This window comes from Peromyscus maniculatus, chromosome 7 (genome assembly GCF_049852395.1).
Source record: "Peromyscus maniculatus bairdii isolate BWxNUB_F1_BW_parent chromosome 7, HU_Pman_BW_mat_3.1, whole genome shotgun sequence".
NCBI classification, from domain to species: Eukaryota; Metazoa; Chordata; class Mammalia; order Rodentia; family Cricetidae; genus Peromyscus; species Peromyscus maniculatus.
In genome coordinates, this window is record NC_134858.1 from 22,360,656 (window position 1) to 22,477,664 (window position 117,009).

The window sequence follows — 117,009 nt, forward strand, 5'->3', positions numbered from 1 at the left end:
TACCACAAAATGAGTAGGAATGTCTTTTTGAATGAATGGTTGGTGATAGACCAAGTTGAGAGAACCAGGAATCAAGCTTAGTCAATGATACTTCACATCCCTCACATTCTCTACCACAGTACATTGCCTCCCAGTGAGACCATGCAAAATGGTTTGAATGGCTAAAGATCACTGCCAATAAACCCAGCTAATACACCCAGCAACCTATGATTTCAGGGCTCTTTTAATTTCAAAATATGTGCTTTATAAAAGAAAACAGAGTCTTTGTGGACCTTTAAAATGATTTAATAAGCATTGTACAGGAAAATAACAAAATTCATAGGAAAATATTATGTGTATGGAACATTTTATTGGTTACATATCTTGTATCATTTTTGTTGAGTTCTGATAATTACTCTAAAATATCCCTCTGGTGACATTGTCCTGAACATGTCACTTTAATGAATGTTATATCTTTTCCTTTCTCTGATCCACACAACAAAAGGAATTATTTGAAAATGTTAAAATCTACACAATACAGCATTCTTATGTCCAGCATTAAAATATTTTCCAACTTTTATAGTAATTTTATATATAATTGCTTACCTTTTGCAAGTAAACTAATCTGTGAAATTGACTAATCTCTTATGGATGGCCAAAATATAAGGAAAATGTAAGTATAAAACCTCCAAGATGCTTAATTTGTAGCGGATACATATTCACTCTACTTTCAAGGTAATGGCCAATTTCCAAAGCATTTATGACAGATAGCTTTTATTGGGAGATAAAATTTATAAGACAATGCCATCTTCATCACAAACTAAAAATAAGTGATGACTTAAAATATGTATTACAAAAGATGTCGGCTTGAAACATGGACCATACTCAGCAAGCCAGGGGCCACTGAGATGAGAAGGCTATTGCTTTGTTCACAATCTAGCCCCTGAAAACCTCCCATGGTAAGCCCAGCTGGATTTTCTTTACTGATGATTACTCCCAAATTTGATTTGGTTCCATAGTAATTTTTATTTTACCTGCTATTAAAAGAAAATGACAGGATTCTACTGACAGACTAATAATTATTGGGTTTAGTCTGGAAATTAATCAGTGGCAAATATTTATCTGGTTGAGTTAATAACCTTCACAAGATTCAAACTATTACAAGCCCAAGTGTTAGAAACACATGGACTGGAAATGATTTTTAAAGGTTCTTAAAAGCTAGTAAAACTCTCTCTTTAGGGGTAGCTAGAACATACAAAGCACATGAGAGTTGAGGCCACCACCCCCACCATCAGGTCCCTTGAGTCTGTACTCATCTACATGGCTCAGAGGGTCTGGGCTGATCCACAGGTACTAGGGAAACCTGAAGCAACATGCCAAGCTGGGTTGAAAAGGAATTACTTATCCTTGGTTTCTTAAATTACATTGTTATTTTGCATACATGTTTCCTCAAAACTAAAATGAACATTTGTTGAAGATGTAGGAGATGACTTAATCATTTATGAGGTTAGCTTGACAGGCTGACAGTCGACGTAAACAATGAAGTCATTTATCGTTAGTAACCAGAAAACTTTAAATAACTGTATCTTCTTTTGAAGTGTCTCTTAGTAAAGCTTGTGATTTTCTATTGCTGTAAGGCTGGAAGTGTTCTTTCTTGACATACATCTTTGCAGAATGATGGATAGCTTTGTTCTCAGTTAATCTTCAGGACTCTATACATACTATTCTGAAATACTGTGGTGAAGTAAGGCCTGGAATTCTTGAGCAGGACACTACAGAGGGGAGGATTAGCTGCATTGGAAGGGTCTTCCACATCCCAGATTTCAAGCATACTGCAACCAGGTCTGAAAGACAAAGGGCATAGATGAATAGCCATATTAAATAAACTAGCATATTCAAATTAAGGAATAGCTTCTAAATTTCCAGAGGTTAATTGATTTAACTACTTAAAATCTTAAAACCATAACTGCAGAAACCACTAAGCTCAGTAAAATGAAGCATGCTACATTTCCAGCCCCAGTCAACATGTGCTGACAATAAACACAAAATGTGGAGTCAGAAATCTATATTTGAACTAGTTTACCTCCAATATGAAATATAATTATACTTGTGGACCACTATCCCTGTCCAGTCATAAGACTAGTTTGTATTTGGATGAGATAAATTAAAGGAGAACTGATTAAATTCCTGAGAAGATCCATATGTTTTTGACATAAAGTGCCCTGAATTAGTAGACAAACATATATCCAGGCAGAGGAAGGAGGTTCTTAGGCTAAGTTGCTTTCTTTAACCCTTCACTTTTGGGGAGCATGGTTATAAGAGTACACTAAGTGGTGTAATGTGTCTTGATAGAGAGTAACCCTACTATATAGGAATCATTAATTGGAAGAAGTCAGGCAAAACTGACATCAAATTTTTAATGTGTATTTTGAAATATAACATATAAAATCCTGATATTTCCCATGTAAAGTTTAACTGTATGCAGGGATTATCACAACCAATGCAGAGACATTCCTATCACCTAACATGTCCCCTATTCCTTTCCTGTAATCAGTCTTCTTCTCCAAACACAGCCTGGGCATGCATGGATCTCCTTTCTGCACTACAGCATTTAAAATTCCATGCAAATACATTGTGTAAGCTTTTCATTTCTGGCCTCCTTATCTTAGAAACTGTGCTGTTGGTACCTCAGATACTGATTGTCCTGGTGAGCTCACCTGTTAAGTTGCCACAACCTAAAAAGCACTTTGAAAGACAGCTCCAATTGTGGGATAGATCAGGTTGTGCTGTGGGCGTGTCTGTAGGGGATTGTCTTGATGGTTAATTGATGTAGGAGGGCACAGCCCACTGTGGGCGGCACCAATCCCATTGCAGGTGCTATTGAATTCTATAAGAAATCTAGTTGAGGGGCTGGAGAAGCAACTCAGTGGTTAAGAACACAAACTTCTCTTGCAGAGCCCATGTTCAGGTGGCTCACAACTGCCTGTAACTCCAGACAGGGAATCTAACGTCCCCTTCTGACCTCTGTAGACACCTGCAAACGTGGCATACACACATGCAGAAACACACACACAGTCACAAATCTTTTAAAATAGAAATACAAATTTAGATGAGCATAAGCCTGTGAGCTAGTCAGCAAGCAATATCCTCCATGGTTCCTGCCACATTTCTTTGGTATTGAAGTGAGTTCCTAGGTCTGAAACTCTAAGGTAATACTGTGCAATAATAAGGTAACAACAAGAAAGTCTGCCTTCAGGTTCATGAATGCCTGCCTTGACGTTCCTCATGACGAACTGTGACCTTGAATTGTAAACCAAATAAATACCCATAATTCTCTCCTGCCCCATACATTGCTTTCTGTTTGGGTATTTTGCTTCGAGATGAAATTAGAATATTATATTTGTTGTAAGTATTATTGCCCTTGTATTTCTAAATAGTATTTTATGACATGGAAGACCACAGTTTATTTGTTGATTCTCAAATTACTGAGCATTTGGGGTACTTGAAGCACATTAGAACTGATTTTAGGCAGACACCTAGCAATGGAACTGTAGGATGGAGTGCTAAGTGTGGTTTGTAACTTGATGACAAAGTGACTGTACTGTTTTCCATTTCTACAGTGTATGTGATTTCAAATTTGCATAAACATATGGTATCACCAGTCTTCACAATTTTAGTCTTTTTAGTGTTGTTATGGGTCATTCAAAATAACTTCTTTGGTACAATGTCTTAACCAAATTTGTCAAATTTTGTATTGTTTCTTATTGAAGTGTGAGAAATTTAAATATCCTATCAGATATTCTAGACTTAATAATATTAATTACTCAATATATGGCACATAGAGGCTGCAATCTGATTCTTTCTAATACACTTATGTACCCACAGAGCACCAGAGTAAACAAGGAACATAACTCTGTCTCCACAGCTCATCCATGCTCTTTGCATTTCACTCTTCTGTTCATCAATGCGTTTCAAAACATAACCATACATCTACTTCTTGTCACTGTAGATTTGTGTGTACTTTCTGGAATTGTTACATCCTTTCTATTTTTGTCTGGGTTATTTTTCTGAATACAATTATTATCCATATTGTATGTATTGATGAGTGGCATTATATTGTCTAAATATTCCAATAGTGTTTAGCAATTAATTCACCTGTTAATCCATATTTCAATTATTTCTAAGTTGTAGCTATGGAAAAAGCTGATGTGAATAATTGCATACAATTATAAGTATGGATGGCTGCTTTTTAAAAAAAAGTCTACTTTATGAGTGTGTGTGTGTGTGTGTATGTGTGTGTGCGCGCGCACGCGTGCGTGCGTGCGCACACATACATCCATGTGTGTTTCAGTGCCTGTGAAGGCCTGAGGAGCGCATTAGATCCTCTGCAGCTGGAGTTACAGGTGATTATAATCTGCCTGATGTGGGTGCTGGGAGCTAAACTCAGGTCTTCTGCAAGTGAAGAATATCCTTTTAACTGATGAGCCAGCTATTCAGCTCCAATAAATTCCTTCTTTAATCTTAAGCTAATACACAGAGCATGTGTTGGGTTTCTTATGAGACTGTAAAGTTCTGTCATGAAGTGGTTGTACCACATTCTATCATGCAACTGACATATGAGAGTAGTAGGTACGCCTCCATGTCAGCAGCACTTGAGAGAGTTTCTCTTTCAACTCTAAACATTTTACTAGGTGATTTAAAAATACCACGCTGTGGGCTTAATGTACACTTTGTAAGTGGATAGTAACATCAAACATCTTTCCATATGATTCTTTGCCATTCATGAATTTTCTTGTTGAAGTGTCCAAGCATTTGCCCATTTTAATTGAATTGTTTTCTTATTGAATTTTAGGAGTTCTTTCTATATCTAGATAAAGTTCTTTATTAGTCACAGGATTCAAAAATGTTTTCTTCTAGCTGTGACTTATTTTCCATTACTCTTACTTACTTCTATTCATTATCTTCTATTATTATTCTGCTTATGAAAGGTTTATATTTTTAAGGAGGTTCCATTTACTAATGCATTCTTGTGTCATGCTTATCATATTTGATTTAAGGAATCTATCATAAGGTCCCAATTATTTTCTTCCAAAACTTTCACATTTTGGATTTACAGTTAAGTTTATGATCCATTTGAATTGCAGGCACATATAACCACCACACTGCTTCCCAAGAGTTTTACTGTGAGTGGGTGCTGAATTTTACCAAATGCCTTTTCTGTGTTTATTGAAATGATCATAGAAATGTGCTTTTTATTTTACTTATATTACGAATTTAAGCCATTGCATTCATGAGATAAGCCCACTGTCCCTTGAAAATATAGTTGGGATCAATTTACTGTTACTACTTGAGATGACAGGCTCATGCACACAGTTAATGACTTCTATGCCTCTTTATATAAAGTCACACACTTCGTCCCGAATACTGCTGTGGTGTGACCACAGACTCTGACATGCTCTGTTAATTTTCATTTAGTCCAAATATTTTAGGATTTCCCTTGTGATTTTGTCTTTGATCTTTAATTGCATTGTCCAAATTACAATTATTTAGACCTTTTCCAGATATCTTTCTTGTTATTAATTTCTAATCTTATTCCATGTTGTCAAAGAATGCAATTCCAACTGTTTTGAATACATACATATTATATATATGTATATATATACATATAATATTCAGATTTGTATTTTATCCCAGTCTATGCTGCATTAGCTCTTGAATGGTGTGTGTGTGTGTATCTATTAGTTTTTATCAGAGTGTCAGAGTGCTATGTATACTTTAATTGGTTATGTTAATTTTTTGATGTTGTATATCCTTGAAGATTTCAACATAGCTTTTTTATCACTTGCTAAGTATTTTAATATCTAATTGTATTGCTGGTCTGTTTCTACCTCTGAGTTGTCAGCCTTTGTTTCACATCTACTCCTGTTCTGTTTCACACTCAAATATTCACAGTCCCAATCATTCTGTCACCCTGATATGTTGAACTGTTCAGCACTGTGCCATTTTCCTTTGGTGTTGTGGTTTAATAGCTATTTGATCTGATAAAAACTACTCGACTTCCTTGAAGTTAAGTGAAAAGTTTTAGTAATAGCACTCCATTATCTGCTGCCTCACTTTAATTTTATTTTTACATTTTGCTTTTTAGTGGTTGTTTATGGATTGCAAACAGAAATCTTCAAAATATCTTTTACTGGGCAGTAGAGCTAAATTTCTTTCAATAAATAAAGCTTTCCAATAAATATTTCCATTTATTCTTTTTTGTGCTGTTATTGTCATGTGTACTACTCACTCTATAAGCTGAAACATATGTTAATATTTTCTTTATTTTGCTAGATTTTAAAGTATTCTCATAGAAGAACAATGCAGTGATTAACATGTGCAAGTTCTCAGCATATTGCCTTGTTCCCTCCACTTGAGCCACCACCAGGAATCATTTCTCTACAATGTAGAGAAGTTTGCTTGCAAAATGCCACTGAGACGCCATTGACCTGAACCCCGTTAGCCGGCCCTCATGTACAGATGGAGTTTCACAGAACATAGAATTCCTGACTTCTTCATTCACTGCTTTGCTCACTCCAGCATCAGACAAGCAGGCTCTTCCTGATAAGTCAGGTGTCCATCAAGGTGTGCGCCTTCTTCTCTTCAAGACAATCCTCCAGCTGACCTTTCTGCTGGGCTGCAGTGTGCCCTGCTCTGACCTTTCTGCTGGGCTGCAGTGTGCCCTGCTCTGACCTTCTGTTGGGCTGCAGTGTGTCTTGCTCTGACCTTTCTGCTGGGCTGCAGTGTGTCTTGCTCTGGTCTTTCTGCTGGGCTGCAGTGTGCCCTGCTCTGACCTTTCTGTTGGGCTACAGTGTGCCTTCCTCTGACCTTTCTGTTGGGCTGCAGTGTGCCCTTCTCTGGTTTTCTCTAGGTTTGCCCTAAATGGATTTGTGGAACTTTTTAGTGGATCTCTCAGTCAATGGCTTTCTCAAACCTCAGAGACTAGACATTTCTTCAGCTGTTGTTTCCTATCACCCGTCTTCTCCTTCCCTCTGGTCCCAGCTGTCCCTGTCATGTTCAGTTACTTAGTTATGTTGTCCAGGTCTCTGCAATTTTTCCTTAAAAAACAATTTAGATAAGTCTTATTCTTATTAGTTGCTTTTTCTTGATCTAATTCAGATTCACTGCTTTTTTTTTTTTTTTTTTTTTTGGTTTTTCGAGACAGGGTTTCTCTGTGTAGCTTTGCGCCTTTCCTGGGACTCACTTGGTAGCCCAGGCTGGCCTCGAACTCACAGAGATCCGCCTGGCTCTGCCTCCCGAGTGCTGGGATTAAAGGCGTGCGCCACCACCGCCCGGCGCTTTTTTTTCTTGTATCAAATAAATGTTGCTGTTTAGCACTTTTAAGTTTGAACTATTTTATGTCTAGAGTTCCCAACAGAGGTGGTTTTAGTTCTGTTGCGATGCTGTATCTTTCACCAACTGATAGCATGTTCTACTTTAATTCATGCCTGCTGTGGGACGGTCTGTGTGTCAAATTGCTCTGATTGGTCAATAAATAAAACACTGGCCAGTGGCCAGGCAGGAAGTAGGTGGGACAAGGAGAGAGGAGAATTGTGGGAAGCAGAAGGCTGAGGCAGAGAGACACTGCAGCCGCCGCCATGACCAGCAGCATGTGAAGACACCCGTAAGCCACCAGCCACGTGGCAAAGTATAGATTTATGGGAATGGATTAATTTAAGCTATAAGAACAGTTAGCAAGAAGCCTGCCACGGCCATACAGTTTGTAAGCAATATAAGTCTCTGTGTTTACTTGGTTGGGCCTGAGCGGCTGTGGGACTGGCGGGTGACAAAGATTTGTCCTGACTGTGGGCAAGGCCGGAAAACTCTAGCAACACATGCCCCCCCTTTGTTTGTTTGTTTGTTTTTGGAGACAGGGTTTCTCTGTGTAGCCCTGGCTGGTCTGGAACTCACTCTGTAGCCCAGCCTGGCCTAGAACTCAGAGATCAGCCTGCCTCTGCCTCCTGAGTGCTGGGATTAAAGGCATGGCCCATTTTTGTTGTTCCTATAACAGAAGCCAGGGCCTTGCACATGCCAAGTGAGTGCTGAACTGTATCCCCAGGACTATTTTATTAATCATTTGAACAGTGAATATGGACTCTCTAGATGCTTAATCAAATACTTTGAACCAATTTCTGATAACTTCTTACTTTCAGAGTTTTGGTCCTATTTTCCCATCGTGTGTATGACTGAAAGTTTGGCTTGAAAAGTGGATACTATACATAATACATTCTAATGACACTGGAATCTATTTTGATCTTTTGACTGATGAATGAGATTGTGGTTATAGGCAATTTACTTGCCTGGATCTGTTGATATCTCAGCCTAGAAATCTAAATAATAAACTCAAGAAATCCACTGAACACATTGTTTTTTTCATTTTTGAAAATGCAAATCTTAAAGAATTTATAATGTACTTACTTATATCATCTATAGTTACAAGAAATATTTAAGCTCTATGCATCCAATATAATTGAATAACATTAAGAGATAAATGTACTTCACTTATAATTCAGACATCAAATACTATAAAAATTTGAAAAATTATGGAATATATATATATATTTACAATAGATATTTTAAGTTGACTAAAGAATTACATGAATACTTGTGCTAAAACATCACCTTACTTCCTTAATCTTTGTATAGTTTATCTTTCTATATATATCATTGAAAAGTAAATATAAAAGATCACATAAAAATTGAGTTATTAAAGTAAAATTTTAATAGCTATTAGGAGAAGATAATTTAATGTCTCTAGATGAACTTGTTTTACCTTATGCTATAATAATATTTTAATGGGATGTATCTAAAATATAAAGCCTTAAAGAATCAGGACTTCTACGTAGCAGCATCTTGCCATTATATAATAATAATATGGAGTGACTTTTGGCTTTACAACATACCATATTATACACAACATTAATACTCACTTTGTTCTCACAACACACCATGCTTCTTCTAGAACATAATAATTGACATGTAATTCCAACAATTTATCTCTCACTTCTACTGCAGATTTTCGACTATATGCAGAATAAACTATTTTTGTTCGAGCCCTTTAAATTTAAAAACAACAATTACAAACAAATTTTAAAATAAATGATAACAGATTAAAGAAATATTGCTAGAAAATTGATATTGTGACCCTCAGTGGATGGAAGACAGATATGTATGGTCATAAACTATGCAACTGCTTTGCGAGATTGGTTTTCACACAAATATTTATGTTTTGAACATGCTAAATCTTAGAGCAGTTTGAAACTTGTTATATCTAAGCTAATTTGAAATTGTACTGGGTGTCAGGCTGATAGTTCAGGTTGTAAACGTTTCTTCATATAATCCACAAAAGAGCTGAGGCTTGTAGCAATACGGATTTAGTAGATAATTTCCCCTCTAAGAAACAACTGCCAAGTGAGTTTTTAGCCGTGGGCATCCAGGATACTACCACAGATAGGAAAAGCACCATATAAAATTTGTGAAATGCTAGGATATTCATTCAAATACAGCACAATAGAAGTTCTGTCCCTGAGCAAATTAAATGTTGTTTGGGATGTTCAATCACCACAACTAGACAAAATTTTGAATGATTTCAAACTTTTATTCTAGTAGTATGCCAAAAATTAAGAGCAAAAGATTTCTTTAACAAATAATAGACTGATCAAAATAGCTTTTAAATCCATACCTGCTGCACTGTAAATAAAGACCTGGATTCAGGCCCCCTACACCCAAAGCCAGGGACTTCTGTTCATATCTGTGACCCAAGCACAGAGAGAACTGGAAACAGGAAGATCTTAGAACCTCACTGGCCAGCCTAGCTGAACTTTACCCTCAATAGACCTCGTCTCAAAGAATAAGGTGCAGAGCGATCAGGAAAGACATCTACCACTGATCTCTGGTCCCCAGACATGTCTCTCTGCGTGTGTGTGTCTTTCTCTCATGCACATAACCCCCATACATGAGAACCATTTGTTGTGTGTATGTGTGTCTGGCTCGTGTGTGTGTGTGTGTGTGTGTGTGTGTGTATGTGTGTGTATAGACCAGAGGTCAATGCTGGGTGTCTTTCTTTGATTTTGAGTGTATGGGACCTGACTTGGGGTCCTCATCTCAATGTGGAAGGCCCTTTACTGACTAAGACATCTCTCTAGTCCTGCAACATTATTTTGCTCAGGATTGATTCAGATTTGAGGCTCTATTCAACCTATGTCAGAAGAAACAGGTACCTTTAGAAATTGTTATAAATTTTGTTTCTTTGTTGAGACAAGGCTCCATTCTGTAGTTCAGGTTGGCCTTGGATTCACCAGGTCAGCCCTGAACTCAACGGTTCTCATGCTTCAGTTTCCCAAGTGCTGGGATTACAGGTGTGCCTTCTATACCCAGCGGCTTTGTACATCCTTTTAACTTCCAGAGATGAATAGAAAAATGCTTATGTGATTATGTATACATGAGTATATGTAGATGAACATATGTATGTGTGTGTGTGTGTAAACAAACGCATTTTCCTTTTTCCAAGGGCCAGTAGCAAGTAATTGTAATTCTACCCAATGGATGCAGGTGACCACTCACCTCAAGTCTGCGTCCTCATAGTGTGGGTGGTTCACAATTGGATGCAGTGTAGATAGCTTGATGCTTGCCATTGTAGGCATAGCACCTGCAAAAACAGCATCTGGGAAACAAGATAACGTTTCTTAGGAAAACAGTTTAAAGAAAATAAAAAGTTCAAGAAGGATCCTTACATAATGGCCACTGATGTAGATGTTTTAATTATTCAATATCTATTCCTTGTCTTCTGTAATATTTAACCTTTGCTTGACTGGTGGTGAAGAGCTATGCATAATACTTTTAAATTTTATTTTACATTTATTTATTTGGTGTGTGTGTGTGTGTGTGTGTGTGTGTGTGTGTGTGTGTATGCTTGTGTGTGTGCATGTGTGCATGGATACACATATGAGAGGACAGAAGACAATTGTTGGGAATGGGTTTTTCTCCCTCCAGATGAGGCCTGGGAATCTATATCAGCTCTTCAGAGATGGCAGCAAGTACCTTTACCCACTGAGCCTTCTCATTGACCCCACACATGATATTTTCATAAGGATCCTGTGACTTGGATTGTAGGACAACTCAATGAATTCTATTTTTCTTATTGTGTAGATAAATAGGCACAGACACAGCAAAGCTATGTGATCTGCCAAGACTCTACAGTTGAAACATTTCCAAACTCACCCATACCTACTTCACCAAAGCTTCCTGCTGTACTTTAAGGACTGGCACTACAGGCAGAAAACTAGACAGAAAGAAAACTGTCCTGTAGTACTATGAACTATGTAAAAGGCCAATGTCATAGCACTTTTTTTCAAATAATTTTGTTGTTGTTGTGAATTGTAGTTCTGTGGATTCATTAGAAGAAAATGCTGTACTTCAGTGTTTCAATATTCACAATATGGGGACTAGAGAGACAGCTCAGTGGTTAAGAACACTAACTTCTTGCAGATGATCCAAGGTTAGTTCTCAGCACCACATGGAGGCTCACAACACATAACTCTAGTTCCAGGAGATTGGATTCCTATTCTGACCACTACAGGATCTGCATGGATGTGGTGCACACACATACAGGTGCATATACATACACATGAAGTAAATAGGTGTTTTTGTAATATCAATGATAAAGTTTGTTAGTTGCCTTTTACATTTTATTGTTTCTCCGGCTCTTCAAATCCTTCATTACTTGTTGGCAAAATTTTTGGAAATATAAACTTGGATATAATAACTACATCAAAATCAGTTATTTAGGCTTCTGTTAAGTCAAAGACCAAAAACTTCATTCTTGACATTTTAGTACAGTAAATATTTATATAATTTTAAGATTATTTTTATTTATAAAAATTGGTCACAAGCATATGGCATTTTATTTAAGTCCACTGAAATAACATTTTTTTCCAAATATAACTAAGCACTTGAACTAAATACAACTTCCTGAACACATGTCAATAAACACCAAGAGCCTAGAACAGTGAGGAGTGTCAGTTTTATCCTTTAGTGATGGAGTGGCATGCTGGAGCTTACAGCATTGTAAGAGAGGATCATGGCTAGATCTGGGGAAAGATGACAATCAAAATTGAAGCGCAATTTCTGATGAACGTTTATTTCTTACAGACCATTGTAAAGAAAGACAATTGAACTACTGCAAGTCAGAATTGTGCACACGCACACACCCCCACACACAAATGTATACATATATATATATGATACACACATCTGGAATTCTTAGCTGTATTTGATAAACAAACACATGTGTGTGCTTTATATTATATATGTATAACATCTCACCTGGCCTGGTGTTGTGTTTGATCCAGTGTATGAGTTCTTCCTGAGGCAGGTTAGTAAACTCTCCCATGATGCTCCATTGGTTATGGAGGTTTGCACAACCTTGTATTGACATGATTGTCAGAATACCGAAGACAACATTCTCAAAATGAACTCTGCAAAAAAGCCAGCCAAAGAGCTGAAATAAAAAAAACACATTTATTTATATTTCTTATATGAAGAGTACTACTGGATCAAAAGTACATTCTCACCTTCCTACTGAATCCAAAGTGGATTACCCTTTATCTCAGTACACAGACACACCGAATGCTCATCTGCTGCTTGCAAAGAGCCAACATGCTAGAGTGACTGGACCTACTCATAAATAAATTTTCTGTGATTTTGAAAGAATTGAGCGTCTTTCCAATGATGACTTGTAGCCAGGCACTAGGATTAAGGAACTGCACCTTGAAATATGCTAGACTGAAATCTTTTAACATTTGGCTGATTTTTATGATGACTTGAATAAACAAAAGAAACTCCACAAGTGTGGGCGCCATAGGCCCTGGCCCCCAACTGGGAGTGGCTGCGGCCTTGCTTGCTGACCTTGATAAGATGTCCTCCCTATTCAGATTCCCTGCCGGTATCCACCCTTCTGAATGCTTAAGGGAAGTTCCTTGTTTGTGTATCCTGCATTTTGGGCGTTAACAACTTAGATGCAAGAATGTAGAACATTGGGTCGGGAATGTAGACCATTGGTAGCGAACTTCTGCCCTCCGGGGGTTCCTCCATTTGTGCTGTAAGCCTGTACGTATTTAAGGTTTCTTCCCTCTTTCAATAAACGGCATTCGACATCCAAACGTACGAATGACTCGCTGTCTCTTGTCTCTATTTTTTAATCCGCAGCCCTTCACTCGGACATGGTGAATGGTTATGGGTAACGCGGGCGTTACCGCAACACACAAGCACTGACATGCATGTTCCTTTCAGGAAAATGGCTGCTAGACTGTCAAAACTGAATGAGGTGCTTCTAGATGTACTGAACGTCTGTCTAATTCCTGTAGCTGTCTAGCTGGTTTATATGTCTATTAGCTATAGTAAGGAATAGCAGAATGGAGAGCATTTTGAGGAATTCTCTAATCCAAGCAGGGCCACTCTGGATCTCCTCAGCATTGAAAATGTGCTATTAAGGGGGTTTATGGGCCCAAACCCCCTTCACAAACTTACATGCTAAAAGACTATATTTGTAGACATGATGATAACAGAGGAATACCCAATTGCTTGTCACAGAAACATCACTCATAGTCTATAAATGCTTTCAAAGCCACTCTCTTGCTGACAATGAATCAACTGACATTTGCAGTCATTGAACATAGTTAACTCAAAGCACTCAATGCTTTCATATTTTGGATTACTCAGCAAAGCCATGGCAGCTCCACGTCAGTTGCTTTAGTTGTTAGAATAACAGGCATTCAAGAGTGGGTGGCTTACCTGTCGGGAGCAGATCAAGGACGCCATAATGCACATGTGGGGTGTCAAAAACAGCTTCAACCGCATGATTAAAATGGCGAGAGCTGTGAATGCCAGCAACTGCAAGGTGTGAAAAATCAACTGCAAAACACAAAGTAGTGACCTTTGCACTTTATACATTTTTAAATTAACAGATAAAAATAAAGTGTCTTACATTTTCTTATACAGAAGGGCAGAGATTTCCCAGCATGGCATTAAGCCTATTAATATATGCATTCATCCATTCAACTAAGATTTAATAATATAATAATCTCTGCCAGGAACTTTTCTGAGTGCTTCAAATAGAACACTAAGCAATTCTGCCTTTGTGAGGCTCACACCTTAGGGCATTTAGTTAGAAAGGGATACTGGTAACTCACTGTACATAAAGAAGCTGCAATCGGTTAGACAGTGACAAGAACAATGGGCAAGATGGAGGAGAGGAAAGAGCCAAGCAGCAAAGAATGTGTAAAAGGCCACAGTGAGGACACCATATCTTAAAGATTGTCAGCACAGTAGGCCTCACTGAAAAAGTGACAGCAGAAGAAGGATTTGAACAAGGAGGGGAAGAAGACAAGGGACAAATACAGAAAGCTTCATATATTCACGTGCATTTCAGTTGCGAGCAATCAGAGGAGCACATAGCCCAGACTACTCTGAAGGCAGAGTGGTCTAAGTGTCTGTGCTAGGCAGCATTCTATCCCACTTTAACAGAGCCCAAGGATCCACAGGGCAACAGTTTCAAATAAAATTTTCCTAATTGAGATGTTCATACAACATAACCTTTACTAGAAAAATGTGCAGTGATGTGGGAATAATCAAAGTAAATGGCAACTAAATATTTACATCCTAATTCACTGATGTTCAACTAAATTACAGATATGTGGTGTGTAATAAGTCTTTTTCTGTCCTACCAGCTAGCTCCCAAATAATGACACAGAGACTTCTTATTCATTATGAAAGCTTGGCCTTTAGCCTAGGTTGTCTCAACTAGCACTTATAACTTAAATTAACCCATTTGTATTAATCTACACGCTGCCATATGGTGCTCAAAGGTTTTTGCCTTTTACCCTCCTCCCCTTACTACACCATTAGATTGCATCCTAAAGCGAGCCAGCAAGGTCTGGTTCCTTATTTGGCTACTGACTCATTCCGAAGACAAAACACCAAGGTCCAACAATCAAAATTCATTACTTGGACACACTGGCTAACATATCCAATTAGGATTTACCCACTCACTCTAGCACAGACTTCCCCCTTTTCTCCTTAAAAACTTACTCCTGGAAAAACAAAAAAACAAAAACAAAAAAACAAAACACAAAACAAAACAAAAACAAACAAACATACAAACGAAACACCTGCTGCTGCCTGTTGTCTGCTTCTGCCGGATCCAGAGGCAGCTCCCATCCCTAATTGACCTCCCAGGGTAATAAATCTTTGTGGTGAGAATTTGGTGCCTGGATGTGTCCTGTACTGACTAAAGGGGGCCTGCCCACCCTTACAATACAAACTGTGTATGTACAGAATAAGACTCTGTAAAATAAATGAACAAATAAAATAAAAACACATGTATCTATACCATAGAGTATAAGGAGGATGATATAGAAACACACAAAACAAAACACAAACTTCTAGTAATTAGTCTGCATTTTCTGACTGTCTTTCAAATTTATATTACTATTCAATTGTGAGGTCAGATGAAAAAGGAAGCCCAGAAGAAATGATTACCACTGCCCCAAATCCAAGCAGCACTGATGTGCAGCAGCAGGAAGGCTACACCTCTGTGAGTTATCCTTCAAGTGGGATTTAATACACAAGTCTACCAAGAATGAGAGCTTTTACCTCACCATTTTCAAGGAGCTGTTTTCTGGAAGAAAAGAAAAATGATCTATTTACTGAATGTCCATGCAACATCATTACATAAGAATAAAATCATTCATTTTAATTTTAGATTTTAAATTCTTAATTCTTCCTAAACTGTGTAAAGTACAAAATTTAAAACACTATATATATGCTAATAATTACATATGGTATATGAAGAGGCTGATCTTTGATTAAGTTAGAATATGTTTTCCTAATCCCTAGAGACTGCCCCTCTGGAATGACATACTTCTTTTTAAATATTTAAGCAATGAATTATAAATACAGTGCTTTCAATGATTACTGTTGGACTTTTGACTTGTTTTAATTTTTCACAATTATAAACTACATGATATTTTATATATAACTTGGTAAATATCTCTAAGCCATATAAATATTTTATCTCTTGAAAATCAGTCCAAATGAATATCTACAGTAGCATATAATGTTCTAAATACTGCACAGTGAATATATACTATGGATAATATAGAAATCATTTTTATGTTCATAGAATTTATAGCAATCTAATACACAAATAAGAATGTCTAAACTAATCCTCTACAGAAAAGACTGTGCTTTACAAATGGCCTTACAGGAAGGGACATTCTAGGAGAAAGAAGTTAGATTGTGATGAGAGGAAATTCATAAGTGTAGAGTCTTAAAGGTGGTCACAGAAGGTCTGTTGGAAGGTAGAAGAGGAATCAAATTATTCAGATACCCTGTAGGTTTTTCCTAACCTACATAGCCAGGGAATGGAGGCATCCCAGTATCCTGAACTCTTCCACTCACAACAGAATCCTGCAGTGAGCAAAGGACCTGGCTACTATGTAATTATTATATTCACCAAGGACCACCCAACTGGTATGAATAAAACTAGTAGCCAACTTATTATATGAACAAACAAAATACAAGTAACATGAAAAAGAATTACAGAGATAAATAAGCAAAACAGGTGACCCCTCCGGAACACTAATGCAACACATATAAGACAGTGTTCAATGCAACTTTTAACGTTTTTCTTCGGAGATGTTTGGGGGGTGGATCACTTATTACATAATTAGATGAGCTGCCATGAAAAGGAGCTTTCCAAAACTCTGGGACAAATGTGCCAACTTAACTGAAAAACCATAAACTTAGGTTTGGAAAATAGAATTTACATGGCTGAAGTTTGGATGCTGGGAAACTCCTCTATGGAATTGTCCAAGAACAAAAGGGACAAAAACAAGAGACGGTGGGATTCAAGCAGAACTAGACCACCAACGAAGGCAAACTAGCACAAGTAGGAAGACAGCGTCAACCTCCTGAATGGAAGAAGGATGGGGCTCCTCATCTTAAAAGAGCCAATGTGTGAACAAAAATGTGTACACATACAAAGCTTCTACAGGACATTTCTAGAGAGAAAGGCTATATGGGTTTTTTTATCTGTAATTTTCAATACTGGAAACTAAGCAGAATGTATGAGATGCTAAATGAAACCTGGGAGTGGCGGCAAACGCCTTTGATTACAGCATCCCTGAGGCTGAAACAGGGGGATATCTGAGGTCCAGGCCAGCCAGGCCTATGTGGTGAGACCCTGTCTGAAAAACAAAAACTAAACAAAATGATGGATAAAACTCAGACATACCTACTAAACAATCCATCAATCATATGAAAGTACAAACTGTATTTTCACATAGGAAAGCACTCAGACTGGGCATGGTGGCACTCACCTTTAACCCCTGTACTTGGAAGGCAGAAGGAGGAAGATCTCTTTTGAGTTTGAGGCCAGCCTGGTCTACCTAGTGAGACCCTATCTCAAAAAACACAAACAAAAACAAAAAAGGGAAGAATTCAGAAATTATACTATCTCTAGATTCTTTTCAAAATATACTATGGAGGCATGTAATCTATGACTCTAAGAGGAAGAATTAAATACAATAAATAGTAAAGAACAAATAAACCAGAAAATTTGAAATATAACAATTTCTAATGTCTTAATTAAATTGTTCAGCGACTTTTTCAATCAGAGTAGATTCTGCACAATCAAAAAATAAGCTTTCAGATTGTCTTAGCATAACATGGGATGTGAGCTTGTGTAGGTAAGACATCCTTTAACTTGGGGTGTGAAACAAGCAGAATGAGTCAACCTCAGCCTATGGGATAAGCTGTGCATGCTATAAATGGCAGAGGTGTGGAAGTTGGAGCTACCCATGCTCTTTGAAACAGAGAAGACTATGAATCCCAACAGCAAGACCTGAACATCACAATGTAGAAGAAGCAGAAGAAAGTGACCTTAAGAATAGCATCATGAAGATGCTAGAGGCCTTTCAAGAAAAAAATAAAAAAATGAAATTGAGGAAAAGGCATTGGCACCATTCACGACCACACTGTACTCTCTCCGTGGCTGCCAGGTTTGGGTGGGGTGAGATTCTAGCCAACCTCACTGGATAATGGTGCTTTCTATGGGGTTGTGTTAGGCAAGTGCTATGGAATCTGTGGGAGGTGCAGCCCAGCGGCAGTGCTGGGGTTTGAATGGGAACTGTCGCCTATGGGCTCATGATGGAACTGTCAGGGGAGGATTTTTTTTGAAGGCTCTGGAATCTTTCGAAGGCATGGATTTACTGGAAGAAGTAGGAACAGGCATTGAGAGTTTCTAACCCAGCTCTGCTTCCCATCTGCCCTGTCCTTCTTGACTATAGATGCAGTATGACCATCCCTCTCCTGTGTCTGCTGCCTGAACTCAAATACAAGCTGAAATTAAAATGTATTTCCTTTGAGTTGATTTTTATCAGATCTTGTTTTGTCACAGCAATGAGAAAAGCAGTATGGAAAATTGTTCCTAAAGAAGGCACTCCTGCTGTGACAAACCCGACCATGTGGTTCTTAGGCCTTCGCAACTGGGTAGGAGGAATGAGGAAGAGATAGGAACATCACACTAGACAAGCCCTGGAATACTTCCACAGAGCTTGATCAGCTGTTGTGATGGGAATTTGAAAAAGAAAAAAAACTGAGAGAAATGTACAGGCCTGGCTCATTAAGTTTCAGGAGGAACAAGGGCTTTGTTGAGGACTGGAGTGGAGGCCATTCATGCATATTCTGGCATCGAATCTGATTACCTTTTGTCCACATTCTGAGACTTTGGGGCTAAATTCAATGGACTGATTTTTAATGGAGGGAATAAGGTAATTCAGTGGATAAATGTTCCTGCTGCCAACACTGATGACCTCAGTTTGATTTCCAGAACCTACATGGTAGAAGTAGAGAATCAATTCCCTCAAGTTGTCCTATGATCTCTGCAAGTATGTCATTGTACACACACACACACACACACACACACACACACACACACACCTATCTGCCTATGTAACACACATATACAACAAATAAATAGTAAATGTAATTTTAAAACATTTCATTTTGATAGGAGATTAAACTGAGAATGAAGGGGCCCTTACTGAGAATAACCACCTCAGGAAGTATTTCCTCAGGGAAAGCTCAGAGAACCCAATAAAGCTATTGTACAGAGGGTAGGTTAGACCTTGAGCTGCAGCAGGACTTGTTACATTCATCTACCTGGCATTGGTTTTACAGGCATGAAAAATGTAACAGTATGTAGAATATTATTTTAAGATGTGTTTTTCTTTAAGCAGTTGAACATTTGTTTAATGGTGCAAAGATGTTTGCATTCCTTTATGTTGCATTTGTTTAACTCTGTGAAGCTGTGTTACTGTGCCTGTCTAAAACATCCGATGGTCTAATAAAGAGCTGAACAGCCAATAGCAAGGCAGGAGAAAGGATAGGCGGGGCTAGCAGGCAGAGAATATATAGAAGGAGAAATCTGGGGAAAAGGAAGAAGTAGTCAGAGAAGGAGGGGGACATCAGGGGCCAGCCACCCAGCCACACATGGAGTAAGAGTGAAAGTAAGATATATGGAAGTAAAAAAGGGATAAAACCCAGAAGCAAAAGGTGGATGGGTTAAAGTTAAGAAAAGCTGGCAAGAAACATGCCATGCTAAGGCCAGGCATTTATAATTAAGACTAAGCCTCAGTGTGTGATTTATTTGGGAGCTGGGTGGTGTGCCCTCCAAAAGAGCAAAAGCAACCAACTGAACTATTCTCTATTTAATGAAAAATGGGTCAAGACAGAAATAAAGAAATTAAAGCCTTCCTAGAATGCAATGAAAATGGATACACAACATACCCAAACTTTTGAAACACAATAGAAGTGGTGCTAAGAGGAAAGCTCACAACACTAAGTGCCTACATTTAAAAAAAAAAATGGAGGCCCAGCTCTGTCCCAGTTGCCAGCCAGCAGGCAGGGCTCCTGCGGGAAGGTCCCCCTCCCACCAAGACCCCCACCGAACCCTGCAATCTACACGCCTGCCCCTGTACCCATCTGCCTGAGGCCCCAGCCACTTCCTGAGGCACAGAAACCAAACCATCAGCTCTTATTGGACCAAGAGAAGCTCTCATTGGAATAAGAGTAATCCCTGGAGACAGGGAATCCACCACCTCTCATTAGACCAAAGTGGCTCTCTAAGAAGAAGAATCTGCCACCTCTCATTAGACCAAGAGAGGCTTCCTGAAACACAGAATCTGTCAGCTCTGACTGGAGCAAGAGTCCTGATAAGACCGAGAGAGCCTCCATGAGTCAAAGAATCAGCTAGCTAGGATTAGGCCAAGAGCAGCTCCCTGAGATACAGAATCTGCCTGCTCCAATTAGACCAAGAAGTAAGACTAGACCCAGAGGGGCCCCCTGAGACACAGACACAACAAGCACAGAGTGGACCAATAGCAACTCGCTCAGACACAGGCACCTCTTATATCTGTTAGAGGAGGAGATGGGCAGATGTCAAGGCAAAAATACATACAGCAACATAGTGAGCAATACAACATCACCAGAACCTAGGCCCCCTCCAACAGCAACACCTGAACATCACAATGTAGAAGAAGCAGAAGAAAGTGACCTTAAGAATAGCATCACTAGAGGCCTTTCAAGAAATAATAAAAAATGAAATTGAGGAAAAGGCAAACAAAAAATTGAAAGAAATCAATAAAGAAATAGAGGAAAAGATAAATAAAAAAATAAAGGAATCAATAAATCCCTTAAAGAAAGCAAAGAAAACCATGAAAAAACAATTATACATGTGAGGGAAACAGTTTAAGACCTGAAAAGGGAAAGAGAAACAATAAAGACACAAACAGAGGGAATGCTGGAAATAGAAAATCTGAGTAAACAAACAGGAAACACAGATGCAAGCATAACCAACAGAATAAAAGACATGGAAGAGAAAATTTCTAGTGTAGAGGATACAATAGAGGAAATAACACAAATACCAAAGCCGAAAAAGTCATAACACAAAACGTCCAGCTGCATAAATGTAACTCATTTTAAAATAAATTCATTCTTTAGTTGAGGTACATCTAGATTGTTTCCAGTTTCTGACATTATGAATGAAGCCAAATCTAAGAATAATAGGGATAGAAGAAGAAGAATACCAACTCAAAGGCACAGAAAAATATATTCAACATGATCATAGAAGAAAACTTTCCCAACTTAAAGAAGGAAATACCTATGAAGATACAAGAAGCCTATAGAACACCAAATAGAATATACTCCCCAAAAAAGTCCCCTCACCACATAATAACTAAACAACTAAACCTACAAAATAAAGAAAGAATATTAAGAGTAGCAAAGGAAAAAGGCCAAGTGATTTATAAAGGCAAACCCATCAGAATAACACCCAATTTCTCAATGGAGATTTTGAAAGCCAGAAGGACCTGGACAGATGCAACGCAGACACTAAGAGACCATGGATAAAAGCCTAGACTAATATACCCAGCAAAACTTTCAATCACCATAGAGGCTAGCTAGTAGGGAGGACCCTAGGAAGGAAGCATGAATCGCCATTAGACAGAGAAATGAATGAGATCTACATGAGCAAACTGGGGGTGAGGGGGCGGGTAATGGAGGGCAAGGGTCGGGGAAAGAGAGCTTTGGGGAGTGGGAGGTCCTAGCTGGATCTGGAACAGAGTGGAAGAACAAGGAAAGAGATACTATGATAAATGAAGACAGCATTGGAATAGGAAGAAGCAGAGTGCTAGAGAGATCCCCAGGAATCCACAAAGATGACCCCACTATAGACTACTGGCAATGGTCGAGAGAGTGCCTGAGCTGACCTACTCTGGTGATCAGATGGCTGAACATCCTGTCATGACAGAACCATCATCCAGTGACTGATGGAAGCAGATGCAGAGATTCAAGGCCAAGCCCCAGGCGGAGCTCCAGGAGTCCAATTGATGAGAGAGAGGAGGGATTATATGAGCAAGAGATATCAAGGCCATGATTGGAAAAAGTACAGAGACAACAAACCAAACTAGTGGAAACACATGATCTGTTAGCTGAGGAGCCCCCATGGAACTGGACTAGGCCCTATGGATAAGTGAGACAGTTGTTTAGCTTAAGCTGTTTAGGGGGCCCCCAGGCAGTAAGAAGGGGACCCATCCTCAGTGCATGAGCTGGCTTTTTGGAACCTAGTACCTATGCTGAGACACTTTGCTCAGCCTTGGTGCAGGGAGGAGAGGATTGGACCTGCCTCAACTGAATGTAATAGGCTCTGCTGACTCCCCAGGGGAGACCTTGCCTTGGAGGAGGTGGGAATGGGGGTGGGTTGGTGGGGAAGGCTAGAGGGTGGAAGGAGGGAGGACAGAGGAATTCATGATTGATATGTAAAATGAATAGAAAATCTCTTAATAAAAAGAAAAAAGGGCCGGGCGGTGGTGGCGCACATCTTTAATCCCAGCACTCAGGAGGCAGAGCCAGGTGGATCTCTGTGAGTTCGAGGCCAACCTGGGCTACCAAGTGAGTCCCAGGAATGGCGCAAAGCTACACAGAGAAACCCTGTCTCGAAAAACCAAAAAAAAAAAAAAAAAAAAGAAAGAAAGAAAGAAAGAAAGAAAGAAAGAAAGAAAAAAGGAACAATCTCATACTAGTAAATTAATAGCATATATGAAAGCTCTAGAACAAAAAGAAATAAACACACCCAAGAGGAGTAGACTGCAGGAAATAAACTGAGGGCTGAAAGTCAATAAAATAGGAACAAAGAGATAATACAAAGAATCAATGAAATGAGTTGGTTCTTTGAGAAAATCAACAAGATAGATAAACCTTTATCGAAACTAACAAAAAGATGGAGAATATCAAAATTAACAAAATCAGAAATGAAAAGAGGGGAATAACAACAGACACCGAGGAACCCAAAGAATCATTAGGTCAACTTTAAACACTTGTACTCCACCAAATTGGAAAATAAAAAAGAAATGGATAATTTTCATGATAGGCACCACTTACCAAAGTTAAATCCAGATAAAATAAACAATTTAAATAGATCTATAATCCTTAAAGGAATAATAGAAGCAATCATCAAAAGTCTCCCAACCAAAAATAGATCAAAGCCAGATGGTTTTAGTGCAGAATTCTACCAGACTTTAAAAGAAGTAACACCAATATTCCTCAAATTATTCCACAAAACAGAAACAGAAAGAACATTTCAAATTCATTTTCTGAGGTCACAGTTGCCCTGATACCAAAATCACTTGACAAAGAAAGAGAATTACAAACCCATTTCCCTTATGAACATAGATGCAAAAAATACTCAATAAAATACACGAAAACCAAATCCAAGAACCCATCAATGAGATTATCCACCAAGATGAAGTAGGTTTCATCCCAGAGATGCAAGGATGATTCATTTATGAAAATTAGTAAATGTATTCCAACATATAAACAAACTGGAAGAAAAGAAAACATGATGATCTCATTGGATACAGAAAAGGCCTTTATAAAATTCAACACCCCTTATGATAAAAGTCCTGGAGAGATTAGGGATATCAGGGACATACCTAAATATAATAAAAGCAATGTGCAGCAAGCCTATAACCAACATCAAATTAAAAGGAGAGAAACTCAAAGCAATTCCACTAAAATAAGGAACAAGACAAGGTTGTTCACTCTCTCCATACCTATTCAATATAGTTACCTGAAGTTCTATGTAGAGCAATAAGACAACTGAAAGAGAGCAAAGTGATATAAATTGTAAAGGAAGAAATCAAAGTATAGTTATTTGCAGATGATATGATAGTATACATAAGCGACCCCAAAAATTCTACCTTGGAACTCCTACAGCTGATAAACACCTTTAGGAAGAGACTGGATACAAGATTAACTTAAAAAAATCGGTAGTCCTCCTATATACAATTGATAAATGATCTGAGAAAGAAATCAGGGAAATAACACCCTTCACAATGGCCACAAATAATATAAAATATCTTGGTTTAACTCTAACCAAGCAAGTGGAAGACTTGTATGACAAAAACTTCAAATCTTTGAAGAAAGAAATTTAAAAAGAAATTAGAAGATTAAAAATTCTCCAATGATCATGGATCAGTAGGATTAACATAGAAAAACTGGCCATCTTACCAAAAACAATCTACAGCTTCAAAGCAATTCCCATCAAAACTCCAACACAATTTTTTACAGACCTTAAAAGGACACTATTCAACTTCATATTGATAAACAAAAAACCCAGGATAGCTAAAACAATCCCAGACAATAAAAGAACTGCTGGTGGTATCACTATGCCTGATTTCAAGTTGTACTACAGAGCTATAGTAATAAAAACATGCTATTGGCATAAAAACAGACACTATCAATGGAATCAATTTGAAGACCCAGCTATAAATGTACATACCTATGGACACTTGTTTTTAATAAAGCCAGAAATACACACTGGAAAAAAAGACAGTACCTTCAACAAATGGTGCTAGTCAAACTGGGTATCTACATGTAGAAGAATGAAAACAGATCCATGTTCATCACTCTGCACAAAACTCAAGTCCAAGTGGATCAAAGACCTTAACATAAAAGCAGACACACTGAATTCAACAGAAGAGAAATTGGGTAATGGCCTTGAACACACTGGCACAGGAGACAACTTTCTGAACAGAACACCAATAGTGCAGGCACTAAAATCAACAATAAATGGAACCTCATGAAATTGAAAAGCTTCTGTGAAGGAAAACATACTGTCAACAGGCCAAAGTATAGCTTACATCATGGGAAAAGATTTTTACCAACTCCAAATCTGATAGAGGACTAATATTCAAAATATTAATATTCAATAAACTAGATATCAAAAACTAAATAATCCAATTAAAAATGAATCTATAGTTCTCTTTCTTTGTTGTATCCTTGTTTGGTTTAGAAATCAGGGTAATTGTAGCCTCATAGAAAGAGTTTGGTAATGTTCTTTCTGTTTCTATTGTGTGGAACAATTTAAAGAGTATTGGTGTTAGCTCTTCTTTGAACATCTGGTAGAATTCTGCGCTGAAACCATCTGGTCCTGGGCATTTTTTTTTTTGGTTGGGAGACTTTTAATGACTGTTTCTATTTTCTTAGGGGTTATTGGACTATTTAAATAGTTTATCTGGTCTTGATTTAACTTAGGTATGTGGTACCTATCCAGAAAATTGTCCATTTCTTTTAGGTTTTCCAGTTTTGTGGAGTAGAGGTTTTTGAAGTATGACCTGATGATTCTCTGGATTTCCTCAATGTCTGTTGTTATGTCCCCCTTTTCATTTCTGATTTTGTTAATTTGGATGTTCTCTCTCCTCTCTCTCTCTCTCTCTCTCTCTCTCTCTCTCTCTCTCTCTCTCTCTCTCTCTCTCTCTCCTCTCTCTCTTTTGGTTAGTTTGGATAAGGGCTTGTCTATCTTGTTGATTCTCTCAAAGAACTAACTCTTTGTCTCATTAATTTTTTTGTATTGTTCTCTTTGTTTCTATTTTATTGACTTCAGCTCTCACTTTGATATTTTCCTGGCATCTATTCTTCCTGGGAGACTTTGCTGGATACAGAGATCCATGGCCAGGCCCCGGGTGGAGCTCTGGGAGTCCAATTGGTGAGAAAGAGGAGGGTTTATATGAGCGAGAATTGTTGAGACCAAGGTTGGATAAAGCACAGGGACAAATAGCCAAACAAATGGAAACACATGAACTATGAACCAAAGGCTGAGGGGCCCCCAACTGGATCAGGACCTCTGAATAGGTGAGATAGTTGATTGGCTTGATCTGTTTGGGAGGCATCCAGGCAGTGGGACCAGGTCCTGGGCCCTTTGCATGAGTTGGCTGTTTGAAACCTGGGGCTTATGCCGGGATGTTTGGCTCAGCCTGGGAGGAGTGGACTGGACCTGCCTGGACTGAGTCTACCAGGTTGATCTCAATCCTCGGGGGAGTCTTTGCCCTGGAGGAGATGGGAATGGGGGGTGGGCTGGGGAGAAGGGGAAGGGGGTATGGGGGGGGGAGAAGAAAAAAAGAAAAAGAAAATAAAAAAAGAAAAAAATGAATTTAAACAGAATTCTCAATAGAGGAATCTTAAATGGCTGAGAAACACTTAATGAAATATTTAATATTCTTAGTCATCAGGGAAATGAGATTCCATCTGACAGCTGTCAGAATGACTAAGATCAATAACACAAATGACAGCTCATGCTGGCAAGGATGTGGAGCAAGGGGAACATGCCCCAATTGTTGGTGGGTGTGAAAATTTGTACAGCTACTATGGAAATCAATATGGCAGTTCCTCAGAAAACTGGGAGTTGATCTACCTCAAGAACCCAGATATACCCTTCTTGGGCATATATCCAAAGGACACTCCATCTTATTACAAGGACACCTGTTCAACTACATTCATTTTGGCTTCATTCATAATGTCAGAAACTGGAAACAATCTAGATGTACCTCAACTAAAGAGTGAATTTATTTTTAAAAAAAATGAGTTACATTTATGCAGCTGGAAAAAGAAAGAAAAAGAAAGCAGTAAGTAAAAGGCATCATAAAACCTGAAGGCAAATTGATGGAACTAAAAAAAATCAACCTGAGTGAGGTAACCCAGACCACCTAAAAGACAAATACGATATGTAGATGTTGCTGGAGGGCTTCTCTCCAGGTTCCACCAAGCCCCACAGTCCCACAATCCACGTATAAAATAATTAGTCATTAAGTATATGATAAACTACAATCCACAGACCCAGAGAGGTTAGGTGAAGAAGAGGGCTCTAGGGTGGAAGCATGGATCTCCTGGGTAAGGGGAAATAGAACAGATTTTGCTGGTGGACTGGGGTTGGGTGGAGACAGGAGCAGGAAGAATCACTTGGTGATGGGAAACTGGTTAGAGGGAGAGAGTGTGGGGAGAGACTATCACTGCCTTGAGGACCAGCCTCCAGCAGCTCAAGGTTTGAGGGGAGAGCCAGTGGAGATGTCAGACTTTCACTCAATTTGACTTTTCTATCTGAGGGAGTAAAACTTAATTCTCAGGGACCTGTGAGGGTGTCTAAACTTAACTCTCTGGGGCTGACAAAAGAAAGGGAAAACACACACACACACACACACACACACACACACACACACACACACACACACACACACCTCCAACATGTCAGGATCTCACCTAGGGTCCTGATGAATGACAAGCCTTCAGCAAGTCAGAGAAACTGAAGAGGAGATGCAGAGTAGGCAAACTACTGGACAGACAAACAGACACACAAGGCCTTTTCTAAGGACTGAAGCTTAGCTCTTCATTTTATAATTCCTACTGTTGCCTTTTCTACTTTATTCTTTTTCTGTTCTGTTTTTTCTGCCATGATGTTACCCTTGATGTCTTCCTTCTATCCTTCCTGGTGTTTTTCTTCTCTCATGCCTTTATTTTTTCCCTTATGGCTTATATACCTCAGTACAATCTTTCAAGCAATATAAAAATCGCAATGTGGTTATTTTCTATTTTTCAAGTGAATGAAAAATTAAAAAAAAACAGCATGTTTTCTATATCCCTTACAAGATTAAACATTTTATATATTACAGGTGAAAAACAAGTTGTCCCAAGAATCCACATACATTCATACCCGAACAACTTGTTATAGATTAACAGAGTGTAAGTGAGCAAAGCTTTTTCTCAGACAGTTCTCTTACTTGCATGCTACATTTTTCATTTTACATGTTACACAGAAAGGACCAATCATTTTGTTATTTATCTCAAAGGGTAGCTTATAAGAAATCTTAGAAGAATCATAAATCTAAACTTTTATATATGAAAAACAACCAGTTAGCTCTAATTTAAATCCTCAGGGTGCACACCCACTCATTAATAGTTTTATATATATATCAGGAAGCTGGGAGCAAAAATGGGTACAAGGAATTAATCATCACCTTTGATTAATTCGCCAACCCATCCTAGCAAGAAAGGCACATCAGCCAATTATTATTGGGCTGCTGTGTTCTTATTCCCTGAGCTTAATGAATCCCTCACACAACCATGTATATTTCTAAACTTTAGATTGTTTCCCAAGATTTTCTTCCCCAAAACCAATAACAAAAACATCTTAACCTAACCTTAAGTCACATTTAAAGCTTTGTTTTAGCTATGATGCACACTGAAACCCATGAACACATCTCCCAACATCAAGATTAAAAGAACTTGAACTAACTTAGCTTCTGGGACTCAGTTGTTCCTTTAAATCATTAAGTTAAGTTATAGTCTATATAGCTCCTCAAGAGAAACTAGATGTGTGACATTTCTTTGTTCATATTTTCTATCATCTTCAGCCTCTGCTTTATCAGAGGTGAGGGCAAAACCATAACTTGCTTTTATCTATAGTAGTATTCCCATTAAGCTAACCTCTATCATAATCCCTTACTATATTTGTTAAAGACCCTCAATCATCAAAATCTTATTTAATTAGTACTATTATTGTATAAAACTGTTGCTTCAGTTAAACATTATATCTTAGGAGGAAATAATCTTCGTAATAATCCACAGGTAAAAATGCCCAGTAGAATGGGATATTTCCATGAGATAATCACACTACATTAAGGGCAGTGGGGATCTCCCCATGCCCATCCACACCATGCCAGATACCCGAGAAAAATGGCAGCAGCAAACATGCAAAGACACAGTAGTAGCAAGAGACATTCTAGAGCAAAGGCTCTCAGAGCCTTGCCTATCCTTGCCTAATCATTCATCAGAACTTTTATTCCTGGTGTGCCTATCACCTAAAGTCAATTGCCACCTGTTGTTTCTCTGACAAGGCCAAGGGACAGCTAGAATTCAGGGGCTTTAGGGATGGTGTGGAAACCTAGTACAGTGGGAACTTCCTGGGATCTATGAGGGTGATTCTCGTAAGGACTCCCAGTAATGGGGGATACAGAGTCTGAACTGGCCATCTCTTGTGGCTAGGCAGTGCTCCAAATGGCAGGACTGGATTGCATTTTGTTAAGTCGTTGGCTGAGGGTGGGGAGGGGGCTCCCACGGAGATACCACACAACTCAGGCTTATGCTAGGACAGAGGGCTGCTTTCTACAAACTCAGAGCAGGGCCCCATTGCTGAGGACAACTTCAGTTCATTGAATATAGAGAGGTTAAGCTGGTATCTGCCTGGACCCTTCACTCCTACACTCTAGGCTCTTTGGTGTGAGAAGGTACTCTGAAGGCTACTGAAAGAGAAACATGGACACTAACACAGCCGTCAAACCTTTGACCTACAATCTATTCCATCTGCAAGATGTGCTGGGGCAATGGTGGCATAGAACTTGTGGGAGAGGCCAACCAATATTTCCTTTAACTTGAGGCACACATCACGGGAAGTATGCCATGCCTGATACTGCTTGGATAGCCAGGAATTGGAGACTGGATAGCCCAGAGACCTAGTGTAGAGCCAAATATGACTGGCCATAAAAGCAATCAATAAAATGGTTTCTAGTGATAGTCTGATATACTCTTACATAGATGCTTTGTCCAGTCATCATCAAAGAGGTTTCCTCCAGCAGCAGACAAGGATGGATTCAGTAACCCACAGCCAGGCATTATACAAAAGGAGTCTAAATAGGAGATCTCCTTTGGGTCCCTCCCCTTGGAGATTCAGGAACCATATGGAAGAGGGTGTAGAAAGATTGTAGGAATCAGAGGAGATGAAGGACACCAGGAGGACCCAGCCCACTTAATCAACTAAGCAGGGCACATATGAGCAAGCTCACAGAGACCTAAGCAGCAAGCAAAGGGCATGCAGGGGTCTGTAGCAGGTCCTCTGTGTTTATGTTGTGGCTGTTAGCTTGGTAGGATTCTTAACTATGGAAGTGGTTGTGTCTAACTCTTTTGCCTGCTCATGGGATTCTTTTCCTCCTCTTGGGTTGCATTGTACAGCCTTTGTGTAAGGGCTTTTGTCTTGTCTTATTGTATATTTTGTCCTGTTTTCTTGTTGTCTCTTGGAGGCATGTTCTTTTCTGAAGGGAAGTGGAGGGGGAGTGGAGCTGGGGGACCTGTGAGGAGTGAAGTGAGAGGAAATTATGGTTGGGATGTACTGTATGGGAGAAGAATCTATTTTCAATTTAAGAAAAAGAAAATTAATATCATTCAAAAATTAACAGAATAAAAGATACAGATCACAAGATTATGTCAAAAGATACAGAAGAAGGAGCTAACAAAATTCAGTACTTTTTCAAGATAAAAATTCTCAAAAATGAGTGGCTCAACATAGTATGGATCGTGTATTGAAAATCCCATTGATAACATCATACTCAATGGAGAAAACTGAAATATCTTACTCTAGAATCAGGAACATGGTGAAGATAGCCACTTTCACCCCTTCTATTCAACAAAGTAGCCAAAGCAATAGGCTAGAAAAAAGACAAAAATGCATTCAAGTTAGAAAGGAAGAGAAAAGGTTCCCTGTGTTTGCAGACATGAAACTATCCCAGAACAACAAAATAGCAAGAATCAACAAACATGGGTCAGTGATAACTATCAACATCAATAGTCTTAATTCCCCCAATAAAAAGACACAGATTACCAGATTGATTTTGAAAACAGGATCAATCCCTTCTTTGAATGCAAAAATAAATAAATAAATAATAAATAAATAAATAAATAAATAAATAAATAAATAAATAAATAAATAAATAAAATGCGTTAACATCAATGATAGACATTGCTTTGGGGTAAAAGGATGGAAAAAGATATTCAAAGCAAATGAACATAAGAAGCAAGCTGATGTGGTCATTTTAATATCTGATAAAATAGATTTCATACCAAAACTAATCAGAAGAGATAGGGAAGGACACTGTATTACTCATCAAAGGAAAAATCCACCAAAATGATACTGCATTTCTTTAACATCTGTGCACCAAACACAAGGGCACCCAAGTTCATTTAAAAAAGCATTACAACATCTTAAATCACATATAAAACTTCACACAGTGATAGTGGGTGACTTTAGTACTCCATTCTTGCCAACAGGTCATCCAGATAAATACTAAACAGAAAATGCTAAAGGTAACGATGTCATAAACCAATGTACTTATTTACAAAACATTTCACCAAAAAAAAAAAATGTACTTTCTCAGCACTTCATGGATCTTTCTCCAAAACTCACCACCTACTGGGACACAAAGCAAGTCTCAACAGATACAAGAAAGTTTAAATAACACCCCATCTGACCATGAGAGATTAAAGCTGGTGTTAATAACAACAGAAATAATAGAAAGCTTACAAACTCATGGAAACTAAACAACTCACTATTGAATGAAAATGGATCAAGACATAAATTAAGGAAGAAATTAAAAACTTTTTAGAACTGAATAAAAATTAAAGTATAAGATACTTAACGTTATGGGATACACTGAAGGTTGTTCTAGAAGGCAAGTTCATAGCACTGAGTGCCTACATTAAAAAATTTGAGAGCTAATATTAATAACATAACAGCACACCTGGAAGCTCAAGAACAAAAGGAAGAAATAATAGCCTAAAGGGATAGACTTCAGGAAATAAATAGGCTAAAATCAACAAAATAGAAACAACAACAAATACAAAGAATCAATGAAACAAAGACTAGTTGGTTGAGAAAAATCAACAAGAATAACAAACCCTTAGCCAAATTAACTAAAAGGCAGAAAGAGAAAACCCAAATTAATAAAAATGGAGTTGAAAGGAGGAACATATCAGCAGACACCTAGGAAATCCAGAGAATCATAAGGACATATTTTAAAAACCTGTACTTCACCACATTGTAAACCTAAAAGAAATGGACATTTATACCAACCACCAAATTTAAATCAAGATCAGATAATCAATTTAAATAGACCTGTAATTCCTAGTGAACACAAGCATTATCACTCTCTGCTTTCTGACTGTGCATGCAATGTCCCACTGCCTGCTCCTGTGGCCATGATGGACTGTGTCCCCTGGGAAATTAAGATAATAAACTCTTCCTTCCTTATGTTATTTTCGTCAGAGTATTTTGTCACAGCAATGAGACAATTAAGTAATACAACAATCTCTGTGTATAACAGAAAAATATCTGAGAAATTTTGAATAATTTTCTTTTTGATATAGATAATATTAATAACCAACAAATGAATACAGAATACTGGAAAGTTTTATATAGTTGTATAAACTATAAAAATGTATAACTATTCCAAAATTCACATATAAATTATTGATTCATTCCTTGCTTCAAACTGTATGACATGAATATTATATATAAAAGTTTATTATTGAAGAAGAAATGTCACTAAGAAGAAATATAATAAACAGACCTTGAAAAAGATATAAAACTTCACTTTCAGCTATATAGTCGATAAAAAAGACTTCTTTATTCTGAATTACTCCCTTCCACTCATTTGCCTCCACAAGTCTTTCTTTTTCCACATTTCATCACTTTGCAAGTATCTGAGGACACTTTTCATATCTCTATCAGTTATGTTTCAAACAGTGAAGTGTTCCACGTCCCTTCATGCATTTCTTATGGAAGGGCTTATCAAGGAAATTTATTTAGAATGTCACAACACACTTCTCCAGCTTCCATCTGACCCACACAAAAAAGATTGTACATATGAGCACCCTGATTTAGAAATGATTTTAACCAATGCACTCAAGGTCTTATATTAGCATCTCTGGCAACCACACAAATCTGCTAATAAAAAAAATACAAGCATAGAGTATACAAGGCTTGAGAAGACGCTCAGTACTCTTGGGCACAATTTTTCTGTCAATATAAACTATCCAAAAAATAAAGAACATAAGTAAAATTAAGTGATACAATTACTAATACAAAGTAGTTTGAAATAACATTTCTTCAGAAGGTATTTTTCTCAACTGTGTGTGATACGAATTATATTACATTTCATTGGCCCCTGTCTGTGCTTGATTCTAGCAATTTTACTGGAACCACTAAAAATGTGATAAAATAAATATTTTTTAAAATAAATTTGGTAAAACACTTAACATTTAATGAATATTTAGAAATATAACAATTATTTCTTTTCTGAAAGTTAAAAATAAAGATGGCTTAAATAAATCTTAAGCTATTTCTGTTTACGAATTTTAAACTCTGATGATATATATGAAAATTAAGTAAGTTTAAAATTTGAGCTATTTCAAAATAAATATCTCTAAAGTAATTTTAAATATATGGACTACATCCATAAGACTAATATTTTAAAAGAAAAAAATCGAAATTTACTTCTTATGTTGATCATAATGTTGAAGTAAACGATTGTTTGAAAAATTATTAATATTTAAATAAGTTACTTAATAATGAACATAGTATGATTTTTAAAACAACTGTGAAAGAGTTACCTTAGATAAGTGTTTGTACATAAGACACATAAGATATCACGAACAATCTGTAAACAGAATCAATCGATGAGACTTCTCTAAGACATACTGTGATATACTGAAACTCTAGCTCATTGCTATAAACCATCCATTCCCCCAAGAAGGTTCTCTTCCTGTGCTTTGTTCATTCCTTTGCTTTTGTTCCTTTAGATATAAATGTTGCCCTGGCCTGGGTTGGCCTGGAGCTGGTGATCCCTGTGCCTCAGCCTCCACATCCTGAGATTACAGGTGTTACCATGAAAACCAACTTCTTTAGTGTTAAATAAGTTTCTGTAGTAGTTCACTCCCAGCTTGAAATCATCAATTAAGGATAACAGCTTCCTGGTGCATTCAGTAGGAGTGGTAAAGTAAATCTTACGTCTATTTCGGCATTAAAGTGCTTAGCTTTTAGAATGTGAAGAACTACATACTATTACTGAAACTCTGTTTTAGCTGGGCAACAGATGATCTGAAAGGAGGGAGCCTCTACCATGCACTTGAGACAGTTTTAGCCCCACATTCTTCTCTTCCTCTTGTTCTTTCTCTTCCCTATCCACCTATATTTCTGCTTTACTCAAAGCTCTAGAAAATTATTAAATAAGTTACTGATTCATCTGCTTTCTTGACTACACTTCTATCCAAGGTAGCTGCTATATGAGGATTTTCAGTTCTTACCAAAATGTACCAGATAATGGACAGGAAAGGAGGAAAAGAAAAAAGGGGAAAGGAAATGTATAAGCTAAGCTGGACCACAAAGGATTTACCATACAAACCAAAAAATCCATAGACACTTAAAAGTTTGTACTTCATAGAATACTAGCTTTCACCCAAATGAACAGGCAAATATATACAGGTAAATAGCTAATTAAGCTTTAATTGAAATAAAATTTAAGTATAGAAATTTTAATTTCACATATTAATTCAAGAGCATACTTCATAGAAAGATATTTCAAATTCAAGGAAAGCATAAATGTAATATTAATTTAATATGTATCAAATAATATAAATAAAATTATAGTCATATATTCAAACAGAGAATTTGAGGGTATCAATAATAAAATATCAGTTTGTAGGAATTTAATATTTATGCTTTCTCAGTAGAGTCATGTCATCCTTTTTCTATAAGGTTATTTTATATAAGTGAAAATCTAAATAAACATCAGTTATATCCACAAAGTGAAAAATAAGCCATTCAGGGCAAAGAAAGAAGGAAGAGTTGACAAGGAAGCAGGAAAGAGTGGAGCTTTAGTGACTACGTGTGTGTGTATGTGTGTGTGTGTGAGTGTGTGTGTGTGTGTGTGTATGTGTGTGTGTGAGTGTACACATGTCTATCTATGTAGACACTTCAGTTTAGGCTTGCAGTGTTTGGATACTAATAAAATATTTGAGAGTGTCTGTGTCTGATTTAAAAAAAAATAGTACATCTAGTCAACCTTTGCTACACTGGATGGCTCTTTACTCAACAGTTACTTTCCACTTTAGCCCCTAAACTTGAGTTGAGCCTGGCAAGAATGCCATGATCTACTTTGATGGAGTACAAACAGAAACTGTAAACTATCTCGGCTTTGAGCTTGAGTGGACCAGGGCACAGGAGAACAGTAGCCCGTTGTCATCTAGCCCATTCCTCTTCTTCTCCTCTGTCCTGACTGCCCTCAGTGGAAAGGAGCCAAGTCAGGTGTAGACACAGAGGTGTAGACTTGGAGGGTGGTGCCTTCTTTATGCAAATGACTACTCATACTCTATGCTGAAACACAGGGACAAGAAATGGGGCGTGGGAACTACATGGAGAAGACACGCAATTTTTAACTTTAAGTATAGAGAACACTTTCAATTGGATCACAGCTGGAATTGTGGGTGGGGAATCATGTTATAGCTTCTGCTGAACAGGGAAAAATAGACATGGGTTGACTTAAGACACTGCTAACAATATAATTAAAGATGGCTCCAAACCACTAAAGTAAGTGTAGGGATTTATGTCATTAAAGTCTTAAACCACGAAAATATGCCAGTGAATTTTTAAAGACAGTTTCTTTTAACATGATATGATCTTCTGATATAAAAGTAGTATATGTATAATGAAAGTTTTTTTTTTCTTTAGTGGTAGTGTAAATTTCTCCTATGCACAACTGCTCAAAATAGATGAAGACTTCTTTGGCTTTGTTTTTACACTCATCACTATACTTTCTACTCATGATGCATGATAAAGTTTTTATTCTTTAGCTATGTGTGCAGTGTTTCATGTCCCACACCTGGGACTGTCTGGGAGTGGTCATGTTTTGCTTGTCCATCATACCTTCAAGTATATGCAATTCTTTATATATAATCAATGATTGGTAAAAATCACCTTTGAAATATCAAAATAAAGTATCTTTAATAAGGTGATTTTTAAAGTATAATACCAAAAAAGACATGAGTAAAATTATTTAGACAGATAAAAAGAATTAAACCTAAAAGAAGGAAGGCATTTAAGCAATTAGCATTAATCTATTGTAGTTCTATCTGAACCCATTAAAAAATGACAAATTTTACATACCTTTTTAAAGATAAAATACGTAATCACTATAACAAGTGGAAGTAATAATGTCTTTGTGTATCTCAGTGGTGTCTGAAATATAGCAAATGATTCAAAATGGTTAATTATGAAATTTTACTTGAAGCAGTAAATATGTCAAACTGAGCCATAATGATATTTACTAAAGATTAAATTTCCTTGTCTTTAGCAAAATATATGATTATCAATTTCCAGAGTCTAATATAAGAATGAAATTATTAAAGTGGTTATAAAAAGAATCCAATAAAGACAGCAGCCTGGAAGCTACTCTATGATGTGGTTAAGGGGTCAGCTTTAGAAATAATAGGCTCTACTCCAAAGGCAGAGGGGAAATTCAGAAATTCAAAAAGACAGTGAAAGACTAGCTGAGAAGATTGTCATTGTTTGTGGTGGTTGGGATAAGAATGGTCCTCATAGGTTCATTTGAATGCTTAGTCATCACAGAGTGGCACTATTAAAAGGATTAGTAGGTATGGGTTTGTTAGAGAAAGTGTATCACTAAGGGGGTGGGCTTTGAGGGTTCAAAAGCCCAAGCTAGGCCTCAGGGTCTCTCTCTTTCTCTCTTCTTGCTGCTTGTGGATCCAGATGTAGAACTCTCAGCTACCTCTCTAGCACCATGTCTGCCTGCATGCTGCCATGCTTCCCATCATGATGACAATGGACTAAACCTCTGAAACTGTTAGCCAGCCCCAACTAAATGTGTTCTTATATAAGAGTTTGCCATGGTCTTGGTGTCTTGGCATAGCAATAGAACACTGACTAAGACAATCAACCAATAATTAACTCCAACTTTGTGGCTACCTGGTAGGTAGGGAGAGAGGAAGAAAAACTCCGTCCAAAAGGAAAGCCAGCTGGCCCTGGCTTTAAGAAAACAATTGACAGTCCTACCCCCCAGAAAAGCCCCAAGCCCTCACACAATTCAAATATTAGACCCGAAGCTTTGAAATTGCCAGAGGGAAACATGGGTAAACACTTCAATACATCGGCATAGGCAAGGACTTTCTGAAAAGGATTCCAGTAGCAAAGGAAATAATCCCAAGAATTAACAGATGGGCTATGCAAAATTTAAAAACCTCTACATGACAAAGGAAATGATTGTCAGAGCAAGCAGTAGTACAATATCAAATTATATAAAGAACTTCAAAAAATGAACATCAAAATATCCAGCCAATAAATGAACTGATAAACTGAATAGATAGCTCTCCAAAAGAAGTGGAAATGACAATGGGTATTTGAAAAAGGGTCTGTATTTATATCTTAGCAACCTCTTTCCAGTCAGAATGGCTATCATCAAGGAAACAATGCTGGAAAAGGTATAGAGAAAGGGGAGACTACTGGTGGGGCTTAAATAAGAGCAGTCACTGTAGAAACTAACATAGATGTTCCTCAAATTGCTAAAAGTAGAACTACCAAAAGACCAGTACATACATCTGTGGCATACCCAAAGAATTTCCAGCCAAGCTATCACAGAGATAAAAGCACATCCATGTCTATTGTTCCAGTTTACAAGAAATGGAACAAGACTAGGTTTCTATCAACAAATGAGTGGATAAAAATAATGTTATGCACATAAAAGTAGAATTTTACATAGTAATTAGAAAACTGAAATCATACCATTTGCAGGAAAATGGATGAAGTAGGGAATCATTTCTCTCATGAAATATTGGTGTATGTGCTTGTCTGTCTGTGTTAGTTATAAAAGAAGAAAAGGGACTATGGTAGAGGAAGAATGAGGAAGTGGCCAGTAACAATGGGCCATGGACCATGGAGAAGAGCAGTGGGGGAGGGAATGAATAAGAAAAAATATCAGGAAGTATATATATACATATATATATATATATAATGTTTAATCTATAATAAAATCTATTGTTTTGTATTAATTTGAAGATTAACTAAAATATCAATAGACAAAAAAATTATCCATAGAAACTATGAAGCTAGATCTGGTTATGTCTATATTTTCCTTTCTTTTGGGTGATATTTTTCTATATATGAGACTAGGTTTTACATGTGTGTTAATAAATCCAGGTCCTACAGTCTCATTTTCTACACTGGAAAGTTCTATTCTTTATATTACTGTCTCTTGGGCTAAGAAGAAAGTCCACCAGAGTAATTACAGAAAGCAGAGAGAGTGCGGAAGTGTCACCAGGCAGACAATTTTCTGGACCAGTTCTCATATGAGCTCACTTGCATGTCACTAATTATATCTACCTGTCATATGTGCAAGAAAGAAGTCTTTTTTCCTCTCTGAAGTCCTGCTGTGCCCTGCCTAATGGGGAATTAGTTGTCAACAAGAGTTTCTGAGTTAATGGGTAAGAAATAATAAAATTTCATTACTATCTTAACTTAGAATTATAGCTATTAGGCAAGGACAGACCCAGAGACAACATTTCTAGTCTAAGAAGAAAAAGGAAACCTCACATTGAGGAAGGACACTGTATTGGGGCTCAAAGACCCATCAGAGCCAATGTACCTAGTTTTCTGTCACTGTAAATGGAAGAATTGTGTTATATAGTTACTGTGCTCTTAGTCTATGATCTTACAGCAACACAATGCTTTAATGATAATGAGCTTGAGCCTTTTCAACTAGTGAATGGCATGCCATTCTGTAATGTAAGTTGTATTTGTTCACTAGTAGTTTGCCGATCTAGGCAATAACCTGTTACAAGTTTTTTGTAGTATTTAGGGTAATAATGAAATGAGAGTGACTTTCTAAAAAAAAAAAAAAAAAAGGATTTGAATTTTGTTTCCCTAACTGGTCTCTCGGTGGCCTTGATTACTCAAAACATTTTTGTAATAGCAGTGATCACTTTGATCAAATATTTTACCTCAATTAACTGATTTAACTGGCATCTAACCATCATCTATAGTTCTTTTAGGCATTGATTTTAGAGGTAAAATTGGTGATAAATGCCATATGGCTAGCAGACACTAAAGGAAAATAGAATAAGTTGGGTGTTTCCAACTACAACGTTTGTTTTGTATTTCAAACCAAATGAAAATGAACAGAGAACAAAATCATTACATGTGCAGAGAATGAAAAGTAGAGAAACATTCATACCGCTTGTTCCATGAAGTCAAATTCAGGAGCACAGGTGTATATTAAGGTATCGAAATCTGTGTACCTTAAGATTCTGGCTGCTATGAGGTCACTCAGGCGAATCTGGAAAAAATAAAGCAAAATGAATGAAAATCACACAACAATATAGCTAGTAATGGATAAATGATATTGCCCAAGTGTAACAGAGCAGATGGATCCAAGATGCAGAAGTGTGCCTCAGAATCAAAAATCAAATGCAGAGGACTGAGGGTATTAGTGATGAGTTATCAAGACTACAGAAAATTAATAGGAATATCAGTGTGCTAGTTAGTTTTTGTCAACCTGACAATAAACTAGATGGAAAGAAAGAACCACAATTGAGGAACTGCTCCTATCAGATTGCCCTGTGGGCATGTCTATGGCATCTTTCTAAATCAATAATAGGTGTAGAAGGGCCCAGCCTACCGTGGGTAGCGCCAACCCCAGGACACTGGGTTGGAGAAGAAAACAAGATGAGCAAGCCATGGACAGCAAACTAGTAAGACATTCTCCTCCTTGGTCTCTGCTTCAGTTCCTGCCTCCAGGTTCCTTACTGAGCTTCTGCTCTGATTTTCCTCAGTTATAAATTGTGACATGGAAACTAGATTAACTCTTTCCTCCCCAAGTTGTTTTGGTCAATGGTTTATAATGGCAACAGGGAACAGTGGCATGAACATCATTAGCATAAACAATCACTTTCTAATTGGATTTAAGTCCTATTCCACAAGATGCAACCCATACCTGGCACCATTATTGGTCCAAGAAACTATGTCTAGACCCTAGGGGTGATCCTGGTGCTATTACATTGCCAAATGGGCATAGTATTAAGCTGACTCCTCATGGCATATGGTTATACCCATAGATCAATACATCTCTCAACCCTCAACTGAGATACTTCTATTTGCAGTAAATAGTGATTAACACAGAGACCCACAACTATCCAAGGGACAGAAAATAAGAGACTGCAGAATGCTCAGCCCTCCAAAGGTTTGCGGATCATTGTGAAAGGTAGTGCAAAGTGTAATAGCCAGAAGAGGTTGATGACTGGAAGGAAGCTTTAGATGCAGCAGGGCAACTGCACATATGGACTTACAGCAGTTGTGATGCCATATACAAACCTTGTGCAAGCCCAAGTAAGACAAAATCCCAGCATGGACAAGGGAGTTGGTCACACAATCCCATCCCTAGCCAAGGAGTGACTCGAAACTGTTAGCTGCTGGGAGATGAAGAGATTGTTTTCTTTCTTTATCTTCCTTCCTTCCTTCCTTCCTTCCTTCCTTCCTTCCTTCCTTCCTTCCTTCCTTCCTTCCTTCCTTCCCTTCTTCCTTTCTTCTTTACTTCCTCCCTCCTTCCCTCCCTCCTCCTCTCTCTCTTCCTTTTGTGGGGGTGTGTTTCAAGACAGGGTTTCTCTATGTAGCACTGGAATTTTATAGACCAGGCTGGCCTTGAACTCACAGAGATCCATCTGCCTCTGCTTCCTGAGAGCTGGGATTAAAGGTGTGCACACCACACCAAGCTATCATAGTTTTCTTTAAGACTGTAGCCCTTAGAAATTTGACCAAGCACACATTCAAGACTAATTGGACACATAAACTAGTTTTGAGGGATGTAAAAATAAAAGGACACAAAATTGTGTGGGTGGGGATGGGGAGTGGATCTGAGAAGAGTTGAGGAGGGGAGGTGAAACTTGAAATTCTCAAGGAACTAATACAAAAATACAGAGATGGTAAGAAGTGGAAAGAAGTCAGGAAAAAAATTACCAGTGATGGTAAGGCTGAAGCCAGTGCTTGCCTGAAATAAACTAGTTCATGACATTTATAATCATGTAATTTGTGTGTGTGTGGGGGGGAACACTTTTAGTTCACTTTTCACTATACACCACAAATCATAAACATTTCCAGGTATTACAGTTTTCACAAAGCCATACGTACTGGCTGTGTTTGGTACTTAATGATTTCAGACATCCATTCATCCCTTAAGCAAGAGAACCCTTCTCATTTGAAACACAACTACACATTCTATTTTGACTTAGTTACTTAGCACCATCAATCAAACCCAGTCTAGAAGCCTTGCTTTCTACCACCAATGAAACAATTACTTTCCACTGTGAGATATTTGACATATGAAACCTTAACTCAAATTCCCTGAGAGGCACAGAAGCAATTTTAACAACTCTGATGATTATCAGCATTTATGCTTGCTTAAAGAGTCCTTTTATTGGCCTATAGTGAGGATTTTTCTCACCATTTTTTAATTTAATCCTGGCAACTAATAATAATTTGTTTAAAATACTAAAATTTTACATCTCGTGGATATCATGTAGGAAAAGTCTTTTGGGACTACTATTAGACCATTAATTGTGAATTTGTAATCTAATAATTTATCATAAAATTATTCAACTATCTTTTCACTTCATCCTATAGCAATGGGTATGTTTCTTTATAGATTTACAGAGATTGAGTGAGAATATGAAAAAAGGTAAGAAATAGAATTACCAACCTACCAAATGGATAAGTAATGTGGAAAGTCTAAATAAATTAAATTAAAAATATGCCTTACTAACAGAAAACTAAAGGTAATAAAGAAAACTGGTGTCAAACATCCCAGAAAATAGAAACAACAGATGTACCTAGGAATCCATATTTACCATATCAGTAAGTACAAAATAGGATTTACGTGTAGAAATTCTTTTATGTGAGTGTAAACCATTTCATTGGCCATTCCCACCACCTGGCCTTTTACAGAAGCAGTGCTACAATCAGTTGCCAAAGGTAATGTGATTCTGTGCTGGATGGGCCCCTACTGAACAGTATCAGATAAAGAAAATTTCATTCTACAGTTTCTTCTGTTATGTTCATATATGCTTATTTCTTAAAAGAAAGTGCTAGACTCCAAAAAGCCAGCTCATGCACTAGGGACAGATCCCAATCCCACTGCCTGGAGGCACCCTAAACAGTTCAAGCTAAACAATTGTCTCACTTATCCAGAGAGACTAGTCCAATCCCATGGACGCTCCTCAGCTATCACTTTGTGCATCCTTGGTACAGGGAGGAGGGGCTTTGACCTGCCTCAACTGAATGTATCAGGCTCTGCTGACTCCCCATGGGAGACCTTGCCTTGGAGGAGGTGGAAATGGAGGGGTAGACTGAGGGGGGAAGGCTCAGGGGGCAAGAGGAGGGAGGGCAGGGGAATCTGTGGTTGGTATGCAAAATGAATAGAAAATCTCTTAATTAAAAAAAGTACTAAAAATCAAATATGTATCTATGCATATTTGGGAGTTAGGCCTTGAAAAGGGACTTTCATGAAATTATTTGATGTAAACAAATAAATATCAAATCAGAGATAAAGAATCCACATACATTTTTCAGAGGATAAAAAGACAAAGACACAATAAAAATAGTTTTAAATACAACACATAATTTTAGCCTCTAATATTAAATTAGTAAAACTATTCTGAAAAAATTTAAAGTTCTGTATTTCAAAGATAAGTAGGTACTGGTCATACATTATCATCTGCAAAAAGGAAAAATTATCATTAAGCAAATATTCATCTTTAGCTGCAATATTATAAGTTAATACCAAGGGAATTTGTAGTTTTGTCTCTAGAGGATTGAGACAGCAGCCACTAACACATTTTCCCTGGGCACTTATTATCACTCTGCAGAAAACGTGCTTGGCCTCTGGACAAAGGAAGACACACAAACAGATGGCTTCAAATTCTTATCCGGTTGTGCATCTTTAGAAAGTTTAATGTTTCAAGTAGAAAGCACTTACATGGTCTGAAACGCCACAGATTTTAGATGTCAGAAATTTCAAAATAATTGTTCCACTCCACCAAGCACAGCCTTGGATTAGCTAGAAAATAAAGAGAATTTCGCTTTTAAAAATAACATAGGACTGAGTTAGAATATTCAATGATACCCACAAGTAGCAGCACAAAACTAAATCATGTGAGATGCACTCATGTGCTATGTGGAGTGAACAGAAAGAAAAGGAAAGCCAACTTACCATTTTGTGTATTGTCAAGGAATGAAATTTGATGACACTGTCACACTGTGATAAAGGACCTAAAAACACCAGGACACTACATACCCTAAATCTGAATATAATTGTAAAGAACAAAAAACTTTCTTTTAATCTCTTTGAAGACAGAGAGAGTTTTATTCCTAAACATTACTCTCAGCTACAAGCCAAGGCTCAGAGAAGTGTTAGAGGAGCAGGATAAGAACTATGGTAAGACCCCAAGGTTGGAGAGGACGGTAGCTCAAGTGAGTCTACTGGATGTGACAGGGACAGGACTACTTCATTCAAGAACTCAAGCTATGGCTGACTGCACAGGACCTGAACAAATCAAGCCAGCCTACATTTTAGTATGATTGGGGAATGAGTTCCCAAGGCCAATCCCTGTAGACAGATAGCTGATGGTTTCTGTGGAAGAGTGAGTCAATCTTCTTTGAGAGTGTGTCCCCTGGCCCTTCAACAACACTGCAGTAGAGGGTCACATGCCCTGATGTGTGTGAGTAGTACATATTGGGCTCCATAAGTTATTAAAAAGAAAAAAAAAGGACCTGAAATTGAGGGATAAGGAGATAAAGGTAGATCTGGGAGGAGTTAGTGGGAGAAGTGTAGTTGGTGTGATTGAAATACATTATATAAAATTCTCAAAAAACTAATAAAAATGTTTTATCAACTATTTTTCACTGCTCTTGCATGAATATGAGTCTTTCTTTAAGAAAAGAAAATTTTCTTGTATCTAAACTTTCAGAGCTAGGATCCACAAATAAGAAAGAACAAAGCGGTGTTTGTCTTTCTAGATCTGGGTACCTCACTCAGTACACATTCTGGTTCCATCCATTTACCTGAAAGCTTCATTTCCTTCTTCTTTACAGAGAAATAGTATTCTGGAGTGTAAACACATCACATTTTTATTACCCATGCATCAGCTGAAAGATGTATAGGCTTGTTCCATTTCCTAGCTATCGTGAGCAGGGCAGCAGTGAACATGGTTGAGCAAGTGTCTGTGGAGTAGGATGTCAAGTCCTTTGGACATGTGCCAACGAGTGGTAGAGCTGGGTCATATGGAAGACACATTTCTAGCATGTGGAGGATTCCCTAGTGACTGGACTGGTTTGCAATCCCACAGTGAACCAGGGCTCCCTTCCTCACCGCCTCACCAGCAATTGTTGTTATACTTTTCTAGATCTTAGCCATTCTGACTGGAGTAAGCTGAAATCTGAGAGTAATCTGAATTTATATTTCCCTAATTTTAAAAATAATGTGTGATAAACACTTTGGGGAATATTTTTAGACTTTCATTCCTTTTGTGAGAACCCTTTCTTCAGAACCATAGTCTACATTCCTTCGTTGGGTCACTTGTTTTCTTGACTCTTTTTTATTTGAATAGAATCAAGCTGGAACCAACCTGGAAGCCTTCTCACTGGGAACTAGCTTTTACAGTACTAGAAATAGATTCCAGTCAGAGAAAATTTTAAATCTAAAAAATTCCTAACACGAAACATCCAGGAAATCTGGGACACTATGAAAAGAGCAAACATAAGAATAGGAATAGAAGGAGAAGAAGCCCAGCTAAAAAAAAAACATGGGATATATTTAACAAAATCATTGAGAAATTTTTCCTAACCTAAAGAAGAACATGTCTATAAAGGCACAAGAAGCTTACAAAACACCAAATAGATTGGATCAGAAAAGAAAATCCCCTCGCCACATAGTAATCAAAACACTAAACATACAGATCAAAGAAATAATATTAAAAGAGGCAAAGAAAAAAGGCCAAGTGAAATACAAAGGCAAACCAGTTAGAATCACACCTGACTTCTCAGTGGAGACTCCAAAATCCAGAAGGGCCTGGACTGATGGTTTGCATACTCTAAAAGACCATGAATGCCAGCCCAGGCATACCCAGCAAAACTGTCAATATCCATAGTTGGAGAAAACAAGATATTTCATGACAAAGTCAAATTAAAACAATATCTATCCAAAAAACTCGGGCCTACAGAAGGTACAAGAAAAAAAACTCAACCCCAGAAAGTTAACTACATACACAAAAACACAGGCAATAGATACTCACACCAGCAAGCAATACCTGAAGAAAGGAAACACACAAAACAGACACAGACACAAACATACACACACACACACACACACACAAACATACTACCATCACCAACAACAAAATAACAGGAATTAACAATCATTGGTCAAGAATGAAATGACAAATTTCTTGATAGATACCACTTATCAAAATTAAATCAAGATCAGATAAACAATTTAAGTAGACTAATAACTCGTAAAGAAATAGAAGCAGTCATTAAAAATCTCTCAACCCCAAAAAGCCCAGGGGCAGATGGTTTTAATGCAGAATTCTACTAGACTTTCAAAGAAGACCTAATACTAATACTCTTCAAATTATTCCATAAAATAGAAACAGAAGGAACATTGTCAAATTTCTTCTATGAGGCCACAGTCACCCTGATACCCAAACCACACAAAGACTCAATAAAGAAAGAGTATTACAGATCAATTTCACTCACAAACATTGATGCAAAAAATTAGCAATAAAATACTAGCAAACTGAATCAAGAACACATCAAAAAGATCATCCACCATGATCAAGTAGGCTTCATCCCAGAGATTCAGGGTTGGCTCAACATATGAAAATGTAATCACCTGTCAATGTAATCCACCATATAAACAAACTAAAAGAAAAAAATCACATGATCATCTTATTAGCTGCTGAAAAAGCTTTTGACAAAGTCCAATACCCCTTCATGATAAAAGTCTTAGAGAGATCAGGGATACACGGGACATAGCTAAACATAATAAAAGCAATATAGTGCCAATTACCAACATCAAATTAAATGGAGAGAAACTCAATGTGATTCCACTAAAATCAGCAACAATACAAGTATGTTCATTCTCTCCATATCTATTCATTATAGTACTTGAAGTTCTAGCTAGAGTAATAAGACAACTAAAGGAAATTAAGGGGATACAAATTGGAAAGGAAGAAATCAAAGTATCATTATTCACAGATGATATGTTAGTATGCATAAGTGACCTCCAATACTCTGACAGAGTACTCCTAAAGCTGATAAACACCTTTAGTCAAGTGGCAGAATACGAGATTAACTAAAAAAAAAAAGTAGCCCTTCTACATACAAATGATAAATTGACTGAGAAAGAAATCAGAGAATCAACACCCTTTACAATAGCCTCAAATATTATAAAATACCTTGTTTTAACTCTAACTAGGAAAGTGAAAGACCTGTGTGACAAGAACTTCAAGTCTTTGAAGACAGCAATTGAAGAAGGTATCAAAAGAAGGAAGGATCTCCCATGCTCATGGATTGGTAGGATTAAATAGTAAAAATGGCCATCTTACCAAAAGCAACAGATTCAATGCAATCACCATTAAAATTCCAACACAATTCTTTATAGATCTTGAAAGAAAAATACTTAACTTCATATGGAAAAAATCCAGAATAACCAAAACAATACTATACAATAAAAGAATTTCCAGAGGTATCACCATCCCTGATTTCAAGCTCTACTACAGAGCTATAGTAATAAAACTACAGAGTGCTGGCATAAAACAGAGAGGTGGGTAAATGGAATGAATCATTTGGAAAGACCCACCTGTAAATCCACACACCTATGGATACCTGATTTTAAAAAAAAAAGAAAGAAAAGAAGAAGAAGCCAAAATTATACAATGGAAAGGAGAAAGCATCTTCAACAAATGGTGCTGGTCTAACTTCATGTTGGTACGTAGAAGAATGCAAATTAATCCATATCTATCACCCTACACAAAAATCAAGTCCAAGTGGATCAAAGCCCTCAGCATAAATCCAGATACACTGAACCTGAGAGAAGAGAAAGTGGGAAATAATCTCAAGTGCATTGGCACAGGAGACAACTTCCTGAACAGAACCTCAATAGCACAGGCACTAAGATTGATAATTAATAAATGGGACTTCATGAAATTGAAAAGCTTCTGAAAGGCAAAGGCCATCAATAGGAAAAAGCAGTAGCCTACAGAATGGTAAAAAATCTTCACCAACCCCACATCCAACAGAGGGATGATTTCCAAAATACATAAAGAACTCAAGAAATTATAAACCAACAAACCAAATAATCCATTTTAAAAAATGGAGTACAGATCTAAATGCAGAATTCTTGATAGAGGAATCTCAAATGGCCAAGAAACACTTAAGTAGATGTTCAACATCCTTTGCCATCAGGAAAATGCAAATCAAAATGACTCTGAGATTCCATCTTACACCTGTCAGAATGGCTAAGATCAAAAACACAAGTGACAGCTTATGGTGGAAAGGAAGGGGAGCAAGGGGAACACTTCTTTGTATATACAAACGTGTATAGCCACTTTGGAAGTCAGTGTGGTGGTTTTTCAAAGAACTAGGAATCTACGTACCACAAGATCCAGCTATACCACTCTTGGGCATATACCCAAAGGATGCTTAATTATACCACAAGGACACTTGCTCAACTATGTTCATAGAAGCTTTATTTATAATTGCCAGAACCTGAAAATAACCTAGATGCCCCTCAACCAAGGAATGGATAAAGAAAATGTGGTACATTTACACAATGTTTTACTACTCAGCTGTTATAAACAAGGACACCAGGAAATTTGCAGGTAAATGGATGGAACTAGAAAAAAATCATCCTGAGTGAGGTAACCCAGATCCAGAAAGACAAACATGGTATTTACTCACTCATAAGTGTAGGTTATCTGCAAAATAAAGGATAACCATGCTACAATCCATAGCCCCAGAGAGGCTAGATAGAAAGGAGGGTTCTGGGGTGGGAAATACTTGGATCTCCCTGGGGAGGGGAAATAGAAGAGTTTTCATTATAAGACTGAGGGAGGATTGGGATGGGAACAGAGCAATCAAGGGGGAGGGCAATTACAGGGGGCAGTACTGAAAGAGACTTCTGGAAAGGGGAGCGGCATTTGGGAGCTGGAAAAACCTAGCACACAAGAATCTTCCAGAAATCTACAAGAAAGACCCCCATTGCTAAGATTCCCAGCAATGGCATGTATGTAGCCTGAAACGGCCATCTCTTGTAACCAGATTGGTGCCTAGCCCAATTGTCATTGGAGAGGCTTCATCCAGCAACTGATGGAAACAGATACAGACCCACAGCCAAACAATAGGCAGAGTTTGGGGAATCCTGCAGAAGAGGTGGGGAAGGGATTGTAGGAGCCAGAGGGGTCAAGGACACCACAAGAAATCTCAAGCAATCAACTAACTTGGGCTCATAGGGGCTCACAGAGTGTGAAGCAACAACCAGGGAGCCTGCATGGGACTGACCTGGGCACTCTGCATATATGGGACAGTTGTGTACCTTGGTCCTCTTGTAGGACTCCTAACATTGGAGACAGAAGTTGTCTCCAACTCTTCTACTGGCATTTGGGACCCTATTCCTCATACTGGGTCATCTTGCCCAGCCTTAATACATGGGGAGGTGCTTAGTCTTAGTGCATCTTGATATGTGACGTTTTGTTGATACCCATGGAAGACCTGACTTTTCATAAACAGAAAAGGAGGAGTGGATTGGGAGGTGGGAACAGAGGGAGTATGGGGGGAGGGACTGGGAGGAGAGAAGGGAGGGGAAACTGCAGCCAGGATGTAAAATAAATAAAAAAAAATTATTTAAAAATAAGCTCAATTAAGGGCTTTTGTACAGTAGAAAGATATTTTTTAATGCATACGTTTTTAAAAATCAATTCATAGAAAACTTAAAATCCAAGACAAGAAATGGAAGAAATAGGACAAAATAAAACTTCCATTAAACACAGACAGTGAAGGGAAGGAGGTTACAATTGAAGATGAAGGAAATGATGGGCTGTCTAGGGAAAAGGTCCAAATAAAAACTTGGCAAAGATATTAAAGCAAAGGCAACTAAATAACCATGAAGAATGCAAGTGAGAGCAGACTGGTAGGAAGGACCAGAAGTCGAACAGGAAGATGAGTACATAATCAGAACTTGCTACTTTCCAGACCTCTGTGGGCATTCCAATTGAATTCTTGAGAAACACATTGTCCATAAATAAAAGAGACCCTCTGTCTATGCATGTACCTTAGTTAGGATTTCTATTGCCCCTTTTAAAAACTGAAATGCTTGTTTTCTTGCCATTTAATTTCTTTTTAGTTCTTTGTGTATTCTACATATTAAACCTCCCCCCCCCCCGCCAACAGATATACAGTTTGTAAAGATTTTTTTTTCTCCATTTGTAGGTGGCTGCATCACTTGAATGATGGTGTCCTTTGCTGGACATAAGGGTTTTTATTCATAAGATCCCATTTAGTAATTGTTGACACTGGAGAGAGAGAGACAATAACCTCAGCAAATTGTACTGGTCAAACTGGATAGCTTATATAGAAGAATCGAACTTGATCCTTATATTTCATCCTGCATTAAACTCAAAGCCAAATGGATCATGAACCTGAACTTAAGATCTAATGTCCTGAACCTGAGAAAGGAGAAAGTACGGAATATGCTTGAACTCATTCGCACAGGAAAGGAAGACCAAGAATATAAGCAGTTAATATCAGCAATTAAAATCAGGAATGGAGCTAAATTGTGTTCTCAAAAGATAAAACACAAATGTCTGAGAAACACTTTAAAAACTGTTCAACATCCTTAGCCATCGTGGAAATGCAAATTAAAAACTACTTTGAAATTTCACCTTACCTCATTCAGAATAGCTAATATTAAAAAAATAAATGAAAATAAATGCTAGCATGGATGTCAGGAAAGGGGACATTTATTCACTGCTGGTGGGAGTTCAGACTGGTGCAGGCACTATGAAAATCACTATGGAGTTTCTCCAAAAGCTGAAAATAAATCTATCACAGACCCACCTACACCACTCTTTGGCATATATCTAGAGGACTCTATATCCTACCACTGAGATCCTGCTCATCTATGTTCATTGCTCCTGTATTCACAATAGGTAGGAAATGGAAACAGCCTAGATGTCTATGAATGCATAATAAATATGTGGTATATTTATACAATGGTCTATTACTCAGTTGTTAAGAAAAGTGAAATAATGAAATTAACAGGTAAATGGATAGACCTGGAAATAATCATTCTGACTGAGGAAAGTCAGACCCAAAAGGACAAATGTTACCTGTTTTTTCTTATTGAGGATGTTATCTTTGATGTGTGTATTTCAACTGGAATGCCCACAGAGGTCTGGAAAGTAGCAAGGTACCATGGATGGGGGGGGCAGTGTTTTCGAGAGAGGAGAGAGAGAACGAGGTGGTAGAAAGCATTAAAGGGGAATAATAGAACAAGGAGGGGTTAAATTGGGGTGGAAGATGGGAGGGGAAAGTGGAGGAGAGTGTGGGGAAGGCTAAATAGCGTTAAAGACATTTAGAAAAGTCACGTGGAAACCTACTATTATAGATGCTCTCGTGTGTGTATGTGCACACCCATACACACATTAAAAATAGTTATGATCTTATTTCTCCTTTTGCTTCTTTTCTCTCTTGTGGGTTCTGGGTATTGAACCTTGAAGCATGCCATGCAAAGAGGCCACCTTTGAGTTACATCCCTAACCCATTAAATCTTCCTTTTCTTTTGCTTTATGAACTAGAGTTAATCCTCCATTGTTTCTCTATTAACAAATCCTATTAGCTAGTTATCCTTGATAACTTAGAATATCCTAGAATACCTTCATTCCCCTTTCATTCTTTTTTTAAAGATTTATTATTATGTATACAGTGTTCTGACTGCATGTTTGCCTGTAGGCCAGAAGAGGGCACCAGATCTCACTACAGATGTTCGTGAGCCACCATGTGGTTGCTGGGAATTGAACTAAGGACCTCTGAAAGAGCATCCAGTGCTCTTCACTGATGAGCTATCTCTCCAGACCCATCTCTTTCATTCTTAGTGGACACTGTAGCAGTTTGAGTGATAGATATCCCCATTAACCTATGTATTAGAATACTTGGTTCCTGGGTGGTGGCGTGGTTTGGTGAGCTTTAGGAGGTACAGACTTATTGGAGGAGTTCATCATTAGGGGTGGGATTTGAGAATTCAAAGCTCATATCACTTCAAGTTCACAGTCTCTGTTTGGTGCTTGTGGTTGAAACAGGAGCCCTCGGCTCCCTGGTCCTGCTGCCATTCATGCTGCTTGCTGCCTGGCCTCCCACCACAGTGGACTCACCCCTTTAGAACTAAGTACAAACAAACTCTTCCTTCTGCAAGTTGCCTCTGTGGTGGTTTTTATCACAGCAACAGAAAGCAACTGAAACAGACACTATCCCTGGATGTAGAATTCTTGACTGGCATTTCCTTCAGACCTGGACACAAATCCTGCCACCTCCTGACTCCACAGCTGGAGATAGAAGTCCGCTATAACTCTTCTCAGTCTTGTCCTTCTAGGCAATATGCCATTTCTCTCTATCTAATATCGTTTTCATTTTCTAAAATTTTGTTATAATGTATCTTGACCTGAGTTTCACTGGATTTCTCTTAATCAGAATTCACCTTTTGAAAGACTGAGGTTTCAGTCATTGCTTTTTAAGTATTTGTTAGCCTGTCTATTTTTGGCCCCTTCTAGAATTTCGATGATAATATAACAGAACTTTTCTTATTGCCCACAGATTTCTGAGGCACTGTCACATTTTCAATCTTAATTTAGATCAAGTGGTTTCTCTTGTTCCATCTTCAGAGATGCGGTTTACTCACTATCATTCACTCTTACCATAAGCTTATTCACCACATTTTAAACTTATATTTACTGTGTTATTCAACTATATAATTACTAAGTTCTTTTTTCTAAAAGCTTCTATTTCCTGAGATGTTATGATCTGTTTCTAACATATTTAAATATGTTCACTGAAGCATTTTTATGATGGCTGTTTTAAAATCTTCATCAAATAATCCTAGTGCCCATTGTTCAATCTCCCTCTTCCCTCCCTCCATTCTTCACAGCCTGCAGTAATCACTATAATACATTTCAGTCAATGTCAGTAAAACATCCACACATGGAAAAGAGCAAGCAGTATTTTTTCTGTGCCTGACTTCTTTCATTATGTGTAATGCCCTCCAGCTTTGTGCATTTTCTATATATCATAATATCATTCTTACTTATAGATGATAAATTACATTGTGCACAGCCATATCTCATTTTCTTTTTCTATTCATCCACCAATAAGCACCTACATTGATTCTATGTCTTAGTTGTTAAGAATAGTGCACCATAAACATAGACTATCAGGTGTCCCTCTAATATAGTGACCCCATTTTTTTTGGCTGTAAACCCAGAGTAAATCTAGTCAGAGTAAATTCCAGTGATCCATAACACCAAGGCACAAATATAGTTCATGATAACCTCATGTGTATTTTATGAAAGCTAGAAGACAGGTATACAAAGGCTCTAAACACAAGGTAGTGATGGAGAGGTGGGAGTCATCCCAATGGTCAGAGCAATGATATACAGGAACTGAAATACCATGTTTTATACCACAAATATGTAAAATTATTGCAAAGTAATACATTTTATTAGCAGTTAAGGAGCTGGAAAAAGTTAACTACTCTAATCACTATACACTATATACATGACTCAAATGATCACATTGTATCCTATAAATCTGCATAATTAAAATAATGAGTAAAAAGAAATGCAGACTTCCAAAAACACCACCACCCTATTCATCTCAATGCTGACATATGCTGATCACCTTTTCTAACTCAAGTTATTCTTTTTCTTATTCTTGCTATTGGTAATAGCTATTGCATCTGATGCATTCTGAATAATGTAACAGAGATTGTGGAACCTATTTTAATACCCCATCTTAACCTATAATAATGTTCCAATTCAACCGATATAACCGGACCTTTTTATAAACTCTTGTTACAATAACAATTTAGTTCTCAGAATCTTTGCAGAGCTATGCTTGTCAGTTTAGTTCACTTGCTTCCTCTCGTAGCTTCATCTCAGTCCCCACTCACGTTGTCCACCAAAGAGAATGCCCCTCACCAGTCTTCTTGCCGTTAAGTGGAGGGTGGCAGATGCCAGGCATGGGGAGTAGGGAGCTCATTCCTTACAGGTATTTTGGGTAGGCTCTTAAATGTTCCCCGAAGCTCATGGGCTGAAGGCAGAGAGTTCTCAGTGTAGCAGAGTTCAGAAATGAAGCCTCTGGGTGGCGGTTGGATCATAAGGGCTCTGACCTCACAAATATTAATGCCTTTATCGATTCCTAGACTCACAGTTTGAGAGTGGGATTTTGTTATAAAAGGTCCCCAGCTGCTTCCCTCCCTCTCTCTTACTTCCTGGCTGCCATAAGCTGAGTAACTCTTTAACCACTGCTGTAGTGCTCTACATCACTGTTGCCCAGAAACGACAGGGCCGGGTGACAACAGACTGCTGCCTCTGATACAAGTGACAAATACACCTTTTCTTCCTGTCTTTATGGAAATATGACTAACACAGCTGTCTTCATATCACCTGTCTTGGTGATATGGCTGCCCATTGAGGCTAGGAAGGGATAGTCAATGCCAGATCTTCAGGGTGGAGCATGTCCCTGGCTTAACTTTTTGGGTTTCTCTCCTCACCTCAGTCTCTGAGTTATTGAGAGGATTCCTGCTCAGTCTCTGCCAGTGGAAAATGCTAAACAAATACATTTTTACGTGTAATTTAGTAGAATCTTCTAAATGCCACTGACAAGATTCTACTTACTGTTTACAAGTAAAATAACTGATATTCATTAATTTTATCAAAATGACACTTTTCTGAAATCAAGACTATTTTATATTGTGGGAGCCCATAACTGACTCAGTTTCCCAGTTTCAATCAGAAGTCTATTATGAGTCAACAGAGTTCAAGCTTGTTTGCTCCAAGGCTGTGAGAAAGTTCTGATTAGCCCATAAGAGGGAACATACTATCTAGCTAGACACAAGCTGCTGATGCCTTCCAGAGGTACATTGAGATAGAATATGAAACTGCCTGTTCCTTGGTGCAAGGCAGGATAGATGGTGGTTGAATGCCTGTGCTGTGCATTGTTCTACCTCTGTCTTTCAAAACTGTATATAAGCTGGCCATGAAATAAACCAGGGGTTGTCTGGCATAGCTGTCTGGCATTGACCAACAGACCTCTTGACTCTTTTTTGTCTTCTTCATTGTCTCTTCAATCCGCATGCCTCCACCCAGCTACCCAGCTGACTCTAGGCAGGCCTGACAAGTGGCACCCAACATGGGGCTGGGTATGGAGGAGTCTGAGATGGACACCACAGAAGAAAAAGGAGTGCACTTGAGAAAAGTAGAAGTTCTGGTGAGAGTAAAAGTCATAAGTGTAAATAAAAAATTAAACCTGGAATAAAAAAAATTGTGAATAAGAGTAAAGAATAAATATGGGTCAAGCAAATAGAAAATAGAGGTTTGTATATTTACTTAAAGATACTTTAAAGGCTAGAAGCACTAGAGTAAAATGTAAGCAATTGTGTAAATTTTTAGAATTTGAAAGAAAGATTTGTCCTTGGTTCCCTCAACAAGATACCTTGGACCCAGATATTTGGAGATGTATTGGATTTAAAATACAGCAGTATTATGGTAAGCATGGTCCAGAAAAACTTCCAATAGATATTTTAGACACTCATTTGGGACAGTCTAGATCTTTGTCCTGAAAGGCAGAAGATGTTACCTAAATTGAGAAAAAAAATAAGTCTTCTGCTCCCCCAGAGGAATCATTTAATACAGATGCCTCTAAGAAGTCATCTGATGAGGATAATCAGTCAGATTCTAATGATGAAACAGAATTAAAAGTAAAGGCTGAAAAGCTCTCTGAAGGCTGAAAGGCTCTCTGCTTATGACTACGAGTGTTGAACAGCAGCAGAGTAAAGAATTTAAGAAGGAGGAAGAACTGATAAAATTGGAAGCGCCTTTGAGTAAAAAGTTGGAAATGCTTCAAGTTTCCACCTTGAAAAGAAGCACTCTCCCTACAGCGATAGCGGGTTTAGACCCTCCTGAAGATTCAACTATTAAGGTAAAGAAACCTCCTGTGATTGCAATGGTTCAGAAGCCTCCAGGCTCTTGGCAAATTTTATTAGTCCATTACAAGCTAGCTTCAGGGAAGCGGCTAATAAAGGAGATGATATTAATGGATTTAAGATGTTTCCAGTTATGGAACAGTAGGATGTTTAAGGAAATATAGTCAGAGTACATACACCTATTCCTTTTAAACAGCTTAAGGAGTTAAAAGTCTGCTTGTTCTCAATATGGCCCAACAGCGCCTTTCACTCAAGCCATCTTAGAAACTATGGCAATTAAAGCCTTGCCTCCTGAAGACTGGAAACAATTAGCTAAAGCTTGTTTATCTGGAGGAGATTAATTATTATGGAAAATAGAATTCCATGAGCAGTGTGCAAGTACTGCTAATGTTAACAGAGCTCAACAGAACCTATTACTTTTGAGATGTTAGCAGGTAAAGGTGATTATAGAGATGTGGATAATCATTTAAATTTTAACATGGCAGTGTATGCTCAAGTCAGTTCTGCAGCAAAGAAACTGGAAAGCAAACAGAGGATTTATCAAAAATAAGACAGGGACCTGATGAATTGTTTCAAGATTTTGTTTCCAGACTAATGACAGCAACAGGAAGGCTATTGAGAGATAATGAAGCTGGACTTTTGCTTGTAAAACAGTTGGCTTATGAGAATGCTAATACAGCTTGTCAAGTTGCCATTGGACCATTCAGAAAGAAAGGAGATATTTCTGATTATATTCGGTTATACTCTGATATTGGCCCTTCTTATACTCAAGGGCTGGCTGTGGCTGCTGCAATGCAGGGAAAGACAATTAAAGATATGCTTTTTCAGCAAAGATGACAGGTTTCAGATAAAAGGAGGATTGTTGGAACACCTGAAAGTTTTTTCAGGTGTGGTCAGATCAAATTAGGCAATGCCCCAATAAGGGAAAGCCAAAGGAACCTGGATTATGCCCTAGATGTAAAAAAGGGAAACATTGGGTAAATGATTGTAAGTCAATAAAAGACATGCATGGAAACCCTCTGTCGGGAGAAAAGGGGCCAGCCTCAGGCCCTGAAACAATGTTATGGGGCACTCCAAGCATTCATTCCTCAGCAAAGAAATCCATTCAAGACCCCTACAGAGCAACCCCAGGCAGTGGAGGATTGGACCTCAGTTCCTCCTCCTACACAGTATTGATTCCTGAAATCAGAGTTCAGGCCCTGCCTACAGGCATTTATGGGCCTCCACTAGAAGGCACAATCGGTCTTTTGCTTGGGAGAAGTAGTATAACTAAGCAGGGAATCTTTGTTGCTCCAGGTGTCATAGATACTGATTATGAAGGAGAGATTAAGGTTATAACCCATTCACCTAATGGAATTTCCGTTGTAAAGACAGGGCAGAGACTTGCTCAATTGATTTTACTTCCACAATTGCAAACAAAAAAATCAAGCTATACATAACAAAAGAGGAAAATCGGAATTTGATTCTTCTGATGCTTATTGGTTACAAGCTATAGGCCCACAATGTCAAGAACTAATTTTATTTATAAATGGAAAAAGGTTCTCTGGTCTTCTGGACACAGGTGCAGATGTGTCTGTAATTACTGCTAATCAATGGCCATCTGCCTGGCCTAAACAACAAACTATGACACAATCACAAGGAATTGGTCAGTCTCAGAGTCCTGAACAGAGTAGAGATGAATTAATATGGAAAGATGAAGAAGGGCATGAAGGAATCTTCTGACCTTACATTGTTCCTCGATTGCCTGTAAATTTATGGGGAAGAGATGTTATGAGTTGGATGGGAGTTTATTTGTACACTCCTAATGAAGTAGTCACTAATCAAATGTTTCAACAAGGGTTATTGCCAGATCAAGGCTTAGGAAAAAGGAATGATGGACGTGGATCTCCTTTGCCTCCACAGCAAAGGCCTAATAAAACTGGATTAGGGTATTTTTAGAAGGGGTCATTGAACAGTCTGTACCCCATGCAGACCCTGTGATTTGGAAATCTGATGAGCCTGTATGGGTGGATCAATGGCCCCTAACAGAAGAAAAGATAATAGCAGCCCAGCAGTTAGTACAGGAACAGCTAGACAATGGCCATATAGAGCCTCTAATTCTCCTTGGAATTCTCCTATTTTTGAAAAGAAAGAAAGAAAGAAAGAAAGAAAGAAAGAAAGAAAGAAAGAAAGAAAGAAAGAAAGAAAGAAAGAAAGGAAGGAAGGAAGGAAGGAAGGAAGGAAGGAAGGAAGGAAGGAAGGAAGGAAGGAAGGAAAGAAAGAAAGAAAGAAAGAAAGAAAGAAAGAAAGAAAGAAAGAAAGAAAGAAAGAAAGAAAGAAAGAAAGAAAGAAAGAAAGAGAAAGAAATCAGGCAAATGGAGATTATTACAAGATTTTAGAAAAGTGAATGAAACTATGCAATTGATGGGTGCTTTGTAACATGGATGGTCCTCCCCTATAGCAATAACTAGTAATACATATAAAATTATTTTGGATTTAAAAGATTGTTTTTATACTATTCCTTTGGCTCCTCAGGGTTGTCAAAGATTCACTTTTAGTATTCCCTCTGTGAATCTTAAGAAACCAATGAAAAGATTTCATTAGAAGGTTTTGCCTCAGGGAATGGCTAATAGCTCAACATTATGTCAAAAGTTTGTAGCTCAAGCTATACAACAAGTTAGGGCTCAGTTTCCACAACTTTATATTATGTATTATATGGATGATGTTTTACTTGCTTATAATGATGAGGGAATTTTATTTGCTACCTATGGCCAAATACAACAAGATTTGGCGCAAGCAGGATTAATTATAGCCCCTGAAAAGGTTCAAAAAGAGCCACCTTTTCAGTATTTAGGATATATAATCTCCTAAGGTATTAAAGCCTCAGAAACTAGAAATAAGAAAAGATGAGTTAAAAACATTGAATGATTTTCAAAAGTTATTAGGAGACATTCAATGGTTATGATCTTATTTAAAATTACCTACTGGTGATTTAGAACCTTTATATGATATTTTAAAAGAAGATAGTGATACTAATTCACCTCGACAGTTAGCTAAAGGAGGAAGACAGGTTTTTGCACAGGTAGAGAATGCTATTCAATATCAGCAGATACATTATATGATCAACCTTGGCATTATAATATCCTGCCTAATAGACTTACTCCTATAGCAGTATTATGGCAAGATTGTCCTCTTTTATGGTTACATCTTCCTGCTTCACCTGTTAAGGTATTATATCCATATTATGAAGCTGTAGCATGTCTATTACAAAAGAGTTGAGTTGAATCCACAAGGTATTTTGGCAAAGAGCCAAAAACTATTGGTGTGACATTCACTCAACAACAGATTGACTGGTTATTTCAAAATACTGATTCTTGGGCAATTACTTTTGCTCAATTTCTGGGTCAAATTGATAATCATTATTCTGCTGATCAATTATTACAGTTTGCTCAGATACATTCCTCTATTTTTCCCAAAGTAGTAAAGCATATTCCAGTAAAAGATGCTGCTTTGGTTTTTACTGATGGTTCATCTAATGGGAAAGCAGCTTATATGATTAATGGTAAAGGATATATAGTTTAAACTACTCCTGCCTCAGCTCAAGTGGTTGAATTAAGAGCTGTCACAATGATCTTTCAAATTCTGAAAGATAATTCATTTAATTTATATACAGATAGTCAATATATTTATAGAGCTCTTCAAGTTACAGAAACTTTCTTATATTAAAACTATTAATGAGCAAATAAAGAAAGTTATTTAACAAATTCATGATGCCATTCATTTAAGAAAATTGCCATATTTTGTGGAATATATAAGAGCACATTCAAATCTTCCTGGTCCATTGGCTGAAGGTAATTCTTCAGCTGATAAATTTACTCAGTTAATCGCTTTATCTCAAGTTGAACTTGCTCATCAATCACATGCTTTACATCATCAAAATAGTAAAAGCTTAAGAAAACAATTTGGTTTAACAAGAGAAATTGCTCTCCAAATTGTTAAGAAATGTGCTATATGTCCTCAATATTTAACTGTACCTCATTTTAGAGTAAATCCTCGAGGTCTTCTTCCTAATCATTTATGGCAAATGGATGTCACTCACATTATAGAATTTGGAAAATTGAAATACGTGCATGTAACTATAGATACTTGTTCAGGATTTTTAATGGCTACTGCTCAAACTGGTGAGGCTACTAAGCATGTAATTGCTCATTGCCTGAAGTGTTTCTCCTATATGGGAATACCAAAAGTTATTAAAACTGATAATGGAACTGGATATGTTAGTAAAGCTTTTTATCAATTTTGTTTTCAATGGCAAATTGAACATAAAACAGGCATTCCTTGTAATCCTCAAGGACAAGGTATTGTTGAGAGGGTTCACAGCAGCCTCAAAATACATCTTAAAAAATTAAAGGAGGGGGAGTTGTACCCCCAGTCACCACACAATGCTTTAAATTATGCCTTATTTGTTTTAAAATTTTTAAATGAGGATGCTGCTGGAAAATCTGCAGCTGATTAATTTTGGCATGAAGGAACCACCACAAAATTTGCTCTAGTTAAATGGAAAGATCCCTGTAATAGTTTATGGAAGGGCCCCGATTCTGTATTGATAAGGGGATGAGGGCATGTTTGTGTTTTTTCACAGGAATAAAATGAAGCTTGTTGGTTGCCTGAAAGATTGGTGCGGTGTGTATGGAGCAGAGAGATGCTGATCCTGATGTTGCTGATGACCATCCAGAGATGCCAGAGTGAGACCTATTGGGCCTATCTTCCTGATCCACCAATTCTACATCCTGCAACTTGGGAAGGAAAAGAAATTATGGTTGCAGTTAATGATACCAGGCTTTTAGATCCACCTGTCACCCAAGAGTTCCAACATTACTCGCAACTTTTCTTACATTGGATATGGTAAAGGGATCCCTATATGTTTTGTAAAAAATATTACTTTGGAGGGATGTCTTGGAGTGTTTCCAAAACGAGTACTGGGACATGATAAACAATGTACCAGTCATACAAAGTTATTGCTTCCTCAAGGTAATTGGACAAATATTACTCCACCCCCTCAACGATTTCCTCCATGTACAAAATAACTGTGAGAGTCTAACAGAACTTTGTTTTGGAGATGATGTACTGGCATTGTTCCTTTAAGGTACAACATTACAGGGATACAGCAGTATATTCTTGACTGGTCTGGAAATCAGGAAGATTATAGTGACTCTTATCCTGTGTCTACAGCAGAATCTTGAGACCAAGGAATGTCAGCTGGAATTTGGTATTCCAGTACTGGATCTCCACACTTATGTTTGGAAACTTGCTACTGCCATAGGAATAGTCGCAGGATATTCCAGTCATTTGAAATATGCTTGTCCTTTCAAAGGAACTGTTTTAGCTTGTGTTAAAATGTCCTATGTTTTTTTAGTTGGTAAAGCAAATATTTCTATGAATGGTTCTGTGTTTAAAGTATCATGTCTTAATTGTATTTTGACCAATTTTATTTCCAAAATGGATAATCACATTCATGTAATACTGTTAAAACAACCTTCTTTTGTTATATTGCCATTCTATGAATGATCCATGGTTTGATAATAAAGTGCTACAAAACTAATCCAGAAACGTGTTGCTGGATTAGTTATAGCAAGAATTGCAGCTCTTGTTACTATGCTTGCTACTACTATGGTGGCTTCAGTGACTTTGTCTCAATCCATTCAGACAGCAGGGTTTGTTAATCAATTGTCTATGAATGTCTCTATGACATTAGAGATTCAAGAAGATATTGATGTAAAAGTAGAACATAAATTGAATGCTTTATATGATATGGTACAATTTTTGGGAGATGAATTCCAAAGCCTGAAAGCTAGAGTGCATTTGAAATGCCATGCTAATTATTAATGGATTTGTGTTACATCTTCTGTGTATAATGAAAGTGCTATTGGATGAGAAAGGGTTAAGGCACATCTTAAAGGAATTTTGCATGATTCTAATGAATCCTTAGATTTGGCTAAATTACATCAAGATATATTAGAAATGAGAAAGGCTAAATTGGATTTTGATGCAGTTAAAACAGCTGAAGATATTCTAGAACAAGTTAAAAGGGCTATCCCATCATGATCATCATTTACTTCACCCTTGAGTAGTGTTGTAGCTATTGGAGCATGTGTCTCAGTACGCACAATCCGTTTGCTTATGATTCTCAAGCTGATTTTGAACTCATTGCAGAGATTGGGATCGGAACTCCATGGAGTAAAGTTCCGCACATTCCTCTGACTTGACACCAGAGGCAGGTAGCCAAAGACAGGTAAGTTTTCTTTGCCTCCTTTCAACCTAAGACAGGACGTGAATGATGGAAGTCATGCTCCCATGAAACACCTAAGACAGGCACGGTCATCTGAGAGACTCAGGGGAGTCTTTAAATAAATAAAAAAGGAGGAACTGTGGGAACCCACAACTGACTCAGTTTCCCAATTTGAATCTGAAGTCTATTCTGAGTCAATAGAGTTCAAGCTTGTTTGCTCCAAGGCTGTGAGAAAGTTCTGATTAGCCCACAGAGTCTCCTTGAAGGGCTGTGAGAAAGTTCTGATTAGCCCATAAGAGGGAACATACTATCTAGTTAGACACAAGCTGCTGATGCCTTCCAGAGGTACATTGAGATAGAAAATGAAACTGCCTGTTCCCTTGTGCAAGGCAGGATAGATAGTGGTTGAATGCCTGTGTTGTGCATTGTTCTACCTCTGTCCTTCAAAACTGTATATAAGCTGGCTGTGAAATAAACTCGGGGCCATCTGCCATTGCTGTCTGGCATTTACCAGCGGAACTCTTGACTCTTTTCTGTCTTCTTCATTGTCTCTTCAATCCACACACCTCTACCCAGCTACACAGCTGACTCTAGGCAGGCCCAACAGCATATTAAAAGTGTCATGTTGTCAACTACTTGGTAGACAAATCTTTCTCCATTTTCACCATATGGCACAGGAATGCCTCAAAAAGAACCTAGAAGATCATTACATTTGTTTTTCGTTATTTAATGAATCCTACTTCTTCATTCAGTTTAAGAAATAAAAAGACAGATTGAAAGAAACTGTTAAAAATATTAATTCTTACCCAGAAGTGGAGTTCAGAAGATCCCAATTTTTGAATTTTATTCTTCTTTTGCATTATTGCCTAGAAGACATGTAACCAAAAAAAGAAAGAAAAAATTAACATTTATTTTACAATTAATAATTAAACAATCATTCCCTTCTATCTCAACTACATCTGCAATTTCTGCCTTAATTATTGACTTTCCAAATTGTGGACAAGATAAACTTCCTTGAAGCTATAAGAAGTTGCTTTGTGTGATAAGATGTTGCCTTTTGAATGACATTTCTACCTCAGTGAGTTATGTGGTACATGCTCTACATGGTAACTCCTGTGGAAAGAAGGTGGGATGTGGATAATACTGAGAAAGTCTAGTACCAGGCTAAGAAAGTCAACTGCTCTGTGTACACAATCAATTTTTATAATGCTGAACACACGAACTTTCCTCTGTTTCCACATTATCAAGTAACCAGGAGAGTCCAATCTTACACACCATCTAGGCCTTGTATTTCCTCTATTGCTTATATTTGTGTTTTTCTCAACAAAAATTGAGTGGGTTCATCTCTACCGTCACATCCTGTTTATTTTAATGTCTCTCAGGCACAGATTCTTACAGGCAAGATTGGCCATTAGTAATTTTCTACTCCAGTTTGGGTAGGTAGGGGTGATACACTAGGTGAGTTTTGGGCAGGAATAGCCAGACTAAGGGGCTATTGGCAACAGTTTGGTATTATAATATTTATAGGTGGACTTAGGCTGGTTTGAGGCAGTTTTGACAACAAACCATCATATTTTATTTCTTATATTTACAATGATGACTCAACAAATCCATTTTATTACTTTTAGTCACACTTCTGATATGCACAAGCCAGAATTGAGACTATTCTCTGTTCCCTCACATTTTCCTATAATGAGATACCAGAAATAGTAAATCAAAAATTGTCTATCCTGGGTGCACTGCACTGATTTAATATTCGTGGATTGCCCTTGAGTTTTAACATCTTTGCTTCCTACATCCTTTCTACTTCATAAAAACATAGCTATTCACATCCCCCTTTCCCTCAAAACCTATGCTTGACTTTCTGCAACTTACCCACGTCACTAACAAAGATGAGGAGTAATAAGAACTTAAGTACATTGGATTCCCAAACATCAAAATGAAACATAGGATAACAGAACCCTGAGATAAGGAAACAAAAATGATTCATAGTCAATACATGTACTCATACTTCGGAGACAGGTTAGACAATTATATCTTTAGCATTTTTATTAGTGTATATTCACTATACATAACATACTTCATTATGACATTGTCACACAAGTAGAACATATAAATTGATCATATCATATAAGCCATTGATTATAGTATTAATGGATTTGTCTAAATAAAAATAGTATTTCAAGTTACTGTTGTAAGTATTAAAATTCAAGATCATAAACTACTTATACCAGAATTTAAAATTTTGTGTGCTACTTTGGTTTCTATAGTTTAAATAATGGAGTGACATAATAAGACAATGATAAATATGTTTTCACTAATGTTTTGTTGCATCATTTTATGATTTTTATAACTTATAAAGATTTATTATCATTTCATGATTTAAAGGAAGATGCATTTGGAAACTAACAGTATAAAATTCCAGTTGCAAAATTTCACATTTTCACAGTGTTAAAAATCCCTGATGTAAAAGGCACTTAAAAAAAATTAATGGCACCGGGCGCTGGTGGCGCACACCTTTAATCCCAGCACTCGGGAGGCAGAGGCAGGCGGATCTCTGTGAGTTTGAGGCCAGCCTGGGCTACCAAGTGAGTTCCAGGAAAGGCACAAAGCTACACAGAGAAACTCTGTCTTGAAAAACCAAAAAAAAAAAAAATTAATGGCAATATTAAAATGTAAAAATAAAGACTAAAGGGCTGGAGAGATGGCTGGGCAGCTTAGAGCACTGGCTGCCCTTACAGCAGACCCAGGTTCAGTTCCCAGTCCCCACATGGCATCTCACAACCACCTGTAACTACAGTTTCTGGAGATCTGAAGACCTCTTCTCTACTCTGTGGGCTCGGCATACATGCAGGGCATATACATGCATGCACAAACATTCATATATGTAGAACAAAAATAAACACATCTTTAAAAACATAAAAGCTTTATAGAAGACAGTCCATCTATGGTATGGTTGCCAGTTTAAAAAAAAAAAAAAAAAGCACGGCACAACACAGAGCCTGACATCAGCATGTCAAGCTTTCTCTCTGGATATCGTCACTATCAAATACATGAAATACTAAAAGAAGTACCACGTGAAACAAAATTAGTTATGCTTTACAAACTGAGATATCTTAATATTAGACTTATAAATATTAAAAATGTTACCATGTTGATATAAATGATCTTCTGAAATTTGCTTGGCTCAATGTATCCCACAACATACATGGGAAATAAGGAGGCTATCTGAAATGAAAATATAAAAAAAACCCAAAGTGAAAAAAATGTAGAAAATGCACAGTTCATTATTCATAGAAAAAGCAAATACAAGGGAATAGTTGTCTATCTTATGGTAAGAGCAAAATGATGTGACCTAACTTTCCAGCCTAGAAATAAAACAGCTGAGGAAAACATACAGAAGTCTAGGCATATATGAGGGCTCAGTATTCATGGTTCTTTTTACTATTACTGTTATTATTAGCAAGCCAATTAAGAACCACGGAGATAAATCCCAGGGAGTAACGGGAGTCTCTACCTCTGACTATGACATTTGGGTTATTTCTCTTCCAGAATAGCTCTGCAGTTCCAACCGCAGTTGAGAACACTGGTTGTGCAGCAGGTGAAAATGAACAGGCTGAGCGGGCAGACTGTGAGGAAGGCACCCTGAGAAGGATATTTCCTACATTGTCAGGCTTTGGTTTGAGGCTTGGGAGGTCTAACTCTGGAGGTGAGCCAGAAAAAAGGAAGCCACCAGAGGGAACAAAATCCATTTTTGGGTCATCTCACTCAGTGACAATGATTCAACATTTCTAGTGCCTTTGCCTGTTGAAAACAAATTCATTATTCCCTAGAGAAAATGATCATCAACATAGCCTTTTGCTAATCCTAAATCACACATTAAAACCAACCAGGCATGGGAATAGAAAAGGCATTATGACAAAGACTCCTGAAATAGATCGGTAAAAATAATCTCCTACAACACAGATCAGCAAACGTTATATGAAGGGCCAGATGAGTTCAGTGTGTCACAATTTCCCCTATTGCACTTTCTTTTCTCGCCTACTTTTTTTTTTACAAATATAAAATATATATATAAAATCTGTGTCTATATCTATCTCTCTCTATATATAAATAAAAATATAGATAGATAGGTAGGCAGATAGATAGATAGATAGATAGATAGATAGATAGATAGATAGATAGATAGATAGATAGATGGATGGATGGATGGATGGATGGATGGATGGATGGATGGATGGATGGATAGATGGATAGATAGATAGATAGATAGATAGATAGATAGATAGATAGATAGGTAGATAGATAGATAGATAGATAGACAGACAGATAGATGGAATATTCTTATCTTTCCGGACATTCAAAAGCATGCCTGACATCATTAAACATAAAATTGTTTTGTATGGTCTAGGACACATAATAGGTAGGGCTAAAAATTTGATGAAGAGAACTAACAGTCTTAAGAAAGGAACCAAACTAAAATTCTGCAACTAAATATTACAGTAATTAGTATTAAGAGGCTGAGAGGGAGCCTGGGAAGATGGATCAGTGGTTAAAAAGGGCTTGCTGTTCTTCCAGAGGTTTGGAGTTCAGTTCCCAGCACCCACGTCCAATGGCTCACAACCGTCGGTAACTATCTCCAAGGGTTCAAATGAAATAAACAAAGCTTCTTTTGAAAGAAGACCCCAACAGCTAAGTTTAAATGTAGCATAAACAAGGAAGAGGTGTGCTACAAGATGGGTTAGGGGAAAACATCCTGAGGAAAGCATAAAATTATAAACCCTGGAAAATATATGGAAAAAGCACAGCAAAGGTAGAGCACATGGTACATAACCCATGTGTGACACTGACATTTCAGGAGGAGGGAGGAAGTAGAGAGGAGGCTATATTGAAATAAGTGCAACTGAAGACTTCTCAAAATTCAGAGGCAAAAAACAAAACAAAACAAAAAAAAAAAAAAACCAGTGATTCATGAATACTACAAACCAAGAAAGTTAAGAACAAAGAGATCATTGTCAGGGTAGTTGGTTGTAGAAGCAATAGAGAGGGGAATAACAGGGTACAAGTGATCTGACTAGGGAAATGGGAAAGGGGGGACTCTTATTAAGGAGGAGGGTGGGGACAAATACAGAAGAAAAGAGAAAGGAAAAGTACCAGTAAAGATGTCTGAAAAAGTCATTTGGAATCATACTGTTAATGATCTACTAAAAGTATAATATGCATAAGTTGGTGTATAAATATTCACATGTAGTTTAAATAAAATTTTTCCATCTCTACTGTCAATACTCTTTTCAAGAGCCAAAGACCAACTCACAAAATCCCAACACCAAGCATAAGAAGCCCTATTCTGAGGTATTGGTCAGGATTGGTTGTCCAAGAGAGCCTCAAAACATTGCAGGCTCTTTTCATGGTTGCCACCAAGAGGTGGACGGTCCCTATTGCTTAAAGACAGCACTTATTTCAGACACAAGGCTCAGAAGTACCCAAGCTGTAACTGAGCTGAATGCCTTCTCCCTGAGGACTAGCTTTCATAGTCTCAGAAGGCCCCATGTAAGCTTCCAAAGAAGGAAAATGACCTACAGTCACCACTTTACTAAATCGCCATAATTCGTAACAACAATCCATAAACGTTTGTCCTATACCCACTAATAAATGTAGTTTACACATTTCACTAAGGAAACATTTCTGCAATAGATGGAGACCACTACAGAAAACAACAACCAACCAAAACTCAGAGCTGTGGAATCCAGGCCCAATGGATACACTTAAAAACAACTCCAGCATCTAAGACTCAAGGAACATTGTAGAGGAGAAGGCAGGAAGACTGTAAGAAAATTTAAGTCCAAGTGGATCAAAGACCTCAACATAAATCCAGTTACTCTGAACCTGATAGAAGAGAAAGTAGGAAGTACTCTTGAGTGCATTGGCACCGGAGATCACTTCCTAAATATAACACCAAGTAGCACAGACACTGAGAGAAACAATTAATAAATGGGACCTCTTGAAACTGAGAAGCTTTTGTAGAGCAAAGGACATGGTCAACAAGACAAAGTGACAGACTACAGAACTGGAAAAGATCTTCACCAACCCCACATCTGACAGAGGGCTGATATCCAGAATATATAAAGAACTCAAGAAATTAGTCATCAAAATGCCCAACAGTCCAATTAAGAAATGAGCTAAACAGAGAATTCTTAACAGAGGAAGCTCAAATGGCTGAAAGACATTTAAGGAATTGCTCAACATTACTAATCATCAGGGAAATGCAAATCAAAATAACTCTGAGATACCACCTTACACCTGTCAGAATGGCTAAGATCAAAAACACTGAAGACAGCTTATGCTGGAAAGGATGTGGACCAAGGGGAACATTCCTACACTGCTGGTGGGAATGCAAACTTGTACAGCCACTTTGGAAATCAATATGGTGTTTTCTTAGAAAATTGAAAATCAATCTCCCCCAAGACCCAGCTATACCACTCTTGGGAATATACCCAAGGAATGCTCAATCATACCACAAAGGCACATGCTCAGCTATGTTCATAGCAGCATTGTAATAGCCAGAACCTGGAAACAACCTAGATGCGCTTTAACTGAAGAATGAATAAATAAAATGTGGTACATACACAAAATGGAGTACTACTCAGCAGAGAAAAACAATGACATCATGAGGTTTGCAGGCAAATGGATGGAACTAGAAAAAATCATCCTGAGTGAGGTAACCCAGACTCAGAAAGACAAACGTGGTATGTACTCACTCATAGGTAGATACTAGATGTAAAGCAAAGGATGACTAGACTGCTACTCACAAGTCCAGGGAGGCTACCTAGTAAAGAGGACCCTAAGAAAAACACAGGGTTCGCCCAACAACAGAGAAATGGATGAGACCTACATGAGCAAACTGTTTGTGAGGGGGTTAATGAAGGGCAAGGGTTGGGGGAAAGAGGGCTTAGGGGAGCAGGAGATCCCAGCTACATCAAGAATAGAGAGGGAGAACAAGGAAATAAAGACCATGATAAATGAAGACCCCTTGGGAATAGGAAGAAGCAAAATGCTAGAGAGGTCCCTAGAAATCCACAAAGATACCTCCACAATAGGCTACTGGCAATGGTCGAGAGAAAGCCCAAACTGACCTACTCTGGTGATCAAATGGCTGAACACCCTGTTTTGATAGAATTCTCATCCAGTGAATGATGGAAACAGATGCAGAGATCCATGACCAAGCCCCAGGTGGAGCTCCAGGAGTCCAAATGTCGAGAGAGAGAGGAGGGATTATATGAGCAAGAGATATTGAGACCATGATTGGAAAAGGCACATAGACAAACTAGTGGAAACACATGAACTATGAACCAATAGCTGAGGAACCCCATGGAACTGGACCAGGCCCTCTGGATAAGTGAGACAGTCGATTAGCTTGAACTGTTTAGGAGGCCCCTAGTCAGTAGGACCGGGACCTGTCCTTAGTGCATAAGCTGGCTTTTTGGAACCTAGGACCTATGCTGGGACACTTTGCTCAACCTTTGGTATAGGGTGGAGGGGACTGGACCTGCCTTAACTGAATCTACCAGGCTGAGCTGAAGAGTCCTTGCCTTGGAGGAGGTGAGAATGGGGGGGAGGGTCGGGGGAATGTTGGGGGTGGGGTGGGAGGAGGGAGGACAGGGGAATTGGTGGCTGATATGTAAAATTAAATTAATTATAAAATTAAAAAAAAAGAATTAGCAGACACACAGTTCTGATTCTTCGGCTCCAACATGGACTGGACACTTTGAAATATTAATATATCAATTACCCCTTTTTAAATAAAAAGATTTATTTTTATTTAAAAAAAAAAGCCAGAGAATCAGAGAACTAACTGGGATTGTGTCTCCTAGTAGTGTTGGAAGCTACACCCATACAATCTCATCAGCATAGCTTCCTAACTGTGAGCTTAACAAAGGCAACAGTAGACAACCCAAAGTGGACAGAAGGCCATGAGGCCTCAGCTCGACAGAAAGAACTACAGGCAACTAAGGAACTTCGAGAGAGGGAGAAATAGTGTTCCCCATGGAAAAACACATCAGTGGTTTTCTAATACTAAATGGTCAGCCCTGAAAACATACAAGTAACCTTACACAGACTAGTAATATATGTTCATACATATTACAGTGTGTGTATGTAAAACAACAGTTAATGTTTTAAAAAGAGGCCATGAATTTGAAAGAGAGCAAGGAGGGGTACATGGGAGGTTGAGGGGAGGAAAGGGAAGGAGAAATTATGTGATTTTATTACACTCTCAAATAAAACCTCAAAAAAGTAACAGAATTAAATTTTTTTTAAAGAGCTTAAATAAGTAGAAGAATATTCTGTATTCTATGACTGGAAAAATACAATATTGTTAAGATATTAATTTTAAAAATTTTGAGAAGAAATGGAAAGGAGAATTACTGTGATTAAATTAAAATTATTTTTCTTTCTGTAAACAAAAGATAAATATATAGAATAATCCAAGATTTCATCTAAGTTTAGAAAAAAAACAGTAAAGAAAGAAAGGAAGGAAAAGGATGAAAGAAAGAAGAAAAGGAGAGAGAGAGAAAACAAACAAGCAGATTTTAAGGGTCTTTGAGACAATTGCTTTGTGTGCTTCCTACTGAGTCTAGATCACTTAAAAAATAGTTATGGGATATGAAAGAAAGTTCATAAGGTCACCTTGTGAGGAAAATTAATTTTGTATTTTACGTAGGAAAACCACTGAGTAACAGTAAATTTAATTAATAGTTTATCCAATGTATAGAAATACTGTTCAATTGTATCTTTCTTTTATCTATGCTGCATAAAAGTTGGAGACCTTTCTGTAAAACAATAATATAAACAATAAAGTCAGATGGAAGCCTTGAGTAGAACTCGGTTCTAAGATGCTGTGTGCCTCAAAGCAAACTAGAAAGTGCAGGCGCTTCACAGGCAAGCCTGGCTTAACTGGATGCCTGGGCCTTGTGGCCTTCATCGGTTAGAGGAAGCGAGTGCTACCTGCTGGACTGGACTACTATGGGACTGAAGCAAAATGGCCCCCACTTCTGAAGCTTGGCACACATAGTCTTCCATTCTTAATTTTACCTAGCAATACAGTGAGGATTCACTCATCTTCAGCACTTTCTAAAACACCACAGCCAAGCTTTGGTTGAGAAAAATATTGAACAGGCAAAGATTTTGCAGAGTTTCTTCAATGTCGTTAGTTTAATCGCTGGTTAAAAGATCATTTCTATCTCCAGACACAAGCAGCAGAGTTGGTAAGTCCACTGTGAAATACAGAGAACAGGCATGGCCTCTTGCTTCCAGGTGCTTCTTTTAGACACTGGCTTCAAGGTGAGTAGCCTTCAGCAGAGTTAAGAATTTGTCTCCAGGAAACAAAAGGAGGGATTTGAATCTGTTCAAGTCCTTGGGAAACTTATATTTCTAAAATCAGAGATGTGTTCAGAAATGTTAAAGTAAATTAATTAGTTACAAGGTTTGAAACTATTAATATATATCCTATAAACATATTCCTTGTCATCTGCTATTTGGTTTACAAAGAGATAATTTAATCTATATATTAAGCATCATGACAACAACTGAAGCATCTAATTAATCTGTAGAAATCCACTCCTACAATGTATTTTTAAGAGTGTTTAATGGTATTTAACAGGATGCCAAGTCAGACAAAGCTTATGGAGAGGGAGGTTGGGTCTCAAGTAGAAGTGCTACAGCAACATCTTCTAGGAGGAGGAACATCCAATTGCCTGTGGGGACACAGTTGGAGGCCTCTTTCAGCATCTGTATCAAAGGCTAGCAGGTCCTCACTGTTCTTGAGTGGAAGGTTCTGTGGACTTGATGAACAAGGACTGTCCTTCCTTGGACCCTTCAGGCCAGATCTGACGTTCACTGAAGAAAGAACTAGATAGCAACTTGCAAGGAACCAGGAGTCTTGAGTTGAGAATCTTCTATGAAATTTACCAATATTTGAATACCTTTAAAATCCTAATCCTATGAAGGATAGAGCAGCTGCCAGATGGCGTCTCAAAGAGGTTGGAAAATACACAAATTGTTCAGGTAGGAAAACCTGACTTGAGCACTTGCCCATCCCCAGACCTCGGAGGCCTGCCTCAGGAGAAAGCTAGTTCTGCAGAGGGCGTGTGGTCGATGCCGAGCCTCCTTTGCCTCTTGGCGGCTTTCTTGGCACTGCAAGTGTGCTGTAAGGCAGAATGACTGTTACTTGCACAGGTAAGGCCTCTGTCCAGGTCCATCTGTGCAGGAAACATCCAACACCTATACTCTAGTGACACTGTTTCATCTTCAAGGAGGTGCATCTGAGTTCTTGATGGGCACGCCCAAACACAGGTCTTCTTCAGTTCCCTCAAAAGCACTAGGACAGGAGACACAATTTGCCACTTGGAAGCTTTGGATGTTTCTCTTCTGTGGAAATTCTTACAGAGATCCAGAAAGCACCTTCATGCACAAGTAACAGCACAAAGGAGTTAATGAGATATAGAGTTGTGTAGATGCAGAATCCACCATGGCTTAGAAATGCCAAAACATGGGATACAAGGTTAACTCAAAAAAAAAAAAATCAATAGCCCTCCTGTATACAAATGATAAATGGACTGAAAAAGAAATCAATAAAAAATCACCCTTTACAATAACCACAAATAACATAAAACATTTTGCGGTAACTCTAACCAAACAAGAAAAAGACCTATATGACAAGAACTTTAAATCTTTGAAGAAAGAAATTGAAGAAGATATCAGAAAATTGAAAGATCTCCCATGCTCTTGGAGGATAGGTAGGATCAACATAGTAAAAATGGCAATCTTACCAAAAGCAATTTACAGATTCAATGCAATTCCCATCAAAATCTCAACACAATTCTGTACAGACCTTGAAAGAACAACTCAACTTCATGTGGAAAAACAAAAAACTCAGGATAGCCAAAACAATCCTGTACAATAAAAGAACCTCCAGAGGCATCACCATCCTGACTTCAAGCTCTACATAGAGCTGTAGTAATAAAAAGAGCTTGGTATTGACATTAAAACAGACATGTGGATCAATGGAATTGAATTGAAGACCCTAACATTAATCCACACACTCATGAACACCTGATTTTTGACAAAGAAGCCAAAAATACACAGTGGCAAAAAGAAAGCATCTTCAACAAATGGTGCTAGCATAAATGGATGGTTGCATGTAGAAGATTGCAAATAGATCCGTATCTACTGCTCTGCACAAAACTGAAGTCCAAGTGGATCAAAGAGCTCAACATAAATCCAGTTACACTGAACCTAAGAGAAAGTAGGAAGTAGCCTTGAACACATCAGCACAGGAAACCACTTCCTAAATATAACACCAGTAGCACAGACACTGAGAGCAACAATTAATAAATGGGGCCTCCTGAAACTGAGAAGCTTCTATAAGGCAAAGGACACAGTAAATAAGACAAAATGACAGCCTTCAGAATGGGAAAAGATCTTTGCCAAGCCTACATCTGACAGAGGGATGATCTACAAAATACATGAAGAACTTAAGAAATGAGACATCAAAATACCAAATAGTCCAATTAAAAAATGGGGTACAGACTAAACAGAGAATTCTCAACAGAAGAATTTCAAATGGCCGAAAAACACTTAAAGAATTGCTTAACATCCTTAGCTCTCAGGAAAATGCAAATCAAAATAACTCTGAGATACCATCTTATTCCTGTCAGAATGGCTAAGATAAAAAATGCTAATGACAGCCTATGCTGAAGAGGATGTAGAGTAAGAGGAACACTCCTCCACTGTTGGTGGGAGTGCAAACTTGTACAGCCACTTTGGAATCAATCTGGTGGAATCAATCTGGTGGAAATCAATGCACCTCAAGACCCAGCTATTCCACTCCTGGGTATATACTCAAAGGAAGCACATTCATGCCACAAGGACGGTTGCTCAACTATGTTCATAGCAGCTTTCTTCATAATAGCCAGAACCTGTAAATAACCTAGATGCCCCTCGACCAAACAATGGATAAAGAAAATGTGGTACATTTACACAAAGGAGTATTACTCAGTGGTAAAAACAATGACATCATGAAATTTTCAGGCAAATGGATGGAACTAGAAAAACCATCCTGAGTGAGGTAACCCAGACCCAAAAAGACAAACACAGTATGTACTCACTCATAAGTGGATATTAGATGTAAAGCAAAGGATAACCAGGCTACAATCCATAACCCCAGAGAAGCTAGGTAACAAGGAGGACCATAAGAGAGACATGCATGAATCCCCCTAGAAAAGAGAAATAGATAAGATCTCCTGAGTACATTGGGAGCATGGCGGGAAGAGGAGGAGGTAAGAGGAGGTGACAAGAGAACATGAGGGAATGGGATGGTCGAGTTGGAGGAGGGACAAAGAGGGAGAGAAAGGAAAGAAATATCCTGATAGAGGGCCCATTATGGGGTTAGGGAGGAACCGGGTGCTAGGGAAATTCCCAGGAAGCCACAAGGAGGACCCCTGCTAAGACTCCAAGCAATAGTGGAGAGGGTCCTTGACCTGGCCTTCCCCTGTTATCAGATCGATGACTACCATAATTGTCATCATATAACCTTCATCCAGCAACTGATGGAAGCAGATGCAGAGATCCACAACTAAGCAATGGGTGGAGCTCCAGGAGTCCAGTCCAAGAGAGAGAGGAGGGATTATATGAGCAAAGGGATCAAGATCATGATGGGGAAACCCACAGAGACAGCTGACCTGAGCTATTTGCTGCTCACTGAATCTGGACCAATAGCTGGGGAACCTGCATGGGATCGAACTAGGTCCTCCAAATGTGGGTGACAGTTGTGTGGCTTGGGCAGTATGTGGGGCCACTGACACTGGAACCAGAGTTTATCCCAGGTGCATGAAGTGGCTTTCTGGAGCCCATTCCCTATGGAGGGATACCTTGTTCAGCCTCCATACAGGTGAGAGGGCCTTGGTCCTGCCTCAACTTGATGTGCCAGACTTTATTGACTCCCCATGAAAGGCCTTACCCTCTCTAAGGAGTGGATGGGGGAGTGGGGTTGGGGGAAGGAGGGAGTGAGCAGGAGGAGGGAGGGAGGGAGGGAGGGAGGGGGAACTGTGATTGGTATGTAAAATGGAAAAAACTTTTAAATAAAAAAGAAATGCCAAAACACAAGAGCCTCCATAAGGCAAACTGCAATTAAAAGAGTTTCGTTACTTCTAGGAAGATAGCAGAGTGGAGACTAACTTCATGAGATGGTGAAGGAGAGAGTCAGTGTAAGGAAAGATAGACAAAACAGGCTCTGAACCAAAGAAAGAACTGGAAGAGCTTCAGAAATGCACAAAAGAAGGCAAGAAGGATGGGGAGGCAGAATGAATGGACCAGGGAGCACTGAGGCAACAACCCCACCAAACCAGGCAAGCTTCTGTCCTGGACAGAGTCCTTCCAGGAAGGAAGAAGAGCTGCTCTAGAGCTCAGAGCCAGCCTCCACATGCAAAACCCCAGGGCACTCGAGCACCGTGGTTTCAGGGACACAGCCCGTACTTCTGGGAACCCAATTCAGAGTCTAAACTCTTCTCAGGAATACAGAGATGTGAAACTGGGAGATTTACAATACCCATAATTCCCCTCCCCTACCATATGGCAGAGGAGCAGGTGACCTGACAAGGTGCTTCCAGAGAAAATCAGAACTGGGCAGAAGGTGACCTCAACCAAAGGAACTCAGAAGCAAAGGAGGATAGCTGGGGGCCCCAAAGCTCCGAGAAAGGACTAGAAAACTGGCACCACCTAGTGTCCCAGTACTTACACCTCTGCTAGTGCCCCCGGGAGCAGGAGAATCTTTGAAAGCATGAGATGTACATGGCAGGATGAGGACCCTGTTGCTTCATCTGGACAGGAGAAGTAGACCCCAAACCACACAGAGTGAGGAGACACAGACACTCAAGGAGGGCTGAAGTGGTGAGATCCTCAACATCCCTTCCTCAACCACAGCAGAAAATAACATGGTGCAGTGTCCTCATCAAGAGAACTAAGGTAAACAGAGGGGTGAACTCCCATTCCAAAAGAAAGCATCAATTAAGATCACTGATTCCAGTTTATTTCTATTTGTGTACATACTTTTAGATTTTATTTTCTGTTTTATATGTGTAATAGCTTGGTCAAATGTTTAAAACATTTTAATTAAACTTATTTTCTCTTAGTATGTACAGTTACATATTTTGAGTGTTAGCTGATATGCTTACTTGTATCTTATTTGAAGAAGCTCTTAAGTCTGTCCTTTTCTCTAAAGCTAATCCATAGTATTTCTACACTGATTTTTATGAGTTTACACATACTTCCCCCTTCATTCATACTCTCTCTCTCCCTTTACTTCATGCCCTAACTCTTTTCTCTTCACTGATTTATTATATTAGTTTTTTCCCAAACAGGATCATAAGCAAACATATAAAAATATATAGAGAAAATTAATCACAGAAATAGAGATTCTGAAGGAAAACCTTAAAAATTCTTCAAAGAATACTATACACAGAGGAACAAGAACAATAATTTTATAGATGAGAATACAGGAAGGAGTACATTCTCTGAAAATAACAGATGAACATAAAAGATCTGAAAAGGAATCAATCATGTTGAACACAGCAAACTTGCAAACATTCAGAATTATAAATCTAGAAAGAAAAAAATTGCCAGTTAACCAGCACACCTAAACATCAAACAACAAAAATCATAAATAAAAGTAAATCCATTTCAGTTATAACCCTGAACAAAAATGGCCTTAACTCACTCATTGAAAGATATAGACTGATTGACTGGATCAGCAAACAAGACCAACCGATCTGCTATTTCCAAGAAACCCATTGATCTAGGAGAGACATCCATAAACTGACTCAAAAGTTGAACATCAAAGTAACATGCAAGTGGAAGCCACAAACAAGACAACAACCATTCTTGTTCCTGGTAAACTTCAAAGCAAACTAGTCAGGAGAGATAACATTTAATCACTACACATTTAAAGTAGGAACAACCCATCGAAAGGATGTTACTGTTGTAAATGTCCACTGACTCTTTGGGCATAAAAGAATCTATAGGTTTTTAAATAGTAGTGGGAGGGGTATGTCTTCTCACATCTAAGTAGGTCTTCCAGATTAAAACTAAGTAGAGGAGGTGGAGAAGTGGTTCAGTACTTAAGAGCATTGGCTACTCTTTCAGAGGACCCAGGTTCAGATCCCAGCACTGACACGGTGGCTCACAACCATCTGTGCATAGGGAACAAGTGAAACTGATGCCGTCTTCTTGCCTTCCTACTTACTGGATACTTTTGGTGCACAGACAAAACACCCGTACACATAAAAATAAATTAAAAATTAAAATACATGAATAAACCTCAGAGCTAGTTACAATAAAAGTCAAACACATTTAAGAGATACCTGCATAATATTCTACCAAACAGATAGGAAGCAGACATTCTTAGACTTTGTCTAACACTAACAACATTATAAGCCACAAAACAAGTCTTGATAAATAAAACATGAAATGGTTCTCTGCTTTCTCTCAGATCCCAATGGTATAAAACTATTAATCAATAGCAAGAATGACCTCAAAACATACACAAATAATTAGAGATGTAAAAATACACTTTCAATGAACAGTAGGTCATCGAAGACACCAGAGAGGAAACTTGAAGATTCCAGGAATTAAATGAAATGCTAGCACCACCTGCTAATCATGCTCACAATAAAAATTCAGAGTGGGGTGTAAATGGCTGAGCTGATAAAATGTCTGTGTGCTTCAGCACAAAAGCCAGGGTCATCAGCATCCATCCATAACATCAGTTCTGAAAGGGACAGAGAAAGGCAGATCACTAGAGCTCATTGGATGGGCCACGGTAAGCTGCAGACAAGAGTCTCCTTACTCAATCAAGCACTAAGTTTGGTGATTCCCCTCGGGTAGACTTTGGTTTACTTGGGAGTCCTTCCACTCCAGGTGCAATTGTACCGTCACCAAGCAATGTGTCTGGCAGGATAATGGACAAGTCACATTCACGTGTGACCCAGGGAAGGGCTGGGAAGGTAATGGAAGGCCACATTCCCATGCAGAAGAGGGAAGTGTTTTGTTAGAATTGGTGTGGGGGCATCTTCTATAGTGCACATAATACATGATAGGTGTGCAGTCCTGCCAATGCAGGCAGTCTGCTTTCCAGGTCCCTGCTTAGGCAAGGACATCTGCAGCTTTTCCTTGCCCTAAAGCATTATTTGTGACAGAAGGACAAACTCCAGGCAGCAAAGAAGGCCCTGCTGTTAGCAAAAGCAAAAGTCATGCAGTCATGCTGACTTACATATTACAAAAGATATGGACTAATTATGCACCCCAGATTGAAAATCAGTCCCATAAAGAAAGACAATTGAATTGATAATCAATTATGTATAAATATGTCACTACAATCTTGTCTAAAAACAATTTATCTCTGTCAAACTTGCTCTACAATTTCTTCCATCAGTTATCTCACTTTCCCAACACAACTTTTCCAACTTATCTAGGGATTCCAAAGGGAAACTGAATAAGTTAAAAATTAAAATCTAGTTGCCAAAATTCTTAGCATCTTGGAATGATCATGTCTAAGGCCTTGTCAGAACAAATATCCTAAATACCTGTGACCCACTTTCATCATTTTTGTCCCTCGAAATATGGACCATCTTTCCTTTATATCCATTTCTCAGACAAAATGGTTAGGGGACATGAACTAACCTTTACTCTTATTTTTAAAAATGGAATCTAATACCCCAGAAAAATTTTGAATCTCCCGATGAACATGTAAATACCAACCCAAATGTAAGCATGTGTTTTAGTTAAGAAAATTAAGTCTTGAATATGCTTTGAACAGTTGGAAAATCACTAATGCAATTTTGAACCCGCTTTAGGAGCCTCTCACATAGCTTCATCAGTACTACTGGATTGATAAATTTGCTTATAATGAAGTGACTTGTTAAAAATACATTCTAGGGGCTAGAGACATGGCTCAGTGGTTAACTGCAGTAGCTGCTCTTCCAGAGAACCTAGATTTGATTCCCAGCATCCACGAAGCAGCACATAATAATCAATGTCACTCCAGTTCTAGGAGATCCAACACCCTCTTCTGACCTCTGCAGGGACTGCCTCCATGTCATGCACAGACTTACATGCAAGCAAAATACCCATACATAAAAGTTACTTATATTCTATGATTTCAGCCTACACCAACAATAACTATAGGATGACCCAAGTTACAGTTGATTCTAATAAGAACTGAGAATCCCTTTAAAATTCTCTAAACATGCTGTGCTTATTGAGCTCAAGTCATAATCCATGTCTCATTCTGGTACAGAGCATCACTGTTGATGGTAAGGACCTATGGATATTCTTATTGCCATTAATCTTCATCATGTTGTCCTCTTACTCTGCTTCATGAGTTTAATTTCTCGCTATTAATATTTTAGAGAAAAGAATACGGCTTCAATTCACATAAGCAAGTTCTTGATGAGAGCTTGGGAAATGGTTGAGTGGTGGTGGCACATGCCTTTAATACCAGAGGCAGGTGGATCTCTGTGAGTTCAAGGTCTCCCTAGTCTACAGAGTGAGTTCCAGGACAGCCAGGGCTACACAAAAATCCCTGTCTCAAAAACACTGAGAGAGAGAGAGAGAGAGAGAGAGAGAGAGAGAGAGAGAGAGAGAGAGAGAGAGAGAGAGACAGGCAGACAGACAGACAGACAGACACAGACAGAGAAGAAAAAAAGAAAAAATATTGAGAATGGCTTGGCTCCTGGTGGAATTTTGCTCCTCAAACAGAACAGACAGAATACAGACATTTATGAAGACTTAATGATCAGCCCTAATTTGACAGCCCTTGAAAGCACAGATAAAATCAGCTAGGTGTAATGGTGCCTGTGTCATCCCTGCACTTGAGAAGTGAAGGCAGGAACATCACAAGTTCATGGACAGCCATCTTGGGTTGCAGAGTGAATTTGAAGCTAGCCTCAAAGAGATAGATAAATAGATAGATAGATAGATAGATAGATAGATAGATAGATAGATAGACAGACAGACAGACAGACAGACAGACAGACAGACAGACAGACAGACAGACAGATAGATAGATAGATAGATAGATAGATAGATAGATAGATAGATAGATAGAAAATAGATAGATAACAGGCATTCTACAGCCCTCTACTAGAACAACCATGCACATAAGCATTCAGCCTAAATTAGTTCAAACTATCTTACCTGTGTAAAAAGTATAAACTGAGCGAACTGCCAAGGAAGCATAAAAGCGACGTTGGAGAAGCAGAGCGCCATGAGGTATTTTTTGTGAAGGGTTGAGGTCCTGAGGGAAGGAAGCAGCACAAAAGTTCTTCTGTGAACTACAGTTCCGCAGCCAGTATCTCAGAAACACAGGAGTCCTTGCTGAACACAAAAACTAACTGATCTCCTTACCTTTCATGTAAAACAACAAAATATAACTTTGGAAATCAACTTACTAAAATCATTTTAAATGGATACACAAGAGGAATGCTTGAATAAAACAAAATTAGATATTTAGAACTTGTACAAAATTTTTCAGTAAATTATTTAAACACAACTTTGGTTCCTTATTTAAAAAAAAAATGTTTACCGTTCAATTTTAATCTCCAGGGAAAGCTCAGGAAACAGGACATGACACTGATCCTATGCTCCTTAGGGTGTCCCTCAGTACACAGAGAAGTCCTTCCCACATGATTCAGAAAATAATGAGGAAGAAGCGGACTGCAGTCCAGGAGTGCACCAGCACTTGTGGGGGACTCCCGGGAGTTCTTCAAACAGTAAGGCGAAGGACAGTCCACTGCTGCAGTCGGCATGCAGATTGTGTATTCCAAAGCAGGATGACTTTGGGAACCAAAATCTTTCACCAAAGAGAGTGTAACATCTCTCGGAATATGAAAAGGCTAATGCGAACATTTGTGTGGAGAACAAACCAGCTCTGTGGCTGCAGCTTCACGTTTTGCACAGTCTGGGGTGGGAGGGATCCTTATTTTCAAGCCCCAGGTCCCAAGCAAAGCACAAAGACTGCCTGAGCATCTGGCAATCTTGTATTTATTCAGACAAAATTGGCTTTAGTTAAATAGAGTGCATGCCTTCAAGGTCATGATCTTAAATGTCCTGATGAGCACATTTCACTGTATGACTCCCCTTGCCCCTCAATTAGCAAATGAACAAACATCATGGAAGAGAGAGGGTAGCATCTTTCTCTATAATTTTTCTAAGCACACAATGTAAGGAATAAAGATTGAAACCTGAACTGGGAGCAGATTCCCAAAGTCATATTCAACCACTAATTGCTCACACACCAGGAGGCAGCCTGTTCTCAAGATCTGCAGTGAGCTTAGAATGCACACTCTACCTTTATTCAGTTGGCTAGCAAATGTGTGCTTTAATTAGTTACTTGGGTGTGTGCTAAGTAGTCTGTGGCTAAAGATTTAAATTTGGCATAATTCCTGCCTCTGTGGGTACTTTTAAATACATGATGCACAACTTTAGAATAAAAAAAAAGAGGAGAAGAGGAGGGAAAGGAAGTGAGGATTGTCATATAAGGTAACCTCCCAGAGCTTAGTAAAGTGACTATGGTTATTCCCTGAGAGTTTAGAGGACATTTCATTCACTAATGTTCTATGAATCTATATCATATAGCCAAGTTATTTATAGTATTCTGTTCTTTGTTTTTCTCAGACCTCTTACATTTCTAAAATACTTAAAACTTAATTCACACAAGAGCGTATCCAAGACAATTTGAAACTAGCTGAATTATTAAAAACATCATTCAGAAATTGATTATATGTATTGCATTTATGTACAACATTCTTGTGTGTGTGTGTGTGTGTGTGTGTGTGTGCCACGCATGTGTGTGTGTGTGTGTGTGTGTGTGTGTGTGTGTGTGTGTGTACTCTTTGGGACTATAAAGTTTACAACTTCCCGAATCTATTCATACATGGGAGCCCCTTTTCATGGCACTATATTAATCTTTCAAAGACACAGTTTAGGGAACAATGAGCTGGAGTACGTTAGCTTTGAGGAATTTAGTACTTGTTTCTCAAAAACCTTTGAATGGGGCTGGACACATGGCTTTTGCAGAAGACCAAGGTTCAACTCCCAACACTCACATGATGACTCACACTCATCTGTAACTATATGTCCAGAGGATCTGACACGCTCTTCTGACCTCTGTGGGCACCAGGAATGTATACAGTGAAAGTGCACACATGTAGGCAAAATACTTATTCACACACAAGAAAACAAATAAATATTTCTTTAAAAACCATAAAATTATTATTTAGAACCTGTAGGCTGACATTTTCAATGTTAGAAAAAGTTGATAAATTTATGTTATGATTATCTTATTACTCAATTTATTTTTTAAATAGTTGTAAAACATGGTTTAATTTGGTAATTATGACTTAAGTTAAAGCAAATCTTAAGAAAAATAACAATTTATTTAGCTTTGTTTTATGACTGAAGTTACCTGAGGATAGTAGTTAAGACATACATCTGAAGTACAAGGAATGGATATGAAAAGCTTTCCCGGAGAGGTGGTGTCCACATCACACGGGTGGCCTGAATGCATAAAACACGCAGTTTGCATTATTCTCCGTTACAGTGAATGTTCCTCACTTAAAACTCTGGGATTGGCTTACTTTTAGAATTTTAATACTAGGCTCATTATATCCTATTTCTCACTGTCTGGGATAGCTTCCGGTCCTTTGACATTCTCTCTCGTGGCCAGTAAGGGAGCACTTTGAACTGAGGTCAGAAACACGTAAAAACTATATCAAATCCTACACAACTTAGCCACAAGGCCAGCAAATACCCAGGGATAGGTGCTGTGAGGGCCACAGGCTCAGAGCACACCACAGCCTGAGCCTGGCATGTGGGGCTTTGAGATACTGTACACAGTAAGTTCCAATTAGTATAGATAGACATAATCAGCTGTTAAGACTGACCCTGAGTTAATCAAATACACTCTACGTGAGTTAAGTTTTTAAAGGTAATTGAAAGCACTGAGAATTGCTAGTAATGAACACAGTGAAAATCCTAAAATTGAATATATATATTTAGACTGTCTTAAGACACACGGTTAATATTCATGGTATAAATTTTTCTACCAGAAACCCTAAACTTACAGAAAGAAATTAAGTTTTTATCACCTATTAAGAGTATGATTGCTTTATTAAGAGTCTCGGAAAGTTATAATTTGTGTAAGAAACCAAACTTGTAGACCTTGAAAAGAGTAATTGGTTTTATTCCCAACTCAAACTCGGTCCACCAAAGCTTGCACACCCAAATAAAATCTTTTCCTTGTGCCAACAGATTGTTGAATGATAAGGCATTTGTTTTCATTGAATGTCATATATTTAAAGCATTTTATGTGTGACTTTGTTTCTTCCTGTAGCTAACTGATTTTTTAATTTGGCCCATTATAACAGGAGATAAAGACATGTGCTGCATGTAACCTGGGCCACTACATAGCGCATTTGACGCATTTGATTCTAAACAATAATAGTCAGATTCTCTCTTCTTACCACACATTCAACATCTAATGCATAATCTAGAATGTGGAGCACACTCACAATGAATCCATCATATTGTAAACCATTTTTAGGAGCTCATTTTAGCCCGACTATGTCTGTTGGGATGACTTACAGAAAAGGAAGAATAACTCAGTAGAAGCAGCGAAGGGGTTGGGGCGGGGGCAGCTACTGAGTAAACTGCCTGCCTGCTCTCGGGCCAGCACCATTGTAACCTTTGGGAAGAGCAATGACTCAGTTGTGTGAGATGGGCAAGTTCTGGAGATCTGACCCGCAACATTTTGTTAAATTTGGGGGCTGGACAGATGGATCTGAGGGCACAAGGATGGGTGTTCAATTCCTAGTATTCACAGGGTGGCTCACAACTGCCTGTAACTCCATCTCCAAGAGCTATGACACCCTCTCTGGACTCCACAAGCACAACCACAACAATGCACGCACACACTCGCACAATAAATCTTTAAAAATACTGTATTGTAGAATAAAAAAAATGGTTAAGAGGGTAGATGTTGTCTTAATGTTCTTACCATTTAAAAAAACAACTTTCAAAGCCAGATATGGTGTACAAGCAATATAATTCTAGCACTTAGGAGGCTGAGGCAGGAGAATCAGGAGTTTTGAAGCCAGCCTAGGAGACACAGTGAGACCCTTGCCTGAAAAAGTCAAAAGAAGAAAGGGACAGGTGTATATTTCAGAAAGAGAGGAAAGTGAGGTTTTAGAGCCAGACAAACACAGGACGGGAAGCCCAGCTTCACCATGCAATCTCGGCTAAGTAATGTAATTCTCTAAATTTCAGTTTCATAACCTGCATGATGAAGATAACATCCGGCCACTAGAGGTTTAATAGTCAATTAACGACGTGCATAAAGTGCCTGAATCAGAGAATGCAATGCTGTCATTTATCTACAAAACATTATGTATGTAAATAAGCATCAACAGGTTGATAGATCACGTATTTTCAATTTTACTGATTTACGATTTTAGATTAATATAATTAGCATATCAATTTACACCAAAGTGCTTTGAGATTGCACAGTCACAACACAATGTAACCATCATAGTTAGTGGTTATATTTACTTGTTCATACAAGCCACTCTATGTTTTAAAAAGATTGAATAGAACACAAACCTCTCCATGATTGAAAAAGTAGCACACTACTGTAATCAGACCTCCTAACTGACTTCCACTGTAAAAAGAATAAAGTACACAGTCAGAGCATGCAACACACAGGTTCTTCCCCCAAAATTAACCCAGAATTAGAAACCGTAATTTTCTATGCTTAAGACATGAATAACTAAGCCATAAGACCACAAATATTTCCCAAATGCCTGTATAGTTTCCCAGATCCTGACTGTATAAAGACAAAAAGTGTACACAGAATACAGTCTCAATTTTCTAATTACATCAAAATGTTTTCTAAATAAACCAAGGGCATAAAATAATTTTAAATGCACAGCCCAGCACTTTGGTCTGTATGGTATTCTGTTAGTAATGTAAACTGAGTCAAGTTTTGTCTTTTGAAATTAGGCTTAAGTGACTGAGGGATTAATGCCAAAGACTAACAGTTTCACTTGGCAATAACTCCTAACTGGTGGACTACAAATACTCTGTCGGGAGCCACACTGTAGACTCTACACACCAGACCTATGGTGCCTAATAATCATCACAGACCTTCAGACCCATGTTGTGTAGTGTTTCTTGTCTTGTATACGTTCATCTGTGGCCCAGATCCCAAGCCTCTGTGTTATAAACACCAAGCCGGCAGAGTCTATATGAGCTCACTCATCACTGTTTCCTCAGCATGGGATACAATAAATATTGGGGGAATGAGATGAAGAAATAAAAATGAAAGCAGCGAGCTGTGATAATAGCCCTGACCACTGTGTACAGGTAACAAGACAATGAACTACAGAAGAGATGTGTGGCCTGTGAAAGGACGTCATAAGGCATTGTGAGATGCCTTACATTGATCAGAAGGGAAAGCACGCCAACTCATTTTGTCTTTATTTTAGATATGTTTTAGTTAGCATACAACATAATGGTTTCATTATGATATATTCATGTATATACCATATATATGACATCATATACAATACATATCATATATATGTGATTTTATTTTGCTCATATTCAGCCTATTATATTCTTTTGTTCCTTTCCCACTTTGCATTCTTTTTGGTCTGCCTTCTGCTTTCATATCTTATATACACACATGTATATCATATATAAAATATATGTAGTTAATTTCTAACACATACAAACTAGTATATCTCTATAAAAATCTAGATTCACTGCCTAGATGTCTCCCAAACAGATCAAGCCAATCAACTGTCTCACCTATTCAGAGGGCCTGATCCAGTTGGGGGCCCCTCAGCCTTTGGTTCATAGTTCATGTGTTTCCATTCGTTTGGCTATTTGTCCCTGTGCTTTATCCAACCTTGGTTTCAACAATTCTCGCTCATATAAACCCTCCTCTTTCTCGATAATTAGACTCCCGGCGCTCCACCCAGGGCCTAGCTGTGGATCCCTGCATCCAGATTCCTCAGTCCTTGGATGGTGTTTCTGGCACAACTATTAGGGTGTTTGGCCATCCCATCACCAGAGTAGGTCAGTCCCGGCTGTCTCTTGGCCATTGCCAGCAGTCTTTTGTGGGGGTATCTTTGTGGATTTCTGTGGGCCTCTTTAGCACTTTGTTGCATGAGTTAGCCATTTGAAACCTGGGACTTATGCAGGGACGCTTGGCTCAATCTGGGAGGAGGGGACTGGACCTGCCTGGACTGAGTCTACCAGATCGATCTCAGTCCTCCGGGGAGGCCTTGCTCTGGAGGAGATGGGAATGGGGGGTGGGCTGGGGGGAAGGGGAGGGGGGCAGGAAGGGGGAGAACAAGGGAATCTGTGGCTGTTATGTAGATCTGAATAGTATTGTAAAATAAAATAAAATAATAAAAAAAAATCTAGATTCAGAGAATCACACTATGCATGTTTTCTTTTTCCTCATTACATTTATCCATTTCTTACTTTTATGTTTATGAGTGTTTTCCTGCATGTATGTATATGTGCACACCATAAATGTGCATGTCTGGTGCCCAAGGAGGCCAGAGGAGAGTGTCATACCCTTTAGAATTGGGATTACAGATGGCTGCAACCAGCCGTGTGGATGCTAGAATCTGAACCCTGATCATCTGCAAGGACACCAACTGCTCTTAACCACTGAACCACCCCACCCCTTACTTACTCTTGTTCCCTACTTCCATGTCCATTAGTCCCTTGTCTCTGGAAAATAGTATTCCTTCTAATTTCATGACTCAGCCTATATTTTAAAATCTATATTAAATCTACATATAAAAGAAAACATGGTATCAGTCTTTATTGGTTTATTTCAGTTAACTAGGATACTCTCCAGTTCCATGCATTTTCTTGAAGGTGAAACAATTTCACTTTTATTTACAGCTGAATAAATCCCACTGTATATATGTACCACACTTCCTTTTCTACTTCTGAATTTTATTTAAGTTAGCATAAAAACCACTGAGTTTTGTCGTGGCATATTCCTACAAATATATTATTAAGCTGTGCTCTCCCCTCCTCTCTGCTCCTAACCTCTCTCCCCTCCATTGGTCCTCTTTCCTTTCCTAGCCAGTTCCCACTTCCGCTTGTCTGTATGTGCACTACACGTGTGCCGGTGTCTGCGGAAGCCAGAGACGGCATTGGAGTGACAGTGTTTGTGGACTGCCCAGTGTGGGTGCTGGAACCTGAAGCTGAGATCTCTGCAAGGGCAGCAGGTGGTCTTAACTTCTGCTCCGTCTCTCCAGTCCCTTCTGGTTTTCAGTCATGTGTGTTCTATCACTCTTTCTAGCTCTTCAGCACCTTCTTCACCTCTCAAGATTCCCTCTCTAGTTTCATGACTTATGAGCAAGCATGCACACTTGCATGCACACACGTATACACACATATACTTTTATTGAAATCTAGGTTCCTCATATGAAACATGTTTTTTTTTTTTTTCTGAGTCTGGCTTATTCTATTTAACCCAATGATTTTCATTTGCATTCATTTTGCTGCAAATGTCATGATTTCATATTTATTTAGGGTTCAAAATATTCTATTGGGTGTATGTACCACATTTTCTTTATCAGTTAATCTGTTGACAGGTAACTAGGCTGTTTTCTATTTCTGGATAGTGTGACTAGTGCAATAATAAAGATGGATTTGCAAGTAGCTCTATGATCTAAGACTTTGAGACTTCCCGAATTTTTCTCCCATTGTGTGGTCTGTGTGTTAATTCTGCAAAGTATTTCCTTCTCCATGCAGAAGCTTTTCAATTTCATACAATCCAATTTGTTGATTCTTGTAATTATTTTCTCCCATCGATGTTTTAACCAGGCCCAGCCCTGCTTAACTTCTCAAGTCAGACTAGATCAGTTGCATTATGGTAGTGCTAGCAATTATTTCCTGAGCTGTTAGAACTCTATTAAGAAGGTCTTTGCTTATGTCTGTATCTTTTAGTATTTTCCTGTGCCATAAATCCTCAAGATTTATGGTATTATATTAAAGTTTTCTCTTTGAGCATTTAAAGTTGTTTTGGTTTAGGGAAATATAGAGACATCAAATTTTATGGTTCCACATTCAATCATTCCCAAAGGACCACTTGAGGACAGGAATTTTGATCTCCAGCCAGGCGGTGGTGGCACATGCCTTTAATCCCAACACTCGGGAAGCCAGGCATATCTCTCTGAGTTTGAGGCCAGCCGGGTCTACAGAGTGAGATCTAGGACAGGCACCAAACCAGCACTGAGAGGTAGAAGCAGGAGGATCAAGGGCACTCCCTGGCCAGAACATCTATCCGATCAGTGATCACCAGGTTCAGTAAGAGGTCCTGTCTAAAATTATAAGGCAGAGCACAATAGAGGAGGACACTTGCTGGGATACTGTCCCCAGATTTTTTTTTTACTTCTAATTTTATGTCATTCAAAAATAACCACTGAAAACAAAGCTCACGGCTCGGGAATATATTTCACTGAAAGAAACAAATAAATCTGACAAAGTAGTTAAGCAATATGGATATATATCAATCAACAAAAATGAACAACAAGTTCTCTGTTGGCACTATTCCATCAGTGCAAGGCTGCTAGGCTGGGTAGAACCAGGTATAGCTGCTCTCTCTATGGTCCCCCACACACACCCAGGTCACGAGATGACTCCAGACAGCACATTCAAGTAAAAACAAGAAGAAATAGAGAAAGGGCAGCTGAGCCTGTAGTTCATGACAAAGTGTTCCTAGATAGAACCATGGTTGACTTTGCCTTAAATTTCAATGAGAAAAGCTAACTCCTTTGGCTCTCCTAAAGAGCAATTGAAAGCAGGGGAATAATATATGATTATAATAATTAATTTCATGGCCTGAGACTAGGCATCTTTACACTCCAAACAAAACTGTAATACTATAATCAAGAAAGACTGGCTAATGAATGTGTCTTCCACAAATGATATAAAAATGTTTGATAACTTTTAAAATCTCACATCAAAAAGAATAAAATTAGAAACAACATTCTGCTATGTAATGTTGTCATAACTTACACATGAACTAGAGGCATCTTCATTAACATTTTTGTTAATAAATCTTAGTTTTCAAAAATCTTCAAGAAGATAAAATAGAGGCCTGTAAGGTGTCGTTAGCAGAGGTTCGTTTTCTGTTTGCATGGTACTGGTTAGGGAAAACCATTTCTATCAAATTTCCTAGAACCCGTCAGTTGGTGTCATCTGCTTCCTCTTCATTTAGCCAGTAGGGATCAACCATTCTTTATAGGCTCGCTCACTTTAGTAGTCTTTACTAGTCTTTACTAGTCTTACCTCAGGTATGTACCATAGATGAAGAACAATCCCATCATTAGTCCATTCAACATAAAAATTACACCAACGTAAAAGCAGGCAGGGTCTCCCAATCCTTTAAAAAAGACACAGACTGGTCAGTATTTAATAAGAAAAATAATTTCAGTGCTTTATAATCAAGAACTCATAAGTTGGCTGAAAGTATTTGCTTTCACGATCAGTCTTTAATGTTAGAATCATCTTGTTTGTTTGCTGTCCTGGGGACCAAAGCCAGGGCCTCTCACATAGCCCCAACCCCTACAACATACATTTGGTTACATTTACACTGCCCCTTAGTGGCATGTTTCTATAATGTGATGGTCTGTTGGAGTTCGCATTAATTTAGACAATAATGCTGCTGCTCAGTGTCTGGGACTTTCAGTAGAAATGCTGCATATTTTGTCTTTTCTAGGTTCTCCGGTGAGTGACACACAGTCCCTAATCTCAGGGAAAAGCCTTAGTCTCTGTGATATGATCCAGTCACCTCATCTGTTATCTTTTTATTCTCCTGTCAGTCCAAAGACTCAAACCAGAAGCCATTTATAGGATTCTTCACTCTCCTTCTTCTCACTCAAACGTTTTACTTCCGAAATCCAGACATTTGCAGTGATCTTTTTTTCCAACTGACTGAGAGCCTATCAGCCATCTACCTGATTGCATGGAACCCACCTCTACCCTTACAAATGTGCTTCAATGAAGCTGGCAATGATGCTTCAGTATGTAGATCCCTTATGGCTCTGCAGTATGTAAGATGCAAATTCCCAGCCAGCAAGTGGTCCAGTGTGATCTGCCCTTGAGTACACTCCCAGCATCTGGACATTTGTAATACGCACTATGGTGATAACTGCTAACAGCCTTGATGATAGTATAAGCTCTCCCAGTTTAGATCCATGTCTTCCAGCTCTTCAAGTACCAAACACTAGTCTGTTGCTGATTGAGAACTTAATATATATCACATATGTTCAAGGTGATGCCTTTTACCCTTAGAAAAGCTGATGATGGACGCACTACAAAGTTTAATTTAGTGTGATGAGCCGTAGTCTCCATTGCTATATGTTGCAAAAATCACAAAGCATTTCACTCCTTAAGCATCTTCCCCAGCATCACTTTAGATTTTTAAGGGAATCAATAAAAAAGTATGGGAAATTCAAATTTTTTCATATTCCAAGAGTTAAATAAATGTAGCAAGTAGCAATATTGTAGAAAAATGAAGACATTGAAAACACCTGTGTGTTAGATACATGTTTCTATGTGGCTATGGACAGAGTCTCATGGGCATCTAGGAAACTATTACATAATTCCAACAGAGTTTTGGTTTGTTTGTTTGTTTATTTGTTTTGGGCAAAGATACCATATAGAAGATATTCAGGGGCCAGCTGGTGGTGGCAGGTGACACACACTTTTAATCCCAGCACTCCGGAGGCAGAGGCAGGCAGATCTCTGTGAGTTCAAGGCCAGCCTGGTCTACAGAGTGAGTTCCAGCACAGGCTCCAAAGTTGCATGGAGAAATCCTGTCTTTAAAAAACCAAGAAAAAAAAAAAGATATTCGGGGAGAGTTTCATTAAAATTCTTCTTGTAGTGTGAACAAAGATAAAACAATATTTATAATAGCTGATTATTAACATCAACTAACCCATAACTATTGCAAGTATATATTTGGCCCTTTGCCCCCCTAATGAATGCACTAATGTTACCACAAACATTCTTTTTTTTTTTTTAATATGGAACACTTCACGAATTTGTGTGTCATCCTTGCGCAGGGGCCATGCTGATCTTCTCTGTATCATTCCAATTTTTTAGTTTATGTGCTGCCGAAGCGAGCACCACAAACATTCTTTGTACCATGTCATTCTGAAATTGATTTTTACTCAAAAATACCTGATGTTGGGAGTTAAATACCCAAATTGCTAAGCATGCAGTCTTCTCAAAAAATAACTAAGGTGTAAAATATTTACTGATACGATCAGTCCTCTACTGTCTTAAATAAAATTGATCACAGTTTATAATAAACCTTAAAGTGTGTCACAACATCAGATGTCTATGGAAACACCAGTGAGCACACAGCAGCGTAGAGGAGGACACGTGCCTTCACAGCTCTGGATTTCTTTAAGAGGTTCTATTCTGGTGACATTCCAGCAGGTCTTAGTTTCCAACCCAAATAAATTCATTATGCCCACGACTGTGCGATACCAGTAGGCTATGACTACCTATAAAAAAGAAGATAGAAGAAAACATATTCTGATCATAAAGAGAGCTTTTCTAAAATACCATTCTATGATGTTTGCTTTAAAGTTATAAACCTAAGCAAACTTATTTGAGAAACAGTATGAAATTATATATTAGTAACATTTACATAGATTAGTCAATTTAATTATAGCAATATAACCATACAACCAAATATAAGAGTATAATCTAAATTTCTTTATTATTAAAACACATCATTTTAGAAACTGCAATGCAATGGAGTAAGAGCTCCAGGGCACATTAAAAACTTGACCAGTGACAAGACTGAGGTAGCCAGTTCTTTTCAACCGGAAACCTACTTTTGAAAGTTCAGAAGCAAGAGAGGGAAATAAAGACAGAAATAAAATAAAATGCTTATACCTGGGATTTTTTAACTTGGTGAGTTTTGAATCAAAGATTTTGAATTTTATCAATTTTGGATATGAACATAGGATTCTATAAGATTCTGGTTTGTTACTTTTATCTTCTTAGAATTCCATAATTGTGTATAATTTGTTTTGAGAAGATCCACCTCCCATTCGCTCTCATCCAATTCCGCCCCTTTCTTCACCACCACGCCCACACTACCAACCTTGTGCACTTTTTTTAAACCCACTCAGTTCACTTGGTGATACCAATTCTGATAAATCTAATCCATTGCATGAATGAACTTGAGAACAGAAATCACACTGGATACATAAGAAGCCATTGACAAAATTCAAAAGCCCTCAAGAAAGCACCATGAAGGCTTCCAGCAGAAGGAGGCAATCAATGTTCTTACCCAGTTATGATGCCTAAGAATCACATCAACTACCAGAACGACATGATAATCCTAAGGGTGTATGGCGAGCCACAGGACTATGAAATAGAAATCCAGCTGTATATTACAAGATATACCTGTTGGTTATGCTGCATTGTTTATGCTGCGGCGCTGCTCCTCATGGCTGGTCACCACCCGCAGTGGCCATGCCGGCAGAGGAGTGTGCTGATTTATAGAATCATAGCCATGTGGCTCCTCGTTGGGGAATTGAACCCCGGTCTCTTGTGTGACCGGCAGGGATACTCACCACTATACTAACGGGTGCTACAAAAGACTTTAATGTAAATATCTATTACTATGAGATGCTTTTAACAATCGATCACCTTTCTCCTAGATGCTGAACCAGTAAAGGAAACAGGTGCTTTAAAATAATCTGTCTCTGATAAAGCTTAACATGTTTCAAAATCCATAGGGACAGGCCGGATCTACCTCAGATAAATGTCAACATAAAATTATAATGATTCTTTTATCTAAGTTTTTTTCTGTGTCACCAGCATCTTGTCAAACAAAAAGTTCCCAGCCATAGCCAAGAGGGATACATGTCTCCAGAGCAAACGGATGACAGACAGCATTCCACAACGCCTGTCTACCTGGGAAGACTCCCCTTCTCCATTGCCCCCAGAGCCAACCGACGTCCAAAAGTCAGCTGGAAGCAGTTTTTGAGAGGAACAATGCCCCTAGTCCCATCTACCTGCTTTTTTTTTATAATAAGGTAAAGTCTGGGATGTAAGGATTCGGTCCTTAATTACGTCATCAGCCTTCGAGGGTGTCCCAGCCTAAAAAAGCAGGTGGGCCCTCTGTGCGCTCTCTGTCTCTCTCCTTTCCACTCCTTCCTCCCATCGGCACCCCTCTCTCCCTCCCCCCTCCCATCTCTCTCTCTGTCCCTCTCCCCCCACCAATAAAGCTCTAAAAAGGTAACCATGGCTGTGATTCTTCCAATCAGCATGCTCCTCCACCGGCCTGGCCACCGCGGGTGGCAACCAGCCACGAGGGGCAGCACTGCAGAATAACCAACATTGGTGCTGTTCAGACTCGATACACCACCGAGCATGGAGGACCTACTGAGACTACTGCCGCCTCTTCCCCCATCCAGCGAGACCTCGAGACCACGAGAGCGTGTGCGTCCCTTGCTGCCTTATCTGAGCCCCCCTTCCCTAATTCTTGGCTCCAGGGTCAGGGTGGGTTTCTTTAGCCAGCCCCCTTTCCCTACATTGTGTCATTTCCTCCTAGTAATGTCAGAAGTTACATCCATAAAGGTTCACTAAGATAACCAAAATAGCATCTTCAACAAATGATGTTGAGACAAGTGCCTCTCTATATTTTGAAGAGTAAAATTAGGCCGATATCTAACATCCTGCACACAAAAAATCAACTCCTAATGTACTAAAGACCAAATGTGAAACCTGAAATGCTGAAACTGGTTAAAAAATATAGACAGAACCCTACAGAATATAAGTGAACGAAAGGACTCCATTCACTCAGGATTGAGACCAAAAACTGACAAATGAGACCTCGAAAAACTGAAAATCCTTCAGTACTTAGTTTACTTTGCAATCAAATAAAGAAAAGTTCACAGAATGGGAAAGAATATCTTTGCAGCTGTTCATCCAATCAAGGATTAAGTTCAAAATATACAAATAACTCAAAGAACTAAGAATCAGGAACACCAATGACCCAATTAAAAAATGGACAATAGATATGAACATGGATTTCTCAAAAGAAGAAAAATAGCTAGGAAATAGCATTTAAAATATTCAACATCCTTAGCAGTCAAAGAAGTGCAAACTAAAGCTGTGTTGAGACTTCACCTTATCCCAGTCAGGATGGCTAAGATCAAGGAAACAATAACAAAGTCTGGTGAGGATGTGGGTAACCCTCATTCCGTTTTGGCTGGGCTACAAACTGGTGCAGCCACTAAATAAATCATCGTGGAGAGCTCTCAAAAAAACTAAAAGTAGATCTACTATATGACTCAGCCTGTATTGGCATATAACCTAAATATTTGATCTCCTACTACAGAATCATTTTGCCCAGCCATGTTCTTTGTCTCTCTATTCACAGCAGCCAGGAAATGTAAACACCTGAATGTCCTTCACCTGATGAATGGATAATGAAAACGTGGTGCATACACACAGTGGATATCTATTCGGCTATAAAGAGAATTTAAATTTTCAGGTAAGTGAATGGAACTGGAAAACACCACTTTTTCTCTTGTGGATCCTAGCTCTGAATCTTTAGCTTGAGTAACTGCAGAAGCCAGGAAAGTAAAAAGGAACCATGGAGGAAGCAGGGAGAAGGAGCTTCAGAAGGTGGGAGTAGAACACAGGTGCTATGTGGAGAAAAAAGAAAAACCAGGACTGGGGACTTCAACAGGGGAGGGAAGGGAGGTAATGCTGGGAGAGGGGAGAAGGTAAGCTAAATGGTACAAAGAATGTTTGAAAGATCATGACGGGGGAACCCACAGAGACAGCTGGCCTGAGCTCCTGGGAGCTCACAGAGTCTAGAACGGCAGCTAGGGAGCCTGCAAGGGGCCCACCTAGGCCCTCTGCATGTGGGTAGCTTGGTCTGTTTGTTGTGCCCCTTTTGGAACCTATTCCCTATGGTGGGATGCCTCGCTCAGTCTTGATGCATGGGGAAGGAGCTTGGTTCTGCCTCAACTTGATGTGCCTTACCCTTTCTGAGGAGTGGATGGGGGAATAGGAAGGAGGTGGGGGAGGGAACAGGAGGAGAGGAGGAGGGGAAACTGTGGTTGGTATGTAAAATTAAAAAAATATATATATTAAAAAAGGAAGTTTGAAAGAGACCATAAAAAGCATTGTTTCATAAGCTTACTTGAAAATACTTACACTCCCACAGCCCCACCAGCTTTGCTGGAGGCGAGGCTGGTTCTTGAGACCCCAGGTAAGACACTGCTCACTGCCCACTAAACCCCTTTAAGGCCACCCAACAACCTCAGACTTGCATGGCACAACAGCCCTAAGGGTGCAGCATTATTGTGCAGAGCTTGGCACTAACTCACAACTCTAATTGGACAGGACCTGCGGAGATTTAAGTCAGGCAGTGTCCCAGGTGCTAAGAGTGAGAAATGAACACCAGCTCCTACCTCTAACCAAGAAGCTATCTCTAGTTGGCATCTACTTGCTAAGGAAAAAATTAGTTTTCTACAATTGAGTCTCAATGGGGATATTAACCACACTTAAAGGTAAAGCCCATGTGCCCAGAAGTAGATGGCCAACACAAAACTCAGTGGTATTTTTGTATACTTTTTGTCTCATGTCGCTTTGTTCGGCTTTTTTTTTTTTTTGGTCCTACCATCTTGCTTGTGCATTATAATTTCTAACTTTGTATTTCTGTAGGTTTTATTTGTGTCTGTCTCTTGTGCTTTCTTTGATACTTTTTTTATTCCTTTTTGTTCAATTGTTTTGCTTTCCAAAGAGAGAGGTAAAGAAGGTGTGGGAAGATCTAGGAGGTGGTGGGGAAGGGAAACAGTGATCAGAATACATGGTATAAATTTTTATTTTCAATAAAAAAGAATTCACAAATAGTTCTTCCAATGTTTTCTGTTGTTTCTCAAATTTCTAGACTCCCATTAAAAAAAACATATTTAGTAAAGCTAAACATCTAAAGAACATTCATGGATTTCTGGCCACATAGCCAAATAATTCTTACTTTGATGGTGCAAGTCCAAGGTCATTAATCTGCTGTCACCCTCACTGCCCCCTCGTATGGTCTCCAGGCCTATCCTCGTGGCCTCAAAGCCAGACAATTGCCTCAGGCAGAGCCCTGGTCCTGGTTGTTCTATCTGCTGCCTGAGTTATTATTCCCATGCTAAGATTATTTCTCTGAGATCATGGGAGGGCACTTTACAGCTGAATTGTAAGAGAGGAACACGTTATGATGTAATCTTAAAAGCATCTACAGTTAACTAATCTAAAACAACAAAACTCCTGTTTTCCTCTGACATCCTTATGTTTACCACTTTTATTTGAGAATAGTCTGCTAGTATTATTTGATCCTAAAGACTCCTCACCTCTGGATAAAGATGGAAGCGTTTCACTGTATTGATTACCAGGGGATATTCAGTTAACCTGTCATTCATGATCATCCACAGTCCCTCCAGAAATGAAGGTGCTTCGATGATGGTCTTGAAGTAGGAATAATAAAGTCCCTTTTAAGAAAGATACACACAGTCAACGTCAATAAAACCTTAAATTATTCATAGAATATTTTTTAAAACAACTTTTTTAGGTCACCTTTCTTCTGCTAAAAAAAAAAAAAAAGGTCATAAAGAAGACCTCCTAAAGACTCCTTACTGTTAACATTCTGACTAAAAAGCATATATCTTCAGGTACCCATTCTAGTATTCCAAAGGTCTGAGATTATTCAGATTAGATGGGTGGTTATACGTAGCACTGATTTAACTTGACTAAATCTGTTTTCCCATATGCTTAGCGATTGGCATATAATAAATTCTATCAAAAACAGGAGTGTCTTCATGCCCAAGTGCAATCCCACATTTGGAAAAGAGTGCCCGCTCTATTAACTAGTAACACATGCTCATCAGCCTTGGGCAATGGTCCAGCTTACTTCAGAGCTGCAGCTGGTACCTGAACAGATCCCCTGTTCACAAATGCTGTGTCATAAAGAGATCACCCTGGTGTGGGAATTCCAGCACAGGGAACATGGCCCCATTAGACCAGGAAAGGGATTTCAACTTAAAAGTCAAGGGTTCTAGAGACTATACGGTTTTATGTTATTTTCATGATAAATTTGTTGTTTTCCAAAACAAGCAAGCAAACAAATACATAAATAATAAATAAAAAGTGCCACAAATATTTTTAAAAATAAAGCCAGTACCCTGTTCTTTAAAAAAATTTTTTTTCAAAATAATTGAAACTTCCACATTCATTGCTGCTTCACTTTAGAGTTGGTATGCTGAATAGCACCAGGGGCTTCTAAGTCAACCTGGTTCCTAACTGGCCATTTCTACACAATTTAGATTTTCCCCTCAGCTTATGAAGATAACACAGCAGTATAACTACTAAACAATATCTACTATGTCAATGTCTACATATAAGGAAATAATATAAAAATGGTTTTTGTTAGGAATAAGCTCTTGTTTTATGCCAGATGCTATAATGTGTGCTTCCATCCATTTACCCCACCCCGCCCCTTGATTTTCACCACAGCCCATGTGTCTGATATGGTTTCTATCTAACGGGTAGATGACTGAGAATCAGAGACATCTCTCCAGTCCTCACAGAAATAAGCACAGGACGGCTGTCTGCATCCAGCGTCTGCCCCAAAAGGCCTGCCTCAGCTCTGTTCTTACTTAACAGTGGTTTATATGCTGCCCTTGGAAATATTACCTTCGAGGCACTCGAGAGCCACACAAACATTAATGATGTATTAAGTCCCCGAACGTAAGAGCTTCAAGAGGTTTGGTTATTGGAGGAAATGAAAGGTGGTGGAGATGTCTATAGTGTACTGACTGACTCGAGTAAAGACAGTGTGATTCGCCCAAAATTCACTTCAGGACCTGCCAAATTTCTACCTTACTGCCCCACTATCCTTAAAACACAGATTAATCAAAAGAAAGAACCAAACCATTTCCGTGCGAAAAGTCATCTCCCGTTCCAGAGATGAGAGGTGAGAAAAATGACGGTCATTTTCAAAAAGTGTTATTAAGTGTATCCTAGAGGGGAAAGAAACATATTAAAATGAGAATGGGCCTCAAAACCAGCACTGAAACAGCCTCAGAACTCAGAAAGCCATAAAATGAAAACGTTTTGTAATAAATGTTGAGATAATTTTACAATTTACTGATGAACTTGTATATTCCTGAGCATTTATTATTCATCATCATTCATCATCACACACACTCCAAATTGCTTAACTCCATTCTTCCATGTACTTGTATACCTAAAATCCCTGTGGCACCCTCTGCTCTTCCACGCCAAGCTTCTTAAGAACACAGGAAGGCCTGTGTGTTTTTTCATGTTGTAGGAGTGATTGAAAGGGTTGGGAAATACTTTTGTAACCACTGAAAAGCACTTTAAATATAATTTAAATAAAATCACTTTTAAATAAAGTAATTTTAAAAGAAGCATAAGCCCATACAAAGAATGAATGACCTTTTAAGTCCCCCGCAGGACTGTACTTGAAGGTACATAGCAGTGAAACTCAGTGGCCGTTGCCAGTGGCAAAAGAGTGTATGTGGCAGGTTAGTTGTAGCCAGGGAACATGTTTTCCAGTTTGTAAAACACTTCCCAACAAAATTAAAAACAAAAGTCCGTACAGCAACATAGTTTCTGCCCTGGATTTACGCACAGGTCATATGCCAGAAAACCAGCAGTGGTCCAGCCTTCGTGCTCACATCAAAGGTGCTACGCAGATGGGATGGCAAAGAAACTCTGGCCAGGAAACCTTTCTACGTCTACAAAACCTGAGCTCAGGTAGAAATGAAAATATTACAGATGAAATTGTTGGGGTTTTTTACGCATGATTAAAAAAAAAACTTTTTATAAAAAGAGAGGGCCAGGGAATGCACACTGGCCTGCTCAAAACATTCCTGCCATCCCACTGAGGAAAGACTTATTTTTCTTGAGGCAGGGTCTCTCTATGCAGGCCTCGCTAGCCTCAAACTCCAAATCCTTCCACCTGGGCCTCTAAGTGCTGGCATTACAGGTGTGTACACCACATCCAGTTCAGAAAGAAAGTAAACTTCATCTTCTTTTCTGACTTTTAGCTTACAGGCATCCCTGAAACTTGAGCTCTAAGCTTACGTCAACAATAACGTGCAGGTATTACAGGAAAATGTAGGCATTAGGTGAGATAAACTGAAAAGCCGTGTGGGGGTGGGAGATAGTTGAAGAAATAGAGTAGTGAGCTGTTGGTAAAGCAAAAAATAAAAATAAAAATAAATAAAAAAAATTAATTTGTGGGGCTGGAGAGAAGGCTCAGCAGTTAAGATGACCCAGCACTCACATGGCGGCTCAGGACCCTTTCTAACTCCAGCTCCAGGGAGTCTGGCGCCCTCATCTGGTCTCCATGAGGACACACACGGTGCACAAGTACACATCCAGACAAAACATCTATACGCATAAAGTAATTTTTACTATCCCCCAGGGCATCTGCTTTGTGAACGCTATTGTGCACATGTACTTTGTACAAAAGTTATACATGGGTGTAAAGTGGCATGGGTATGTTTTTTTTTTTATTTACAAAGAGTAATGGCAAAATCTAACCCATATATTTCTATGTATTTCAAGCTGAGACAAAAATCTTACCAGTGCAAAATCCCCACAAAGGCAGCTGAAAAAGAAAAAAAAAGAAATAATTAAAAACTGCTGTTATTAAATGTTTTTTTAAGCACTTAGCACTTCAAATGTAAGCCTACAGTAAGAGCTCACTAAGCTGGACACCATCTGCTTCTGCCTACTTGAGCCAGGAAAACAGCCCAGGAGGATGTGAAACCAACTGAGCCATGCTCCCTCTGTCGGTGGGAAGGACCTGGAAGCTTTAATATCCCTCTTAGTCCATTTTTAAGAGTGATGGAGTGGGTGGCTTGACCTTTTTGTGATTGTTCAGTATGATTCTCTATTGTTTCTTATTCTCTCTTTCCTTTATATAAAATGTTTTTAAAGTACATACACTATGCCCAGGTAAGATCCTTTCTTTCTGGCCCACAGAGTCCGGCCTACAACACTAATTTTGTAGTGTTAACACAGTGATAATTAAGTGCAGAAAAATCATTGTTCAGCCATGCATTTGCAAGCTAGGCTTTACTATTCAGGCCCCGATGAACTGTCAGATCCTGATGAGCACCTGGATCCAGGCACCCTCAAGGGCTAGGATGAGCCCCGTGCATGAGGCGAACAGGGAATGAGGAACAGGTCCAGTTCCACGCTGCTCTGGGTATGTAGCTTTTGGCAGAGCTCCAAACACAGTGGTCAGGAGATTCCCTGGTTTCAAGGACATCACGGAACAGGGAAGGGGGGGTGGGGGAGGAGTTAAACGCCACGAAGCTCCTGCTTCTTCCTTCAGCTCTTCCTGAGTGAATTCCCTTTCATCACAGTAAGCTTTCACTCATATCCAAAGTTTTGAAAGTTGAATTTTGATAATTCCCCATGGCCTTGCTGAGCTAACTCACTCAACCACAGCACGAGTCCCACAGAGACTTTGTGGAAGCATTTCCCATGGCTGCCCCAAGTACACTTGGCAAGATACCTCATAAGACACCAACATTAACCTTCTAAAACAATTTTCAAAACTATTCATCTTGGCTAACAGAATAAATGCAAAGTAATTCAGTGAAGAGACATAACAACTCCGTGTTGAACTTCCCACCTGTGTTCCTCATTGCCTATGTAACACCATGCTGGGCCATCTTAAATTCTTCTCAGATCAGACTTGCTTATATCAGGGTGAGCAGACTATGGCCCATGGTCTGTTTTTGTACTATGCTCAAGCTAAAATGTTCTTTATGTTTTCAAAAGGAAAACGCTGATTCAGTAGGCACTGTGCAGTACCTCACAGAAAACAGATGCAAATGTCCTCTGCACCACTCTGAAATGAAAATCGTATAACCTCTACCTTCAACTGAGAAAAAAAAAATACTCCTGACATAAAGTTTACTTGACAATGACAAAGACTGTCCAATTCAGCTACATTTATTTATTCTTTTCCTGTCTCTTGTTAGTGATATATAATGGAAAATATTTAAAATGACATTTTCAAAATGAAAAGAGGGAAGAGCTGGCTTCAGAGAGCATGAGAGCTTGCCCTGCAAGCGAGAGGACTTAAGGCCAAATCCCAGGTCCATGAGATAGAGCCAGGTGTGTCTACATATTGTATGACCCAGCATTAGGGGGTGATGACTAGAGCTACTGAGAGCTCACTGGCCGGCCAGCCTAGACGAAATGGTGACCTTCTGATTCAGTGGGGGGACCTGTCTCAGGCAAGTAAGGTAGAGAGTGATAGAAAAAGACAGCCCAAGTCCTGCTCTGGGGTTTGTAAGAGTATGTAGTAGAGTGCATACCCCGTACTCACATGTAAGCACCACACACACACACACACACCCCACACACTCACACAAAAGGCCAAATATGTGATCGATCCATCTGTTTTCCAAAGATCCTCCACACCAGCCAAAACTTGCCAAAATATATGTACTTAGACGCATCTCAGTTTTCCTTTCCCACTTGTCTCTTAAAATTAACTTCAAACGTTTTCCACAAACATCTTTACTCTGCCTTGGAAATCTCCTTGCCATCTCAGATGTGGATAACACCCAGAGCAATTATCTTCATTCCCCTCCTGCCTCATCTACTTCTGCTTCAGTCTCATCTGCTACCTTCTCTACGGGTCTCTTCTCTCCACCGCTGCTGCTGCTGCTGCTGCTGCTGCTGCTGCTGCTGCCATCATTTAGACCACTGTAGCCTGGTTCAACTAAAAATTTTCCCATATTCTTCCCGCTTTCTTTCTCAGTCCCTCCCCAGTCCACAGTACACACTCCGACCAACCTTTATAATCTCAAAAGCATGCTCTGATCAAGCAACTTTCCAAGGGGGGAAAAATCATTCAGTGCCAACATCACATAGCTACCAAATGCTGTGGAATTGTTCCCTTTAATGTGAACAATTCATGTTTTGAATATATATATGTATATATATATATCATTATTTATACATAAAGTGAACACTTTGTTATTCATAAAGAATATTTAAAGGAACAGTCTTCCCAAGGAACAGTACATCAACTTGTTATCCAGTAATAAATGGTCAGCTCTGAAAACATATACATACAAGTAACATTATATGAACCGTGCAGGTTGTATTTATGTACTTAGGAGTGTGTGTGTGTGTGTGTGTGTGTGTGTGTGTGTGTGTAACAACATTTAAAGAAAAGGAGACCATGAATTTTTAGGAGAGCACGAGAGGATGTGAGGAGAGGAAAGGGGGGGGGGGACGAGCTATGTAATTTTATCATCTTAAAAAATAAATAATCATTTAAAAAACAAAGAAAAGAATCTGTGCCTTCACACAGAGAATAAGATGCTTCACAGCCATTGTTGAGTTGGACTCTACAAAGCGTCTGCCCCTACAGCATCTTCGTGCTCTTCACGTCTTTCCTTTCATTCTAACCTTGTTCTCATGCCATTCTGTCTTACTGTTAAGACTGGGATCCTGCCATTCTGTCAGTAACACACACACACACACACACACACACTTCTCAGCTCCCCACAGCCGTATAGCCCTTTGCTAGAACTTAAGTCCCACCATTTTCTAGAAGTCCTCTCTGATCAACAATCTACTTCCATTCTGGAGTATTAGCTGTCTCTCCTGAGCTCAGTGAATGAAGCCAGCTAATGAAGTTAATAAAGTTATTATTCAGTTAATAAAGCCAGCTATGGTTTCCTCAGCCACTCATGGGAAACCAGGTGCCACACCTCAGCATACCGGAGCTTGGATTTGAGAAAACAGCCCTTGTGGGTTGTGGATGTATCTTGGGTCTGTTGCATAGACAGCAGATGCAAATCTAAATACGAAGTTCAGTTCTTCCTCAATGTGACAACTCATTTTTACCTCAGCAGCCAAATAGCGTATGAGGGGAAGAGGCGACAATAACATGTATTGGGGTGTTTATGTCTCCGTTTATAACGGCAGCTAGTCTGCCAAGGCTCTCGCCTCAAATACCAGACAGCAGCAACATTCAAGTTACCTCAGAAGCTACAGAAAATTAGAGGTATAAATGGAGGAAGTGCTTACATGGAAAAACTCCAAGGTGCTGCTGTTAAAGCTCATCAGGGTGGGAGTAAGTGGGTGTCATCAGGGGTAATACACGTCTACTCCCCTCCTTCCTCCTCCATGAGTGATCCCAGCTGAGAAACTTTTATTTAAAATACAAAGAAACATAACTCTATCCAGAGGTAGCCAACCACTTTGACACTGTGTTAATTGGCTGCTCTGATAGGGTAACTTTTTGTTGGCAAGCAGGTGACCACTAAATGGGAAAACCACAAGATAGTTTAAAACAGGAAGTAGAAGGCTGAGAATTCCTGGTAAGTGATTCTCAGCTCTCACCATCAAATCTTCCAACACCCCAAACACTGGTGAACGAAATCTCAAGTAAACCCTTTCAAGACTCTAGGTTGGGAGGCAATCCTGCCTGGCCCGGGGTGGAGCCCTCTGAGCAGGCTCTGCTCACCTACGCCAAAGAGGGTCCTGTGGGAGAAGCGATGCAGCTGCAATGTCTGCACCTTTTCGCGGAGCTGGTCCAGGAGACTGTGGAGGAATTGGAAGCGACCGAGAAGAAGGGTCTTGGTGGCCTCTTCCAGCTGAAAGTAATTGTGCGCGTTCAGATTTCGGATCCTCCGCTGCGCATAGTTGCGGGCGCCCCCGGGCAGGTTCCTGCCGCCGAGGACGAAAGGCTGCAGCAGCGACCGCTTGGGCTTCTCCGGCGGCTCTCCGCGCTCCAGCGGGGGCTCCACCGCCCCTGCGCTCCGCCTCCGCCTGGCTTGCAAGCTGCGGGAGGACTGCGGCGCGTCGGGGCCCGATTCCCTGAGCTTACTCCTCGTCGGCCCCACCATCTTCTCATAGTCCGTGTTCAGGCGGATGGAGCTGGGTCACCGCAGGACAAGGTCCGGGGGGCCGGACTCACCTGGCAACCTCAACGACCAGCCCCCGCCGCCGTTGCGGGCAGCCTCGTCGTCATGGCGACCGGGAAACAAGGATGGCGAGCGTGCGGTCCAGGCAGCCTTGCGCTCTCCACGTGCAGCCCACGCGCACGGACTTGCGAGTGGCATAACCTGCCCCAGGACCTGGGCCTTGGAGTTCACTTCGGTGAACTCATTCTTTAAGTAACACGGTCTGTTCCAAGGAAGTTGCTCGCATCCTAGCCCAGAGAAGGGTTGGGCTCAGCACGTTCAATGCATCCCTAAACCAGAAGCCACCCTGGACCAGAGAAAGGCAGTCTTGGCTTAATAGTATCTCTACAGCACTAAAGAGGTCACCTCCACGTTCCAGGTCTTAACTTCAGTCTGTATGGCTGGAGTCCACACCACTTCACTCATCCATTTTAGGACGTCACTGAGCTCCCAACAACCACAAACACCATGGTGTTGTCTAAGTTCATCTTCATGGAAGAACACTGCTTGGAAATGCTCGTGGTTCCCCCATATCCCCTTGAGCTTAAACTCGATAGTTTACTCGTCAATACCTTCAGTAATATTTCCCAATCTACCATTTCGACTTTAATTTCCACTTCCCTGGACACAGGTCTTCCAGTGGCTGCAAGTGACACACACACACACACACACACACACACACACACACACACACACATACACACACACACACGCCATCCCATGGTTTACCCAGCCTTTTCTCCTGCCCATTTGAATGCTGTCTTCTGACCTCAACCCCTTTCTCTAGTCCACATTAATTATGCCTTCACTTAACATCTAGAGCTCACACTGGCAGTTCTATTCATCTGTCCACTAATTTAAATCTAATACATGTGAAACAAGTAAGTGCTGCTGCTGCTAATTTCGTGTTTTATAAGATTTTTCCCGAGGCATTTCTGAATCCCTAGTACTGTTTGTTGCTCAAAATGTCTTATTACTCAGGGCATAGGAAGTAGAGGACCAGGAATGTAGTACTTTGCTCTTATTTTAACAGGCTGTAAATTTTGTCTGTCCAATTTTGAGTTTAAAATACAAGATATTGTTGATTATTTTTTGGCAAACACACACACACACACACGTGTATTTGAGACGTCTTACTATGTAGTCTAGGTTGGCCTTGGACTCCTTCCTTTTTTGGCCTCCCTAATCCTGATACTACGAGTTTTGCCACCATATTCAGCTGACAAAAATCTATTCCTAAGTGAATACACAGAGTCAAAATGAAGCACCTTATTTGAAGGTGCACATTTTAATTCTGCATTTTGCAATAACAAAGGGAGTGTAGGGGTTACACCTTCCGTTCTTGGCAATTTTCCCCTGTAGTTTCTTTCCAACTGCCTGCAGAGGCGTGTTCTTACCTGTGGTTCATTCCCTTACAAGTAAAATCTAGTCGCTCTCACCCTTAAAAATAATCTTTCATATGGGTATTCATTCTTCTATTATTTATTGTCAATGAAAATTAGAAATAGTCTCAACATCAAATGCCAAGTTAAAAAATTACTTATGCCATGCAGTATTGGGGCCATTAATTCATTTTGAGTGAATAGTTCGTGATAATGGAAAATAAGATACAGTGCTAAAAGAAAAATAAGCACGATGTGTTTTCTGAATTCAATTGGATGTGTAATATTATGTTAGCTTTTAAGTGTCAACTTGTCACTTGAATAGAGAGCCTCACCTGAAGAACTGTCCTGAAATTACCAAGACACTTCAACTTAACCTCTGGGAAATTCTTAGAACAAGGGAGAAAACTGGCCACATTCTTCATCAAATTTTCAAAAGAATAGACTAGCCCAGTTGCTAATATTGTCCCTCTCTGAAACCTCTTGAATTGGATGGACCTCCACAGTTCGAATTGTTCCCAGCACTATTGCCTTTCAAGATCCTACTAGATTGGCCTGCTAAGCTCCACTCACAGAATTCAACTACTTTCATGGTCCAAAGTCACCAAATCATCCACACATATCTCCAAAAACAGCATGGTTAGTCCTGCCACATCAATATGCCACTCCTTGGTGCCAACTTCTGTCTCGGTTACTTTTCTATTACCTTGACAAAACACTATGAGTAAGGCAACAGAAGAGAAAGCATTTAATGTGGGGTTCATGGTTCTAGAGAGATGTGGAGGCCATGACCGTCATGGTAGGGAAAGGATGTCAGCGGGCTGGCAGGCATCCACTGGGGCAGTAGCTGAGTTTACATACTGAGACAATAACCACAAGGCAGAGAGAAAGCCAACTGGATGGCATGGGCTTTTGAAATGTCAAAGCCCACCCCCACTGACATGCATCCACCAACAAAGCCATACCACCTAATCTTTCCCAAACAGTTCCACCAACTGGGAACAAGCATTCAAACATATGAGCCTTTAGAGGCCACTCTCATTCAAATACCACACTCATGTTTTAGAAGATAATCTCTCTTACATAAAGGAGCTTTATCCAGTTATATATCTAAAACCTGCCTCTTCCCCCACTCCTGCCCCACCTTTTTTTTTTTTTTTTTGGTTAAAACAATTTTTAAGTGTTTTGTGAAATTATAATACAGTCACATTTTCTTCTTCCCTTTTCTCCCTCTGAAACCTCCCAATACCCCTCTGTGGTAGTTCACATGCAATTGGTCCCCATAGTCTCATAGGAGTGGCACTATTAGGAAATATGGCTTTGTTGGAGTTGGTATGGCCTTGTTGGAGAAAGGTGTGTCACTATGGGGGTGGGTTTTGAGGTTTCCCATGCTCAGGATATCACCTAGTGTCTCAGTTGACTTCCTGTTACCTGCAAGATGTAAGACTCTCAGCTCCAGCACCATTTCTGCCTGCAGGCCACCATGCTCCCCACCATGATGATAATGGACTGAACCTCTGAACTGTAAGCAAGTCACCCGCAAATATTATCCTTTGTAAGGGTTGCCATGGTCTTGGTATCACTTCTCAGCAATAAAAACCCTAACTAAGACACTCTTCTTGCTCTCTTTGAATGCATGGCTGGAGGGGGTTGGAGGGCAGGGTGGAGGGGCTGGAGAGATGCCTCAGAGGTTTAAGAACATTTGCTGTTCTTGAAGAGGACCTGGGTCCAGTTCCCAGTAACCACATGTTGGTTCACAGCTATCTGTAACTCCAGTTCCAGGGTGTAGTAGGACAGGCCCATAGGGTCGAGGAAATTGACTCAGACCAGTTGCCAAGGCATCCACATAACATACTCCTTAAGAGCCGACCTGGAGTCTGCCTGAGGGCCTAGCAACAGGAGCTGTCAGAGTTCCTGGTCACTGTCAGAGGTCCTGGTCAATCATGCCAAGTCTGCTGAGGACCTAGCAACAGTCACTGTCAAAGTTCCTGATCAATGTCAGAGTTCCTGATCATGCCCAGCCAATGAGGGACAACCACACAGACTGGGAGCTGGGAGGAGGGTATGTAAGGCCTTCCCTGTTACTAAATAAAGGAGTTCATTATTTGCCTTCAACAGATTTCTGGTGTCTGTGTCATTGATGCCCCGCCTTCTCACCCCCTCCCCTGAGGGAGCTGTTAGAATCCAAGCAACACCAGGCGACATGACACAAAATAAATATTTTTTTAAAAAAGAGAAAGAGATTTATGGCCTCTTTTTAAATTAATTTTTGCTACTTAACATATACATATATGTACTTACATGTATGTTCCCAAATATATATCTACAACCTGCTCATGCATAGGTGTACTTACATTTATGTTCCCAAATACAGAACTACAACCTGCTCAGTCTGTGTAATGTTACGTGTGTTTTCAGGGCTGACAGCTTGGTGTTAGACAACCAGAAGACTATTTTTGCCCCTGTCCACCTTCCGTAGTTGACTGCAGCTCTTTGTGGAGCGTTGAGGCCTCTTGGGTTTTCCCTGTCCACCTGGCCATGTCTATTGTTGTTCCTGTTCAGCTCATGTTCAATCAGTTTTGTTGGTGAGACCTGACCAGAGCAGCTGCTCACAGCACATTCCCTGATCCTCGGGCTCTTACAGTCTTTCTGCCCTCTCTCCCACATGATTCCTGGTCCTTAGGTCAGGGAGTTGTTTTGCAGATGTATCAGTTAGGACTGAGCTCCACAACTCTTGGCTTTGTAGTTTCCTGTAATAGTCTCTAGCTGTTGCGAATTCCTTGATGAGGGGTGAGGATTACACTTCTCTGTGGTTATAAGGACAGGTATTTAGAATGCAGTTAGGAATTACACTGGCTTAGTAAAGTGGCGAATGTAGGTTCACCTCCAAGATCCATGACTTCACTAGCCCTGGGTAGTCGGCTGTTTCCGTTACCAGTGAGTCTTCGGTTCCATTAGAGAGTAGCTGGTTACCATGAAGGTATGTGTACCACTACTGTACCCTTAAGGTTACTGTGCCATGTTGGTCATTGTTAAGGTTCATGGGCATCATAGCTGGGCATCAACATTGTTGGTTATTTCTCTCCTTTGAAAACTTGCATGGCACCTTGAGAGCTGGTCCTCAGGGAGGAGGCATTGGGTCATTTCCAGCTCTGGGGTCTCTGAAGTCCCTGGTGTCATCAGCAGTGGGACTTACCTTCCACCTCTGGGGAACAACCAAAGGCAATAGCAATAGCCTGTAAAGTTTTGTATTCTCCTGACCAACAACTCAAAAGAGGGCTTCTCATACCTGCTGTTTGGTTTTTGTTAGATGATCTTTGACCTTTGGAGAGAGCATTGTCAGCCCAGGTGGAAAATTTTCATTTAAACTATATTGTGTGTATTTATGCACAAACTTACATGTGTCATAGGAATTTTAGGTAGAGAGTTATAGTATGATTCCTTATGATGTTTTAGGATAGTGTTACTGTTTACTTTTACCCTCTTCTCTCCTTCTATATTTACTTTCCCCATCTCTAATTACAGCCCCCCCCATTTCCCAGTTTCCCCCATCAGATCACTGGCAGCCTGTTATTCCCTTTCTATGGTTCTCTCAACCAATTGTCCCAGCAATATCCCTTTTTGCTTTCTTGGTTTCTGTAGTTACTCCAGGATATATATACTCACATCCAGAAATTTGGAGCCATAGCCTCAGATATTTTCTAGTCCCATCTGCTTATCTGAAAATTTTAAGATTTAATTTCTCTTTACAGATGAATGGTATTCTGTAGTGTATATGTACTACATTTTCATTACCAATTCTTCAGTTGAAGGACATTTAGGTTTGTTTCCATTTCCTAGGTATTATGAATAAAGTGATCAGTGAGAGAGTTGTTTTTCATGAAAAATGCAGCTAAGCTGTGTAGCCAGCAGATGGCAATAATGACCTATAAAGCATTTTAAAGTGGTTTTAAAATAAAATGAGGCCAAGGCTTCTAAGTATGTCTAGACAACTGCTTCCAGGTCAGCTTAGACCTGTTAGTAATACTCCCGTCTCTGTCTCCCAAGTCCTGGGGTTAGACACATATGCTGTCCTGCCTGGAAAAATGCACTTGAAAAATAAAAAAAAAAAACTACATATAATAGATCAGTGCACTAAATGTGAAATTTAGAGAAACTCCAAATGGAAAACCAAATAAAGGCAATTTCACTGCATATTTCATACAACTAACTAATAAAGACATTTTTTGGGTAAAGTGCTCAGTCTCCCAAATAAAAAATGACTTCATTTTGTGTCATTGAAAGCCTCCTTTTTGCTGTTAAGTTCAATGTATGGTTTTTAGCTTTCAACAAATACACAAGCACAAAGCTAAGCAGTTAAATGCCATCTACATCTACCCTGGTTATACAAAGCAAGGTATGTGAACACTTCAATCATTACAGTTCTGAAACTTTTATAAACTTTCCACTCAACAACCAATCATTTAAAACAACTGATTTTACTTTAATTAAATTTCTTATGCAAGAAAGGCGAAATTTTGTTCATACTATTGCACAGTTTCTTGTATGCTAAGGTACTTTTTTTCAGTTACATTTTTAAATTTTTGTTTTAATTTTTCATACAATATATTCAATTGTAGCTGGTATTTCTTCAGTCCCACTGGGGCCCACAGTCACTCAGACTCAAATAAACACAAAGAGATTATATTACTTATAAACTGTATGGCTGTGGTAGGCTTCTTCCTATCTAGTTCTTATATCTTAAATTAACCCATTTCTATTAATCTATAAGTTGCCATGTGGCTTGTGGCTTATGTACTTTACATCTTGCTCCCTATGGGTCTGGCTGGTGACTCCCGACTCAGCCTTCCTCTTCCAAGAATTTTCCTCTCTCCTTATTCTGCCTATACTATACTTCCTGCCTGGCTACTGGCCAATCAGCATCTTATTTATCAATCAATCAGAGCAACACATTCACAGCATACAGAGCTGTATCCACAGCATTCAATCATGTTATTTTTCTTCCTCCAGTCTTCCCAGATTCTCTCTATCTCCTTACCCACCCAATTACATTTTCCTTCTCTCTCTCTCAGAACAAATAAAATAACAAATGAATGAATAAATAAATAGATAAATAAATAAATAAATCTAAGAGGAAACAGACAATACAAAAAGAAAAGAAAGCCCACAAAATTTCCATTTTGTACTAGCCAGCTACCCCTGTGCATGCGTCCTGCCCTGGAGTGATTTTGACATATCCAGTGGCACTCTGTTCCCACCAGGCATCAATCATACAGTTTCTTGATAATTGGCCAAACTAGAAAATCTAAAAGAAATGCATGAATATCTTGGTAAATATGACCTACCAAAGTTAAATCATGGTTAAATAAACAATTTAATCTAACTCTTGATCCCTAGTAAAATATAAGCAACAATTCAGTATCTCCCATCCAGGACCTGGAGAGGTCATTCAGTTGTTTAGAACAATTGGCTATTCTCCCAGAGGATTAGGGTTTGATTCCCAGTACCCAGATAGCAGCACACAACTGTTTGTAACTCTAGTTCCAGGAGATCTGATGCCCTCTTCTAGCCTCTGTGGGCACCAGACACACATGTGGTGTGCAGACATACACGAAGGCAAACACCTATATACACAAATTTTAATTGAATTGAATAAAACCTCCCAACCAAAAAAGCCCAGGATCAAATTTATTTGGCACAGAATTGTACCAGACCTTTTACCAGAGCTTAAGCAAAGAACTAATGCCAACACTCAAAGTATTCTGTAAAATAGAAACTGAAATAACATTTCCTAATTCTTCTTGTGAAGCCACAATTGTCCTAATACCAAAGCTACATAAAGACTCAAGATAAAAATTATAGATCAATATCCTTTATGAACATAGATGTAAACATTCTCAATAAAATACTTGCAAACTGAATTTAAAAAACACATCAAAAATATTTCCAACTATGGGGCTGGAGAGATGGCTCAGAGGTTAATATTGACTCCTCTTCTAGAGGACCTATGGTAGGTTCCCAGCATCCATATGGCAGCACACAATCATCTGTAACTATAGTTCCAGAGGATCAAACATCCCTTCTGCCCTTCTTGGGCGCTGCATGCATGTGATGCACAGACATATACTACATGCAGATAAATGGTCATATACAATACATAAATAAATTAAAAAATTTAAAAAGTTATCTGATGGGCTGGAGAGATGGCTCAGAGGTTAAGAGCACTGATTGCTCTTCCAAAAGACCTGGGTTCAATTCCCAGCACACACATGGCGCAAACAACTGTCTATAACTCCAAGATCTGACACCCTCACAGAAGACATACATGCAGGCAAAACACGAATGCACATATAATAAAACTTAAATAAATAAATTATTTTTTAAGTTATCTACCATGATCAGGGATGTATAGATTATTAAACATGTATAAATTAATAAACATAATACACCACATAAACAGACTGGAAGACAAAACTGCATGGTCATCTCATTAAATGCAGAAAGGGACTTTGACAACATTTCAGAATTAGTTATTCATAAAGATAATGACAAAGTTCTTAGTACTTCACAATGATGTGACCTATACTTGAATCTCACTCCAAAATTCTAGGGCAGTATCATTCAGTCATCTTGTTCAATTATCCCACTGTAAGACATCGCCTACAATGTCAAAGATAAAATCAATCTCCTTGCTTAGTGATGTGTTACAATTTTTGTATCAAAAAAGTCTTGCCATGCAGCTTAGCTTGGCTTGAACCTGAGATCCCCCGTCGCAGCTATGTATTTTGATGTTGGTATGTGTGTATTTCTGGAAGGCTATTTTTTTCTAGGTAATTCAAATTAGTCTGCTTTTACATAAAGGATTTCCTTCCACACATTGCCTCTACTAAAAACTGTCTTGCAGTCATGTGTTTGCTAGAACACCTGTGTGTTGTCTCTGAGGAAGTACCAAGAGGTTTCTAGAACACCTCTCTCTCTTTGCACTAATGTGTTTGACAGAAAACCTATGTGTAGTCTCTGAGGAGGTACTAAGAGGTTTCCAGAACACCTCTCTGAACTCAGGGAAATAGAGACTTACTTTGGCTCTCAATTTGAGGGGATGTTGTGCAGCTAAAGACTGATGATGTGTCTCTGCAGCTCCCAGAGCAAGTGGTGGTTGCTTGCTAGCATCAGTACCAATAAACAGAAAGGGGAGTGAGGTGCCCAGCTGGACCCCAAGTCTTGAACTGGTGCCTGTCTTCCTCCTTTGGTCAATCCTTTCTGGAAATGCCCTCACAGACAACATCTAGTAGTGTGCCTTGATAATACTCTTAATATGGTCAGGTTGACAATCCAAATTAACTACTACAAGTCAAGGCCACCAGATCCCTGTTTAGGATACCAGAGTTTATCTCCCATTAAGATATTGCTCATTCCCTAAGAAAAATATTTAACTTTAAAGTGCTTAAACCACTGAGGCATCGTCCCAACCCCAGCTTTCATAGTCTTAAAGAAGCATGTGTACCTGGTTCAGAAACATCAAGGAAAATATGACTTCTTGAATCTCTTTTGCACGTGGCTATCTCTGTTTCCACTTGTCTGCCATGCTGTGACGGTCCAGTGGAACGTATCCAGATGCCAACTCCATGGTGTTTGTACATTGCAGTCACCGAAACTGTGCCAAACCCTCTTTGTGTACAAGCTGCCCACACTCAGATACTTTGTTATAACAACAGAAAATGAACAAAGAGAGTGAACAAATTAGGAACATTTGTTTAAAGGAATATAGAGTATCTTAGTTTTGAGTACAGAAGGAATTGACATCTCCATATCAGAGTAATTAATCTCTCTAAGACACATGATTCATCTACCTCACAGAGTTACTGCACATAAAGTCTTACATACTGTAAAGGTCTTGTGAAGGGTAGCAATAATTATTATTCCAAAGTTTGGAATAATTTTCTTCTGGGGAATCCAAAAACCAGCTATGACTTTTCTCTGGGGAGGAAAGAGGAGATGAAAATAAAGTAATATAAATTAATAACCAAGGTCTCAAAGATGTGAGACAACAGAAATATCTTCTACTTAAAGAAAAATGAGGTGGGAAGAATATTCTTGGGAGCTCCCCTTAATTCCAAGTAGATGACTTGCATGACACTCAAAAGTTTTGGAAGTGGACAAATTAAGCCTACATAATTAAAATAGAGGTAGGTATACTGCTTGTGTGTATGTGTGTGTATGTGTGTGAGAGAGAGCAATAATGACTTTCATGACAAATAATTTCAGCATAACATACATGCCTCAAGTATGTAATCCAATATGTTAGTATACTCACATCTGTATGACAAGCACCATTCTCTCAGTCCACATTTTGCTATGATTGACATAAATCCCATACCCATTAGCAATTCTTTCCATTCCTTTCTCCTCTCTGCCTTCTTTCTCTTCAGATACTCCTGTGCTGGACATTTTCATATAAATGGGATTATGCAATGTATAGTCACTTCTGGCTGGCTTGTGTCACTTAGCATCATGTTTTCAAGGGCCCTCCATGCTGTACTGTTTTCCTTATTCCATTGTCAGGGTGCATGGCATTTTATCTACATACTCATCCTTGGTGGACATTTACATTTTCCCATTTTGACTGTTATGTATTATGCTCCTGGGTCTGGGATTGCAGAGTCACCAGATAAATTCATGGTTTGCCTTTGCAGGACCAGCCATATATTTTCCAAATGGGCCATGTCATTTTCCATGCTCATAATCAATATATGAGGGGGTGGTGTTGCTTTCCCATGTCCTTGCTAAAGCCTCTTATTATCAGACCCCTGTGTGCACACATCTCCTAGTGGCAGGCAGTGACGTTGTGCTATCTTCTTGCTCACGGATTTTATATTTTAGAAAAGTTTCAGGTTTACAGGAAAATTTTTCAGAAGCAGAGTTCCCATATCTCATTTTTTCCCAGCCTCCCACATAGAGTCCCCTGGTACAAACATCTTGGATTAGTGTGGTCCTGGTGTTGTAAGTGATGAGTCAATATAGATGCACTCTCAGTGACTAGTCTCCAGTTTGCATTACAGTTAATTCTTAGATTTGTCCAGTCCTATACATTTTGACAAATACATAATTTTTTAGACTCATCATTAAATCATCATATCAGAATTGTTTGGCTCTCTAACACTCTTATGAACTCTATCTGTTCACTCCACCTCCAAAACAAACAAACAAACAAAAAACCAGAAGGCACTGATAAGACTACAATGTTAGTAATTTTGCTTTTTCTAGAGTATCTTGTGGTTACAGGGCTGGAACTGTGCAGTGTGTAACCCTTTCTCAATATTCTTTTCACGTAGAAATAAGCATTTTTTCATTCCTTTGCATTGCTTAACAGTGCTTCTCCTCCTCTAATTCTTCTCTTCCTCTCTTTCTCTTCCTCTTTTTCCCTTAGTTCCTCTGTTGTAGAATATTATCTTAAGATGTGTTACATTTGTTTATGCTGTGGAACATTTGTTTAATGATGCAAAGATGTGTTGCATTCTTTTATGTTACATTTGTTTAACTCTGTGAAGCTGTGTTACTGTACTTGTCTAAAACACATAATTGGTCTAATAAAAGCTGAACAGCCAATAGTGAGGCAGAAGAAGGGGTAGGTGGGGTTGGCAGGAAGAGAAAATAAATAGAAGGAGAAAAAGCAAGAGAGAAGGAGCAAGAAAAGAAAAGGCCAGCCACCCAGGCACACAGCCAGACACAGAATAAGAAGGAAAGAAAAGATATACAGAAATAGAGAAAAGTAAAAGCCCAGAGGCAAAAGGTAGATGGGCTAATTTAAGTTAAGAAAAGCTTGGCTAGAAACAAGTCAAGCTAAGGCTGGGCATTTATAAGTTAGAATAAGACTTCATGTGTGATTTATTTGGGAGCTGGGTGGTGGGCCCTTCCCCTCAAAGAGTAAAAGAGTAAAAAAAAAAAAAAAAAAAAACCAAAAACAAAAACAAAACAAAACACAACACAACAAAACAAAAACCAATAACTACATTTTGGCATACCAATGTGGGTCTCTCAAATTTCCATGTAGGACCTGAGAAAGCTGTTTAAAAAGGGGGGGGATATGGCTCCTTTAAGAGTTTCTGCCTTCTGGTGAGCCCTTGAGCAACCAGTATGTTGAGCAGGAACAAAGAACTAAGTAAAAACGACTGCCACAGTATAAACATCAGCATTCTAGAACTCCAGGAAGGTTGAATGTAGTTCCTGGACTCAACCCTGGCCAGGTTGTGAGCTTTAGGCTAGGCTCTCATGATCTGAGAGCAGGCAGAGCCAGCCAAGAGCCACATGGAGGATTCAGGTATAGCCTAGCAGTTTAAAGTTTGCTCACACTGTCAAAAAAGACTAGAGATATGCCATAAAAGATGTCCAGACAGAAAAACCTCTAAACAGGTTACAGTGTGTTTTCCAATGTGTGTAGGCTTAAAAAAAAAAAAAAAGAAAAGAAAAGAAAGTGGGTATAGGCAGTTATAGAAAGAAAGAAGTAGTTTTAAAAATAAAGTCTTTAAAAAGACAGTAAAATTAATATAAAAGAAAAAGCCATATAAAGATGGGAAATATACAGGGAATCTGGATCTTGTATAGTATTGTCTTGATTTTGAATTTTTTTTTTTGGTTTTTTGAGACAGGGTTTCTCTGTGTAGCTTTGCGCCTTTCCTGGAACTTGCTTTGGAGACCAGGCTGGCCTCGAACTCACAGAGATCCACCTGCCTCTGCCTCCCAAGTGCTGAGATTAAAGGCGTGCGCCACCACCGCCTGGCGGATTTTGAATTTTTTTGATACTGATGGGCAGAAGATAGCTGCCAGGAGACATGGACTTGTGAACAGGACTGCAAAATTGAACCAACCTAGATACCTTAGGGCTGTCTTAACTTTTAAAAAGATGTCAAAAAACATATTTGTCAAGTGGAAATAAAAATGTTTTGGAGTTTTGTTCCCACAAGAGGTGAGAGGTTGTGGATTCCTTCAGAAACAATGTGAATAAGGTATGACAAGGAGAGACCTTCTCAATCTTGACAGGTGATATCTATCAACAAAAGTTATAGCTCATCTTCCCAGGACTTGGCCATATCCCAAATCTTCTCGCTGGACCCTATAAATGCCTTCACTCACAGATAACAGGGAGCAGTCTACAGAAAAATGATGCCCACATTCCCAGGAGTTAAGGGGTATAGGTGGTCTTTGGTTATTTATTGGGTTATAGATGTTTGCTATCATTTAAGAAAATATAGTATATTGATACAAATTTAAAGTTATTTTTTGTTACACCGAACATATGTTTCTGCTCTTATTTAAGGTATTGCACCTCTAAGTTCATTTAAAAATGTAAGGTAAAGTTCTAATTTTTGAAAGCTATTATTATAATTTATATTTATATTATATTTAGGATGATCATGAAACACAGGTTAGTCATCTCCAACAATCAAATTTATAGATATGTTAGGCATGTTTAAACTGTTTTTGCCTTGACTGCTTGACAGTATGCTCTATAAACTGGACATGCAGGACCCACAGAAAAGGGACTGATAAACTTTGTCAAAACAAGGTGGGATGGTCTTTCAGGGTTTCTGCTTCACATAAGAGTATGCTAGACATTCTACAGGACACAGAGGAAAGCAACTGACAAACTTTGCCAATATAAGGCCAGACAGTCCTTCAAATTTCCTGCTTCATTGAAAAAGTCTGTCAGATACTCCAAGCCTGTAGGATGGATGCCCCAACACTGCAGAGGAACTTTGGGTGACTGTCCAGGCAGACAAATGTTTCTGTCATTTCTAGAGTTTTGGAAGTTGCTTGCAATGCAATTCCTCTTTACTCAAGCAATATTATATCCTTCTGGGGTCTTAGATGGAGTTGAAGTCTAGAGAGTAAAGGCTGCAGTTTTCCTTAATTATGATAGAAAGTAAATTAGGTATAAAACTTTGGACTCACTAAGATAAGATAGATAAGGAGTATTTTCTCTAAATTTGCTAGAAAAAAATGGACTGAATATTGTAAATGTAGTTCTTGATAACTATTTCTGTTGTATATAGTTTTACTATGTTAAAATTAAAACTTTTCATTTTTATTTAGACAAAAATGGGGAAATGTTGTAGAAAATTATTTTAGGATGTGTTACATTTGTTTATGCTGTGGAACATTTGTTTAATGATGCAAAGATGTAT

General features: G+C 38.8%; 1 protein-coding gene and 1 non-coding gene across 2 annotated transcripts; both read right to left on the reverse strand.

The window, feature by feature from the left end:
• Nucleotides 1-263: 263 nt before the first annotated feature.
• Nucleotides 264-103,574, reverse strand: Dpy19l2 (dpy-19 like 2). The gene is made up of 22 exons (XM_006991681.4): nt 103,007-103,574; nt 99,088-99,112; nt 97,406-97,493; nt 95,829-95,966; nt 90,842-90,962; nt 88,738-88,831; nt 84,016-84,073; nt 81,824-81,915; nt 79,555-79,654; nt 64,459-64,536; nt 63,184-63,270; nt 62,115-62,174; nt 42,768-42,848; nt 38,976-39,077; nt 35,897-35,968; nt 33,346-33,392; nt 15,670-15,694; nt 13,810-13,929; nt 12,343-12,517; nt 10,582-10,681; nt 8,949-9,074; nt 264-1,823 (listed from the first exon to the last, which is right to left on the reverse strand). The coding sequence occupies exons 1-22, from the start codon at nt 103,386-103,388 to the stop codon at nt 1,673-1,675; spliced, it is 2,322 nt and encodes a 773-aa protein (XP_006991743.1). The 5' UTR covers nt 103,389-103,574; the 3' UTR covers nt 264-1,672.
• LOC121831180 (U6 spliceosomal RNA) lies at nt 90,471-90,579 on the reverse strand. The gene has a single exon (XR_006074567.1). It is a non-coding gene; the product is annotated as a U6 spliceosomal RNA (small nuclear RNA).
• Nucleotides 103,575-117,009: the final 13,435 nt, after the last annotated feature.

What these genes read in the sequence shown, in the direction of transcription:
- Dpy19l2 (XM_006991681.4), bottom strand. Translation starts at nt 103,388, where the DNA reads ATGGTGGGGCCGACGAGGAGTAAGCTCAGGGAATCGGGCCCCGACGCG. An exon ending in TTTGTGGGGATTTTGCACTG is followed by an intron (nt 97,494 to 99,087) that starts GTAAGATTTTTG and finishes TTTCCCCTCTAG; the next exon opens with GATACACTTAATAACACTTT. An exon ending in GCTTCCATCTTTATCCAGAG is followed by an intron (nt 90,963 to 95,828) that starts GTGAGGAGTCTT and finishes TCTTTTTTATAG; the next exon opens with GTAGTCATAGCCTACTGGTA.